At 40.4% G+C, this 144,179-nt stretch overlaps 1 pseudogene; it reads left to right on the top strand.

Moving 5' to 3' along the window:
- The first annotated feature begins 129,066 nt into the window (after positions 1-129,066).
- LOC149149609 (pentatricopeptide repeat-containing protein CRR2, chloroplastic pseudogene) lies at positions 129,067-130,497 on the top strand (annotated as a pseudogene).
- The last annotated feature ends 13,682 nt before the right edge of the window (positions 130,498-144,179 follow it).

The raw sequence follows: 144,179 nt of genomic DNA on the forward strand, positions 1-144,179 counted from the left end.
ATCTTGTCATGAGACAATCACATTGAGGGGAATGCTTTGTTTATTTGTTTCGACAATCTATGTTTTCATGTTCTCAAAGTATACTAAGTGTGTGCTCGCATAGTCAAGTTCATCATGAATCCAGTTCCCTTCCCACACTTATCCATTTTTGGAAAATATTCCCTACCGAGAAACTTAGCTTCACCAGGCCCTGACTGAGTTGTGCACTATCTAGTCTCAACCCTCATTAATGTGACCTTGCTTCCTGGAACTGCGCAATGCACAGTCACTATCCTTCGGGGCTATGGTTTTGCACAATTCTAGATTCCAACAGCGTCCATTGACCTCCAGAATTGCACAATCGTGCCTACTAGTCTTCCTTGAACTACACACTTCATTCCTTTAACCCTCAAGCTTTTCCTTTGACTATTGGAACTGTGCAATGAAAAAATATGCCAACCACTTTTGGCATAAAAAACTGGGCAAATTCTTCCTCTAGTGATCTTCCCCTAGCCGAAGCTCACTACCCCTAGAAAATGCACAAATTTTCCCTTTAGGCCTCTCTGATGCTCAGTCCCCCTTGCCTCTTAAAATTGTGCATCATGTCCTCCTAAGGCCTCATCCCACAACAACCACTTCCTGATTGAACTACACAATTTTGACCCTCAGTGGGCACTGCACAATTTTTCTCATTAATAAGGATTATGCAGAAAATTTTCTCAGTCAAGCTTGAGTTGCGCTTTGCGCAGTGTCAGTGACTAAGCTCTCTCCTTGCCAGCTGTAACTGGGTAATATGCAGTCATTGAGCTCTTCCTCCCAGTATGTGACTTTTCTTAGGCTCAGTTCATGGATAATAATATATCATCTTAGACTAGGGAGTTTTCAAATTGATGTTGCCCTGTCATGAGTGAATTGCAGGAATAGGTACACTATCAAGTCATGGAGATGAGATGTGGAGAAGAGAAGGGTAAGCATGCCTAAGCATTCACTTGTATCTGAACTTACGAGTGGACCTATCAAGAGAAAGCAAAGGGACACAAGTTTGCAACCACCTTCCAAGACCGAAGATAATTGAAAATCCTGCATCATCAAGCTATGCGAAGGAGAAGAGAAAGCATATCAAATAACACATCTAGCACTCAGCAGCAATAGTAACTTGACATTGCCACATCATCAAGCTAGTCCATGTCAAAAATTTCAATGTCAAGTCGTGTCATGACTTTTCAGATGTCACATCACTATTATGGACCATGTTATTGTAGTCAAATATATTGTAAAGTGGAAGTACAAAGGACACACGAATAAGAAGAGTCATGTAAGTTGAATAGTCATGAGGGTATTCAATGAGTGACAAGGGGAAATCATCACCCCTTTGGTTATATATACCCCCTCATTGTATGAGCAATGAACTTTTCAACTTGGCTCCTCTTGCAAGGCATTAGAGAGATCAGCTAGTTCTTTGAGGAGCAAGGAGTGGCTCCAGTGTCCCACTACTAGGGCTAGTGATGTATAATGTAAATATGCGTCTTGGAAAATTTTCTTAATAACAGAAGCCTTTTAAGGCCAGCATGTTCTTCATGCATGAACTATGAATGTTTGTAATAATATTCTGTGGACATTTGTATTTCATGTTTTCTTTCACATGTACTAAGATAGTTGAACTATTTTGGTTATTTTAGTGCTTATCTTGTTGAGAATGTCTTGTAATGGTTGTTATCGATATCCCATCCTTGTGGACTATTCCACACTATACTAGACAAAACTTTCCTTGTTTATTTGTTATAACGACTGTCGCATCTATTATGGACTATTCCGCTGGATGTTAGATGAACCTTCCCTTGTTTATTGGTTGCAACGATTGTTGCTTTTGCTATGGACTATTCTGCTGGATGTCGGACAGGTCCTTCCTGGGTGGTACTATTACTTGTCACTTAGAGGCTCACTTTTCTCTCCCCCTTTGTAGTAGAAGAACCTTGACATATTTGCATTGCATACTCACTAGGCACACTCCCCTTGCTTTTCAAAGATACCATTACATCATTCTCTTGTGCTGATAGTTAAAGCCAAGGCAAATATCTAAGGATTTGGCAACCTAGCCTTTATACCAGATGAGACTCCTACATCAAACGGTGTAAGGTCTAATTGGGACATCATATTGGGGACATCCATTGAATCTTGGCAGGTTTAGCACCATCAACATTTCTGGTGCTAGAAGGAGAGTTGCTAGTATTTTATGGCTGATAGACCGACCGACCCACTACTCCATCTTCTGGTCAAGGCAACAAGATTCACTCCATATCGCCTACTCGTACTTCTGGAGTTGGTGACTCTTCCTAGCCCAGGCCTGAATGTGAAATCCCGTATGATCAACTACGGGTCATTCACCCCATCCCTCATCAATTTGAAAAAGTTGTTGGATTGGTTTCAGGAGTAATCAGTCTTCCATATTCTTAAAAGAAGAAGAATACCACTCCCACAAGAATAGTAGACTTGTCTGTTGAAGAAGTGGTCCTTGACACTCTTGAAGAATTAGTAAACATTGTGGAAAGGGAAGAAGAGCCTCCAATATTTCATGGAGGTAACAGAGGAAACCCCTTACTCTTAGGTACAAATTTTGGTGGAATAGGAGGAGAAGAAGAAGAAGAGGAAGAGGAATCATTAGATTCAAAAAGGAAGAGGAGGAAAACGAAGAGGAAGACATGGTAGAGAAAAATATGGATTGGATGACTTCGGGCCCACTGGTACTTCCGAGTGCCTTGCACAAGATGCCGAGGCATTCGAGGAAGCTCTTGATGAAATACGACCTTAGAAAGATAATGAAGGTTAAGGATCACTTGGAAAACTTTTACCTACATCTCCAAACACTTGAGGTACGTTACGATGATGTTTCATGAAAACGTTTTCCATATAACGTGGATGGTAGAGTAGTTGTATGGTATCATAGGCTTCCTCCAAACTCCATCTAGAATTGGAGGGGATACAAAAAAATCTTTCTTGAAAAATTTGATGAAGACAAGACCCCGGTCATGTTAATAAAGGAGTCGGTTAATCTAAAGATGGAGATAAAAGAAAAGGTTAAATATTTCAATCAAAGGTTCAATCACATCTTGAAAAAAAAACCTGACAACGCAAAACCTCATGACTCCATCACCATAAACTACTACACTTTTGCCATGTCAACAAATATTGTGTAGTTTGTAAAGAGAACTACGAGACAGAGATTGACAGAAAAGTACGATGAGGAAATCATCATTGAGAAGGACATGTGTGTTATCGGGGTCATCATAGATGATGAATCAATAAAAGACTCCAAGGACACATGTAAGAGGTTTTAGGCCTCTGTGAACAAGGCTAAGGAGAAAGAACATAATGATTTTGAAAGCTTGAGTCATGTCATGAAGTCCTTGATGACTGAAATGGTTGAACTCAAACAAAGGAAAAGTGAGACTACTATGAGAAGAAAGCCCCCCACATTTCTATTAAGAATGAATTCAACATCCGGCAGCAACAACAATCACCTAAGAAAGTCTACACGGAGTTCAAATGTTGTCTTGAATATTGAAAAAATGGCACAGATTCATATTGCACATTTCATAATGAGCATCATTCAGAGAAGATGTGCCCACAATGGAACCAACTCATGATTAGAATGGTTGCACAGTTTGTTGACTTAGTCATGGTTGAGGAGCACACTAAGCCGGATGAAGAGAAGGAAGAAGTCGTTGCAGCTGATGAAGCTCGAAGAATTAGGCATGCAGTGAACATGTATCATTGTGTTCTCACAACCCAAAAGAGTATTGTCGATAAGCATCCCCCGAGTGATGGTTCGGCCTAGAAGAAAATAAATCAATACAAATTAAGAAGCTGAGGGCTAGCCACTATGATTGAGGTTCTAAAACAAAACTTCAAAGAAAATTTGTTAAGGAAAATCAATCCTCCAGCTAACTCAATGAAGAAAACTCAGAGAAAGTCTGGGAAAGTTGTCTCAATGAAAAGTTTCCTAAAACCACAAAACAAGTTCCATCCCCAGACACCTTGGTCAGTCTACTCCCCATGGATTATAACATTGTGGACGATAGGAAGAAGGTCTGTGAAAACATCTCTATGTTCGAACTTACAAATATCACTGAGCTAGTGGTACATCCTTCTATAGGCACTTGGGAAAACCTCTTCGGGTAATTCTACCTCTTTGGACAAGGGATCTATTAAGTCTCCTTATGCTCTCACATATGTACTTAATGCACTCACAATGGATGCAAACACACTCTGCCCACTGTTCTTGTTAACATTTGAAATCTTCAATTTCAATGTACAAAATTTCTTGGTTGATTCAGGTGCATCGGTGAATGTCATGCCACTATTTGTTGCCAAGAAGATCAATGCTAAATGGGAAAAGATAGATGCACAAATTATTTAGTGTGACAGAAATCATTTCCAGGAAATTGGTGAACTCAGGGATGTCATCATCTGTTTACCATCTGAAGAACGAGTTCACCAATGTATCAACATAGTGATTGTGGAAATTCTGGAAGCATACATAGTGTTACTGAGAAGAGACTGGTCAAGCAAGCTTCAAGGTTACTTTGCCATAGACTGGTCACACCTATGGCTTCCGTACAGGGGCAAGAAAAATCAAATCTAGGTAGATCTAGAGAGATACATGAATCACATGGTGACTCCCTTGAATGGACATAACAAGCCAATGGTTTTCACAGAACTATTATCTGGCTATTATTTTCTAGAGACACAGTTGGGGTGCTATCTTGCAGAGCCATCCCTAGTTCCACCACACACACAGTTGGATCTCCTTCCATGTCCATGTTAATGAACTCTGTACAATTAGTATTAGCAGTAGTAGTAGTGTAGTTAGAAACCCTTGTACATATGATATGTGGACTATGTACTTTGTTGGATCCAAGACAAAAGAAGGCTCTGGAGCTGGTTGTGTTTTAATATACCCACTACAAAGAACTTTTGATCTCTAGCCACTTGGAATTCGAGTGTGCGAATAACACGACAAAGTATGTAGCACTCATCTTGGGCTTACAGAGGGCCATCGATCTCAAATTTTCCAATATAAAAGTGGTAGGTGACTCTAAAATCATGGTGCTTCAAGTACATAACACTATACATTGTGTGTCACATCATCTTAAAAGTTATCAACAAGAGGTATGGAGACTCATCTGTCACTTCCAATAGTTTAATATTATTTTAGTTCCAAGAATGCGTGATGCAAATGTGGATGCCTTGGAAAATGTTTTTTCTAGGATGTCACCTTTAAGGGACAAATTTTCTATTGAAATTTTGTATAAACCTTTTATCCCAGATAATATCACTAACTTACACATTTTTTATGACGACCAACAGATACTGTATTTCATGGTGAACACTGAAGCATTCAAAGATGTAGTGATCGACGAGGATGAGCATGAAAAGACACTGCAAGATACAACCAATACAAGTAAAGGCAACCCAATCCCCATGGGTGCAGTATCATTAGAGAAGTTGTATGATCTGCAGAACCACTTTTGGGGGCCCATTAATGACAATACCCATAGCTCCATGTTGTCGCGTGAGAAAATAAACTTGGGAACTGAGAAATATCTTAAATATGTCAATCTCGGTACTTGTTGCACACCACAAGAGTGGAAAGCCTTCATCCACTTATTTAAGTAGTATCGTGATGTCTTCGCGTGGACATACGATGAACTCAAGACATATGACACATGAATCATCCAACATGTAATACCAATCAAGGAAGGGGCCAAGCCATTTCAACAGAAACTGAGGAAAGTTCATCCAACACTTGAGCCCCTCATACAAAAGGATTTGAGAAAATTGTTGGATGCTCGGATCATCTACAAGTTTTGGCATTCAATGTGGGTATCAAGCTTGGTTCCTGTGAGAAATAATTCTAGGGAGATATGCCTGTGTGTATATTTCTAGAATCTCAACCACGCCTCAGATAAGGATAACTACCTCGTGTCGTCCATGGATAAAATACTCCAAACAATATTAGGGGCCATAATGTTTTCTTTTTTTGATGGATTTTTAGGATACAACCAATTTCTTGTGGAAGAGCTTGACATATTAAAAACTACTTTTAGGATGAAGTGGGTCACATTCGTATTTCGAAAAATGTCGTTTGGGCTAGTCAATGCTGGTGCAACATTCCAACGTGCAATTGACATCGTCTTTCATGGGTTATTGGACACATCGTAGTGGTCTATCTTGATGATGTGACAATATTCTCCAAACAGAGGTCAAACCACCTGTGTCGTCTGAAGAAATTTTTTGAGCGATGCCGTAAATACAGGATATCCTTGAATCTCAAGAAGAGTATCTTTGTAGTGTTTGAAGGTAGCCTTATGGGACAAATCATTGCTAAAAGCTAGATCAAGGTAGACCCAGACAAGCTCAAAACTATTACATAGATTCCCCACCCAGTGAACAATAAATCCATGCAGTCCTTCTTGTTTAAGGGAAAACTAGTGTCAATTTGAGCTGCTAGTCCCACTAAGATGGGTAGCTATCTTAGAGACAAACAATGAAATCCTTTCAAGAGTTCCTTTAAGTGTGATAGATTAGAGGGAAGAAAAGAGGACCAACCTGGATCTTTGATCCTAGCTTGATTTCCCTTTCCCTTGATAGAATTTTCCAATCCTCTCCTACTTGTCCTGCTTCAAAGAGTACCTGTAGAGTCAAAGTAACAGAAAACCATCAAAGCATCTCCATCTACAACATCATAAACAATGTGGAATCAGAAACACATTGACCATACAATTGCATTCATAAACAATAAGATTCATAAACACACAATTATATGGAGGAAAACTCACAAAACTTTATTAATAGTGAAAGAGAGGATTACAACCCAGTTGTCTGATCCAATATCATCCTCCCAGTGTAGAAGCCCTCTTTACCTCATGAATAAGAAAATCACCCAACAATGCAATGTCTCTTCTCACCAAAAAACCAACAACAGTTCCTTACAAATTACAAAATTCCATCCTCCAGATCTATTAGATGAGGGATCCATTTATAGATGTCTTGCAAGGGTGTGAGTCAGCTCTGGGTTTTTTATTAGTGTCATTCCACTGATAGTTCTTGGTTCCACTTGGGGATTTCTTTGATATCTTACTCATCACTGGGCGAATTCAGAGAGGCAAGTGTCACAGGAGATGTTTCTGGAAGATTCCATGATCATCCACTTAGAAAACTTTCTCTGCCATTTGTCTATTCTCGCTCATCGCACCCCAAAGAAGGCCCTTTCAGTATGCATCGCAACTGGCTAGTTTGGCAGCCAGTATGCATCTCACCTTGACCATGGAGCAGTCAATATGGTCCAGTTCTGAGTAGTTTTTCAGGTGGAACTTCTGGGAAATGATGTAATCTGTTGACCATGATCCTTTAGGGTATGAAACAACACTTTTAGGGACCAAAGAGCCCTTAGTCTATGGACATATGAGTGTGGGGTTGCAGTGCCCAAATATGTCTATAATAGTTGCCCCCTAAAGCATGAGGTCGTAAATCTTCTGATGTCAAGTGAAATTCTTTATCATGAGGATCCGAGGTATTCGAACTGGAAGGTGACCTGTATAAGATACAATACAATACATCATCATCATGTTATTTTCATGATCTAGTTGAGGCGAGCATTCCCATGCTTAGCTTTATAAATTCATTTTCATGTACATAGGACAGACAATCGTTTGCTATTGCAGACTGGTGATTCTTGGCATGAAGAGTCATCTTATTTTGCTTAGATGACTGTCTGTGTAGATTCTGTGCACATTTGATGTCTTTATGTTCCTAAATATATTGCAGACTGGATGGATGAAACTAGATCCGAGGTCTTCAAACTCGTTCAATCTTTGTCCGATTGTACAAGTCGATCCATGTGAAAAAGATGTTCTGAAGTCAAACATGGAAAGACATTGCTTGATTACCAACCAATAATGTAAGTTGTTAACAGATGCGAGAGGAGTCACCGATAATGATGATGACCCTCAAGGTACTACAGTACAATTCATGTGGTGCGAATATATGAGCTGATGTCGAACACCACGCAAAATCTTTTGGTCGAAGGTCATTGATGTAAACCTATTGCCGGAAGTGAGAAACTTGCAATTGAGGCATGCAAGCTTCAAAGTATTGAAAGGGTTGTTTCTAAGTCAACTTCTTGGATAATGAGCTGATGTCGACAAGAAGTGACCTGTCGTAGGAGGACCTTGATGTATCCCACATCTACGACGTGAAACAGAGCAAATGATTTTTGTGGAAGTGAAAATGATCTGATGATATAAGGTTCAGGAATGGCGGCCATGAAAAATGAAGGGTGGAGGTATTGCAGTGGATGAGATGTTTGCTGGATGGTGAATTCTCTAAATGACTTCTCTTGAACATATTGGTGACACTGATATGGACTGGTAGCATTAAGCCCATGGATGGTACGGAGGACCAATGGTGATGGTGAGCGGAAAAAACCCAACCCAACTCAATCATGGTGATGGAGTGAAAGTGTCATGTTCAAGAGCGACTCGCTACCAATAAAATTCTTCAAGTTTTCTTCCCTTTTTCGCTAGTCAATGTTGACTAGTACCTCTTTATTTTTGTCAAGCTTGAGGAGGATAACATATCCTTGGTCTATAATTTGCCCTTTGGGCAAACCTATCGCTATGTTTTAGCGAGCCTAGCGACAGTGAAACTCGTTCTTGTTTGGATGGAAAAGTTTGTCGCTATTGTTTTAATGAGTTTAACGACAAAGATAACTCGGTCCTTTTCTTATTTATAGATTTTGAAAAGGGACGAAAAGGAAACTCCAATAGTCCTTTTTCGTGGCATAATCCCTTAATTACGAAAAATTATAGAATAATATGAAAGGGATCACTTTTTGATCGCTTTAACAAGCCGACAAAGACAAGCGCTCGATCTTTTTGTTTAATATTCCCTCAGGTCCAAAAAGATTAAAATATATAGGAGGGATGGTTCTCCCCTTACTTTAACGAGCTGGAAAGGCCAATGGCTCGACAATATTTTTATATTTAACGAGTCTAAAAAGAGTTTAAAAGAGACTCGTTTTTTAGGAACAAGTGGTATTTTCGGGTAGCAACCGGTTCCAAGTAAGTTTGGAACTTCTCAAAACATGGCAGTGTGAAGAGGGTGGCAATTAGAATCACTCGTCGCAACTATTCCTCAAAAGGGTAAACAATCAAGTGGAAGTGTATGGTTAGCCAAATGAATGGAGGTGACAATAGGAACACAACCAAGGTTCAAAAAGTGCTGATAGCAAAGCAATCACAAAGGTTATTTACCAAAGGTGCTTTCATTTTTTAATGATCTTGAACCAGGAGAAAACTATGCTTAGCTGCAGATTTATTTTTTAACGAGCTTGAACCTTACAGGAACATTGCTCTTGATATTGGTCAAAGATATTCAATTTACCATTTAACACGTTAGATTATTTTCTCGGTCAGGTGCTAAATTGCTCCATCAAATTGATTAGAAATACACATATACATGCCTGAAAGATTAATTAAAAACTAACATTTTACTTGAAGTACGTGAATAGTAATATAAAAAGTAGTTTTACCTCTCATTTTTACCATTTCATTTCAAATTTGGTATTTTGGAGCTCTGGAGTGGTTTTCCCCCTCTAATTTCATCAGCTGATTTTAGGAGATCTGGTGGACTATTCTCCGTGCCGTCGGGACTAGGTAGGAGCTAACCCTGAGCTCTTCACTTTCATTCCATCTTTTTCTGATTTTGAGTAAGTTTTTCCTTGGTTCTGGGCCCCTAGGGTTTGAATAACTCGTTCTCTATCCATCGCACCTGGTTTGCATCGAAAGGTGTGATGCATACTAGGCTGGACACTGGCCAATCAGTATGCATCTCACCTTGCTAACTGGCCGGGTGGGATGGGCGTAGAAAGGAAACTTAGTATAGTGATTTCTCATGAAATTTTTGCCTGTTTTTGCTCAAATTTGGATCCTAATTCATCTTTTGTCTATGACTCAGATATTTATTGGATCAATATGGTTGTTACATGGCGTGAATGTGAACATGAAGAAGAAGACATGATTGCCTTACACGATCAGGGTATTGTTACCGCATTGCAAAACTGTGGTTTGCTCAAATTCTTCCATATATCTAGCATGAGGCAAAAAATAAGTTTGTTGCAGTATTTTCTCGATGCTTAGGATTCGATCAACCAGGTATTCTAGATTAGAGGTAAATCTATTGCACTGACAGTTGAGGATATCTACTTTTTGTTGGGGTTATCGAGGCGTGGTGCCCCTCTTTCACTGTCGGGATCCACCCGTGGAGGTGAATCAGTGAGAGATTATATCCGTCAGTTTTGTAGAGATGGATCTCAGCCTAGTAGAGATGGCAAGATCAATATCCGTGACGTCACTGATCAGTCTCTGAGGACCATTTTATTCACCTTTGCTAGATTGGCTAGTAGCGCGGCTCTTCATTTGGCAAACAAATCTTATGTGCAGTATTCTCTGGAATTCCTGGAACCAAAGGTATTCAACTGTTGTGAGGTAGTACTTCCGGTGATAAAAGAACAGCTCTCTAAGGTAAAGAATGGAAGATCCAAGAACTTTGGTTACGGTTCCATTTTGACTGCTTTTGCCTTGGAGAGGATCCCAATGATGCAGCCTCAGCATATTTCACTAGGATTTCCAGCACCAAGGGAACCCAAGATGCAGAGCTGGGTTGATCTCATGGCCAGACATGCTGGTCAGCCATAGATTACTTTATCTAATGCCTTCTTTGAGTGGTTTGACCATTAGGAGATGGTATTCTCAAAGTATCCATATGTTGGGATGGATTTCCGAGGTGACCCGGATTTGGCGTTACCGGCTGGCGAGCAGTGGGGTGTGATAGGTAAAGATGATTTGACCATATCGTTGTTTATCAGTTTTATAATATTTTTGTGATATATTAAGACTAATTGAACCCATGTACTTGTGCAGATGTTGGGCCAGTGTGACCAGTGGCACGCCCAAGGGTCGCAGCTGACGTTCCAGCAGGAGAGGCTGTAGGGAGGGTTGTCCTTCATGATCTGGACATAGTAGAGACCCTGGCAGTATTGTAGGATCAGATTGAGGGTCTTACCCTTGGTATTCAGGATGTGAGGACCAACGAGTTATCTCTGAGGCTACAACAGCATACTACTGGTGTGCCAAGTCAATGGACTAGGCTCTTGCATATGATCGCACAGGCAATGACATGCTATCACCAGCATCATTAGTATAGGATGCTTTTCTGCATTTAATTTTGAGTTTCTTGGTCACATGACCGATTTTGCCTTGTACACAAAACATTATGTGAAACTATAAACAGTTATATATTTTTGATTTTCGGAGTTTATTTTGGTTAAGTTATGTGATCCAGTTGCAAATGTTGATATGAAATGTTTTTCTTTACAAGTGTTGCAACTGTCTGTCTAACACATAATTCGCTAATGAATTAGTTAAAGTGTTTAAGTTTCTAGAAATGTGTTGATATTGAATGGAATCAAACTGCCTTTCCAAAATCCTGACCCTTAGGAACATACGATAGATAGTTGGGTTCCGAACTGAATAGATGCCAGTAAGCTATAGAATGATGAGTTGCGAATCTAGCCTGACAACAAGTCGGCATATGCCATGTGAAATGGCATCAAAGAGAAGCTCCATCAACGCATTGTACTCAGTGATGTTTTTCGTTGATTTACCAATACATATCCCTCTGAAACTCGCTAACTCGCTGCTTGGATCAAAGATGGCCCAGGCTGTAGAAGATAGGTTTCACGTTCTACGAATAGCTCCGTTGGCGTACCCAATGAATGTTTCCAAAAATTCCAACATCTGCAACAAATGCAAAGTGGATTACCTAACCAAAATGACAACTCTTGACGAAAACAAAAATGAAACAAAAGCATATCTATAAAGAGTTTACTACACTTGATCAAGCATACTATCACTTAAGATACAACCCGTTTCGGGGTTACGACAGTGGAATTCCATCATAATCTACTAGCTCGTATGCTCCTTTTGCTAATACTCGTTTAACAATATAGGGGCCCATCCATAATGATTGGAACATACCTGCTCCTAATTTATCAGAGTCCTGATCGTAGAGTAAGACCAGGTCACCTTCTGAGAAGACACAAGGCTTGATATTTTTGTCAAATTGCGCTTTGACACATTTCTTATGTGCTTCGTTAGCTAGTGTGGCGTCACAATAGGTTTCATCCAAGTGGATTAGTTCCAAGAAATGAGCCTCTTCCTCTGAAGTTTCGGGAAGTAGATTGATTGCGAGCTTTAAAGATGAAATTTCACACTGAATTGGTAAGACAGCTTCTAGGCCATACACCAACTGAAAAGGCGTAAATTCAGTCGTATTTCTCACCAAGGTCCTCTATGCCCATAGGGCTAAGTACAAGATTAAATGCCAATCTCGTTTTTGGACTTCAATCATTCTTTGTAGCATGTGCTTTAGGAATTTGTTGATCGCTTCAACCTGTCCATTAGCCTGTGGATAATATGGAGTAGAACTGTCGTGGGATAGTCCTAATTTGGCAGTAAATTCAACCATCATGTGATTGCAAAAATGCGATCCATGATCTATGACTATAGCCTATGGAACACCAAACCTAGAGACTACATGATTGAAAAATAAAAGAGCAGTCATTTCGCCGTTGTTGTTTAATGTAGGCATCACCTCGACCCATTTTGTAAAATAGTCGACAGTGACCATGATATACCCATACCCCCCGGCCGAGGTGGGGTTACATGTCACGAAATCTATTCCCCATTTGGAAAATGGCCCAACAACAACTACTGATGCAACGGTGTGGGTGGTAATCTGGTTTTGCGATCAAAAATTTGACAAGCATGGCAACGTCTGACTGTTGTTATGCAATCTTTGAAGATAGTAGGCCAGAAGTAACCAGCTCGTAAGATTTTCTGTGTAGTGGTGTAACCAGATAGGTGCCCCCCACATCCACTTGAATGACAGTCATTCAGGACTTTTTAGGCCTCCTCATGCGTGAGTCACCTTCGCAGAACTGTATCGATACCATGACGGTAAAGTGTATCACCGACGATCATGTAGTCTTTTGCTTGGTATCGAGTACGTCGTTGTTCCGAGTGAAAGGTGTTAGGCTTAAAGGTTTGGGTTTAGAGATAGATTAGTATATCTTTGTACCACGGGTCACTTGATGATATCATAAACAAATTTTCATCCACGATTGATGCTTTAGATGTTAAATCGTTGGACGACGATGGGAGGTCACAAAGTAACTCCACGAAGACTAGAGATTTCTTTGATTTGGATTTGGTGAATTCCAGATCAAACTCTTGCAAAATGGCTATCCATTTTGAATACTTACCCCCTAGCAATTGACGCAACAGGATGTAGGTCATAGGGTTTTAATATGACAAAATGGTAGTTTTGCGAAAGAGTATATAGTGTTGAAATCTCTGTACTACTTGAACAGTTGCCAAAGCCAGCTTTTCAACATAGGAGTACTTGCTTTTCGTATCATTTAAGTTTTGGCTTAAATAATACACAGGATATTCTATTCCATTGTCTTCTTGTACTAAAACCATCGCGATGGTTGTATCTATAGTATCTAGATATATGTTAAATTCTTTTTGATAGTCAGGAGCATACGTTAATGATGCTTTTACTAGGGAACTTTTCAAAGCATCAAAGTAAGCTTACGCAACCTGATCCCATTTGAAGGGTACTTCTTTTTTCAAAAGACGCGTATAAACTTTAGCAAGTTTGGCGTAATTTGGAATGGACCTCCTTAGAAAGTTTTCTTTCCCTTGGACTTTTGGAATCTGAAGAAAATTTGAAGGTGGAGGCATGTCGATGATTGCCTGAACCTTACATGGGTCAAGTCGAATTCCATCCTTAGAAACTACGAAACCAAGTAACCAACTAGAACCAACACAAAACACACACTTGTGTGGATTGAGTCATATCTTGTAGTGTCGGCAACGTAGAAATATAGATCTCAAATGCTGCAGATGATCAGTCGGCTTTCTCCAATGAGCTAGTAAATCGTCGAGATATGGTTGAACGATGTGTTTGATGTCGTGGAAAGCATAGTTCATTGCCCTCTGAAATGTTGCCCCTTTCTTCCAACCGAAAGGTAGTTTTGGGTACGCGAATGTGCCCCATGGACATATAAATGTAGTCTTCGACTGGTCCTGTGGGCAGATATTGGTTTGATTGTATCCAGAAAATCCATCCATAAATGAAAAGACTTCGCATCCGGCACATTCATCAATTATTTGGTCAATGAAGGGTGTAGGGTAGTTGTCCTTTGGACAAGCTTGATTTACATCCCTGTAATCGACGCACACTCTCATCGTTCCTTGCTTTTTCATCACAGGAACAATATTGATACCCAATCAGTGAGAGGAACAGGGTAAATGAAACCAGCATGTAAAAGGTTTTCAACTTCTACTTTAATGGCAGTGGCTTTCTTCGGGTGAACCGGTCGAAGCCATTGTCGTAATGGTTTTACATTTGGATACATCTTGATTTCATGTTCAACGATGCTTGAGTCGATGCCTAGCATTTCTTCATATGACCAAGCAAAGACATATCTGAATTCATGAAAGAGAGCATAGTATATTTCCAGTTCTGAAGGAGAACAAGATTTGCCAACATGTATATTCTCTACATCATTAGGTTTGGTCAAGATATTAATGGCAATAGTTTCTTCAATATTGGATTGATTTCGCTCTGAATCCACCGTATTTATAGTGTTCGATAGAAAATCAAAAAATGAAGGATGAATAAGGTCACTAGAATAATCCTCACTATTATCTTGAGGCCAGGAACGATGGTGGTGATCTTCCCATGGTGCCTCTCCTATCATCATTGACTGAATGATTCCTTCGTCTGTAGAATGTACATGATACCAAGGATCGGAAGAGGTGCCATACTCTAGAGACCTATCTATCCAAATTCTTGCTGAGCGTTGATTTGGGTTTGTCGCCCATGCCCAGAATATTGATTGCTACAACAATTCTATAGGGCTTGGGGGCAACACCTGGTGATGATCCATGCTAATAAAATGTTCATAATTCTTCTTAATCTTCGATGATGTAGAAGATATCATATGACAGGTTTCCACTGTGGCCACTTCCACCAGATTACTCAGAGGCGGAAGGGCAAAAGTACCCATTAAGGAAGGGTCTTTTAGGAGACCTACTCTGATATTTTGAAGCGATTGAGAGCTTCCATGGATCAATGGAATGCTTTCGGTAACTTGCGAACTGTTGGGGAGGAAGGTTAGTTGGTCAATGATTGTAGTTCCGCCTTGGAAGGGGAATGCAATCTTTCTAAAATATGTTGACACAATAGCAGCCATAGCATAAATCCAGGGCCTGCCCAGTAGGATGTTGTAGTCAAGGTTTCCATCAATGACCTCGACTTCAATTTCTACTGTCTTGCCCCCAGTTCGATTTGCAAGCTACTTAATATCCCATATGGTATGTATGTTCTTCCATCGAACGCTTTTAATTTCGTTGATGACCATGACAAGGGTGGAGATCCTAAAGTTTTCTAGCAACTCATCGACATGATACAAGTAGATGCCCCCTCATCAATGTTTGTTCGATGAACAGTTTTGTTGAGGGATTTAACCTGTACGAAGAAAGAGAGTTGTGCTGGTAACTGAGGTTCATATCCTTTATGATTAAAGGCCACTAGATTGGAATACAATGGATCAATCCCACCTATCGCTGATAACAAAGCTTGTTTTTGGGAGAGGCAATTCTGCAGTACTTCAAGTGTTGACATAGTGGATGGTGATTGGGCCAAATCTTCCACTATATTATTGGATCAATATGGTTGTTACATGGCGTGAATGTGAACATGAAGAAGAAGACATGATTGCCTTACACGATCAGGGTATTGTTACCGCATTGCGAAACTGTGGTTTACTCAAATTCTTCTGTATATCTAGCATGAGGAAAAAAATCAGTTTGTTGCAATATTTTCTCGATGCTTAGGATCCGATCAACCAGGTATTACAGATTAGAGGTAAATCTATTCCACTGACAGTCGAGGATATCTACTTTTTGACAGGGTTATCGAGGCGTGGTGCCCCTCTTTCACTGTCGGGATCCGCCCATGGGGGTGAATCGGTGAGAGATTATATCCGTTAGCTTTGTAGAGATGGATATCAGCCTAGTAGAGATGGCAAGATCAATATCTGTGACGTCATTGATTGGTCTCTGAGGACCATTTTATTCACCTTTGCTAGATTGGATGGTAGCGCAGCTCTTCATTTGGCAAACAAATCTTATGTGCAGTATGCTCTAGAATTCCTGGAACCAAAGGTATTCAACTGGTGTGAGGCAGTACTTCCGGTGATAAAAGAATAGCTCTCTAAGGTAAAGAATGGAAGATCCAAGAACTTTGGTTATGGTTCAATTTTGACTGCTTTTGCCTTGAAGAGGATCCCAATGATGCAGCCTCAGCATATTTCACTAGGATTTCCAGCACCAAGGGAACCCAGGATGCAGAGATGGGTTGATCTCATGGCCAGACAAGCTGGTCAGCCATAGATTACTTTATCTAATGCCTTCTTTGAGTGGTTCGACCATCAGGAGATGGTCTTCTCAAAGTATCCATATGTTGGGATGGATTTCCGAGGTGACCCGGATTTGGCGTTACCGGCTGGCGAGCAGTGGGGTGTGATAGGTAAAGATGATTTGACCATATCGTTGTTTATCAATTTTATAATATTTTTGTGATATATTAAGACTAATTGAACCCATGTACTTGTGCAGATGTTGGGCCAGTGCGACCAGCGGCACGCCCAAGGGCGGCAGCTGATGTTCCAGCAGGAGAGGCTGTAGGGAGGGTTGTCCTTCATGATCTGGACATAGTAGAGACCCTGGTAGTATTGCAGGATCAGATCGAGGGTCTTACCCTTGGTATTCAGGATGTGAGGACCAACGAGTTACCTCTGAGGCTACAGCACCATACTACTGGTGTGCCGAGTTGATGGACTAGGCTCTTGCATATGATCGCACAGGCAGTGACATGTTATCACCAGCATCATTAGTATAGGATGCTTTTCTGCATTTACTTTTGAGTTTCTTGGTCGCATGACCGATTTTTCCTTGTACACAAAACATTATGTGAAACTATAAACAGTTATATATTTTTGATTTTCGAAGTTTATTTTGGTTAAGTTATGTGATCCAGTTCCAAATGTTGATATGAAATGTTTTTCTTTACAAGTGTTGCAAATGTCTGTCTAACACATAATTCGCTAATGAATTAGTTAAAGTGTTTATGTTTCTGGAAATGTGTTGATATTGAATGGAATCAAACTGCCTTTCTAAAATCCTGACCCTTAGGAACATACGATAGATAGTTGGGTTCCGAACTGAATAGATGCCAGTAAGCTGTAGAATGATGAGTTGCGAATCTAGCCTGACAACAAGTCGGCATATGCCATGTGAAATGGCATCAAAGAGAAGCTCCATCAACGCGTTGTACTCAGCGATGTTGTTTGTTGATTGACCAATACATATCCCTCTGAAACTCACTAACTCGCTGCTTGGATCAAAGATGGCCCAGGTTGTAGAAGATAGGTTTCGCGTTCTACGACTAGCTCTGTTGGCGTACCCAACAAATGTTTCCAAAAATTCCAACATCTGCAACAAATGCAAAGTGGATTACCTAACCAAAATGACAACTCTTGACGAAAACAAAAATGAAACAAAAGCATATCTATAAAGAGATTACTACACTTGATCAAGCATAGTATCACTTAAGATACAACCCGTTTCGGGGTTACGACAGTGGAATTCCATCATAATCTACTAGCTTGTAGGCTCCTTTTGCTAATACTCGTTTAACAATGTAGGGGCCCATCCATAATGATTGGAACATACCTGCTCCTAATTTATCAGAGTCCAAATCGTAGAGTAAGACCAGGTCACCTTTTGAGAAGACATGAGGCTTGATATTTTTGTCAAATTTCCCTTTGACACATTTCTTATGTGCTTCGTTAGCTAGCGTGGCGTCACGACAGGTTTCATCCAAGTGGATTAGTTCCAAGAAATGAGCCTCTTCCTCTGAAGTTTCGGGAAGTAGATTGATTGCGAGCTTTAAAGATGAAATTTCACACTGAATTGGTAAGACAGCTTCCAGGCCATACACCAACTGAAAAGGCGTAAATACGGTCGCATTTCTCACCGAGGTCCTCTATGCCCACAGGGCTAAGTACAGGATTAAATTTCAATCCCGTTTGTGGACTCCAATCATTCTCTGCAGCATGTGCTTGAGGACTTTGTTGATCGCTTCAACCTGTCCGTTAGCCTGTGGATAATATGGAGTGAACTATCGTGGGACAGTCCTAATTTGCAGTCAATTCAACCATCATGTTATTGCAAAAATGTGATCCATGATCTATGACTATAGCCTATGGAACACCAAACCTAGAGACTACATGATTGAAAAAGAAAAGAGCAGTCGTTTCGCCGCTATTGTTTAATGTAGGCATCGCCTTGACCCATTTTGTAAAATAGTCGACAGTGACTATGATATACCCATGCCCCCAGCCGAGGTGGGGTTACATGTCATGAAATCTATTCCCCATTTGGCGAATGGCCCAACAACAACTACTGGATGCAACGGTGTGGGTGGTAATCTGTTTTTGTGATCAAAAATTTGACAAGCATGGCAACTTATGACTGTTGTTATGCAATCTTTGAAGATAGTAGGCCAGAAGTAACCAGCTTGTAAGATTTTCTGTGTAGCAGCATAACCAGATAGGTGCCCCCCACATCCACCTGAATGACAGTCATTCAGGACTTTTTAGGCCTCCTCATGCGTGAGTCACCTTCGCAAAACTGTATCGATACCACGACGGTGAATTGTATCACCGACGATCATGTAGTCTTTTGCTTGGTATCAAGTATGTCGTTGTTCCGAGCAAGAGGTGTTAGGCTTAAAGGTTTGGGTTTGGAGATAGATTAGTATATCTCCGTACCACGGGTCGCTTGATGATATCAGAAACAAATTTTCATCCATGATTGATGCTTTAGATGTTAAATCGTTGGACGACGATGGGAGGTCACAAAGTAACTCCACAAAGACTAGAGATTTCTTTGATTTGGATTTGGTGAATTCCAGATCAAACTCTTGCAAAATGGCTATCCATTTTGAATACTTACCCCCTAGCAATTGATGCAACAGGATGTAGGTCATAGGGTTGTAATATGACAAAATGGTAGTTTTGCGAAAGAGTATATAGTGTCGAAATCTCTGTACTACTTGAACAGCTGCCAAAGCCAACTTTTCAACATAGGAGTACCTTCTTTTCGTATAATTTAGGTTGCGGCTTAAATAATACACGAGATATTCTATTCTGTTGTCTTCTTGTACTAAAACCATCGTGATGGTTATATCTGTAGCAGCTAGTTATAGGTTAAAGACTTTTTGATAGTCAGGAGCATACGTTAATGATGCTTTTACTAGGGAACTTTTCAAAGCATCAAAGGAAGCTTGTGCAACCTGATCCCAGTTGAAGGGTACTTATTTTTTCAAAAGACGCGTATAACCTTTAGCAAGTTTGGCATAATTTGGAATGAACCTCCTTAGAAAGTTTGCTTTCCCTTGGAGTTTTTGAATCTGAAGCAAATTTGAAGGTGGAGGCATGTCGATGATTGCCTGAACCTTACATGGGTCGAGTCGAATTCCATCCTTAGAAACTACGAAACCAAGTAACCGACCAGAACCAACACAAAACACACACTTGTGTGGATTGAGTCGTATCTTGTAGTGTCGGCAACGTAGAAATATAGCTCTCAAATGCTGCGGATGATCAGTCTGCTTTCGTGAATGAGCCAGTAAATCGTCGAGATACGGTTGAACGATGTGTTTGATGTTGTGGAAAGCATAGTTCATTGCCCTCTGAAATGTTGCCCCTTTCTTCCAACCGAAAGGTAGTTTTGAGTACGCGAATGTGCCCCATGGACATATAAATGTAGTCTTCGACTGGTCCTGTGGGCAGATATTGGTTTGATTGTATCCAGAAAATCCATCCATAAATGGAAAGACTTCGCATTCGCCACATTCATCAATTATCTGGTCGATGAAGGGTGTAGGGTAGTTGTCCTTTGGACAAGCTTGATTTACATCCCTGTAATCGACGCACACTCTCATCGTTCCTTACTTTTTCATCACAGGAACAATATTGATACCCAATTAGTGAGAGGAACAAGGTAAATGAAACCAACATGTAAAAGTTTTTCAACTTCTGCTTTAATGGCAGTGGCTTTCTTCGGGTGAACCAGTCGAAGCCATTTTCGTAATGGTTTGACATCTGGATACATCTTGATTTCATGTTCAACGATGCTTGAGTCGATGCCTAGCATTTCTTCATATGACCAAGCAAAGACATCTCTGAATTCATGAAAGAGAGCGTAGTATATTTCCAGTTCTGAAGGAGAACAAGATTTGCCAACATGTATATTCTCTACATCATTAGGTTTGGTTGAGATATTAATGGCAATAGTTTCTTCAATATTGGATAGATTTCACTCTGAATCCACCGTATTTATAGTATTCGATAGAAAATCAAAAACTGAAGGATGAATAATGTAACTAGAATAATCCTCAGTGTTATCTTGAGGCCAGGAACGATGGTGGTGATCTTCCCATGGTGCCTCTCCTATCATCATTGACTGAATGATTCCTTCGTTTGTAGAATGTACATGAGACCAAGGATCGGAAGAGGTGCCATACTCTAGAGACCTATCTATCCAAATGCTTGCTGAGCATTGATTTGGGTTTATCGCCCATGCCCAGAATATTGATTGCTACAACAATATATAGGGCTTGGGGGCAACACCTGGTGATGATCCATGCTAATAAAATGTTCATAATTCTTCTTAATCTTTGATGATGTAGAAGATATCATCTGACAGGTTTCCACTGTGGCCACTTCCGCCAGATTACTCAGAGGCGGAAGGAAAAAAGTACCCATTAAGGAAGGGTCTTTTAGGAGACCTACTCCGATATTTTGAAGCAATTGAGAGCTTCCATGGATCAATGGAATGCTTTCGATAACTTGCGAACTGTTGGGGAGGAAGGTTAGTTGGTCAATGATTGTAGTTCCGCCTTGGAAGGGGAATGCAATCTTTCTGAAATATGTTGACACAACAATGGCCATAGCATAAATCCAGGACCTGCCCAGTAGGATGTTGTATTCAAGGTTTCCATCAATGACCTCGACTTCAATTTCTACTGTCTTGCCCCCCAGTTTGATTTTCAAGTTACTTAATATCCCATATGGCATGTATGTTCTTCCATCAAACACTTTTAATGTCGTTGATGATCGTGACAAGGGTGGAGATCCTAAAGTTTTCTAGCAACTCATCGACATGATACAGGTAGATGCCCCCTCATCAATGACTGTTCGATGAACAGTTTTGTTGAGGGCTTTAACTTGTACGAGGAAAGCGAGTTGTGCTGGTAACTGAGTTTCATATCCTTGATGATTAAAGGCCACTAGATTGGAATCCGCTGGATCAATCCCTCCTATCATTGATAAGAAAGCTTGTTTTTGGGAGGGGAAATTTTGTAGTACTTCAAGTGTTGACATAGCAGATGGTGATTGGGCCAGATATTCCACTATATTATAATTCTGTGCTACTCGAGCACGAGGATTAAACATCGATTTATGTACTACTCCCTTAGGCGGTTTTATTGTTAATTCAGGAATGATTGGTGGAACAACTTCTGGCGAAGTTGTTGTCGAACTGCTGGGTTGATCTATAACCTTGCCATTCGATGACTATGGATTGCCATAATCTTTATTCCTTGTTGATATCAAAGCATCATTTTGCTGTTTTGAAATGGATAGCATAAGCACTTAGGATGGAGAAGCATGATCACTAGCAACCAGATTAGTTTATGGGTTTGGAAACGGATTAGTCAATACCGTTGAGGTATTTGAAGTCTTTTTAAAAAACTTTGTGACCTCAGCTTGATTTGGACAATCTCTCATGTAATGGTCCTCAGCACATATGAAACATGGCTGATTAGGTTTCTTCTTTCCAGCAGGGTTTCCAGAAGGTTTCTCAGGAGTCGAATCTTCCTGTTTCTTCTTTTTGTTTGTCCCTTTCTTCTTGCCCCCTGGTTACTTAGGATTTTTGCCCTTATTTGTTGACATGGCATTAATCTCCAAGACAGAAGGTTCTTCATTTGCTTTTTGACTAGAAACCATACGGGCTTTTTTAGGTGTAGCCTTTGCAGTTTTCATGCTTGTTGTTCTGATCACGCCATCTCTGGCATGAGAGTCCTTGTTTGATTTAGGAGGGGCAGGAATGGAAAATTCTGGTCTAGGAGCATTAGTAATTTTGTCATAGAGCGTGTCAGACTGAGTATAGATCAAGTCTAAGTATTGTGCATGAGAAATGACTTGCTCTTCAGTGACAACTCCTCCCTTAGCCACATCCTTTGTAATAGAGGGTAATAATGACTTTATGAACCATTCAACTAAAAGATGATCAGGAACATATGTCTTTACCATTCTTCGATGACGTCGCCACTCATGAATATGATCATATATGTGAGTGGTTGTCGTCTGTTTAAAGTTGGTAAGGAGTTCTATCCCTATTTTGTACCTTATGGGTAACTGAAAATGAGTTAAAAAGGTAGTGGCAAGGGTGTTGAAGTTGTCAAATGAAGCTCTAGGTAATTCAATATACCATTTTTTTGCCGGACCAGTTAACGTTCGCTGAAAAAGGCAAAGCCTAATCGAATCATCATTCAAGGTGTTGGATGAGCACCATAAATGGAATGCCATTACATGATTCGATGGATCTTCACCTGGATTTCCATTGAATTTAGGAATATCAGAGGGAATTTTATGAGGAATCGCTGGCCACCAAGGGGCATAAGCAATTGGATCATTCGTCAAACGATTTAGATCTGGTAATTCTAGAGTTGCAACAAAAGGCAACTGTTGATTCAGGTTAGGTGAAGCATACCCAAGATAAGATGGAATCGCCTGAGCAGTAGGTCTTTGCATACCAGCATAATGTATCTGATGCTGGTAACTTTGATAAGGTTGATGGGCATAACCATTATAGTATGGTTGTTGATAACCGTTTTGGAAATGCGGTTGCCCGTTACTTACAAAGCCTTGTTGCTCAGGTCCTTGGTATGATTGTTGGAATTGCGGTTGTTGATATTGCACCAGCCATGGTTGTTGGACCATTTGCTGTTGTCCAATATTGGATGATTGACCAAGATGTGGAGTGATAGTACCTGTTTGAGCCTGAGTCGTTCCGGGTAAGGAAGCACTAACCTGAGGTTGTGATTGAATCACGGAGACGAGAGGCTGTTGTATTGCAACCTGAGAGACTTGAGGTTGACATACAACATGTAGTGCTTGTACTTGCGATACAATCACAATAGCAGGTGTAGTGGGAATATTTGACATAGGTTGGAGTGGTTGCATTGAATATACAACCCTTGGTTGTTGAGGCAGTATTGGTACCCAACCGCTGGATGTAATTCCAGTTTGACTTGAATTTTGTTGTAAACTCCCATATGGTTGTTCTCTAGGAGGGAACAATGAAAAGGCATATTTCCCCCCATATGGTGGTAATCCAGTGCTTAAAGGGTAGATCGGCCTTTGAAGAGATATTAGATCAACTTGTTGAGTTTCAACATAAGAAATACCATATGAGATTCTGGATGAAGAAATAGGAACAGACCATGTCATCGAAACAGTCCTTGAATGGACTCTAGCTTGTTGTTGATAACTAGTCGGGACAGATGGTATACCAGCAAACATTGTAGGAACGGTAGCAGGAAGCTCCACCGTAGCTGTGTTAGTTGACACAGTCCTAGATGTTGATGGTTGTTCAGACATATTTAGTCTATCCAAAATATTTCCTAGCGATTCGACAGGAACTTGCGATGAAGGATGATTAAAAGAACTACCTAGCGATTCAATAAGAACTTGCAATGAAGGATGATTAAAAGAACTAACTTCTGTAGTAGAAGGATATAAGTGGATCCCAGTTCCAAAATGCATTGGAGTACTGGGTGGAAGATCCTCTACTATCTCTTCTATGGCAATCAATCCAGGTGGAGGAGGTAGACCGTTAGGTCCATAAAATATTTCTAGAGTGGAAGAAAGTGTAGTTTCTGCAGTAACAGATACTAGAGGGGTGACACCTTCTGAATTCTGGAACTCAACTTCCAAATGTTCAGGCAAGTGAACTTCAATTTCTGGATCAGTCCTAGCTAGAGCTATTTCAGGAATAGAGGTGTCTACCATTACACTAGGATTAGTTCTAATGTCCTCTTGTAACTGCAGAACTTTTTCTATAAAGGCAGGTGTACCAGAGATAATCGGAGTAACTGTAGTCTCTGACGATGTTGAAACACAAGTTTCAAATAAATCAGGTGAATTAGACTTAGCTAAATGAGACCATTTTTCCTGGGATGGTTTCGTTTCCGAGGTCAAAGACGGTTGACTCGCTATTCTCCATGAAGGACAGGGTTTTGATTGACTTTCTTCCACGATTACGGATTACTTGATCAACTCAAAATTAAAGGGGAAAAATTTATTCCGATTTAAATAAATTTTAAAGACAGTTTGACGCAACTTGCTTTTTCAATTTTTAAGAGTCGAGAAAAAACTAAACGTGACTCTAGTCGCCTTCGATTTTTAATGAGCCTGAAGTGACAAGTGTTCAGATGGACCTTTTCTTTTAAGGAGCCGAAAAGGAACGAAAGTGACTACTCTAGAAATCTAGACAGAGGGATTACCAAACCGATCGCAAAACTGCAAAATACACCTTGGTGTTAAATGATAGAGAAATTACCAAGGACTTATGTATGGCAGTCAATCTTCCCGAATGCTGTGTTCAGTGCATTGCGATTGATAGGGAGACAGACACGGCTTCCTAAGGATAAAGGATATTAGCCTATTGTGGTCTCCCAATATATACTCGATGGTACGGGGAGCACAAGCCCATACTGGCACTTGTTGTATCAAAGAGGAGGAATCACCCAACGTTCGATGAAAACGATAGTTACCAGGTTTTACGACGCCGGAACACGTCTCTAGCCTAGACTTCTAGATGTGTTGTGTTAGGTTCCAAAGCATTTTTATGTTCATTGAGATTTAGTTTATGGTTGATCTTGCTTAGAAGTTTGTCTGTCAAGGTTCACCACATGATGTAGATGTAAAATTCCTAAATATGCAATCTAAAATGATAAGCAGTCATTTATGTTCTTTTAGCAATGAAAATCCTAGCTACAAAGGAAAGAAGATTATGATTTTTTTTCCTTTCAGCAAAGAGCATAGAGTACACACTAAATGTACTTTCTTAAATCAAATTTCACATGCAGTCAAAATGCAAATGCACATGCATGTATTTTCTTTCCACTTCCTTAATGTGTGAATGCCAAAAAGGAAAGCTAAGTACAGATCTAAACTATTTTCTTTCAAAGTGACATTTCTAACAATTTCTTTCAAAACAAAAGGAAGACTAAGATGACACTTTTCGATTTCGAATTGAAAACTATTTTCGACACTTAAAATACTATTAACTCTGATCCGGATTTAAACAGGAACGCAACAAATTACAAAGATAACCATATACACAAAGATGCAGCGGAAATAATACTTCATTTCATTAATGGAAAATACTGAAATATGCTTACAGACAGAAATGGAAATAAACTAGCTAGGGCGATGGTAGCTTATCTCTGAGAAGAGATGTGATGGCTACATGCCTCTGAACTGTGTTACAATGAGGCTCGAAGGCCTATTTATTGTTGAGAAACAATGGAAAAACCCTTAACATTCCAAAACCTAACCCTAGGAGATGAAACGCCAAACTGTGGGCCCCGTTTGGGGGTAAGTTGGTACATCAACTTCCCGGGGTCGTAACTTTGGCATATGATCTCCGTTTGACGCGTACAATAGCTCATTAGAAAGATCTATCCGAGCACTATCATTGTTGGACCAGTCCATTCCATGGACTCGTGTTGCCCCCAGATTCCCCAAAAAACGTCGTTTAGGGCCTCAAAACGGCTCCGGAAGTTCAGGACCCGAAAAACTGCTAAAAATAGTAAGTTGTGCTACAATTAAGGAAACTAAAAATGCTGAGAAAGACAATGGTGGGGGTCCAGGTGGACTTGGCAGGTGGCCACCAATATCCACCTGGATCATTCCTCCCCCCTTAGGAAGCAATGGTCCCCATTGCGTTGAGCTCCTCCATGAGATGAGGAAACTTCTGTTGAACTTGTTCCCTGGTGAGCCACTTGCCCTGCTGAAGGAGTTGGCCTGCTTTGACAACTCGATACAGTTGGATATCCTGTTGGCGAGTGTTCTTGATCTGTGTGTCCATGATCCGATCAGTTGCAGCTTGTTCCATGCAATCTGGATTTAATTCTGTGGGTTTGAGCTGTTCCTGATCCTGATCTTGGGAGGAGCCCCCCAAGATCTAAAAGATTGAAATGGATCTTGGGGGGCTCCTCCCAAGATCCGGATCAAACTCAAATCAAGTACAATGGAAAAAGTACAACCAACTATCTAGAAGAGGAAGACTTTATGACACTCTTGTTTTTATTCAAAATGACAATTACGACACTTGTATCAAAAACGACAGTTCGATTAAGCTACTTTCGACAAAGGAAGACTATAAATGATTCACAAATACACAAAAACATTTAAAATTCCTAACTGATGGAGGCTGAAATATGTGAAGGAATAAGGTTCCAGCAAGAAGATACTGATCATGAACAGTAAAACTATTGAATAGAGCTGAAAACAAGGAGAAAAAAAACCAACTTTCAAAGAGAGAAAGCAGTATTACTCAATCATCGCACCTGCAACATAGGGAAATAGGGATGCATCTCACCTGCAACACATGGGAGGTGCAATGCATCCAGGTTACACTGTTACAGACAGTGCGATGGACCAGGGAGTGAAACTGAGCTTGGTTTTTGCTCAAAATTTGTAGCTAAGTTCAGTGATTTAGGCTGAATAATGATGGATAGTAAAAACAAATCATAGGGGTAAGATCTTATGAGCTTCTGAGCTACCGCAAGGGCACTTAGAATGCTTTGCAAGTCAAATGTTCAGTTCATAATCCGACCCGGAGATTGACTGAAGCAGCATTCATCTACTTCGCAATTGCATAGCAAAGGTGTTTCGAAGGCTAGCTGGCTAACTTCAGGCTCTGTCTATAGTTTATAAAGCAAACAATAAACAAAAAAAACAAACTATTCGATCCCCAGCGGAGTCGCCATTTTTTTTAGGGAAAACTAGTGTTGATTCGAAATGCTAGTCCCACTACGATGGGTATCTATCTTAGAAACAAACAATGAAAGCCTTTCGAGAGTTCCTTTAAGTGTGATAGATTAGAGGGAAGAAAAGAGGACCAACATGGATCACTCGCTTTGATCCTAGCTTGATTTCCCTTTCCCTTGATAGAATTTGCCACTCCTCTCCTACTTGTTCCACTTCAAAGAGTACCTGTAGAGTCAAAGTGACAAAAAACCATCAAAGCATCTCCATCTAAAACATCATAAACAATGCGGAATCATAAACACATTGACCATACAATTGCATTCATAAACAATAAGATTCATAAACACACGATTATATGGAGGAAAACTCAAAGAACTTTATTATTAGTGAAAGAGAGGATTACAACCCAGCTGTCTGATCCAGTATCATCCTCCCAGTGTAGAATCCCTCTTCACCTCATGAATAATCAAATCACCCAACAATGCAATGTCTCTTCTCACCAACAAACCAATAGCACTTCCTTACGAATTACAAAATTCTAGCCTCCAAATCTCTCAAATGAGGGATCCATTTATAGATGTCTTGCAAGGGTGTGAGTCAGCTCTAGGTTTTCGATTAGTGTCATTCCACTAATAGTTCTTGGTTCCACTTGGAGATTTCTTTGATCTCTTACTCATCACTGGGTGAATTCAGAGAGGCAAGTGTCACAGGAGAAGTTTCTAGAAGATTCCATGATCATCCACTTAGCAAACTGTCTATGCCATTTGTCTATTCTCCCTCATCGCACCCCATAGAAGGCCCTTTCAGTTTGCATCACACCTGGCTAGTTTGGGAGCCAGTATGCATCGCACCTTGACCATGGAGTAGTCAATATGGTCTAGTTTTGCCAGTTCTGAGTAGTTTTTCAGGTGGAACTTCTGGGAAATGATGTAATCAGTTGACCATGATCCTTTAGGGTATGAAACAACACTTTTAGGGACCAAAGAGCCCTTACTTTATGGACATATGAGTTTGGGGTTGCAGTGCCCAAATATGTCTATAACACTTCTTGGGGAAGATCAACTTCCTCCATAAGTTCATCTTTGACTATGCCCAAATTGTCAAGCCACTACAAGAGATGGTGAAGAAGGACCCAATTTATAAATGGATAAAAGGGAAAAGGACGAGTTTTCTCGTATTAAACAAGATATAGTAGAAGCAATCGCGTTGTACAACACCGAATTCATTAAATACTTCTTTCTCTACACTTTTGCTTCCGACATTTCTCTTGTTGTTGTTCTCACTCAGAAGGATGAGTTGAAAAATGAATGGCCTATCTCCTTCATGACTTCAAGTCTCCAAGGACCACAATTCAATTACCCCACCGTGGAAAAACAAGCTTATGTAGTGTACAAGGCGGTAAAGCACTTCAAACCCTATCTATTAAAGAACCATTGTTCTATCTCTGTTCCACACCCAACATTCAGATCATTTCTCGTTCATCAAGAGTTGGGTGAAAGGAGGGTGAACTGGATTATCGGGCTACAATAATATGATCTAGACATCAAGCTAGTTCACACAATCAATGGTCATGGTCTTTTCCAATTAGCAGCAGAGGCAGTGAACACAAAAGATGAAGAAGAATAGATCACAAGATGAGAGAAACATATTGAAATGTACAACGTTGAGTGAGCCACCCCCACTATGGACATAGACTCTTGGTACACGGATGTGTGCCAATACCTTGAGCATGGCACAGTTCCCTCTCACTTCTCCACACGACAAAAGGGGGCACTCTAAATTAAAGCGTTATCATATCAACTGGTGCATGGAGTGTTTTTCAGGGAGCACCGCAATGGAGTACTACTCAGGTGTTTGGAGACACACAATTCAGAAAAGGTATTATGTGATATATATGATGGACCAGTTGGGGGACAATTTGCAGGAAACACTACAACACATAAGGTTATGTGGGCCAACTTTTACTAGCCTACATTATTCCAAGATGCTCATGCCTATGCCCACAAATGTCTGGTCTGTGAAAGGTGTTCCGACATAAATCAAAAGTCAATCGACCATTGCAGTGGAAGAACCTTTTCAAAAACGGGGCTTGGATATCATTGGGGAAATTTTCTTGCACTCATCGAAACAACACCACTATATCCTAACTGCTACAAACTATTTCACACAGTGGACAGAGGCAGTTCCGCTAAAATAGGTGAACAATTAGGAAGTCACTAGCTTTCTGCACCAGAACATCATCTCCAGGTTTGGAGTTCTTATGTCACTTGTTTTTGACAATGCAACATATTTTTCATCATTAAGACTTTATGATTTTGCATTGGAAAATGGTATTATATTGAAACATTCAGCTAATTATTATCCGCAGGGGAATGGTCTTGCTAAATCCATGAACAAGAACCTCATATGTATCATCAAAAAGACCATATTCTCTGAACAATGAAACTGGCACTCTGCTTTGGTGAATGCCTTATGGGCTGACTGAGTCACGCTTGAACCTTCTCTGAACACCTATCGTTACTTCCTGGTGTATAGAAAAGAATCCATCCTCCTGCCAAACATCTACTTGCTCACTCTCCAACAGCCCCAAGAGTCCCAAGGCATGCCATGTCTTTTATTTCAATGTAGGATGGACACTTTGCACAAGCTATATGAAGAAACGATGAAATCTAAAGAAACATTCTTAATTCACTAGAGTCATATCAAGAGGTGGTTTGATAGAAATTTTGCAAGGAAAAATAACTTTAGTGTGGGTGACTTAGTCGTAGAGTGGGATAAATCCCACGAGGACAAAGGCAAATACACTAAGTTTCATCCCCATGTGGATTGGACCATACACAGTACATGAGAAGCTTGGACAACACATGTATTGTTTTCAATCACTTGATGGGAAGATTTACTCTCTATGTACATAGCCCCACACTATGTACATAGCCTTTTTCTTGTTTGTCTTTTGTTTCTTTGCTTGAATTTTTTGTTGTTTTTTCCATATAAATAAGTGTTGTTCCTGACTGTGTTGCAGCTTCTAAGTGTATCTGTGGCTAAAGTCTAAAGATTCTTGTTACACTACAACATTTCGTTAGCCTTCTATCCATATTCCTTGTGTTAGTTACATCTTTTGGTTGATGAAGTTCCGATGGAAAATACGATACATCCGTAAGGAGAGTTTTGGTCCAACCATGAACCCATAGCTAGTCTGGAAACCTCATGCCTATACTTAGTTTTTTCTTCTAGTGTTCTCTAGCTTATCCAATTAGTAGAAAGGGAGAAGGGGAAAATCTAAATGAGAAAACCTAAATCAAATCTCTTTATATGCTTCCTTGAAGGAACAACCTCTTATGCTCTCATTAAGTCAGGATCCCTCTTCCGCCCCAAAATATATAAGTGTTGATGCACAATTCTCTTTAAAGAAATAAATAAAGGTGAAATAAGAGAAAGGCTTTGTGCATAGATAGGTGAAGCAAGAAACTCCACAGGGGTAATTTCTAGGCTCACTGGAAGCGGGGAAATGTTTGTGTTCTTGTGTGGCTCCATCACGTACTGTCCAAACCTACTCGCAGCTGAGAAGCAACATAGACGAAAAACTATACTCTGAAAATACTAAGCTCACGATCTAAACTACCCTTCCCAACTCAAAACATTGTGATTACGTTGAATCTTATGTTGTGTTCAACTGAGAAGGTATAGAGGGAACCATGTTTGCCCATGGGGTAAGTGGGAAGTCCAAAATGATCTACACAGTGAATCAATACTCCCTGAGGAACCAAGGCCTTGCACAAAAGAAATTAACCATGGCAGAGAAGCTAGAATTCAACTAGTGTGTCACTAAGTGTTGTAGCTGATGTAACACCCTCCAAAATTTTGGCTTGAACTAAAATTTCAGAGCCTTCCTTGTTGTTTTCCTAGATTTTTGCAAACACTCAAGCTCATCCCATAAGCTTTCTTGAAGCTATTTGGACCCTTTTTCTTATTGGATTACTTTTCATCTTTTGGCATGTTTGACTGTTATGTAATGTTTGTGAGCCTTTTCTAGTTGTTTGGAAGGTCGTTTTTGTGTAAATGAGTTGTTATAACCATGTAAACATTTGTCACCCTCATACACAAAGTCTTGAATTTTGTCACACAAGTGTCGTCATAGTTGTCCCAAAGACTATCTTAAGTGTCACACTTGTCACATATTGTCATGAGAGAGTCACACAGATGGGAATGATTTGTTTGTTTGTTCTGATGATCTATGTTGTCATGTTTTCAAAGTATGCTAAGTGTGTGCTCACAAAGTAAAATTCATCATGAATTCAACTCCCTCCCCAAACTTAGCCATTTTTGGAAAATATTCCTGACCTCGCAACTTAGCTTCACCAGGCCCTGACTGAGCTGCACACTAAGCAGTCTTAGCCCTCATTGATGTGACCTTTTGTTGGGATGGGCTCCCCTAGGTCATTTTTGGGGTTAAGATAACCCAAGTTTTGATACATTTTTGTAACTAATGTAAAGTCCCTACGATTTGTGTATGTGGAACGCGTAGATGATTAGGAGTCCAAGGGGTTTAGCCCCTTGTTTTAGTTTTGAGATCCATTCATGGTCCACGGACCATGGCATTGTATGCAAAAGGCTATAAATAGGTGTGTCTTAGAGAGTCTAAGATATTTTTTTGGATGATAAGGAATGGAGTCTTAGAAGTGATAGTGAAGAGAAGTGGGTCAAATAGGAGAAGAAAGGATCTATAGCTAAGTGCACAGAGGCCTAGGTAGAGTCCACAGTTGAGTGCGTAGGGTAGTTTTGGGTCTCTAATCCTAAATTGAAGATCAATAAAGACAGTTTCCAAAGAATTACTGCATATTTTTGTTTACTTATGTTTCTGATATATGTTGTCAATGAATGATGTGTTTTATGGACTATTGATTGAATGTTGTGCGATTATGTTGAATAACTATTATTGATGTACACAAAGCATGTTTATGTATTTTCATGAAGACTCTGATGAATTCCCTGATGTTCACTAATAATTTAAGTAAATCTGCTCGAACCCTAATTTAGGACAACTTTCTGATGCGCATAAGTAGATAAATTGACTGTTAAAGGTCCGTAAAGATAAATCATAGACCTTCGCGAAGGTCTGAAGGCCATCTTGACAGAGTTGTAGCAGTGTGCCTGAAGAGGGTATCGATCTATGCGAAGGCAAATCTAAGGTGCTAAAAGACATTACACTAGTCTCTGGATGCAGAAACTTGGTTCTTTCATTCCCCCCATACTGCTTTGGGTGAGACTGCAGCCTGGGCTATGTGGGTTGTTACTGAAAGGGCCAGTAGTGTAGGGATTTGTTGGTTGGAACAACTAACTCTGAACCTGGGTCAGGACCCACTAAGCCAACAAATGGTTCCATTGTCGGGACCGGGATCTGATTGAAAGATATGTGTGATGTCACATCATTGGAATCTGACCAAAAAGGAAATTGAAAAGTGGTTGGATCAGAAGATTCACGAGTTCGCAACACAAGAAAACAGGAATCTGTGCCTCTCAAAAGAAGAGTGGTTGAACATGTATCTGTATACAGAGATACACGAGATCTTCTTCTACACCTTCCCCATTGAACTGTATGAATGGTCGGCTAAATTGACAGATAGCCAAGGAAGGTGGAAGCACGATAGCCCTATAGTATGGACTCCAGAACTAGTGCGATAGCTAGAAACCTCTGAAAACAAGATCATGCTGGATGTTGATCATTGGCTCAATCAGATTCTGGGAGGATTTGTTACAGAATTTGCAATTGCTACCTCAATCAGCTAGAACAAAGCGCAGTGACAATTTTTCAAGGGATCGCAAGGTAAGTATTTAAGATCATTGAGTACCTAGATTAAAATGTTCTTGTGTGAAAAAAGGGTGATTCCATTGCCTTGATGTTTGGAGCTACGCCAAGTGGATGATTCTTTAGAAATCGTGAAGGATATGACCAGAGTATAGTCCATTGATTGAACCTTCTTTAAGTGGAAACGAAGAGATGGAATAGAATCTATCGTGAAGTGATGTTCAACTAATCACTCAGGGGATTACTAGAGTAAATCATCCATCCACTCCACCTCCACCTCCAAATCCACCCATATGCCTTCACCCACACCTCCACCTTCACAATCACCATTCAACATGGAAACACGATGAATTTGCCAATTTTAAAAGGCATAGGGAGTGAAGATAAAGAGTAGTTTCGGTTTGTTGCGAAAGTTGTATGGACATCACAACAAATTACTGATGACAATATAAAGAAGGCATAGTTGGTTACCGCTCTGCAGGATCCCGTGCTAACTTTGTATATTAAGTATTGTTCTGATAATCCTTTTGTGTCGCTAGCAGATACTAAGGCAACTTTAAACAAGGAGTTTAGTAAACCTAAGTCTCACTCACAGTCAGTAATTTCATTTAAGGAGATCATGATGAGGGTTGATGAGACACTGTGGGAATTAGATCAAAGGTTGAAGTGTCAAATTCGACAAGCTAACATGCAACTCTCAGATAGTCAGCATCACGAATGGCTTATATCTTCGCTTCTACCCCACCTACGAATTGCCCTGTCACAACAAGAGATAGGAACACCGACAGAAGCTTTGGAAATTGTGATGAGGTTGCATGGAACGCCTATTTAGGGTGCGACCTTGGGGGTAGTTACAGAGCTTACACTTAGAACTATAGAACTTGAAGAAAGACAAGGAGACTAAACCAGAGGTGCGCATGGAATTCTGGTGTTTGAAGTGCAAGAGCCAGGGGCACGATAAAGGCCATTGTCTAGTATATGTGAATTATATTACACAAGGAGGGTTGATTCCATTGAATCCAGAAGCCCCACCAGGAGCGAGCATAGGGATTGCACTATGGTGTGCTATTTGTCAGGTTGTTGGACAACATGCAACGAATAATTTCCATTTGCTTCAAAATTTTGTCCAGACACCTAAGCAATTATTCTGTAACTTCTACAAATATGTGGGCCACAATGAGCGCCATTGTCAAAGCTATGAGCTGATGATGGAAAGAACACCTACATACCAGATGCAAGTTGAAACTCGGCCTCCAGATCAGGGCGTTGGAGGGTTGCACTGAGGTTATCAAGGAAGAGGATGAGGCCGTGGAGGAGGAGGACCTAGTAGAGGTCATGCTCAACTCATTTGCTACAACTGTGGAATGCCAGGGCACTATGCACAAGATTTCCAGAATTAGACACGCCCATTATGTCAATATTGCAGCTAGTTTGATCATACTATAGAATAATGCCCGGTGCTAATAGCTAAAATGCAAGAGAAGAAAGCACAACCCCTCAAAACATGAATATAGCGCTGAGAAGTGGAATACTAACTAGAAATGATAAAGGTAAACAACGTGAAGAGGAAGGATGGGTCCATAGGGTCCCAGAGAAGGAATTTGGTTTTGATATGGAGTGTGCTAAGGAAACTTTTATGGAAGCCAAGAAAAGTTTCGTTGAGGACTCCACCTCAAGAAGCCAGAACAAGGTGTAAGAAACCAGTGTGCCTATAGAGGTCGATCCCTCTATGCTCACTACGTTTTTGGAGACTTGCATAAAACTGTTGCACGATAGAAAATATGTGGAGGGCCTGTGGGAATTAATAAACAAATGTGCCAGCAAAGAAAAGGTCCCAGATGGACATTGGGTGGTCAGAAAGATTGGAAAACATAAGGCAATAATGGGGCGCGAGATGAGGCTCACCACGTAGATAGGTGATTATGAGATGGACCAGGCCATCTTGGACTTGGGGTCTGATGCAAACGTTTTGCCAAAACAAACATGGGAAGGGATGGGGAGACCCGCGTTGTAGTGATCTCTGATTCAACTCAAAATGGCAAACCAACAGAAGATCATCCCCATGGGATGATAATATGGAGTAACCATTGATATAGAAGGTGCGAGCGCGATGGCCGATTTTGAGGTTATAGAGATCGTCAATGATAGTAACCCATACCCCGTGCTCCTGGGAATTGATTGGACTGTTAATATGAACGGGGTCATCAATCTAAAGAAGAGAACAATGTCATTTGAAATGAAGTCACTTCAGGTTGTAGTGTCGTTGGACCCTGCAGAAGGGGCACACTATACTAAACCAATCCACGATTATGAAGAAAGTGATGATGAATTTGATCAAATCTACAAAATAATAGCACGAGATCAGGACTGTATCAATCCAATAGTAGATGGATAGATTGCATGGGACTGGGAGAGTTCCTACACCTATGATTCAAGTGAAGAGTTGAAGCATTGGCAGAATCATTTGCATGAAGTATCTACACAGCGATGCCATATGATGACAAAGTCACTGTGCTGTTTCTTGTTAAAGGTAAGGAAACTACCCTATTATAATGGTTTAATTGATGTAGATAAGTTTTGGATGAATTTGAGCATGAAGTCACAGAGGATCACCGCTACCATACATTAGACTTGGCCTTGCATGCTATGCCTGCATGATGGTGGGGTATGCGTAAAGATAGTTTTGACGGATGGTGAGATTATAGAAGAATGATGAGACTACGATTTGGGTGTCCTAACACTAGATTGATGGAGAAGTACAACAGAAGGGATGATCCGCGCCATCACCTAGCAAAATGGACTAAATCATGGGGGACAAAACTGCAGCCATAGTGGATACACATATTCTGCCATACTTTCAACACAATTCCCATGAACTAGTATCTAGAAACGAAGCTCTGCCATGGCACCGCAGAGTGGGATATTTTGAGGGAAGGGTTCTTATTGACCTTCAGGTTTGAAGACGGCTTCACAAGCATCGATGAAGCCCTACAAGAGATCAAGGCAGTTATCTTTAGAACGCTGCAAGAACCTATGGAGTGGACCCAACTAGATTGGACCACCTAGCTGCATCACGCAGTGGAATACTATAATGTAACCACTGAAGAGGAGGATGAAGATCTAACAAACATTAACATTCCAGAGGCAGAAGGGAATCACGAAGTCGAGGGCCCAAAAATAGACAACCTGGACATCACTGCGTCACTAAAGACAAAGCAAGTAAATATTGGCATTGAAGCAAAACCAAAGTTTACAAAGATTGGAGATTATTGGCACGACACTACCATGGATAAATTTGTTGAGTTACTCCGCGAATACCAAGATCTCTTTCCTACCATGTTTTCAGATTTGAAGGGCATAATTAGCGATTTGGGCATTATGAAGATTACTCTGAAGCTGGACGTGAATCCTATTAAATAGAGGTCGTATCACCTTAATCCTAAATACAAGGAAAAGGTTCGCCAGGAGTTAGATAAGATGTTGGAGGTAGGCATTATAGAACCAGTTGAAGAATCTGATTGGGTGAGCCCAATGGTGGCTCAGGAGAAGAAATAGAAGGGTGAAATAAGGATTTGCATAGATCTATGGAAGCTTAATGATACATGCATCCATGACCCATTCTCGAATCCATTTACAGATGAAGTGCTAGACAATGTTGGAGGGAAGAAGGGCTACTCTTTCACTGACGGGTTCTTTGGATATCATCAGATCAAGATCACACCTGAGGATAGGAGCAAAACAAACTTCACGATGGAGTGGGGTTGTTTTCAGTATACTATGATGCCGTTTGGACTCAAGAATGCGCCTATGATATTTTCTCGCATAGTCATCACAACATTCAAGGAGTTCATTCATAAGTTCCTGGAAGTGTAATTTGATGACTGGATGGTGTTCGACTTAGTAAAATGCCATGTAGCAAGTCTATGTCTGATGTTGGATACGTGTCGCATATACCAGATTGTGTTGAACCTGAAGAAATGTATATTATGTGTTCCCTTTGGAATCTTGTTGGGTCACGTGGTGTGCAAGCAAGGATTGATGGTGGACCCTGCAAAAATTGTAGTGATTGTGAATTTGGAGGCTCCAAGGAACATCAAGCAGTTGCGCATGAAACTGGGACATATGAGATATTATAGAAAATTTATCAAAGCCTATGCTCAAATTACTGCACCCATGGAGAAACTGTTAAAGAATGATGCAATCTTCTGTTGGGATGAAGAATTTCAGTGCAACTTGGATGTGTTGAAAGAAAAGATGGTCACCATGCCAATATTGGTATTCCCTGATTGGAAAAATGAGTTTCACATACATGTGGATGCATCTTGCATTGCGTTGGGTGTAAAAGGAGCAATGGACCATCCTATAGCCTTCGCGAGTAGGAAATTATCAAAGGCTGAGAAGAATTATTCAACGACTGAGCACAAAGGACTGGCCATGGTGTACACACTCCAGAAATTCAGGAATTATCTGTTATGAGGGCATTTCAAGATGTACGTAGATTATTCTGCCTTGAAATACCTAGTCAATAAGCTTGTGTTGGGGGAGAAGATCTGCATATGGCTGCTACTATTTCAGGAGTATGACTTTGAAGTCGTTGTGAAGCTAGGGAGGTTGAATGCATGACCTAACCATCTATCACGAATCGAAATAGGCGAGGAACCTAATAATCTGGAGGAGTTTCCAGATGCGTAGCTCTTTGTGGTGTACATAGCAGATAATCATTTTGTAGATATTATTCACTTCTTGACTGTGGGGGTGGCACTGGAAGGGTATACAAGTCAGCAAAAGAAGGAATTAGTAGTGCGTGCAGCAAATGTTTTAGTCATTGTGGGACATTTGTATAAGATGGGTGCAGACAAAATATTGCGAAGATATGTGCTAGACTTTGAGAGGGATAACATTCTTGTTGAAGCTCATAGGGGAGCTGCAAGAGGTCATTATGCAGGTAAGGTAACTGCACAGAAAATTTTGTGTGTAGGTATATGGTGGCCAACGCTGCACAAACATTCCAAGGCATATTGTAAGGCATGCGATGCATGTGAAAGAACTAGCAAACCATCGTGAAGGGATAAGTTTCCATTGCATCCTCAAGTATCTTTGCAGCCATTTGAGAAATGGGCGATTGATTTTGTTGGGCCAATTCAGCCCCTAGGAAAGAAAACAGGTGCTATTATATCATCATCATGATAAAATATCTAACCAAATGGGCAAAAGCACAACCGGTTAAGAATTGTATAGTGGCTATGTCATCAAAGTTTTCATTTGAATATGTCTTAACTAGGTTCGGCTACCCAAAAGTGTTGATGAGTGACAGGGGTACGCACTTTTTGAACGAAACGATCAGTGCGTTGACTGAAGAATTCCAGCTCTACCATTAGAATATCACACTGTATCACCCACAATCCAATAGAATTGTTGAAGCCTTCAATAAGATTTTGGAGAATGTGCTGACAAAGATCTGCAACCCGTAGCAAAATGACTGGGATGTGTGCATATCTACAGTACTATGGGCTTATAGGACTAATTGCAATGTCGAGGGAGTATATTGTGCCTAGTTTGCACATAACAACCCTCACAGGTATGATGGATCGTGAGGCCTTGGAGGAATAGCTCGCGCAACTGATGGAGCTCGAAGACAATCGATTTTTGGCAAGATTTCATCAGCAAGTACAGAAGGAACATGAAAAAGCATGGAACAATTGCCACATCAAGCTTCGCACATTCAAGGTAATCGATCTGGTCATGTTGTATGATAGTAAATTCATTAAATTTCCAGGTAAATTTTAGATGCATTTGCTAGGACCATATACTATCAAAGAAATTATAGATGGAGGTGCAGTTCATATCGTGAAGCTGAATGGGGGACCTTTCCCAAGAAGAGTGAATGGGAGTAGGTTGAAATTGTATACAGGGGATCCTGCACAATGACTATATGACAGTAGGATAGTCTTAGTGCTCCAGGAAATTGCAAGGTAGCGCGGGACTATAAACTACACTGGCAAGTTTGGAGGACAACACAGTGAGCAAGCTACGCAGGAAGTGATGAAGTTGCAACCTATGAAGCTGTGCACGGGAAACTTCACCATGGAGGGAGGTGTCGCACAACACAATAGAAAAGTGACCGTTGGACTCATTGTTCATGACTTGATGGCCAGAAGACGGTTAAGAGGTGTGGCATGGTGGCAGTTAAGGAAAAAGCTTTGAACATCTACCACCAAAACGACATTTATTATCAAAAATTCGGGGGAACGGTCGGATTTGAATTCAAAACTCCCTATAAATTACGCGTTTCAGTCCAACAAAGAACACTTTGTGCTCTCATAATTGTTAGTGAAATTTGTTGTTTGTCACCTATGAATCAATCGTATTGGGAAGATTTAGTTGTGAGCCCCTCATTTGCTAAGTTGTCTTAGCTAAATCAGAAGTTTATTCTTGAAAACATTCTTGCACCCTGTACTGCAAAAACTATGAGTACTTATGATGTTGCCTCTGAGGGAGCTGCCCCAGACATTTGAAGTATGGAAGCTCTGACTCTTGTTCCTACAACGCTGAGGTTGCCTAGGCCAAAGTCTACACTTACTAGAGAAACCCAACTAGCCAAAACAAAGAAGGACAAGCAGAAGAAGTCGGTGCCAGTCCGAGCTTCCCCAAGAAAGCATTCTGAAACACAAAAGTTGAAGAAAGATAAGCAGAAGGTAGTGGACCTGGAGGTAGAAGAAGGCCAGGGAACAAAATATATTGATGCTGAAGGAGTAAAACCCATAACTAGGCTACCCTGAGTATTTTCCTCTACAGAAGGGAAAGGTGAAGGTCTCGAAGGACCCGGATTTTGAGAAGTTCACCGTTTCCACACCCTTGATACTAGAGCAGGTCCCTTTTGAAGGTTTGTGGCTTGCAATGATTTTGCTGTTGAAAATGGAGGATTGGGACCTTGCAAATCATGCCATATTTCCAAACTTGATGATGGATAAGTACACGAGGTGCGTCTACTATGTGGAATCAGGTGTTACCGCATTGGAAATGAAGGAATGGGTCCACAATTCTGATAACTCGAGGTTACTCAATCTGTTGTGGGTGCCCCATTATCACCACACCCCCATTAACACAATATGTGTGCCCCAACTTCTCACATTGTTGCACGACGGTTGTCTATGGCTAGGAGGGCCTATACCCATTACAAACATGCTAATTCACAAAATCATGCACTTGTTGTATGAAGGCCTAAACCTGGCTAAGGAGTTTTGCGAAAAGACTGGGGAGAAATACCTTGCAAAAAAGAATGAAGAGAGATTACAGCCTCATGAAGAAGTCACGAGGGTATTCAATCATATATATCACAGATCCAGCAGTTCAATTGGCCACCCAAATCTTAGTAGGGAAGGTAATGAGGAAATGTCACGCGGATGAAGTTCTAGCACCCGTAGTTTCCCTAGCTGCACAGTGCGTGAAGGGTGTACAATTTAATTGGTCAAGATACCTCTGTCAGGAGTTCCTCGTGAACTGTCAAGAGGCCCAAGAAGAAACCAATCCATTTCACTACGCTTGGTTATTACTCTCAATTGTGCTTGTTGCATGGGAATTCCCAGAGGACAACCAATCTCCTCTGCTTGAGGAAGGATTTCTGGAGGTAGTGCAATTCGCTTCCTTATGGGATACTGTTGAGGGCCTGAAGATCGGGTCAACAACAAGGGGGATACCCACCCGGTCCAGAACCTGGTTGGCGCCTCCTTACCCGTTTGGTGCAGTGGGTCCGACTGGGGATAATGGGACCAGCTTCCCAATCTAAAGGTTATGTGTGTGTGTGTAGATTTTGATTATGCTGATTTTGAAAGTATCTTAAAGCTGACTCAAATCTAACTAGTAAACAGATTCTATACTATTGCAATCTAATGAAAACAACACATCTAATCTACGCTAACCGAGACATGTCTCTTATATTATGCGATCTAAAAAGATTTCGAACAATAAGTGGTAATAAATATCATTCAGTTATCATAAGAATATGAACCATTTAAGATAAACCATTCTACATAAGAAGTTAGGCAAAACAGTTGTGAACAGCATATCCAATAATAAATCATTCATATGTCAAGCACAAACAAATGATTCCACCGTACAGAAGTGCCAAATGGTAACCCAAACATCCATACATTAACATATAAACAACTAAAACTGCATATCGCTTTAAGAATATAAGCAGAAATTCGTCAAGAGATAAAAGTACCATTTATGACTGATTTTCACTCACAAACTTCAAGCAATAACGATTTATCTCTACTTACTTCTAACATCTACTAAGAGTACAGAAGTGCAACATCAGTAGCAGACATTAAAATGCAAACATAAGTAAATCTCGATCCTTCCATTCATCAAAACCTCCTCTGAGGGTGCAGAAGTGCATGTTCCGAGGACAAGTTTTTGACAAATTTCTGGACCCTTCTCCAATGCAATGAGAAGGGTTAAAATACTACTTCCTAATTCTAATAATAGTATCATTACAAAATTTTAGGATACGGTTTTCAAATGACCGTCCTTTTTCTAATCTAGTTAAAAGAGAAAAAACAACATTCTAAATGAAATCATTTGTGAACTTGGTCTTTGAAGTTGCAAGTGTCCAGCATAGGCTTGAGAAGAGTCAGCTGGCTGATTTCTGCGCTGAGCTGGGCTGCGAAAACGACATCTATGAGAGCTGGCGCTACCTTCTCGGCTGCGTTCGTAATGCACTTCACTGTCATCCATTGGTTGTGTGGTTTAACCAAGTACGTCCAGTAACCTTCCCAATTCATCCTAGCCAATGCTTGGATTGCTTTCCCTTTTGCCTGCGCTTTCTGCCTCCATTCTGTCTCCAGTTGCAACTTGCTTGGTAGGTACCCTGGGGTAGTCTCTGTAATTAAATTGGCCCTGTGTAAATTTTTATTTACACAGTCGATAAGAATGCTCGCTTGTGTCGCCGCTGTCTTTGCTGCTTGCTCCGCCTGCGTGATTTCTTCGTCCCATTTATTTAAGAGCAGCTCCTTATGATTTTCATTAATCCTGGGTGCTCCTACTCTTTTCCCTTCCTCATCATCTTGCCAATTTAGATATTCTATCACCTTCTTGTCGTTCTGATCATAGTCGCTCCGCAATTCCACTACCTGACTGGTGATTTTATCGCTCAGCTCACAAAAGTGCCTCCACTGTGATATTTTACGTCCCAACTCTTCCTGTTGCTGCAGTAGTTGCTCGTTCAAGCTGATGGACTCTGAAATAAACTCTGCCAGTTTAGGCTCATCTTTATGCATTTCTTGCACCGTCTGCAGTTGTTTTTCTTTTTCTTCAAGACTTTTCTGGTAGCCTATCTGCATCTGTTGAAAGTCTTCCTGTAGCTTTTCTAGCTGTCTGGAAGCTTCAGTGTTCGTGTTGGCTTGTTGCAACTATTGTTGTAGCAGTTGTATATGATTTTCTTGTTCCTTTAAGAGTTGCTGAACTTCAGAGGCCTTGTCAATAGTTGCAGAAGCATATGCTCCTGCAATCTGAGACAGCTTCATGAGATTTTCGGTAGGATTATTATTTGGGTCTTTCCACAAGACGTCCAGATGTTCAACACTTTGAGACAGTGTATTCTCAAGCTTTCTCTTCTTTCTTTGTCTCCTTACGACTGCTTTGTGCTGGGGGCTATAGAATACATCCAGTGGGGGAATTTCTTCTACGTTAAGTAGAAGTTCTGAGGCTGGAGCGATAGGAAGGTGTTCAGCTTCTGTGGCGCTACTGACCATGGTCGAAACGACTTCTTGCACCACCTGTGTATTGCTCACAGGTGTCTTCGGGACTTGCCCTTCAAGATTAATTAATTCATTGAAGGTTTCCCACTCTTTATCTAGCTCTGTTGTGACAAGGGGTGCTTCGATGACAGGAGGGGGGACATCTCTTGGTGGTGAGGCGATAATTTGCTGTTGAGACATTACACTCGACTGAGCTGTGTCTTTGGTCATTTCTTCGTTTTTTCTTTGTTCGTGACCAGACTCTTCAGGATGCTCAGATACTTCTTGTGCGGCGTTGGACTTAGACCTGGAAGTGCTGGTGTTTTCACTCAGGCTGATGCTCAGAGTCGGTTCTCTAGTAGGTATTCGCAGCCTCTCTAGTGGAATACTAGCCAGCCTTCTTTCTCTGTATAACGTGAATTTCTGGAGGTCACCTGAAGACAACCTCGACTGAGCTTCCTGCAAAATTTCTTTGAGCGAGCTCTTACTCTGAAAGAGATCATCAAACAGATCTTTCTTTCCAGAGAACACTCTTATCTTGACGTTCGTTGTGAATTCTTGGGCCACATTATTTGGGTCAAATGGCCTCGCTGGGAACTTAAATAATTGAAGACACGTCACATTCTCCACCTCGCCAAAAGCGTGTCCTACATCGAACAAAGAGAAGGCCCCACAAGTGACAGGAAATTGAGGCCAAATGGCCTTCTTCTTGTCATTTAGGTCCTTGGTTAAACTGCCTTCATAACAGGTTTGATAAGCGATTTCCCAAGCCAAAAGTTTGTCAGGGATATATAGGGGTAGGACATGTGGACGTACAGTGCTTCCAAAAACTCTAATGTAAGTAAACCATTCCTCCCCAAACCATATTGCGACAGGGATGATGTCAATTTGGGCCTCGAGGGAGCACCTTGGGGGGTCCTTATCGTATATCATTCTATATAGGGGCAAAATAACCCCATGGCAAATCTGGTAAAAATGAGGGGCAAATTGGGAATCCCATAAGATCTTGTGATAAACATGGATGGGCAATGGGTCTTGGGTAGTCCATTTCCAACCCATAACAGGAAAATTAGATACAAGACAAACAGAATCCATAATATAGGCAGACAGATAAAAAGGGGGATAGACCCTTTGAGAAAAGGATCTCTTAGAACGATAATTGACAACGGCCGTGTATAGAGTATCAGAAAGGATTTTGGCCCAATCTAGGATTTTGGCGTTAGTGGCAGCATCAATTAATGGCAGCCATTCAGATGAAAACTTGTTGATATCTGGCATCCCAAATAACCTACAGAGCATAGCCGCAACAAAACAATATGGGGAGGTGAAGGAACGAGTGCTGTACATACCGTTTTTATCCTTCTTTAGCGGCTCATCTCTTCTAGACCATTCTTTAGTGGTGTCTAATAGATCTGGATTCTCCACCACGAACTTCCTAACGAATTCTGCATTATAGGTTGCTTGAGGTTCAGGAAGATGATACATAAGTTTCAAATCTTGCGTAGCAAACGATCCTACAAGCCCATGTCCATGAACTTTGAATTGTCTGCCCTTCAATTCTGCATCATCCAATATCCATTTGATCATATCTGTGTATGGTACGATTTTGGGTTTTGCAGCTATTCTGTGGAGGAATGAACATGCTAGGTCCTCCAAGGTCAACTCAGAAGAGCGTGGAGCGCCCGCGACAGCAGTCATCTTCATTATTCTAGGCTTTTCTTCTTCTAGCAGCCGGTACATACCGTCCCATGTTGATATCCCTGCGTCTTTGTTGCAGGTTGTGTCTGTGTACAGGGGTGCCATCTCCTTGGTCTTCTCTCTTGCTTCGGAGCTTTGACCTTTGTTCTTCTTTCCCATTTCGCTTTGTGTTTCTGTCTGAGTCGTCTTCGCGTTTTGTTCCTGCAGGTTACGAGTGAAATGGAAATGACTGATCCAGAAAGGTGATGGGAGAGTTTTAAATGCAAGAGATAAATCAAATATGCCACCTTACGTGAAGCAAATCTCTACCAAGGAACGTGTCTTTAATCCACTTAATAACTGACAACTAATTCATTTACTATCATTAAAAGCGCATGATTTCGGGTCAGATTATAGTAAGTGGCTTTTTCTTTGAATGGCGCGCCCGAAGGATTCGTACTGAAGTGATTTATGATTTGCTGGCGTAACCTCGCATGTCGCGCGATCGCTAATCGCATCATCGCAAATCGCATGGATGTGGCATCGCAGCGATCGCAATATCGCAGATCGCAGGAATTTGGTATTCACAAAATCTTGCCTGGCTCATTTCTGCGATATGCGATCTAGCAATCGACGTTATCGCAGATCGGGGGATCTTTATATTTTCTTTATGAGCGTTACCAATTTGCGACACGATTTTATTATTAACACGAGGATCTTGCACATAAAAAGGGAAATGAAGGTGTTTCATATCTTTTGCAATGCGACCTTAAGGTTTTCTCTTTTATCATAGACTTAGGTTTTAAACTATCTAAGAGGCTTTTTCCAAGCGTATGATTGTGACTTCAAAAAGAAACTCTTGCTTTTCCTAAAAAATTAACTAAGGGTCCCCATTCATCCAGTATCGTGGCTGATACTTAATTGAATAAGGGGGGGTGTTGCTGGCTACAACAATTGGCGATTCACTTGGGAGAACCAGTTATCTCTGCTTTTACATTTATGCTTTCAAACTTCCTGAGAAAAATGTCTTAAAGAAAAACTTGAACTTTATTATAAAAAGATAAAGCAAATAATACTTTAAACTGTCAATGATGTTTCGTTTCAACCTGTTTCTATTTCAATTACTTGCGTCTTCAGCTTGTCTTTGCATTTAAACCAGTCATTACTTGGTCTTGTAAAACATAAAATAAAGTCTTCTCTATGTATCAGCTCATTTTTCTTAAATATGCTCCTTTGTCGCAGGTAGAGCCTCTGCTGCCAGCAGGCATCCATAGCCTCGACAGGGTTACCTATTACCCAACAATGATCCTTTATCCTGCTTAAGGTTATTTACAACTTTTTCAGAGAAAAATCCTTTTTTGACACTTTTTCTTTTTTTATTCTCTAAAGAACAATGTCTTGGTTTGGTGGCCAAATTATGACACAGTCATTCACTTGATTTACACTTTTGCTGAACAAGTTGGCTCGTGATGAGACCCCTTGCCTTTTGATTACAACAATCTTGAGTCAATGCCCTGTTTTGGTAGACAGTTTTGGAAAAGTTAGCAAGTTATAATATATGTGATCATGATAAGCCGGCTCGTGATGAGACCTCTCATTCTTTGAGATATAGCGTCTTTTTAGATTATTCCTCTGAATGTTGTGTTTTCCTTTAGCAGGGAGGAAGTCAAACTTCTTTCCTTAAGAAAGTTCTGGACGACAATGATAGGGTTGTTTTTGGTAATGGCTGCTTTCACAGAGAATTTTTATTTTAATATTGATACCTTTCATTGTGCTGACCTAAAAATAAATTTTCCACTGAGATAACTTTCTTTAAAATTTTTGCAGTTGAAACTATCATCATATCTGGGTTAAAGTTCTATTGATAATAAAGATCAAATTCCTAAAAGATTTGCTATTCGTAGAAGCAGAAGTTTCAAAAATTTTCAATAGAGAAAAAGGTGCCTTTAGTAAATGCCAAATGCCGTTAACCAAAGCAAACATTATTATGAGAGGCGAACATTCCCTAGAGTTATGTAGAGAATATGAATAATTTTTCCTATCGATTTATTAAAAGCAAACCTAATAACCTAGCTAAATTACTCCTACTCCTATTCTAACTATATACAGGAAATAACTATGTGAAATGATATTTCCAATGGAACCATGTATTCATTTTTATTCCTAGCCGTATGAATCTTCCAAGCATGAGTAAAAAGAACCAAACTTTCCTTGGATCATAAATATTGGCCGTGGAATAGAAACATACAACCCCGATTGGAATTCTGTCTGATTTTCCTTTCTCATGAGAGCTTTTTTCCAACTGGATACCTATTGGATCATAAAAATTAGGATGAATTTCTGTTATGAATTGATGATCTCTCAATAGGAGGGATAACAAGTCATATTGCGAAAATGATTTTTTAGTTTTAATGACTTGTAACTTATTTTTTGTTAACGCTGAGTTTTTAGCGATTTCGTTTGAAATGAAAGTTCTCATATATAAATCGCTAAAACAAAATCTATCAAAAGTTTGAAAATTTAAAAAGAAATCCGATTTTGTACAAAATGAGTGCAAGTGAGAAAGAAATGATTGGGTATTTACAGAAATAGTGCTACAGCACCACTGGGATCTACTTGTAACATCTTGTTCCTCACAAGAACTGGCCAGGTTTTGTGAATCAGGAACTAGGTTATGATTGCGAACAGGGATGAAGCTTTCCTCACGATATGAATCATAGATCGGGGTATTGTCTTGGATAGTAAAATTATTCAAATGAGCTTTTACTTCGAGATGAGGATCGGCCGATATGATTTCTGATTTAAGATGTTCCTTATTATCTGACCCTAGTTGAGTTACTTGAGATAACTCAACAACATCATCATTGTCAAAGTAACTATCGCAAAAGACTCTACAGATTTCCCTAGGTTCCTCTTTTTCATTATATGTTTTAAGACAAGGGAGGTCAGGAAGCTTTTGTTTGACATTGATCAGAGGTTGTGCTAAAGCGGTCTCTTTATCTTGAAAACCTAATGATGAGTCATTTGAATAACCCTCTATGTTTTTTGAGATATGCTTAATATTGAGAGGGGAAACATTGTCATCACTAAAAACATCGGGATAAAGAGAAAAATGTGAATCTGGAATAGTGCATTTAAAAACATCATGAAGAAAATTTTGTTCATCAGATTCATCATAAACATCGGGCTTTAGATCATACCTTTGTGCGCTGATACTTTCTGAAAGAGAAACAGTTGGTTGATCTAACCTTGGCATAGGCATTCGTTGATTTGAAATGATATTGTCTGACTTTATGTCAGAGTCATCTTTTGGTTCCAAGGTAGTTTCCCTTTGAGCATTTTCGTCTTTATTTTCTGGTATTAGAGCATGCATGACTCCTAGGCTTTGCATATTTTCTTCATTATGGATGATCTGTGTATTTGACTTGAAATGCTCATCTATATTAGAAGAAAACGAAACAAAGGTCGAGCTAATTTCTGCTTGGTCAGATAAAGGAGGTAGGAAATACTCATCATAATCTGAAGATTCTTCATCTGTGAGCTCATCCTCGAGATCACACTGTAGACATTTGAGATGAAATCACATATTGAAATCCCTTACGGGTTCATCTTGTTTCCGTAGATAATCAATTTCATCATATACCTGGTCATAGTAATAACAATCAAATTCCAAGATGAAAGTCCTAACGAATTGGTCCTAGCTGTGGATCGATGCAACTGGGAGGGTTCTGCACCATTTTCTAGCTTCCGCTGTGAATGTAAGAGTAAAAATCCTGCACAAAACGCCTTCATCAATTCTCTGAATGTCAGAACTCGAAACTTTTTGAATGAACTGAAGGGCATGATTAAATGCAGAAGAATTATTCTTACCGTTGAATTTTACCTGAGACAAGAGCCTTACCACATCTGGTGGAGTGTTGGAAGAGGTAGGAACATGGATGCAACTCCAAATAGGAATTCTATAAGCAGCCATCATGTTTCAAGATTTATAATTTGGAAAACATTCCAACGGACACTATGCTCAGGCCCTCCTTCTAGCGCCAAATATGTTGAGGGCCCGAAGATCGGGTCAACAACAAGGGGGATACCCACCCGGTCCGGAACCTGGTTGGCGGCTCCTTGCCCGTTTGGTGTAGCGGGTCCGACTGGGGATAATGGGACCAACTTCCCAATCTAAAGGTTATGTGTGTGTGTGTAGATTTTGATTATGTTGATTTTGAAATTATCTTAAAGCTGACCCAAATCTAACTAGTAAACAGATTCTATACTATTGCAATCTAATGAAAAAAACACATCTAATCTACGCTAACCCGAGACATGTCTCTTATATTATGCGATCTAAAAAGATTTCGAACAATAACTGGTAATAAAGATCATTCAGTTATCATAAGAATATGAACCATTTAAGATAAACCATTCTGCATAAGAAGTTAGGCAAAACAGTTGTGAACAACATATCGCATAATAAATCATTCATATGTCAAGCACAAACAAATGATTCCACCATACAGAAGTGCCAAATGGTAACCCAAATATCCATACATTAACATAACTAAAACTGCATATCGCTTTAAGAATATAAGCAGAAATTCGTCAAGAGATAAAAGTACCATTTATGACTAATTTTCACTCACAAACTTCAAGCAATAACAATTTATCTCTACTTACTTCTAACATCTACTAAGAGTACAGAAGTGCAACATCAGTATCAGACATTAAAATGCAAACATAAGTAAATCTCGATCCTTCCATTCATCAAAACCTCCTCTGAGGGTGCAGAAGTGCATGTTCCGAGGACAAGTTTTTGACAAATTTCTGGATCCTTCTCCAATGCAATGAGAAGGGTTAAAATACTACTTCCTAATTCTAATAATAGTATCATTACAAAATTTTAGGATACGGTTTTCAAATGACCGTCCTTTTTCTAATCTAGTTAAAACAGAAAAAACAACATTCTAAATGAAATCATTTGTGAACTTGGTCTTTGAAGTTGCAAGTGTCCAGCATAGGCTTGAGAAGAGTCGGCTGGCTGATTTCTGCGCTGAGCTGGGCTGCGAAAATGGCATCTATGAGAGCTGGCGCTACCTTCTCGGCTGCGTTCGTAATGCACTTCACCGTCATCCATTGGCTGTGTGGTTTAACCAAGTACGTCCAGTAACCTTCCCAATTCAGCCTAGCCAATGCTTGGATTGCTTTCCCTTTTGCCTACGCTTTCTGCCTCCATTCTGTCTCCAGTTGCAACTTGCTTGGTAGGTACCCTGGGGTAGTCTCTGTAATTAAATTGGCCCTGTGTAAATTTTCATTTACACAGTCGATAAGAATGCTCGCTTGTGTCGCCGCTGTCTCAGCTACTTGCTCCGCCTGCATGATTTGTTCGTCACATTTATTAAAGAGCAGCTCCTTATGATTTTCATTAATCCTGGGTGCTCCTACTCTTTTCCCTTCCTCATCATCTTGCCAATTTAGATATTCTGTCACCTTCTTGTCGTTCTGATCATAGACGCTCCGCAATTCCACCACCTGACTGGTGATTTTATCGCTCAGCTCACAAAAGTGCCTCCACTGTGATTTTTTACGTCCCAACTCTTCCTGTTGCTGCAGTAGTTGCTCGTTCAAGCTGATGGACTCGGAAATAAACTCTGCCAGTTTAGGCTCATATTTATGCATTTCTTGCACCGTCTGCAGTTGTTTTTCTTTTTCTTCAAGACTTTTTTGGTAGCCTATCTGCATCTATTGAAAGTCTTCCTGTAGCTTTTCTAGCTGTCTGGAAGCTTCAGTGTTCGCGTTGGCTTGTTGCAACTGTTGTTGTAGCAGTTGTATATGATTTTCTTGTTCCTTTAAGAGTTGTTGAACTTCAGAGGCCTTGTCAATAGTTGCAGAAGCATATGCTCCTGCAATCTGAGACAGCTTCGTGAGATTTTCGGTAGGATTATTATTTGGGTCTTTCCACAAGACGTCCAGATGTTCAGCACTTTGAGACAGTGTATTCTCAAGCTTTCTCTTCTTTCTTTGTCTCCTTACGACTGCTTTGTGCTGGGGGCTATAGAATACATCCAGTGGGGGAATTTCTTCTACGTTAAGTAGAAGTTCTGAGGCTGGAGCGATAGGAAGGTGTTCAGCTTCTGTGGCGCTACTGACCATGGTCGAAACGACTTCTTGCACCACTTGTGTATTGCTCACAGGTGTCTTCGGGACTCGCCCTTCAAGATTAATTAATTCATTGAAGGTTTCCCACTCTTTATCTAGCTCTGTTGTGACAAGGGGTGCTTCGATGACAGGAGGGGGGACATCTCTTGGTGGTGAGGCGATAACTTGCTGCTGAGACATTGCATTCGACTGAGTTGTTTCTTTGGTCGTTTCTTCATTTTTTCTTTGTTCGTGACCAGACTCTTGAGGATGCTCAGATACTTCTTGTGCAGCGTTGGACTTAGACCTGGAAGTGCTGGTGTTTTGACTCAGGCTGATGCTCGGAGTCGGTTCTCTAGTAGGTATTCGTAGCCTCTCTAGTGGAATACTAGCCAGCCTTCTTTCTCTGTATAACGTGAATTTCTGGAGGTCACCTGAAGACAACCTCGACTGAGCTTCCTGCAAAATTTCTTTGAGTGAGCTCTTACTCTGAAAGAGATCATCAAACAGATCTTTCTTTCCAGAGAACACTCTTATCTTGACGTTCGTTGTGAATTCTTGGGCCACATTATTTGGGTCAAATGGCCTCGCTGGGAACTTAAAAAATTGAAGACACGTCACATTCTCCACCTCGCCAAAAGCGTGTCCTACATCGAACAAAGAGAAGGCCCCACAAGTGACAGGAAATTGAGGCCAAATGGCCTTCTTCTTGTCCTTTAGGTCCTTGCTTAAACCGCCTTCAGAACAGGTTTGATAAGTGATTTCCCGGGCCAAAAGTTTATCAGGGATATATAGCGGTAGGACATGTGGAGGTACAGTGCTTCCAAAAACTCTAATGTAAGTAAACCATTCCTCCCCAAACCATCTTTCGACGGGGATGATGTCAATTTGGGCCTCGGGGGAGCACCTTGGGGGGTCCTTATCGTATATCATTCTATATAGGGCCAAAATAACCCCATGGCAAATCTGGTAAAAATGAGGGGCAAACTGGGAATCCCATAAGATCTTGTGATAAACATGGATGGGAAATGGGTCTCGTGTAGTCCATTTCCAACCCATAACAGGAAAATTAGATACAAGACAAACAGAATCCATAATATAGGCAGACAGATAAAAAGGAGGATAGACCCTTTGAGAAAAGGATCTCTTAGACCGATAATTGACAACGGCCGTGTATAGAGTATCAGAAAGGATTTTGGCCCAATCTAGGATTTCGGCGTTAGTGGCAGCATCAATTAATGGCAGCCATTCAGATGAAAACTTGTTGATATCTGGCATCCCAAATAACCTACAGAGCATAGCCGCAGCAAAACAATATGGGGAGGTGAGGGAACCAGTGCTGTACATACCGTTTTTATCCTTCTTTAGCGGCTCATCTCTTCTAGACCATTCTTTAGTGGTGTCTGATAGATCTGGATTCTCCGCCGCGAACTTCCTAACGAATTCTGCATTATAGGTTGCTTGAGGTTCAGGAAGATGATACATAAGTTTCAAATCTTGCGCAGCAAACGATCCTACAAGCCCATGTCCATGAACTTTGAATTGTCTGCCCTTCAATTCTGCATCATCCAATATCCCTTTGATCATATCTGTGTATGGTACAATTTTGGGTCTTGCAGCTATTCTGTGGAGGAATGAACATGCTAGGTCCTCCAAGGTCAACTCAGAAGAGCGTGGAGCGCCCGCGACAGCAGTCACCTTCATCATTCTAGGCTTTTCTTCTTCTAGCAGCCTGTACATACCGTCCCATGTTGATATCCCTGCGTCTTTGTTGCAGGCTGTGTCTGTGTACAGGGGTGCCATCTCCTTGGTCTTCTCTCTTGCTTCGGAGCTTTGACCTTTGTTCTTCTTTCCCATTTTGCTTTTTGTTTCTGTCTGAGTCGTCTTCGCGTTTTGTTCCTGCAGGTTACGAGTGAAATGGAAATGACTGATCCAGAAAGGTGATGGGAGAGTTTTAAATGCAAGAGATAAATCAAATATGCCACCTTACGTGAAGCAAATCTCTACCAAGGCACGCGTCTTTAATCCACTTAATAACTGACAACTAATTCATTTACTATCATTAAAAGCGCATGATTTCGGGTCAGATTATAGTAAGTGGCTTTTTCTTTGAATGGCGCGCCCGAAGGATTCGTACTGAAGTGATTTATGATTTGCTGGCGTAATCTCGCATGTCGCACGATCGCTAATCACATCATCGTAAATCGCATGGATGTGGCATCGCAGCGATCGCAATATCGCAGATCGCAGGAATTTGGTATTCACAAAATCTTGCCTGGCTCATTTCTGCGATATGCGATCTAGCGATCGGCGTTATCGCAGATCGGGGGATCTTTAAATTTTCTTTATGAGCGTTACCAATTTGCGACGCGATGTCATTATTAACACGAGGATCTTGCGCATAAAAAGGGAAATGAAGGTGTTTCATATCTTTTGCAATGCGACCTTAAGGTTTTCTCTTTTATCATAGACTTAGGTTTTAAACTATCTAAGAGGCTTTTTCCAAGCGTATGATTGTGACTTCAAAAAGAAACTCTTGCTTTTCCTAAAAAATTAACTAAGGGTCCCCATTCATCCAGTATCGTGGTTGATACTTAATTGAATAAGGGGGGGTGTTGCTGGCTACAACAGATACAAAGGACCCCGCGCAGATTATAGAGATGAAGATATTTTGTGTTCTTATCGAAATGCCTCTCTACATGGCCATCAATCAGTGTCTAAGGTTGTCCTCAGCCTTGCACACAAAGTTGTCAGCCTATGCGCATTCAAGGCTGACTTCCACAGGGTATATATCTAGGCACGAAAGGATCCATAGCAGAAATGGCATGACTTTCCATATTTGGTGATGGAAACATATGTGTAGGAGGTGGTAGCGATATGGCCGACAGAGTGCCATGCCCCGTCAGGTTTAGATGCTGGAACAAGCACGAGCACGGGAAGTTCTGCTATGCAGAAAAGAAAGGAGGCAACTAAGAAAGTTGCACATACACTCTAGAGCAGAAAAAGAAGGAAGCCGCATAAAAGGCTTGGGTGGAACAAGTACGTGATGCCAAGGAGCAGGCGGAATAGGAACAATGCGAGTCACGGAAATGTGACAAGTCACCTTCGCCGGAGACAGAGGAGGAAGAACTTTCAGGACAAGGTGGTGGAGGGGATGAGGGGAAAAGCACCTCATTTATTTTGAAGAGACGCAACAAGGAGGAGGAGGTGGTACAAGGAAGAAGTAGAAATTGGATAAGTCATAGGGTGATCCCATGTTGTTAACAGAGGGCAAACTCAATGAGATCGGGGATAAAATTCAGGACACCATGATAGAAGTGTTGCAGCAATTCGAGCAACAATATATGCAGATGATGGGGAGCATCCAAAAGGATCTGTACAAGCTGCATATCCATGCAAGTAGAATACAGGTGGGCACCAGACAAGCGAGTGCAGAGCAAGCGATCCTGGCCGCTGGAACAATCCAAGTAGCAGAGTTAGTAAGGACTTTAGACCTCCAAACTATAAGATTACCAGATGGGCCCCTTCACGTAGAAACTACCAACGATCGTATCATACTTAGTACAATCAAGAAAAATTGAATGATTATAGCGTCACTCTCTAATGAGACCCTCCACGTGCTGCATGCAGGGGTGGCAGATGAGTTAAGAACCAAGGAGAAGTGCGCCTTCAACCTTATCAGTGAGTACAAAGTGAACAATGAGTAGATGTTCGCTGAGAAGACGCAGGCTATAAAGGAAAAGGAGGCACTTCATACACGTATTTCCAGTCTGGAGTCTGCAGTAGATGAGGCATGTAAGGTAGTTCCTAAGCTTCACATCTCGGAGGATGCACAATTAGAAGAAAAGATCAAAAAACTAGGCACTAGTGTGCGTGAAGCTAAAGTAGAGGTTGGACAGGTAACCTTTGAGCTCAATATGAAGATTATAGAACTGCAGTTAAAGTTGCAACACATGACTCTGCCTGAGGTTCGGGAGAAGCACGGAGCCGGGATCAAGGAAGGAATGGATACCCTGGATGCCATAGTCACTAACTGTACGACATTGTTCGAGCAGGCCATGGAGGTTGTGACTAATCTACAAGAGGATCCAAACCTATAGATGCTAAACACAGAGGTTAGGGAGCTTCAATGGAAATATGATGAAGTTAGAGAAACTTCGTGCTCCATAGCACCAGCGTAGTGCCTTCAAAATTATAGGAGGGAAAGCAACTCCTAGCACAGGTGGAGGAAGCACAGAAGAAGGAGGCGTTGCTAAAGGCTAGGTTGCAGCCATGGTTGGAGGAAGCTTATCAAGTCATGATTACCATTCAGGATAAGCTTAAAGGCTTGAAGCAAACATAAAAAATGATGAGGTTTTTCGTTGAAGGACCAACCATAGAAAGATTAGTTTAGGAAGTCAAGAAGGCAACAACTCTGAGCACTGTTGAAGTCACAATGATCCAAGTGGAGCTAGGGGGTCTTCTCAACAAGATCGTAGCACTAGCCGAGTGATTCGAGGGTGATTCACGTTCTTTGTGTTAGGGGCCTATTGGGATGGGGTCCCCTGGGTCAGTTTTGGGGTTAAGATAGCCCAAGTTTTGATAATTTTTGTAACTAATGTAAAGTCTCCACGATTTGTGGATGTGGATCACGTAGATGATTAGGAGTCAAAGGGGTTTAGCCCCTTGTTTTATGTAAAGTTTGAGTCGGGTTTGAGATCCACCCATGGTCTACAGACCATGGCATTGTATGCAAAAGGCTATAAATAGGTGTGTCTTAGAGAGTCTAAGATATGTTTTTGGATGATAAGGAATGGAGTCTTAGAAGTGATAATGAAGAGAAGTGGGTCAGATAGGAGAAGAAAGGTTCTCGAGATGAGTGCGTAGAGGCCTAGGTAGAGTCCATAGCTGAGTGCACATAGTAGTTTTTGGTCTATAATCCTGAATTGAAGATCAATAAAGATAGTTTCCAAAAAAAATCTTGTGTATTTTTGTTTACTTCTGTTTATGATATATGTTGTCAATGGATGATGTGTTTTATGGAATACTGATTGAATGTTTTGCGATTCTATTGAATAACTATTAATGATGTACACAAAGCATGTTTATGTATTTTCACAAAGACTCTAATGAATTCCCTGATGTTTACTAATAACTTAAGTAAATCTATGTGAACCCTAATTTAGGACTGCTTTCTGATGTGCGTAAGTAGATAAATTGACTGTTAAAGGTCCACAAATACTGATCGTAGACCTTCATGAAGGTCTAAAGGCCATTTTGACAGAGTTGCAACAGTGTGCCCTAAGAGGGTATCGATATGCGTGAAGGCAGATCTAAGGTGCTAAAAGACATCACACTAGTCTCTCGATGCAGAAACTTGGTTCTCGCATCCCCCCATACTACTTCAGGTGAGACTGCAGCTTGCGCTACGTGGGTTTTTCTGAAAGGGCTAGTAGTTTAGGGATTTGTTGGTTGGAACAACTAACTCTGAACCTGGGTCAGGATGCTCTAAGTCAACACCTTGCTGCCTAGAACTACACAATGTGCAGTCATTGTCCTCCACGGTTGTGGTTTTGTGTAATTCTAGCGTCTAGCATCCTCCATTGACCTCTAGAGTTTCACAGTCATGCCTCCCAATCTTCCTTAAACTGCACACTTCACACTTTCAACCCTTAATATTTTCCCTTTCCTATTGGAACTGTGGAATGCGCAGAGATCTCAACCTCCCTTGGCCACCAAAATTGCGTAGATTCTTCCTCCAGTGCTCTTCCCTCAGCCGAAGCTCAGAGTCTCCAGAAAGTGCGCAGATTTTCCCTTCAAGCCTCTCTACTGCCCAATCCCCCTTTCCTCTTAAAACTGCACAATCTTTCTTCCTAGGGCCTCATCCCACAATAGCCATTGCCTGGTTGAACTACGCAATTTTGACCCTTAGTGGGCACTATGCAATTTTTCTACTTAGTGAGGACTGTGCAGAAAAGTTCCTCAGTCAAGCCTAAGTTGTGCTCTGCATAGTCTCAGTGATCAAGCTCTCTCCCTATCAGCTGGAACTTCACAATGCACAATCACTGAGCCCTTCCTCCCAATCTGTGACTTGTTCTGGGCTCAATTCATGGATGATAATGCATCATCTTAGACTAGGGATTTTTTGGCTCCCAATCTGTGACTTGTCCCGGGCTCAACTCATGGATAATAACGCATCATCTTAGACTAGGGATTTTTCGGATATATTTCGCCCTCTCATGAGTGAATTGCAGGAATAGGTACACTATCAATTCATGGTGATATGATGAATGAGAAGAAGGAGGGAAGCATTCCTAAGGAATCACTTATATTAGATATCATTTTGGGATTCAACTGCGTTAAGTAAGTCATTCACGTATGACCATTTCCATGAGAGGTAGTCGTAACTGACTAATTTCTCGTGATTTTTGAATAGTTCACTTAACACTCATTGCATTAGGTGATGCTCACGGGGGTGAAGAAGTGGGATTGAAACTAGTGAAATGAATCACATAGTGTCAATCATCACTTCCGGGGCTTGCACCCGGTAACTAGGACTTCCTGGGAGGTTACCCGTCCCAGATCACCTCTAGCTCAAGCACACTTAACTGTGGAGTTTTCCCCACAATCAAGCCCACTTAACTTGCTACCCCATTTGCAAAACCTTAGCAAGTATTGTGCCTCATGAACCATTCAAGTAGATACTTCACTCTTTTTGAATTTAAGTATTAGGGGGTTTATGTAATGCATTGTATTAGATATCATTTTTGGATTCAAATGCGTTAAGTAAGTCATTGACGTATGACCATTTCCATGAGGGGTGGTCATAACAAACTAATTTCTCATGATTTTTGACCAGTTCACTTAGCACTCATTGCATCGGGTGATGCTCATAGGGGTGAAGAAGTGGGATTGAAACTAGTGAAATGAATCACATAGCGTCAATCATCACTTCCGGGGCTTGCACCCGGTAACCAGGACTTCCTGGGAGGTCACCCATCCCAGATCACCTCTGGCTCAAGTGCACTTAACTATGGAATTTTCCCCACAAAATGATATCTAATATAATGCACTGCGTAAACCCCCTAATACTTAGAATCACTTATAGCTGAACTTACTAGTGGACCTATCAAGAGCAAGCAAAGGGACACAAGTTTACAACCACCTTCCAAGACTGAAGAGCATTGAAGACCCCACATCATCAACCTATGAGGAGGAGAAGAGAAAGCATATCCAAGAACACATCTAGCACTCAACAATAATAATGACTTGACATTGCCACTTCATCAAGCTAGTCCATGTCAGCAACGTCATGTCAATTCGTGTCATGATTTTCCATATCCCACATCACTATTGTGGACCATGTTATTGTAATCAAATGTATTGTAAAGTGGAAGTCCATCGAACACAAGTGAATATCAAGAGCCATGTAAGTTGAAAATTCATAGGAAGTTGAACAATCATGAGGGTAGTCAAAGATTCACAAGGGGAAAGAATCATCCCTTTGGTTATATATACCCCCTCATTGTATGAGCAATAGAATTTTCACCTTGGCTCCTCCCGCAAGGCATTAGAGAGATCAGCTAGTTCTTTCAGGAGCAAGGAGCGGCTCCAATGTCCCTCTACTGGGGTTAGTGATGTACAATGTAAATGTGTCATGGAACTTTTTCTTAATATCATAAGCCTTTTAAGGCCAACACATTCTTCATGCATGAACGATGGGTGTTTGTAAGACTATTATGTGGACGTTTGTTTTTCATGTTTTCTTTCACATGTACTAAGATAGTTGAACTATTTCGGTTATTTTAATTCTTATCTTGTTGAAAATTTGTTGTAATGGTTGTTATCGATGTCCCATCCTTGTGGACTATTATGGAGGATACTAAATATATCTTTCCTTGTTTATTGGTTATAACGACCGTCGAATCCATTGTGGACTATTTTGCAGGATGTTAGATGAACCTTCCCTTGTTTTTTGGTTGTAACAACTATCGCATCCGTTGTGGACTATTCTGCTAGATGTTGGACAAGTCCTTCTGGTTCATGTTTGTGTCTTCCTAGGTGGTACTATTACCTCTCACTTAGAGGCTCACTTGTCTCTCCCCCTCTGCAGTAGAAGAACCTCGACACAGTTGCACTACACACTCACCAGGCACACTGCCCTTGCTTTTCGAAGATACCATTTCATCACTCCCTTGTGCTGATAGTTAGAGCCAAGGAAAATATTTAAGGATTTGGTAACCAGGCCTTTATACCAAATGGGACTCATACACCAAACAGTGTGGGGTTTGATTGGGACTTCATATTGGGGAGATCCCGTGAATGTTGGCGGATCTAGCACCATCAACATTTCTAGTGCTAGAAGTGGGTCGCCTGTATTTTATGGATGATAGACCCACAGACCCCACTAATCCATCTTCTGGTCAAGGCAACAATGTTCACTCCATCTCCCCTACTCGTACTTTTGGATTTGGTGACTCTTCCCAATCCAGGCCTGAATTTGAAATCCCGTATGATTAGCTTCGAGTCATTCGCCCCATCACCTATCAATTTGAAAATGTTGTTGGATTGGTTCTGGGGTTAACCAGTCTTCCATATTATCAAAATAAGAACAAGACCACCCCCATAGGAATAATCATCTCATCCATTGAAGAAGTGGTCCTTGCCACTCTTGAAGAATTAACAGACATTGTGGAAAGGGAAAAAGAGCCTCCACTCTTTCACGGACGTAATGGAGGCAACCCCTTAATCTTGGGTTCAAATTTTGGCAGAACAGGTGGAGAAGAAGAGGAATAGGAACCAACATATTCAGAGAGGGAAGAGGAGGAAAATGAAGAGGAATACATGGCAGAGAAAAATATGGATTGGATGACTCAGGGTCCATTGGTACTTCCGGGTGTCCTGCACAAGATACTGAGGCATGCAGAGAAGCTCTTGACAAAATATGACCCTGAGAAGACGATGAAGGATGAATATCACTTGGACAAGTTTTACCTACATATGCAAACACTTGAGGTACATTGCAATGATGTTGCATGCAAAATTTTCCATGTACCTTGGATGGTAGAGCAGCTGTATGGTATCACAACCTTCCTCCAAACTCCATCCAAAATTAGAGGGTATTCAAAAAAATATTTCTTGAAAAAATTGTTGGAGACAAGACCCCTGACATGTTATTAAAGGAGTTGGGTAAGAAAAATGAAAAGGTTAAAGATTTCAATCAAAGGTTCAATCACATCTTGAACAAATTTTCCAACAACACAACCTCATGACTCCATCACCATATACTACTACACTTCTACCTTGCGAACAAATATTGTGCAGTTTGTAAAGCGAATTGCAAGAAAAACATTGATAGAAAACTACAAAGAGTCTATCATCGTTGATAAGGAATTTCATGCTATTAGAGTCATCATAGATGATGAATCAACAAAATACTGCAAGGACACGAGTAAGAGGTTGTAGGCCTCCGTGAACAAGGATAAGGAGAAATAACTGAAAGATCTTGAAAGGCTGACTCGTCTCATGAAGTCATACCCTGACCACTAAAATGGATGAACTCAAACAAAGGACAAGTGAGACTATCCTGAGAAACAAGCCCCCCAAGTTCCTATTTAGAAGGAATTCATCTTCTAGTAGCAACAAAAATTAGGTGACAAAGTCTTCACAAAGTTCCAAGGTTGTCCTGAATATTGAAAAAATTGCCATGGATTCATATTTCACATTTCATAATGAGCATTATTCATAGAAGACGAGCCCACAATGGAACCAACTCATGAGCAGAGTTGTGCAGTTTGTTGACTCAGTCGTGGTTGAGGAGGAGGCTAATCCTGATGAAGAGAAGGAAGAAGTTGTTGCAGAGAATGAAGCTCCAAGCATTGGGCATGCAATGAACATGTATTAAGGCGTTCTCACAGCCCAAAAGTGTACTTCTCATAAGCAACCACCGAGCGATGGTCCGGCCCAGAAGAAGAGAAACCAACACAACTTAAGAAGCCATGGGCCGACCACTATGATTGAGGTTTCGAAACAAAAATTCAAAGAAAATATGTTAAGGAAACTCAATCCTCCGGCTAACTCAGCGCAGAACACTCAGAGCAAGTCCAAGAAAGCAATCTCAATGAAAATTGTTTTCAAAAATAGTAAGGACAGAACCATCCCTCCAGAAACCACAAACCAAGTTCCATCCCTGGACACCTCGGTCAGTCTACCCGTTGTGTATTATAACATTTTAGACGATATGAAGAAGGTTTGTGCAAACATATCTATGTTCGAACTTACAAAGATCACAAGCCCACATGACATCCTTCTACAGGCACTTGGGTAAACCTCTTCAAGTAATGCCACCTCTTTGGACAATGAATCTAGTAAATCTCCTGACGCTCTCACATTTGTACTTAATGCACTCATGATGAATGAAAACATACTATACCCATCGTTATTGTTAACATTCGAAATCTTCAATTTCAATGTTTTAATGTACGCAATTGCTTGGTTGATTCGGGTGCATCAGTTAATGTCATGCCACTATCTGTTGCCAAGAATATCAATTCTAAATGGGAAAATATAGATGCACAGATTATTTAGCTGGACATAACTCATTTCTAGGCAATTGGTGAACTCAGGGATGTCATCATTTGTTTATCATCTAACGGTCGAGTTCACCAATGTATCAACATAGTGATTGTGGAGATTTTGGAAGCATACAGAGTGTTACTGAGTAGAGACTGGTCAAGAAAACTTCAAGGATACTTTTCCATAGACTGATCACACCTATGGCTTCCGTACAATGGAAGGAACAATCAGATCCGGGCAGAGTCAGAGAGATACGTTAACCACATAGTGACTCCCTTGAATGGACATAACTAGCCAATGGCTTTCGCAGAACTATTATTTAGCAATTATTTTTTGGAGACATAGTTGGGGTGCTACCTTGCAAAACCATCCCCTGTTCCACCAGACACACAGTTAGATCTCCTTTCATTTCCAAGTAGAGATAATGAACTATGTACAAATAGTAGTAATAGTAGTAGTACTACTACAGTTGTCAGTCCCTATACATATGATATGTGGATTATGTACTTCGATGGATCCAAGACATAGAAAGACTCTGGAGCTGGCTGCATTTTAATAGACCCGCTGCAGACAAAACATTTTATCTCTAGTCACTTGGCATTTGAGTGCACGAATAACACTGCAAAGTATGAAGCTCTCTTCTTGGGCTTACAGAAGGCCATCGACCTCAAAATTTCCAATATAAAAGTGGTAGGTGACTCTAAAATCATGGTGTGTCAAGTATGTAACACTATACATTGTGTGTAACCTCATCTTAAAAGTTATCAACAAGAGGTATGGAAACTCATCCTCACTTCCAAACTTTTAATATTATTTAAGTTCCAAGAATGCGTAATGCAGCTGCAGATGCCTTGGAAAATGTTGGTGCCCGAATGTCACCTTTAAGGGACGACTTTTCTATTGAAATTTTGTATAAACCTTCTATCGCAGATAATATCACTAACTTACACATTTTTTATGATGACCAACAGATATTGTATTTCATGGCGAATGCTGACGTGTCCAAAGACGCAACGATCGACGACGATGGTCATGAAAAGAAACTACAAGATACAACCAATGCAAGTAAAGTGAAGCTCATCCCCAATGTTGTGGTATCATTAGAGAAGTTGTATGATCTACATAACTACTTCCAAGGTCCCGCTAATGCCAAGTCCCACAATTCCACGTTGTCTCATGAGAAAATCAACTTGGAAACTGAGAAAGATCTGAAATATGTCAATCTCAGTACTTGTTGCACACCACAAGAGCGGAAATCCTTCATCCTCTTATTCAAGAAGTAACGTAATGTCTTCACGTGGATGTATGATGAACTTAGCCATTTTCAGAAAATATTCCCTACCAAGAACCTTAACTTCATCAAGCCCTGACTGAGCTACACACTGCATAGTCTTAGGCCTCATTGATGTGACTTTATTGCCTGTAACTGCGCGGTGCACAGTCATTGTCCTCAAGGGTTGTGGTTGCACAATTCTAGAGTCCAGTAGCCTCCCTTGACCTCCAGAATTGCGCAGTCTTGCCTCACAGTCTTCCTTGAACTACGCACCTTCAACCCTCATTATTTTCCCTTGCCTATTGGAACTGTGCAATGCACAGAGAGCCCAACCTCCCTTGGCCTCCAAAACTACACAAATTCTTCCTCCAATGGTCTCCCCTCAGCCAAAGCTCACCACCCCTAGAAACTTCGCATACTTTACCTTAAGGCCTCTCTGCTACCTAGTCCCCCTTACCTCTTAAAAATACACAGTATTTCCTTCCAGTGCCTCATCCTCTAGCAACCACTGCTTGATTGAACTGTGCAATTCTGACCCTCAGTGGGAACTGCATAATTTTTCTCCTCAGTAAGGACTGTGTAGAAAAGTTCCTCACTCAAGCCTGAGCTGAGCTCTATGCATTCTGAGTGATCAAGCTCTCTCCCTGTCACTAGAACTACACAATGTGTAGTCACTAAGCCCTTCCTCCCAGTCTATAACTTGTCCCAGTATCAGTTCATGGATAATAACACATCATCTTAGACTAGGGAGTTTTCATATTGATGTCGCCCTGTCATGAGTGAATTATAGGAACATGTACACTATCAAGTCATGGCTAGATGATGAATAAGGAGAAGAAGGAGGGAATCATTCCTAACCACTCACTTATAGTTGAACTTACTGTTGGCTAATAAAATTACCTATTTTTACCCATTTTTACCTGTTCCTTTTTATCCATTTTATAGCTCTTATGAGGTCAATTTATATCCCAATCAATGAAAAGGTATATCATATTGGTATGTCTTCTTGAATTGTTAATTAATGAAGTGTAGTCTTAGGGGAATGATGCTTAAATGATTTTCTAACAAAATTTCCTTGCAGATTCATATTGGACATTGTGCAATGGAACAGAATTTTATTGATGTTGTTGACTATGGGTTGGGAACGCTATTTAAGGGCTGGACCATTAAACTTCTCAACTGTTGAACAACTGACAAGACCAACTCTGATTGCTATCTTTTTATTCTGTTTCTATTTGAGACATTATTGTATATTTTTGGACATACATGATCACCACAATTTCTGAGTTTGTTAAATGCTATTCATGTAATGATGAATGTATAAGGAAGGCTGAGCAGAATAGAACGACAAGCTTTTCCCTTTAGGCATGTAACAACAGAAATCTGTTTTATAACTCCTTTTATGATTAATTCGAATTTTATCTTGCTGCAATCTCGTGTGATCTCTAATTCTTAGCCACAACCCTGATCGGAGAGTTCGGCCCGCTCTCTCGATCAAGTGTTGTTGGATTCAATCGTGTGGATAGGGATTATTCCTAGTTTTATTGTCAATGTTTTATAATTGTTGTTTCTTTCTTTACTTCTTTGTAATCTTGTTGTGATTCCTAACTGTTGTTACTTCATATTGTTGTTAGTGTTATTTACTTTGTTGTTACTCGATTCATATCATTCATTGGGCCTTGTACTTTGTAATTGCTCAATACTGGGTAGGGAACCTGTGGCCTGCATAGACTTTGCACGATAACTTTGAAATAACTAATGAACCCCAGATTGACAAATAAATGTGAAAGGGATTGAATCTATAAACCCATATTAAAACCCCAAGATTTTGTTGTCATTTCCAAGGAGGTTATCAAAGGTGAAAAAGTACAACCAATATTGAACATAGGAACACTCTCTCATCCTGGTCAGGCGAGGATTGCACCAAACCTCATCCAGGACCCGAGCACTAGATTATTTTGATTGCTTTAATTTTCTGTTTTTTTTAATTGATCTTAGGAACCACTCTCTCGTCCTGGTTAAGCAAGCTTTGTACCAACCCTTTTCCAGGACCCGAGCACTAGATTGTTTGATCGTTTTGAATTTCTTGCTTTCTTATTGATTATAGGAACCACTCTCTCGTCCTGGTTAGGCGAGGTTTATACCAAACCTCTTCCAGGACCCGAGCATTATATTGCATTGTTTTTTTTAATTCTCTACTTTTTTTACTCTAAAATCCCACTCTCTCGTCCTATTCAGGCAAGGTTGGTACCAACACTTTTCCAAGATCCAAGCTCTAGATTTGTTTTGGTCGTTTTAAACTAATTCTTTTCTTCTTAGATTACATGAACAGGGAAACAAACAAAATGGGTAGAGGAAGACCCAAAAAAAGAGGTCAAGGAAGGAAATATCTAGGCAGAATCTATATCCAGGAAATCATCACAAGAGCTGAATCAGGAAACTCATCAAGGAGTGTTGTCAGGGTAAGATCTCAGACAGGATCCAGGCCTCAGACAGTTTCATAACTAGAACCCTCCTCAACAAGAGATACTAAGTCTAAAGAAGAGGAAGAAAGGAGCAGGGGGATCTGATGAATTAAGTGTTGAAGGTTCCGAAGAAGAAGAGGTATGGGAAGTAAACCCTTTGCCTGATCGAGGAAGCATTGTTAAACAAACTTAACCATGTATTGTGGAACAACCAGAACCTGCTGAAATTCCAAGCAAATATTGGAGGATATTCATGGCCAACAACACAACTTCTAAAATTGAATTTCCAATTGGATAAATTATGGGCGATGCACCCATGAAACCTATTCCTCTAACAATATGACCTAATTTCCATGGTCTCTCTTCCGAGGATCTGGATACATTCCTCTTCGAGTTCGATGTTATCTTCTAAGGATATGATTATGTTTCAGATGCTAAAAAAACTGAATATATTCCCTTCTACTTTGAAATGGATAACATTGCGTTGGTTTATGGGTCTAGGAGGAAAATCTATCACGACATTGGACAATATGAAGAAAATTTTCCTCGAAAAATATCAGGATTGTTGCAGGTCTCGAGACATTAAAGAAGAAATCTTCATGATTATATAGAAGGACGATGAGAATATGGAGGATTGTGTGGAACACTTTAAATATAGCCTGTAAAGATCAAACTATAGTGATTTGGATAAAGATATTTTAAAGATAATATTACTCTGAGCATTAAGACAAGAATCTTTGGAACTTCTGAATGTGGTAGGAAATGGGGATATCTCTAAGGAAGAGTTCGATACTATTTGTGAACTCTGTGTCAAATGTTCACGAGGGGTTGCAAGGCATAAGAAAGGGACACGAGCTCTCAAATCATCTAGTAGTGGGGTCACAAAATCAGAAATTGGGAACTTATTGGAAAATTTGAGGACTGACATCCTAAGCACATTGTCCTCACAACTAGATGTTCTGCAAGAAAAACATAAATAGATGGAAGCCGAGAAAGCAATGGCCATCTTCTTCCCACAATGTAGGAAGAAGCACTTACTAAAGGAGTGTCCACTTAATACCATTGAAACCTATGCAATATGTGAGAAAAACCACTCCACCAGCATGTGTCCATCACTTCCTAGGCTGAAGGTATTTTTTCAGGGAGAAAATGATGAAACAAACCAACTCTATTTTATGGGACCAAAGAATTCACAACAAACATGACCATAGAATATGAATCAAGGTATGACTCAAGACCCTTCTCAATACTTTAATAATTGGAATTTTGTGTCTCATCCTGCACCATTTCCACCTTCATGGTCGCAGTATTATCAGTATCCTATGCCCTGGTAGTCATGGTCACCTCAACCTGGTTTAGTCCCTTCTTGGTCTCAGAACTGGCATGGACCCCCTCTTCCTACAAATCAACTTCCCCAACCTATGACACAACAACAATTATAGCTCCAACCCAATGCCTCCACCAGTACTCCTCCTCTTCATCCTCAACTTCCTATTCAACCCAACCCGAACCCAAATAATAGGGGAGCCCAACAAGTTGAGACACTCTACCTTCCTATATATGGTATCGCCACTTCAGAATGCAATGAATTGAATCTTTGATCCAGACGAGTGGTGAATACAAATACTTCACCAATAATTGTTGAACAAACTGATGATGAAGTCTCAGAACCATAACTTAAACACCCCTTTGGGGAAGTTGAGGGTAATCCAACACAAATTGTTGTCACACATGCCCACCTTATCTTGAGAGGTTGTCCCTAAGAAAACAGATCCCTCAACCTGAATTTGATATTTTGGGGGAATTACGTAATCTATTTGTTAAGGTCGCATTTCTATGGGCCATGAAGGATGTGTCAATCTATGCTAAAAAAAATAGGGAATCGTGCTCCAAGAAGCTGGGAAGGAAGTCGAAAGACCCACCTACTATTCATGTCATGGGGAATTTGTCGGACATAATGTTGGGAAAAACTATACCTGTCAAATATGGTGACCTAGGAAACCCGATCCTCATAGTCCAAATCAATGGGGTTGATATTTCAAATGTTCTGGTAGATCTTGGGGCTGCAATTAACGTTATAACATCAACAAATGTACTTACTCTGGGATTATTTAATCTTAAACCAACCCCAATGATTCTAGAACTTGCAGATCGATCTACTATGAGACCTGTAGGGAAATTGGAAGATGTAATCATTTCCATGGATTCTTGGGAATATCCTGTCGATCTATTAGTACTGCAAACTCAATCTCCAGTAGGGGGGCACACCCTGATCTTAGGAATGTCATGGTTCACTACGATCGATGCCTACATTGGGTGTTGATCGAGAAATATGGTAATATCAAATAGAGAGATTACGAAGAACCTTGTTCTTTATCCTCCTGCAGAACCAAGCTCGTTGGTCAAACCAGGGTTTACCCTAGCACAAAATCCTTCCCTTGGGGATGAGTGTGAACTTGAAAACAAAAATGTTACACCAATTCTCACTATTGGGGAAGCTCTTTGTTTCAAAGGAGACATGGAAGACAACGTTATTAGTATGTTTATTAGTGATCCTAATTCTGTTTCTTGCCCGACTCAATGACTATTAGAGTCTATTATGATTTGTACTACTGTTATAGCTCCAAATCTCACTCTTGAGGTTTGTGATGCTGCACTCATGGCCCAGGGCAACCCCTCCTTCCAGACCTGGTCCAAAATTTAAAATACACTGTTTTATTCCCTATATGCGACATTTCCTTGAGCTAAACGCGTGTGTATGTGGGTCTGTATATACCCAACCCGCGTATATGTCTTAAAACACTTAAAAAAATTAAATCTCCTTAATTTTGAGCGGATATCGCGGGTTTTACCTATTGATTACCTATTAGTGCCCGTGGCCCAACTGTTCCCAACGAATTCCCAACCAAAAAACTACTTTGGGAGAAGTATAAAAAGGCTTCAATGGGAAGGCCTAAGGGAGGAGAGAAGAGAGAGAAAGGTTACTATGCTGAGATTTCCCTAACCAGGTCTAAAGATCCTAGTGCCTCCTGCACTTCCCCCATTTAGAGGAAACCCGTGTTTCCTTGTGTGATGATGTCTATCTACTACTTGAGATATCATGGAGTAAGTCATGGAAGGAGTTTGTTAAAGGCTTGAGACTAGACGAATCCAGAGGACGGTTCTGCTTGGAGCCTGCGAAAGGATGAATCAGGTGAAATTATTCCTTTCTGCACTTTATTTGTCTATAATAAAAGAAGCACTTGTATTTGTTCTTGATATAAATCTTCTTCATGTTTATGATATCCATGTTATGATTCATATATGAATGGTTTTTTAATTGCATAACTAACTACCTTTCAATATACTATGAAGATGATTTCTTTATGATTTTTAGTCCATATACTGTTGTACTTTCTTGAATTGATTGTTTTGAACGATTGAAGGAGCAAAAGGAACTCCAAGAGGGTTTGGACCCTGGTAGGATCTTCTCAAACGAAGGACCCCCAGGTACGCCCCTTATCGTATAGTTTGCTTATATTAGCATTATGGTTGTATGGAATGTGTGTTTCTCTGTATAGACAACCTCTGATCTGCTAGGGTATCAACCCAAGACCCTAGGGGAATTTATCCCTTAACAGAATTGGCGACTCCACTGGGGACAATAGTATTGTTGTTCCTAGTTTGGGTTGGTTCAAGCCAATCAGGGTTCAGGTGTCTATTTGCTTGTCATTACTGTGTAGTCTGTTCCTATAGGAATTTGAATTGTAAGTTTGATCAATTTCTTCAAACTGTTTTTTTGTTTTTTCTTGAAATCTTTTATATATGTTGTTTTTCTTATTTACAGAAGTGTATATACGCATGTTTCCTTAAGTTAACCCACGTATATGCAGGTTTCCTTAGGCTCAGTCGCGTATACATGCAGTTGTACATCAATACAGTCGCGTATTTCTTGTAATTTTCCAGATTTTTCAAATCTTTTTGTTTCTAAAGGTCTGTCTGTTGGGCTAGTTTAGTCCTGAACTATTACTTTTCTGTTTCAGTTTTTAGTTTTACAGCAAGTATCTGATTTCAAATTCTCTCTAATTTTGGAAAGTGTTGGTCTTATTGGTTTTATTGCAAGCGTCATCGTTTTTGTTAAGCACACAAGATTTCTTGTTAGGAGTCTTGGCTGCTCTGTTTTGTCAGGGCAGAAAGGTTGATCTCAGTCTTTGTGTCAAATCTTGTTTTGGTGAATTTTTTGGTTTGCATGTCAAAACTATGTCTTTATGACCATCTGCTTTTCTTTCCTTCCGAAAGTTGTTGGTTTACACTTTCTTGAAAGTTGTCTTTTCAATCTTTTGGTCCTTATTGCCAAGCTCTTGTTGCTGCTTTTTGATTGTTAAGAGCATTTTGAAACACATTTTTGTTGAGTTCTCACTTGTTTTGTGTTGCAAACTCGCAAAGTGTTTCATTGCCTATTCTCCTATCATAAAGTTTCAGTCTTGTTGGGAGCACTTTTGAAAAGACATTTTTGTTGTTGCTTTTGAAGAAAACTTCTTGAAAAAACTTGGTTTTGCTTTCTTGAACTTTGTTTTGATTTAGTTTCTTTTAGTGAATGAAAGTGCATTTTTGTTTGTCTTGAAACTTGTTTTTAGTGTTTAGACGAAATGAATGATAACAACTCATATTCTATCTAAACATTTTAAGTGGAAAATTGAAAATTGATAAACAAGTAACTTTCATTTCTTGATTTAAGAGTAGTTTTGAGGTTTGCATCAGCATGTACTTGTTGCATCAGGATAAATTTGCACATCTTTTTAGGAATCCATAGTTTTTTAAACTTTTGTGAGTGTGGAGCGTGAGTAAAAGAAAAGAAAAGAAAAATTTGTTGCTTTCTTTGAAGTTCCTCTAAACCTAGTAGAAATATTTTTCATCGAAAAACGAAAACAAGTGTATTTGCATGTAGTTTGGTTTTTATTAATTTATTTTGCATCAAAACACCACTAGTTTCACTTCCGCTTATCCCTTGACTTAAAGAACAGGCCATTTAAAAACAAGCGCTAATTAAAATATACTATAACTTTTTATAATTGTCAAGTTAGACACACCAACAAGTTTTAGGATATTTTAGGGCCTTGGATTAGGCGAGTGGAGAGATAACTCTCCAAGGCCATTTAAACTGTCAAAAATAGGAGTTTGAATAGTGAGCAAAAATCCAATAGTGTTAGGGAGACCAGGAAAGCTTCGGATCTGGGAGTTAAGCACGAGGGTTTTTGAAGATAGGGAAGAGAGATACCCCTCTCCTACTTGTCGGATCTAACCTCAAGACTGTTCCGCTTGGCTTTTGATATGAGTTTGTAACCTTAGTTGCTACTCCTAGGGATCTACACAGGTGGCTGCGGAGGGGAATCCCATGGCACCTGAGGTCGACGTTGTATAACTCTCAGCGGTACTACTGGAGGGCACCCTCGCGAAGCTTGGGGGCTTGCACCGGCACAGGCTGTTGTTAGGAGGTCAGTGTAACTTCCTCTGTTAGCTTCGCTGATAGGACTAGACCGTCATTATCCCAGACTATCTTCGGAATGCCCCTTACTTCACTTTCTGGTATTTTGGTTTCCGGTCCTCATCACCCAGAGCGGAAATACTTAAAAGTTGTTTGACTAGCTGATATATTTTAGGGACTTTTTAGTGTGTGCTCTGTGCTCCTAGTTGGCCTAGCTTTCAATTTTTTGAGTCTTTAGCTAGATCTTAATAAAAAATTCAAAGTGGTTGACCGATCACCTAGACGGTCTCGAAGACTTCGTGGTCTTTCACCACCAAGTTTAGAGCCTTCTCCTAGAAGGCGCAGAGGTAATACTGTCGATGGGTTCCATCCCATGGCAGCTGATGCATCGGGGATTGATCCTCCTCTCAGGGGAATTAGTGTTCATAATAGGCCTGGTACTTCCACAGAACAAGAGAGGAACACTCCAATTCTTTCTTGAGTTCTCTTTCAGATGGAAGATAACATAGAGGTAGAAGAATTCCCAGAGTCGTTAGTGGCTCCAAATTCTCCCCTACCTTCTAGTTATCCAGAAGTATTATGATACATTGGGACTCTGACACATAGACCGTCAAGTCCAGGTCACATTACGCACTTACCATCGATGACCACTACTGGAAGCATGGCTTCTACTACAAGTGCTACAACTATGTAGACTCCAACATCAGTACAAGGGGGAGGAACTATTTCCATCCCCTCTACATCTTTATTTGGGTCTTTTGCTAGCACATCTTTTGTTGGATCTACCTCCATTCCTTCTACGAGTGGAAATTCCCAAGCCAATGCTTTTAGTACTGGATTCTTCCCATTTGGCACCCATTCACAGGGTATTCCGTTAGTTCCGTTTAGTGCCTCCACATCCATGATGGGTGGATCGGCTTCATTTCAGGGTTTTGCTTTCGGAAGTGGTCATATACCACATTCCAACCTGACACTAGGACCTATGCCTTTTTCTTCTATAGGAAAAAGCAGCAATCCTTTCCAAGATTGGACTAACCCTACGGTTAGTGGCATGGGAACTGGGAATCCGTTTTTCGGCCAACAAGGGAATGGGCCGTACTCCACAGTTAGTTCGTTTCGAAGTATTCCTCCCTTATCTTCTGCTTGGAATCCTTATCAGGGGTTATCAAATCCTTATAATCCTTTAGGAGGAAGCTTCGCCAGTTATGGAGGTTTTGTGGCTGGAGTTGGTCAAACTCTGAGTTTCGCTAGATCACAAGGCTTGCCTTTTGGTTCAGCTGGTTCTGCTTGATACTTCGGGCAAACTGGTGCCTTTCAAAATCCAAGCCAATCTTTTCAAAACTTTGGGAGCTCCGCCCAGTCAGGGTGGAACCCCCAAGGTCCTCCTAGGCTTCCTTTTCTTGCAACTTTGAATTTGCCAGATCTCACGAAATTAACAAACGATCCAATCAAATACAACCCGGCCTGGCCACCGGTCCCAACCAAACTCCCTTCGGACATTCCAAAATTCGAAGGGAAGGGCAGTGAAGACCCATGCGACCATGTAACCACATTCCATTTGTGGTGCTCATCAAACTCCCTTATTGATGACTCGATTAGGTTGAGACTTTTTCAACGCACCTTGACTGGTAATGCAGCCAAGTGGTATATAGAGTTGCCAGGGGGCATCTTTACATCTTTCGCTGACTTAGCTAATATTGTCTTAAATAATTTCCAGTTGCCTGTCCGTTATGATGCCAGAACTAAACTTCTGGCCACTTTTCGTCAGGACACGGCAACTCAAATTTCTGACCATATTTAGGAATGGAGGTGGAGAAAGAGGCTCATCAAAGCCGAAAACCCTCTGGAATACGGTCTCGAATGGTTTTTGAAATCTTTACAACCTAAAATCTCTAAGGATGTCTCAATGTCCGGAGTCTATTTTGAGGAGCAAGCTATTTTTAGGGCCCAACAATTAGAATTGATTTACTCTCAGTATGGGATCCTACAAAAAATCTTGCCAGATGCTCCTGGATCTAAGGTTGATATAGCCAAGTCGAAGCCAGGTACCCATGTAGATGGTATCGTTGGATCGGTAGACACAAGTGCGGTGAACTTGTTGAGCCAATTGCAGCAGTTGTCTTTGCAAACTGCTCCTAATAACCAAGTCACATCGTCTAACCCTTCATCTTCCCAACCCTCTTCGATTAACGCCATCCAATCTGATAGCCCAAAAGGAAATCAAAATTCCAATGGGAAAAAGAAATGACAAGGTAAGAAAAAGAGTCAGGATGGGAAGGCTAACGCAAATAAATCCAACAATAATGCTGGTGGTGGTAGAAATGAGTCTAAAAAGAAAGTTAAGTTTCCATGCAAGTTATGCAATGGAGACCATTTAACTCATCTTTGCCCCAAGATTCAAGATGCTCAGCGCTTGTTAGGGCAGCAAGGGACTTCTATCTCTCAAGCTGTGTTAACCAACCCTTTCCCCAAGGGTAGTAACTTCTTGCTGGCGCGAGTTCTAACCCTGGTACCTCTGCAGGGGGCAGCCAGGAAGGGGAAAAATCATCAAATGTTTTCATGATGGGTTCTCACACTAATGTGGCCACACGGTCACATGATTATGGTGAAGGTGAAACTTCCAAGGATAAAACAGTTCTCGAAACTAACAACCCACTCCATATTGAGCGACCCTCTATCGAGACTATACCATGGGTACCGAAAGGTTCCGCTAAATGCGCGACTATCAACCCTAATATTAGGGTAGCCCAAAATTACTCCATTGTTGAGGATTTGGTGTAGAGTCCATGTGCTATGTCTGCTTTAGAGGTGCTCCAGTCATGTCCCTCTCAAAGAAGTGCCTTGCTATCGGCAATGGGGGCAGTGGATCCAAATAATTCTTTAGCTCTCACTTTTGATATGCTTAATGTCAAAAAGTGACTTCCTCATGATATGGCTTTCCAGATAAAGTCTACCTACCAGAAAACTAATATTTCTCAGACAGTTATAGATGAGGGAGCTTCCATGTGTGTCATGTCTATGTCATGTTGGAAGGCCATTGGATTGCCTTCGGTTGTTCCTTCACCTACCCTCTTGACAGCGTTTGATGGTCATTCTCATAGGCCATACGGGATTATCCCGGCCTTTCATATATGTGTTGGGGGAAAGGTCGTTAATATTGAGGTAGAAGTCATCGATGCTAACCTAGACTACAATCTCCTCTTAGGAAGGAACTGGGTATACGAAATGGATGCCGTTGTTTCAACCCTGTTTCGTGTCATTTTCTTTCCTCATGAGGGGAAAATTGTTAAGGTTGATCAATTGGACTATTCTCCAGTTGATCCTCGGGAAACTTCGGACTCTACTGTTCTCTTAGTGGATAACCCCCATCCACCTACTGAGAATTTAGGAGTCGGGATGTACTCTTCATTGATGGGTACGTTTGATCTTCCCCCTCCTACGGCTAGAATAGATACAATTTCATCCTCCAGAGAGCCTTTATGGAAAGAGTTTGTTCAAGCTCGTTATTTTTCGAATCCTGGAGCCTTATCTTCATCTGTGAAATAGAAACTTCTACGTCTGCAGCAGAACCTAGATGTGAATCTATCATCAACTCTATAGACAACCATTCTACTCCTTCCTCTGAGAAAGAGATAGATGGTAATGTAGCTTATCCTCAGACCCTTGATTCCACTTCTGTGTTGGATTGCTCAGATATTGTTTTTCCATTTGACAAAGCGATATTTGAAGCAATGACGGCTGTAGATCGACCTTTGGAAGATTTACATCATCGTTCACATTTTCGTCCTCCCTTGCATGAAGTCGAATCTAGGTCCTCCAGTTTGACTAGCGATGTTTGTACGGTTCCTTTGGCTCCAACACAGTTATTCGCCGAAGGAAATATATTGATTGGTTCAATAATTGTACCGATAAACATCCCTAGGAGCAAGTGGGTGGAGCCCCCTGATGGGCTCTACCTTAAGAAGTACTTTGCTTAGCAGCTAGGCAATGGCTTCTTTGTACATTGTGTATATTTGTACATATCTCATCGAGAGTTTTTGATATCAACACTTTTTGGTCTGCTATGGCAGGTGTTGATGGATGACTTGGTCTATTTTGGATTCGCCGATGGTGCTAGTCAGCACACTCGGAACCTCGCTTCCGCAGCTTGGGTACTCTACTATCCAACTGGTCAGTTGATGGTATCAAGGGGAGTATGCATTGGTCCCGCTTCAAATAATATGGCTGAGTATACTGCCGTCATTAATTTACTATCCGAGGCAATTTCTCACGAAATTGACTCGTTGGTAGTTTATCTTGATTCACAATTGATAGTGTCACAATTGAATAACATTTATCGGGTAAGGGATCCATGTTTATATCGCTAGTATTTAAGGGTGAGGTTGTTGCAAAGATCATTTACTTATATTAATTATTTGCACATTCCAAGATCTCATAATTGGTTAGCTGATTCTATCGCTAATCAAGCATTAGACTGGCACATCAATCATTCATCACAATAAAATCAAGCATCAAAAAGTCGAACTGTATATATATATCATAAAACATCTCGAGTGTACATAAGTCTGTCCAAAAATAATATAAAAAATTGGGACTCAAATGCCCATAATCATGTCTAGTACATCTAACGCCCTGGCTCAGGATGAGTGGCTAAGTAGGTAACTATCGCATTGGCCACACGCCTAAGAGTGTGAACCCAGTCATGTGGCATGCCAACCACATGACGCTGCATATCCTCAAGAAGATCCTCTACCGCTGCCATCGGTACTTCATGAGTGAGTCTCACCAAGTGCCGCTGGACTATGTGAAGTAGTCGCTCTGTGTCTGTCGCTTCCTCTTCAGCACCTCAGCCGTGATGTCTGTGCCGTGGGAACTCATCTGGTCGTACTGGCCCAATATCTGGAACATGATCATCATATTAGTCATTTGAATCCTATCAAAAACATTTTTCAAAATTCATTATTATATTTGAAAAATCCAAAAAAATTCATAAAATCAAAAAATACTTACCAATGTCACCCCATGCTGCGGTCGGTGGTAATACTAGATCGGGATCTCCTCGGAAGTCCAACCCAGCATAAGGGTAGTCATCTATGGCAATGATCTGTTGATCCCACCAGGAAAAGAAGTCATCGTCAAATGCAGTCCGTGGGACGTCCCCACCTCCTGGATGTTTCATCAGGTCAGCCCACCTGCCCATGCGTGGATCTTATGGGGTGTTGATTGAAACCGGTACTCTAGGACGAAGTGCAGGGACCCTCTCAAAAAATAAAGAACACAAAATAGTCCCATATCCGAAGTTTTTGGTCTGCCCTCTCTTGATGGAAGTGAGCTGGCTTTTCAGGCTGGCTAGAAGGGGAGTACACCAGTCAAATACAGTGGTCAAACAGTCTGCCGCCAAGCTCATGGCTGTCCATGATGCCTGGTGTAGAGAAGCTGATCTGATTACTCTAGCTATAGTAAACAGGATTATCCTCAGCGATAAACTCGCCACATGTTTGATTGGAATCTGACTTCCAACCTTCTTTGGATGTCCCGGGCAATATATATGTACGTAGTCCTCGATCGAGAGACTGCCTCGTGTCCTGCCCCTGGAATGTACTACCTCTCCCCTTCGGGAAAGGCCTGTGATGAAATAAATGTCATCCACTTCTATCCTGAGTGGCATCTGGTCAATCATAAACGAATCATCATCGATACTCCAGTAATCAATGAGAATCTCAAGCAGACGTGTGTTTGATTTCATATTTGGTAATTTGAAGAATTTTAGCAAACCACATCCTCGTAAGGCATCCAAAGCATTGGGATTGTGCATGACCTCATCATCCACTGTCGTATGCTCTCTTTCTCGTCAAGTGACTAGCATCCTGAAGAAAAAATGATTTTAGACCATTAGTTTTTTTGTTTGAAATGTTCGCGGCGTATACGCGGGTCCATTTACACACAGTCGTGTGTAGGGCCCGCGTGTACGCGGGTTTCATATTTCCAACCCGCGTATACGCCGCGGTGAAATTTTTGACAAAAAATTCAACGGTAAAACATAAATTAAAAATTCTAAAACTAGTCACAATTGATTGCAAGACAAGTATAAGAGTTACCTGGGGATTTTGGAAGAATCTGAACGGTTGAATTTGGCGTATGGAAAAGTTTGCTCCTTTTGCTCCACCTCTCTGCTCTCAAACTCAAATGGTGAAAATGGTGAGTCCAAAAACTCTTTTATAGACTTTGAAAATGCAAAATTTTTTCAAAACTTAATTTTTTTTGGTCTCATGTAACTTTTAACTTGGGAGCTTGGAATGTCAAGAATGGTTTGACTTTCAGGACATTTTGGACGTTTTTTTGATGGTTTCGAGACGGTTCCATGACTGCTGACCCGTCATGGCAGGTATCGTTTTCTCACTGGCATATAGGTTAGGGAAGCCATTTTTCTGTTGCATTATGCATACTAGCCTCCATTTGTCGATACATTTGCCATAGGGTCGATCCCATCGTGTTATTATTCGTAAACCATCTTCACTCGTCGATTATTTAAAGCATGACACAATGGTAGAAGCCATCCTTTACATGGGCATCGTAGTTAGCACCTCACTGAAATTTGTTGCCCATGCTACTCCGATTCGAGTAGGCTCGAGAGTCCTCTGTAGTCCCACCATGACTTATGCGATGAAGACTCATTCCTCTTTGCTTCTTCGCTTTCGTTCTGGCCTTATACCGTAGAGGCTCCTTTGTGTTGAGTTGTATCACTGCATTGCATTTTGACCATTTGCACCTTTTGGCCTTTAGCTAGCTTCACTTGGACTCATGTTTAAGCCAACTTTGACCATGATGACTGCAAAATCAAACTTGCACACCTTTAACTTCTGCAACTTGACACACCTTGACCCATGGAAGGAACACACCTTTGAGTGTCATTGACTAGTTTTCACCTCCCTGCATTAGGCATAGGAGTGTTCCCATCCCAAGAACTAAATCATCTGTTTCACCGACACTCGTTCTTTCCACTATACTATAGCATTATTTTATTCTTTTTCCAGCTTAAAATAAAAGGACAAAAAAAATATATATTCCAAAAAAAGAGCGGGAACGGGACAATATTTTCATTCATTATTGGTAGCTAGAGTCAGTCGTGTCGCCCTTGAACAAAGCACTCAAAAACAAAGTCTCCTCCATTTGGGCGGGATTTAGTTTGACTTAGGTACGCCTTAACCTTGTTATTGAGTCAGTTCTCCCCCGATTTGTTATCTCTTCCAATCATATGGAGGGTTCCCCTCCTGCATGAAAAACTTATACAGAGTCATTATATGCAGCCACATAGTCACATTGAGTCGTGCTTTTGTTCAAGGGAAGTTAGCCTAAGTCAGCCTCTCTGTGGTGTCTCTTGACTCATTTTTTAGTCGGCCTCTCTGCGGTGTCTCTTGACTCATTTTTTAGTCGGCCATCCCTGGTTGTCAGTATCATGTCTATCATCACATCAGCTATATTGGTCCTTTACTCGTGCTAGTTTGAGAAGGTCTCCATTGACTTCTTACTGGTGGGTCTTGTCCTTATCGACGACGACATCTTGCTCTGAGGATAGGCCTAGAGCTGCACCTTGGCCCTATTTTCATTATTGATAGGACACCTTGTGCTCAGCATCGATCAGTATCATGGGTCTTTGACTGAGTGGTTTCCCTTGTGTTCGACATCAGCTTACATTATCACACATTGGGATTTGTGCAGTACCTTGGTTTCCATTTGACCCTATTGGTGGATACCTCGCCTCTGTGTTAGCTTTCATTATTGATTGGTTCAGAGGGTTTTTTTCGTGCGCTAGCCACATCTTGTGTATGCCGGAAACGTACTTTGGTCGGGTTACTACATCTTTTTTGTCTGATTCCTTCCACATTATTGGCCTACATGTTACACTCGCGCTGGATTGATGAAGGATGCCTTAATTCCTTCCTTCTAGCAGATCTTTCCCTATCGACTTCGACTCGTTGCTCTGGGGAAAAGATCTAGAGTCCATTTGGCAGTACCTTGGGGTTTGCAGTCATTAGTGGCAAATCCTTCGCTATCGACAGTGGGAAACCATCATTGTCTCTTGATTGATAGATTCTTACAGGTGTTCGACTCCAGCTCATCTATTCACACTTGTTAGATTGTACTGGGTACCTTGACACTCATTATCATTATTGGTGAGTAGTCTCGCGTTTGTTAATGGTATACATCAATGACCGGTAATCAAACGATTTCTCACATGGTCGACTTCAGATCATTTATTCCCATGGTGTAGAAATGTACCATAGCGGTCGGTGAAGACCTCAGGTTGTATCAACATTCATTGGTTCACTTGACAGTTGCTCCTGTTGCTACTAGTTGATACCATTCCACCTTATATGTTGCAGTCAGTCATGGCAACATTCTATATGCTGGCACCTGAGTTTGCAGTGTAGTACCATCCTCTCCATCATGTTCAGTTGGTACCTTTTGTGATTAGTCTTTGATATCAGTGATCCAGTTCATTCTTCAGCATCATAGACATTCTTATATGTGATATTCAAACATGTACTTGTTCGATCGTGATCAGATGATCCATTATGTATTTTCCAGTTCTGTATACTTAGTGGATCCGCTTGTACTTGATATGCAGACATGCTTTACTTTCTCTGAGCATGGGTATGCCCGCCTCAGACAGTGTTTCTTTCTGATCTCCTTTTGTGGCTTGGCAGGCTGAACTCTAGTGAAGTCCTTCTCAGTTTTTGGTAGATTTCCTTGCCATGTACTTGCTTAATATATTTCGGCCATCATGTACCCCTTCTGACCTCATATATTAGGGGGAATCTTTATAGCTCCAAATCTCACTCTTGAGGTTTGTGATGCTACACTCATGGCCCAGGGCAACCCCTCCTTCCAGACCTAGTCCAAAGTTTAAAAAACAGTGTTTTATTCCCTATACGCGACATTTCCCTGAGCTAAACGCATGTGTACGCGGGTCTGTATATACCCAACCCGCGTATATGTCTTAAAACACTTAAAAAAAATAAATCTCCTTAATTTCGGGCGGAGATCACGAGTTTTACCTGCTGATTACCTATTAGTGCCCGTGGCCCAACTGTTCCCAACGAATTCCAAACTAAAAAACTACTTTGGGAGAAGTATAAAAAGGCTTCAATGGGAAGGCCTAAGGGAGGAGAGAAGAGAGAGAAAGGTTACTATGCTAAGATTTCCCTGACCAGGTATGAAGATCCTAGTGCCTCCTGCACTTCCCCCATTTACAGGAAACCCTTGTTTCCTTGTGTGATGATGTCTATCTACTACTTGAGATATCATGGAGTCAGTCATGGAAGGAGTTTGTTAAAGGCTTGAGACTGGACGAATTCGAAGGACACTTCCACTTGGAGCCTGCGAAAGGACGAATCAGGTGAAATTATTCCTTTCTATACTTTATTTGTCTATAATAAAAGAAGCACTTGTCTTTATTCCTGATATAAATATTCTTCATGTTTATGATATCCATGTTATGATTCATATATGAATGGTTGTTTAATTGCATAACTAACTACCTTTCAATATACTATGAAGATGATTTCTTTATGATGTTTAGTCCATATACTGTTGTACTTTCTTGAATTGATTGTTTTGCAGGTTGAAGGAGCAAAAGGAACTCCAAGAGGGTTTGGACCCTGGTAGGATCTTCTCAAACGAAGAACCCCCAGGTATGCCCCTTATCGTATAATTTTCTTATATTAGCATTATGGTTGTATGGAATGTGTGTTTCTCTGTATAGACAACCTCTGATCTGCTAGGGTATCAACCCAAGACCCTAGGGGAATTTATCCCTTAACAACTACTAAGGAATTTATTCAACCAGAAATTGAAACTGAAAAGTATCCTATCACAATAGCCCATAACAGTATTCCAATAGAGATTGATCCAGGGAAAACATTGAACATCAATCCTAATCTATCACCCTCCCAAACTTGATAATTGTAAAAATTATTCGGAATGAGAAAGAGGCCTTTGCTTGGGAATACACGGATATGAAAGGGATTCATCCCGATTTGTGTACCTATCACATATATATAAGAGAGGAATGTCATCATATTCGCCAACCACAAAGAATAATGAACCCTACTTTGAAAAACATTGTTAAGGAAGAACTGCATAAGCTATTGGATGTTGGGTTTATTTATCTGATTTGTGACAGTCAATGGGTATCCCCATTAGTAATTGTCCCAAATAAAAATGGCAAGTGCAGGATCTATGTCGATTATAGGGAGCTAAATAAAGTGACCCAAAAATATCACTTTCCCTTACCTTTCATCGACCAAGTTATCGACACATTAGCCAGAAAGAAGTTATTTTCCTTTCTGAACAGGTTCAGTGGATATAACTAGATCTAGATAGCTCTCGAAGATCAAGGCAAAACCACTTTTACTTGCCCTTGGGAACTTTTGCATACTCGGTCCTCCAATTTGGACTCTGTAATGCACCTACTACTTTCTAACGAGTGATATTGGGAATCATTTCTAATTTGATTAATGACAGTGTTCAAATTTATATGGATGTTCCTACCCCATATGGTGATTCTTTTGAAGATGGTTTGGAAAATTAGAAAAAGTAAAACAATGTAAACAAACTCATGTTTCTCTTAGCACAGTAAAATATCATATGACGATGGAAGAAGGGATTTTCGTAGGGCATTTACTTTCAGTTGCAAGAATACGGGTTAAACCCGCTAAGGTTGAGGTAATCTTAAAATTTTCCACTCCAAAGACACAGACAACGATACAAAGCTTTATTGATTATGCTGGGTATTATTGACTCTTCATAGAAATGTTTTCAAAAATAACATTTCCACTTTTCCAACTACTATCTAAAGATGCAGAATTTATGTGGACTGATGCTTGTGAATCAACTTTTTCAAGGATCAAGAAACTAGTCTATGAGGCTCCAATATTGTGTGGTCCTGATTGGAAACTTCCATTCCATATCTCTACGAATGCTTCCCATACAATAGTTGGAGCAGTTTTTGGACAACAAGAAGATAATAAGCCGCATGCAATCTACTACGTCAGCAAGAATTTAACTCTTGCTGAACCTAATTATATAGTATCTGAGAAGGAATTTTTGGCTGTCATTTATGCTATTAACAAATTTCGGCATTAAATTACAGGGTACCCCACCTTTGTGCATACATATTATTCATCCATCAAGTATCTGATGAACAAACCTATAACTCCTGGGTGAATCACAACATAGTTATTATTGTTACAAGAATTTGATATCACTATTGTAGACAAACTAGGAAAGTATAATGTGGTAGAAGATTTCTTGTCTAAGTTGAATATTAATAATGAAGATATACTTGTAGAAGATAGTTTTCCAGATGAACATCATTTTGCAATTTCTACTAACACCCCTTAGTATGCAGATGTTTCTAACTATCTTGTTGCAGATAAGGTACCACATCATTTTCCATACAGGGAACAATGGAGAATTATCCAATAGAGTGCCCATTATACATGGATGAAAGGGTACCTCTTCTACACTGTACCAGATCAGCAAATTCCACGTTGTGTAAGAAAAGACGAGATATATGATGTTATGAAAGCTGCCCACGATGAACCTTGTAGCGGACACTTTGTTTATAAACAAACCGGTCACAAGGTTCTGTAGATGGGATACTATTGACCCTCTATATTTCAGGATGCTAGAAAATATGTTCAGGGGTGTGACAAATGTCAACAAATGGGCCAACCTATTCGATCAAATGAAATGCCATTGAAGACTCAACTAGTACTTGATCCCTTTGAGAAATGAGCTATTGATTTTTTTCAGCCATTTAATCCTCCTTCTCATCAGAAAGTCCATATCCTTGGTTGTACAGACTTGACGAAATGGGTGGACGCTAAAACCGTTTAAAAAGCCACTAAACAAACTGTCTCATAATTCGTATTTAAAGAAATATTTTCTTGATATGGGGCTACCATGGAAATAGTTTTAGATGGATGGGCAGGGTTTACATTGTATTCAATAGTCGCGCTTATGGAGAAATATGGAATCAAACACTAGGTGACATATTGATCACGTGCTCAAAAATAGGCTCAAAAGTAGGCTCAAAAATCAAAGTGTTAGAATCTTGATAAACTTAGCTTCAGATCGAAGAGCTTGTCATTCTAATTCCAATGGTGTGAACGACACTCAAATCCGAGCTCGTATGCAGAAGTTATAGCAAGTCAAAGTTCAGGTTTGACTTGCTCACATGGCAGGATTGGATGACGTGGCAGGCTCCATCAGCGAATCGGGAGGCGCCAAGTGGCAGGCTGCCATTGGCTCTTGCATTTCACAAAATCTCATATCAATGAAGGGAGGTGTTACAGAATCAGCCCCCGGCAAGATCAAGGTTGCGATGCGATAAATCACATATCGCACATCGCAACAGGGAAGCGAGTCGACGTTACAGAATCAACCTCCGCAGGTTTGGGTCGTGATGTGATATCACAATCGCAAACCGCAACACGATGGATAGATCCCGCATATGTATAAGACCTTTGGGTTTTTCTGCCGATTACGATATCCCAGATGCGATAGGGTTATAGGCTGCGATTTAATGTCTCGTCGGGCCCGCCAATATCGCAATCGCACATCGCCTACCTTGTTCATAGACCGTAAGTCCGCAGGACTCCGCCGATTGTGATTGGCGATGGACAGTTGATTCCAACGGATTATGGCCCACCACACAGAAAAGATATTGCTCGGTTAGTAGATTTTTGAAGCGAAATTGTGGGTTCCTATCGATGTGGAGCAATTTGTGGAGCAAATGGTGGGAAAACAAGGGAAAGTGATAACTTCTTTAGTTTTTCACCAAATTGGATGCAAAAAGAGGCTAGATAGCCAATTTTGAGTATTATGGACTCATTGGAGTAGGTTTCAAAAGCATAATACAGAGGCCCAAGCCATTGGAAGCTGGACCAAGGAGACGTAGCCCATGCGGGGTGAAATCCTTTATCATGTTCTTATTGTAATGTGCTTTTGATGATGTTCTGTACCTGTTTATGTTGCTATTAAGTTTCCAATTTATGTTAAATTTACCATAAAATTAACATAAAAATTCTTCCTTTCACTTGCAAAATTTCATGAATCCTTAAGCACAATGAAAGCATTTTGTTTATAATCTGAGGAAGATCTTAGCATTGCAAACTAATATTCTAAATCAGATTGAATTTGGTATCAGAGCACTGGGTTTTCTTTGTGAAAGAAGGATTTAATTTTTTGCAAGTTTATGTCATGCTTACAAGGTTAAAACTCAAAAGAGGTGAAGGAAAGCTAGTTGGAAGCCCTGAAGTTGGGTCAAGGGGAAGGAGAGCAAGGTTGCCACAATCTCCAAACTGGTTCAGCCTCAAGTTGTAGTTGAGATTCCAGAGATCATGTCTCATGAACAAGAACCTACAAACATGACAGGAGATGAGAAGACCTTCAAAAAGGCTTTCTTTGATATGACAAAGATGGTGAAGGTCCTCTATGAAGAGAGGAATAGCAGGTTGCAAGGAGAAAGTTCCAAACCTCTCAACGAAGAAGGCTCTTCAGGAGGAGGTAATGGGAATGGAGACAAACCTCCACCCTCTCCACCATATTATTCTTCACAAGCATCTTCACACTCTTCACTAATACAACCCTTACTCATATTCATCATCATTCTTCAAAAGGAACTGGTAAATCACCTTTTTTAAAACTTGATGTTAAATTCGAATTGCCCATGTATAATGGTGAAGTGAATGCAGAGAATCTTGATAATTGGATTCTTCAGTTGGAGGTCTATTGCAAGATCCTAAACCATCAAGAGGATGAAATAAATATTTAGTTAGATTCCTTGAGAATGGAGGGTGCATCACTAGTATGGTGGGAATCAAAGACCCAAGAGGAGACTAAAAAACACGATAAGATCTCAATTTCTTGGAATGATTTCATTGCTGCAATCAAAATAGAATTCTACCCTCTAGATTATATGCAAAAATCCATCATGAATTGGCAGGACTTTAGACAGCTAAAAGGTCAAAATGTGCAAGATTACACCCAAAAATTCAAAAAAATGTCTTTGATGTTAGGTCTATATTTGCAATCACATGACACATTGTTGAAGTACATAGGGGGTTTACACAGTTACCTTAGGAATACTATCTTAATTTTTAATCCCAGTAATCTAGATGATGTGTGTGTGAAAGCCACTCATATTGAGGCAAGAGGGAAAAACATCTCAAAAGAAGTGTAGAAATTTCACCGTAGATCACCTGATAATGCAATATAGTAAAGCAAAATACTTGGTCTACTTCTACTATCAAACTTTGCAGAAGCTTAATCAATTTGAGCAAGATCAATTGGAACACATATAATGGAGAAGAATGTTGAGAATGCAACAAGATGATGGAGCTTAGTCGAAAGGAGTGGCCTTCACTAAGTGGGCCCGCAGGCAAATTATGGCGCAAAGTCTATTTTTAGACTATGTCTATTTTTAGACATATGGATCATGGTCTATGAGTTGCAGGATGCTGTTTATGGATGATTGGTCATGTTGGGAAAAATAGATGGACTTCTATTTCTGGTTCACAGCGGTGTGATCAAAGTCTATTTTTACACTGCCAGGCTAAAAATAGAAAAGTCAAATATTATTGTCTCATAATAATATTTGGACTATAAACTTTATCTTATCCTCATGGAGCACTTCAGTTTGAGCTACATATGTGGCACATGCAGCTGTCAAAAATAAATATGCTTTTCTTGCGAGTCAGTTGAGCTATTGCATGTAGGACATCAGTTAGAACTCATGCATGTGAGTTTTGTGGAGTTGGATGTGGAGTTGGAGTTGTGTTCAGTTTGACTTTGTTAAACTAGTTGTAATTAGTCTAATTGCAAATAGACTAGTGATGAGTGATGTGAATTAATTGATTAAATTAATTCACTAATTATTAATTCATAATGCAACTAAAGAATACATCAGTTAACTCAGTGCATGTACAGTTCAGTGGAGATAGGTGTTAGAGGTTGAGATCGCTATCAGTTGTGACTATAGTTGTGCATGAGATCTTTCACAATCAATAGATTGAGTATGCCCATGAGAATTGCTCAGTATATGCCTAGTGAAATAGCATGTGCTCACGTGATTTCCAGTGTGAGTGATTTTCACAGGTATTGTGCAATAGAGGCAGGCAAAGCAGCGAAGGAGATTTGAACCTGTGACTTGTTCGGATCTGAGCTAGTTTTGTGTGTAACAGGTGGAGATAGTGTTGGATACTTGTGAGGAGTGTTGTACTATGTATTGTTACATGTTCTCAATCATTAATATACAGATAGTGTGGGGTTTTCAGCTGTAAGCTTTCCCCGGGTTACATATTGTGTTAATGTGTGCATGAGATTGATGTTTCATTGTTTTTGGTGCTGCTAAATTGATGATCAACATAGAGGAGGTTATGTATTATGCATGTATTCCGAAATAGTGTATAATCAGGATAATCTCTATTGAATATGTGTTTATTATTCAAAATTTCTACATGGTATCGAAGTTGTTGATCATCAGATCTACTATTCAGAAAGTGTTTACATCTTATTTCTTCAGGCAGAGTCTGTAATCAGGCCAGGTAGCCTCTGGATTAATCCTTCCTTTGGAAGGTGAGATATCTAGTAAAATCCCATGCAATCAATCTCTGTACGAGAAATACTTTGTTCTCACGAATTCTAGATCAGAGGCGGTTGAGTTTGGAGCTGGTGGAATTCGAATTTGCAGCAGTGTTTTCTTGGTATCAACGTGGCAATGTCTTTCAACGAATTGTGATTGGAGTATGCTCTTGAGGGCAGCTCGAACCATATTGCATGGAAGGACAGGATGGAGGCAGTTTTGGATGATAATGCGCTGAAGGATTTCATAGAGGCTAATGTCCCAAAGCCTACTGATGCTACGCAGGTTGATGCTTGGCAAAAGAAGACAGCAAAGTGTCGAAGGATTCTGTTGGAGGGCGTGAAGGATCACATTGTGTCCAGCCTGCATGGAAAGGCTTCTCCATACTTGATGTGGAAAGCGTTAACAGATCTATTCCAAAGCAAGAGCGATCAGAGGAAGCTAGCGCTCAAGGATAAACTTAGAAACATCAAATGTGAGAAGGGAGACAGTATGCCCAAGTATCTCACGAAATTCACTCAGTGTCGAGATGAGCTGGGAAGTGTGGGGGTAACTGTCGATGATGAGGACTTGGTGAGCTTGGCTCTCCTTGGTCTTTCGAAGAGTTGGCATTCCTATCAGGACTCTGTCAATGGTCAGGAGAAATTGCCAGGATGGGAAAGACTTTGGTCAGATCTTGTGCAGGAGGAGATCAGGCGGAATACCAGGGACAAATCTTCATCAAAGGGACCTGATGAAGAAAATTGCGCTTTGGCTGCCAAAGCAAAGAAGGGGAAGAGCAAGAAAGCTTCTCAGTCTGGTGCGAAAGGCAAGAAGCAAGACATGTCCAAGGTGAAGTGCTTTCACTGTCACCAGCACGGACACTATGCCACTAATTGTCCGCAGAAGAAGAAGAACAAGCAAGTTGCTGGATCTACAGCAGGAGAGGCTCTAATCTCGCAGTTTGAGCTTGATTTTCATTGATCACATGCTTGGTTTCAAGTGTGATGGGATCGGTGTGGTTCTTGGACAGTGGTGCGTCTTTTCACATGACAGGAGATCGAGATTTGTTTTCTGATCTGGAGGACAAAGATCTTGGAGTGCACATCGAGATGGGCGATGATGGTAGATACAGTGCGACCAGTATCGGTACCATTTCCTTTGAGAGGGAGTCTGGTAAACCCTTCGTATTGAAGGAAGTGATGCATGTTCTAGGATTGAAGAAGAATCTTATCTTTGTGGCGATGTTAGAAGACAAGGGATATGATGTTGTTTTCAGTGAGGGAAAGGCTTTCCTGCGCAGCAAGACAACTGGAGAAACCCGGAAGATAGGGGTTCGAGTGAGGAACCTTTATCAGTTGCATGTAGATGGATGTGCAGCAATGGCATGCAAGGCAGAAGGATTGGTGAGCCGGGATGATGGCAAGCTGTGGCACAGGAAATTGGGTCACCTTCACCATGGAGCCTTGAAGATACTGCAGCAGATCACTACAGGGTTTCCTAAAGGCACTCTTGCGCAGTCAGATCAGTGCAAGGGGTGTACTTTGGGAAAGTTTGTGAAAGCCACCTTTCACGAGAAGGATAGTCATGCCACGACGATCCTTGAGAGAATTCACACAGATGTGTGTGGACCTTTCTCAGTAGCTTCGACAGCAAAACATAGGTATTATGTGATTTTTGTTGATGATTTCTCTCGTAAGTGCTGGATCTTCTTCATGTAGAAGAAGAGCGAGACATACTCAAAGTTCTGTGAGTTCAAAGCACTGGTCGAGAAGGAGTCGGGGAAGAAGGTGAAGGCTCTTAGGAGCGATAATGGTGGTGAATACATCTTTGGCGAGTTCAAGGATTTCTGCAAAGCAGAAGGGATTCGAAGAGAGCTCATAGCTCCACATAACCCACAGCAGAACGGGGTTGCTGAGCGGAAGAACAGAATGATCGTGGGTGTTGCACGGGCGATGTTGCATGATCAGGGCCTACCCCTTCACTTGTAGGCGGAAGCATGCAATACAACAGTTTATGTGCAGAACCGTTGTCCTCACAGGATACTTGGCATGAGTACACCCGAGGAGGCTTATTCTGGTAAGAAGCCTGATTTTTCTCATTTGAGGATTTTTGGTATTAACGTTTACATGCATGTGACGAAGGATGCCAAGAAGAAGTTGGAGCCAACCGCAGAGGTTGGGATATTTTGGGGCTATCGTGTGTATTTGCCAGACAGTGGTAAGACTGTTGTGTGACGGGATATAAAATTTCAGGAGGAGAAAGCCATGAAGTGTTTGCTTGAGAGGGAGCCACACTTGCATGCAGATGAGGAGCTATTAGTTCCTAAAGATGAGCTTCAGGATGTGGATCAGCCACAGGACGAGGTTCATGGAGTGGAAGAGACCACTCATGCAGTGCCAACCATCAGAGGGCGAAAGCGCTTGACAGAAGCTGAGTGACTGACTCAAGATGCAGAGAAAGTTGTAGGACCACCTACAACCCAACACAGGCAGAGACAGTCACCCGATCGGTTTGGATACATGGCTGTTATGAGCAAATGTGTTGTGACTGAGCCATCCTCTTTCGAGGAAGCTGTGGAGGATCCCACATGGGCAGATGCCATGGTGGAAGAGTATGATTCGATTCTCAGAAACAGTGCATGGGAGATTGTTCCTAGACCAGAAGGGAAATCAGTGGTGGGTTGAGATGGATATAAAAAGTTAAGCAGGTAGCTGATGGGAGTGTGGAGAAGTACAAGGCAAGATTTGTTGCCCGAGGCTTTTCACAGATAGAGGGGATCGATTATGAGGAGACCTTTGCACCTGTCACAAGGTATTCTTCCATACAGACGATTCTTGCTCTCTCAGCGTAGATGGGATGGCACATTCATCAGATGGATGTGAAGACTGTGTTCCTCAACGGAGTCATTGAGGAGGAGGTGTACACTAAGCAGCCCGAAGGTTTTGAGATCTTCAGCATCGAGTCACATGTGTGTAGGCTCAAGAGAGAGCTGTATGGGTTGAAACAAGCACCACATGATTGGTACACACGGATAGATAGTTTATTTCACCGATCTTGGATTCTCCAAGAGTGAGGCGGATCCAAACCTATACCAGATTGTGGTGGAGGGTAAGTTGCTTATCATTGTACTTTATGTAGATGATTTGATTCTAACAGGTGATGATTTGTTGATACTTTCATGCAAGGATGATCTTGCTAAGGAGTTTGAAATGAAGGACTTGGGCCTCCTTCATTATTTCCTAGGATTGGAAATTTGGCAAAGCAGTGATGGACTATTTGTTTCTCAGGGTAAGTATGCTCGGGAGATACTGAAGAAGTTCAACATGCATGGCTGCAAGCCTATTGGTACTCCTCTTCCTGGAGTTTGGAGGAAGGAGGATGCCACTTGAGCAGAAGAAGTGGATGCCACTGTTTATCGACAGTTGGTGGGGTCGCTTATGTATCTAGTCAATACACGACCCGATATATGATATGCTGTTAACCAGCTTTCACAAGCTATGGTTAAGCCAACCAAGCTCTTCTGGAAGGCAAGCAAGCATGTATTGCGTTATTTGAGAGGCACATCGGGATATGGATTGTGGTACAGATAGGAGGATGAGGTGAAGCTATGTGGCTTCACGGATGCAGATTGGGCAAGGAGCCCAACAGACAGAAAGAGCACATCAGGAGGGGTCTTCAGTATCGGGTCGACAACAGTTTCTTGGTACAGCAGAAGCAAAGATTCGTGGCACTCAGTTCAGCAGAGGCCGAGTATATGGCAACAAGTTTGGCTGCATGCGAGGCTATATGGATGAGGAAGATTCTGGTTGGTTTGTTCGGTTCTTACTTGGAGCCTACTATGATTTACTGCGATAACCAGAGTTGCATTAAACTCTTGGCTAATCTTGTATTTCATGATAGATCTAAGCACATTGACATCAGGTACCATCATATCAAATATTGTGTGCAGCGGAGAATCATGTTACTTTCATACATTCCAACGGAGGATCAGGATGCTGATATCTTGACGAAGGCACTCACCAGGAGCAAATTCGAATACCACCGAGGCAGGATAGGGGTTGCTGATAATCCATATCTTGTTGAGAGGAGTGTTGAGAATGCAACAAGATGATGGAGCTTAGTGGAAAGGAGTGGCCTTCACTAAGTGGGCCCGCAGGCAAATTATGGCGCAAAGTCTATTTTTAAACATATGGATCATGGTATATGAGTTGCAGGATGTTGTTTATGGATGATTGGTCATGTTGGGAAAAATAGATGGACTTCTATTTCTGGTTCACAGCGGTGTGATCAAAGTCTATTCTTAGACTGCCAGGCTAAAAATAGAAAATTCAAATATTATTGTCTCATAATAATATTTGGACTATAAACTTTATCTTATCCTCTTGGAGCACTTCAGTTTGAGCTACATATGTGGCACATGCAACTGTCAGAAGGAAATACGCTTTTCTTACGAGTCAGTTGAGCTATTGCATGCAGGACATCAGTTAGAACTCATGCATGTGAGTTCTGTGGAGTTAGATGTGGAGTTGATGGAGTTGTGTTCAGTTTGACTTTGTTAAACTAGTTGTAATTAGTCTAACTGCAAATAGACTAGTGATGAGTGATGTGAATTAATTGATTAAATTAATTCACTAATTATTAACTCATAATGCAACTGAAGAATACATCAGTTAACTCAATGCATGTACAATTCAGTGGAGACAGGTGTTAGAGGTTGAGATTGCTATCAGTTATGACTATAGTTGTGCATGAGATCTTGCACAATCAATAGATTGAGTATGCCCATGAGGATTGCTCAGTATATGCCCAGTGAAATAGCCTGTGCTCACGTGATTTCCAGTGTGAGTGATTTTCACAGGTATTGTGCAATAGAGGCGAGAAAAGCAGCGGAGGAGATTTGAACTTGTGACTTGTTCGGATCTGAGCTAGTTTTTTGTGTAACAGGTGGAGATAGTGCTGGATACTTGTGAGGAGTATTGTACTATGTATTTTATATGTTATCAATCAGTAATATACAGATAGTGTGGGGTTTTGAGCTGTAAGCTTTCCCCGGGTTACATACTATGTTAATGTGTGCATGCGATTGATGTTTCATTGTTTTTTATGCTGCTAAATTGATTATCAACGTAGAGGAGGTTATGTATTATGCATGTATTCCACAATAGTGTATAATTGGGATAATCTATGTTGAATATGTGTTTATTATTCAAAATTTCTACAAAGAAAAAATCATACACATATGAAACACAAAAGAATTCTCTACGGAAAGCCTCAGCTAAAAACCCCGATCTTCGTATTATCATACAAGTGGAAATATCTCTGGATTACACAAATATTTATCTCACAAGCTATCCAGCTCTCAGTACAATCTCTCAATGCTGCTCATAGATAGTCAAAGGCTTCTCACAAACCTTCTCCTCTACCATCCAAGCCTCCTATTTCCTTGCGTAGTTTCTCCTGGGTCCTCCAGCTGCAACCTGTGTGATTCTCACCTCACACACAACACTGACCTCTGAAATAACTGCACAATCCTAAAGGATATAATTCCTTCTACATGGATGAGTTTCCTATATAGGAAAAATCCATCCAACTGATAGTACATTGTCCCCCCTCTGATCTCAACTGGGTCTCTGTCTGAACTGACATGCATGAGTTATTCATGAGAGAATATTCAGTTATCTGAAGAACAACAGTTACATGCATGCAAGCATTAACTGAACTCACATTAATTTAAACAAACTATTTAAATCAATCTAACTAGACTTGACTCAATTCACTGAGCCAACTAATTAAAACTCATCCTTATCTCTTTAACTGATGGATAAATTCCTCAATCAATGGAGGAATTGTTGCATGTCTTCACAAAGACTTCATGTTTGAATTTCTCCAACTAATTAACTCAAGATGAATTAATTAATTATTTTTCAAACAGCTAGTGAGACTAAATTCGAATTTTAATTCTCAATTTTAATTCAGGGACTAATTAAAATTGGAATCTATCCCGAAATTCGATTTATAGAAATGCTATTTTTAGCATTTCTATTTTATCATTCATTGTTGCTATTTCCAACACTGGTACCTAAGATGCTATTTATAGCATTTTTTTTTTATCATTTCTTGTTGCTATTTTCAACACTCACTTCTCAACAAGAAAGGCATTCAACTCGAACCAGATCCTGAACCTTAGAATGTTCTACATGCAACACTTCTCCCTAGTGTTGTTGCTCCAACAACTCTAGAAACAAAAAATATCCAACCTGAATTAGAATGATGCCTCTGTCATCAAAGTATCTGACTGTTATTGCCTCTGTCGACTGAAAACTCTGCACCTCTGTGCTCTTCAGTATCTAACTTCTCTAGCCTTTGTCACTTTGATCTTTGACTGCATCAATCACACTGATTCCTCCTACTACATCAGTGTTGCTACTAGTCCTATATCCCAGCATGCATACACACTACACCTCCTCTCATCATGTTGCATCGTGCTGCCCACTACTACACTGCAATTCAGTTACTGAGAAGTAAGTAGCTAATCTCCTAACTGACCTCCCTGTTGAGCTAGAAACACACTCTGATGTTGAAGCTTCCTCTGCCGCTCCATCTGCGTCTATCTCTACCCACTCATCTAGTCCTGCTACTCTTCGTCGGGGTTTTTGTAGCAAGGTTTAATCAAAGAGGCTGGGTACCTCAAGGATCCTACCCCTATTTCAACCTTCTTGGAACTATCACTTCACATTGCCCCACCTCACACCTAGAGGTATGGTTGCATGTGGTCCCTCTGGCCACTTGGCTCGAAATTTCCCCCTATTAGAGGTATCTGCATGAGTGGATGCCTCCACTCGGTCTCCTCTCAGCATCTCCAATTGTGGCTCCTCCACAATTGTCTAAGACTTCTTCTCGGATTGCATGTTGAGAGGTAATTTACTCTCCCTCTCAACCACCAAGTCTCTAACCTTTGTCTTGCTCCTCAAGGCTTTGCATGCATCTTGAACCTCAAGAGCATACAGGTTCTTGGCTAGCACACAAATCTATTTCATCTTTCCCACTGTCACGAAATTTTCTGGAAAAAGAGTTGATTTTAAATCAGCAATATCTCCCTCATCCGAACCTCGATTTAGCGGATTTTTTTTGTTTTGAATTTGGGTCTTTTTCCACAAGGAATCTAGATCTTTTATTTGTTTCTAAAAAATATGCACAAAAATTTTCAGATCTTCTCTGAAAACTCGCAGCCCAATTTTATTTTATTTTTTACTTCAAATTTTCTTCTTCGTATATTGTTCACTGCTTCGATGACCTTTGCTCCGATACCATGTAGAAATTTCACCGTAGATTACCTGATAATGCAACATAGTAAAGCAAAATACTTGATCTACTTCTACTATCAAACTTTGGAGAAGCTTAATCAATTTGAGCAAGATCAATCGAAACACATATAACAAAGAAGAAGAAATCATACACATATGAAACATAGAAGAATACTCTTGGGAAAGCCTTAGCTAAAAACCCCGATCTCTGTATTATCATAAAAGTTGAAATATCTCCAGATTACACAAAGCTTTAGCTCACAAGCTATCCAGCTCTCAGTACAATCCCTCAATGCTACTCATAAATAGTCAAAGGCTTCTCACAAACCTTCTCCTCTGCCCTCCAAGCCTCCTATTTCCTTGCGCAGTTTCTCCTGGGTCCTCCAGCTACAACCTGTATGATTCTCACCTCACACACAACACTGACCTCTGAAATAACTGCGCAGTCCTAAAGGAGATAATTCCTTCTGCATGGATGAGTTTCCTATATAGGAAAAATCCATCCAACTGATAGTACATTGTCCCTCCTCTGATCTCAACTGGGTCTCTGTCTAAACTGACATGCATGAGTTATTCATGAGTGAATATTCAGTTATCTGAAGAACAACAATTACGTGCATGCAAGCATTAACTGAACACACATTAATTTAAACAAATTATTTAAATCAATCTAACTAGACTTGACTCAGTTAACTAAGCTAACTAATTACAACTCAATATTACAACTCATCCTTATCTCTTCAACTGATGGATAAATTCCTCAATCAATGGAGAAATTATTGCATGTCTTCACAAAGACTTCATGTTTGAATTTCTCCAACTAATTAACTCAAGATGAATTAATTAATTATTTTTCAAATAGCTAGTGAGACTAAATTCGAATTTTAATTTCGGGGCTAATTAAAATTGTAATCTATCCCGAAATGCTACTTATAGCAATGTTATTTTTTAACCTTTCTATTTATCATTCCTTGTTGCTATTTCCAACACTAGTACCTGAGGTGCTATTTATAGCATTTCCTGTTGCTAATTTCAACAAGAAGGTAGTAAAAATTCATTTAAGGGTAAAGAGAAAGAAAAGGGTTTCAAGGGAAAGAAAAATGCATCCATTAAAAAGGAAGGAGAGAAAACGATCTGTAAACATTGTTCCAGAGAGGGTCACGATGAAGCTCATTGTTGGAAGCTTTATCCCAAAATGAAACCAATGAAATTCAACAATAAAGGAAAAAAAAAGGTAGTTGTTGTCATTCAAGAGGATTTGGGATCCGAATCGGGTGATGAAACAAAAATCACAGCCATGGGGTTTCAAGAAAAGGAATCCATTGCCAGCACTAGTTCTTCAAACTCACATAATGAAACTCCAAATGAAAAGAAGAGAATCGAATTGTTTCACATAAGGGTGATATCAAAAAATAACAAGATAGATATGTTGTTTGATAGCGGCTCTCAAGCCAATCTTAAGTCAGAAAACATTGTCAAGAGTTTAAATCTGGAAACTGTTCCACATCATAAACCGTATCCACTTGGATGGGTATGTGACAATGGGCAATTGAAGGTTACATGAAAGTGTAAACTGAAATTCACAATCACTGCAAAATTTGTAGATGAAGTGGAGCTTGACGTTGGGTCATTAGATATCTGTGGCATCATTTTGGGCAGTCCATACCTTTATGACAGAAAAATTATTTTCCATCGACATGAAAAAAAATATCACAAATTCAAAAATGGAGTAGAATATATTATGAGAGGCCACAGCAAAAAAACAAATCTTTCACTTGTTAATGCAGGGCAGATGAAAAGACTAGTGAATTTGAGCAAGAATTTTGTGCTTCTCATGATAAAACTCGAGAATTATATTGATTATGAAGTGTTTGATGGTTGTAATTCAAATTTGAAATCTGATCGGTTGACGTAGTTAACCAATATGATGAAATGTTTCAGGAACCAAAGGGATTGCCTCCCAAGAGAGGAATCCAACATGAGATACAATTGCAACAGGATTGTCCTCTTCCTAACATTGGCATGTACAAGATGTCAGTGATGTCGGTGATAAATTAAGGCGAAAATCTAGGGATTGTTGAATAAAAGGATCATTCGGCCTACTCCTTTACCATGTGGTGCACCTCATGTTTTGGCGCCCGAGAAGAATGGTAAGCATTTCCTTGAATGGGATTCAATAATTGATTTTCATCAAAGTAAAGTTGTTGAAGGAGATATATGGAAGACGACATTCAAAACCCAACAAGGTTTGTTTGAATGGCTTGTTATGCTTTTCGGTATTTTCCATGCTACTACTACTTTTAAGTATATGAAGAAAGATGTGCTGAAGTCATTTCTATACATGATAGTCTACTTCGATGACATTTTCATTTTCGAAAAATTTCATTATGAACATGTCATGTATGAGAAAAAAATACTTGGTGTCGTATGCCAAGAACATTTGTTTATGAAGATGTCAAAGTATATGTTGGATAAAACTTCTTTGATGTACTTGAGCCGTGAAATTGGTTCTTCCAAGCGCGTTCAGGTTCCCAAGGGCTTTTGGCAGTCTTTGTGGGATGTGGAGAAGGTGAGATGAAGCTAGAACTCTCCAAGATTGAAGTCGTAATAGTTTGTGGTGGTATTAACTTCATTCCTACAGGCATGGATGAAGGAATTGTACATCCCCGTGAAGAAACAAATGCCTTTGCTCTGCTCGCAATTTACGCAGGCGGGCTTAAGATGGTCATTTGGATAAAGGTTTTTTGGGAGAAGCCCAATGTTGGAGGAGAAATTTTGTTAATTTTTCTTCTATTGTAGTTCATTTGTATTCATTGGAAGTTGTGCAAAAGGTCTTCTAGTGGGGAGGAAAACAACAAGAGGCAATTGATGCTTTAAAGCAAAAGATCAATTCAACCTTTATAGTTTCTTTTCTAAACTTGAAAAAGACATTTAAGTTTCAGGCTGTTGTATGAGACTATGCCATGGGCACAATGTTTATGCAATGTGGTAAGCCCATTTATTTTCATTCAAAAATTTTCAATGGTAAAGTGTTTAAGTTGCAGTGACAAAGGCACTTCCATTGGATGGGTTTTCTTCTACTATTCCACTCGATCAAAAGGTATAAGAAAGGTGTAAGTGATAAGTTTTTTGATGTACTTTTTAGTCCTATAGTTTGTATAACTACTTTCCTCAAGCATCATTTTGTTTTACATGAAAGTTATGTTCAGAAAAATACATACTTTCAGGATGTACATTCAAGCTTGAGTAAAAGGAATCAAGTGGAGGAATTTATTTACCATTTGCATCATAATGTTTTGTATCATCTTGGTAAGAAGCATGTTACTATTGATAGTAACATGGAAAAAGCCAAAGAGTTCATTGAACAACTCCAAATGGTACATCAAACAGTGCAAGAACAACTTGAAAAGGTTAAAGGCAAGTACACAGAAAGGCACAACAAGAATCGTGGAGATCACAAGTTCCAATTCAGTGATCAATGGATTGAGATTAGAAAGGTGAGGGAATTGTAACCTCACCTGCTGAACAATTGAAAGTGATCCTTTTGGGGTCCAAAAGGCTTCCAGTAGGGAGGAGTGATCAGGTGCTCACAATTAGGCTAAAAAATCAAAGTGTTAGAATCTTGATAAACTTAACTTCAGATGAAAGAGCTCGTCATTCTGATTCCAACGGTTTGAATGACACTCAAATCCAATTGCATATGAAGAAGTTATAGCAAGTCAAAGTTCAAGTTTGACTTGCTCACATAGTAGGATTGGATGACCTGGTAGGCTCCATTAGGGAATCGAGAGGCGCCAAGTGGCAGGATGCCATCGGTTCCCAAATTTCACAAAATATCATATCGGTGAAGGGAGGTGTTACATAATCAGCCCCCAGAAAGATCAGGGTTGTGATGCGATAAATCGCATATCACACATTGCAACATGGAAGAAAGTCGACGTTACAAAATCGGCTCTGGCAGGTTTAGGTTACGATGTGGTATCGCAATCGAAAATCACAACATGGTGGATAGGTCCCGCATATGTATAAGACCGTCGGGTTTTTCCGCCAATTGCGATATCACGGATGTGAGAGGGTTATAAGCTGCAGTTTAATGTCCCATTGGGTCCGTCGATCACAATCGCACATCACCTGCCTTATTCACAGATCGTAATCCCGTAGGACTCTGCTGATTGTGATTTATGATGGACAGTCAGTGCTGATGGATTATGCCCACTGCACGACAAAATTCTCGCTCCGTTGGCAGATTTTTGGAGTGAAATTGTGGGTTCCTGTCAGATGTGGAGCAATTTATGGAGTGAATAATGGGAAAACAAGGGGAAGCTATAACTTCTTCATTTTTTCACCAAATTTGATGCAAAAAGAGACTAGATAGCCATTTTTTAGTATTTTGGACTCATTGGAGTAGGTTTCAGAAGCATTTAAGCATTGTAAACACCGATTTTTACACTTTTGAGCATAATAGAGAGGCCCAAGCCATTGGAAGCTAGACCAAGGAGACATAGCCCAGGAGGGGTGAACTCCTTTATCAGGTGCTTGTTGTAATGTGTTTTTTATGATGTTATGTACATGTTTATGATGTTGTTCAATTTCTGATTTATGTTAAATTTCTCATAAAATTAACATAAAAATTCTTCATTTCACTTGCAAAAAATCATGAATCCTTAAGCACAATGAAAAAATTTTGCTTATAATCTAAGGAATATCTTAGCACTGAAAACTAATATTCTAAATCAGATCACATATCCATATCACCCTCAGGGGAATGGTCAAGTCGAGAACACAAATAAAGTATTGGAAAATATTATTACAAAGAATGTGGCTAACCATCACCAGAATTGGGCTGAAAATCTCCCTAAAGCACTTTGATCATATAGAATTACATGGCGGTATACAACAGGGTTTTCACCACATGAACTTGTGTATGGGAAATCCCCTATATTTCTGGTGGAATTCGAGGTCAAAATGCTCGGGACAACTTTGGAAGTAGGTCTTGATCTTACTGTAGCCCAAAAACATCAACTGGATCAACTCAAAGAGTGCTTGTCCTGAAGATGAACCATATTTGCTGGTTTGAAATGTGTCGACAAATGAATTTTGATGTGATTATTGTTGAAAACACATCTCAAAAAAATTAGATGAAATTCGTTTGGTAGTTGTAGAGAACACTGCCACAATCCAGCAGCAACGAACTAAGTGACATGATAAATTTATTAAGAAAAAGGTGTTTCAAAAAGGTGATTGGGCATTACTCTATGATTCCCAGTTCAAGGATTTTAAAGGAAAACTTTTCTCAAGATGGATGGGTCCATATGAGGTCGACACCGTGTTTGACAATGGAATAGTTAAACTCATAACAATAGATGATACACATACTCCTTTACTTGCAAATGAACATCGCCTCAAGTTGTATCACCATTTGACCTCTAGGGACTCCTTTGTTAGACAATTTTATGATCATTTTGATTTTGAAGTCATTTGTGCAGAAAATTCTTCCTCTACACCTCATATTGAATAAAAATAAATAATAAATAAACACATAATAATAATAATAATAAAGTAGAGTTTTTTTTCTACTCCACTCGCAGCTCTCTTTTTCCCTTTCCCCTACTGCTACTCTAGTTGTAGCTCTCTTTTCCCTAATGCAGCTCTCTTTTTCCCTTTCCCCTGCTACTACTCTAGTTGCAACTCTCTTTTCCCTATTGCAACACTCTTTTCCCTTTCCCTTTTTAATACTCTAGTTGCAGTGTTTTCTTGTTGCTATTCCTATTGCAACATCTCAGTTTTCTCCATTTCAGCATCTGTCGATGCTAATACTCCACCGATGCTAATACTCCACTGGTGCTGATACTCCAGGTGTTGATACGACGCTGATGTTCATACTACACTAAGGTAAGTCGTCAGGTACGTCCCTAAATGACTCTGTGAATTTAATTGACATTTCATTAATGACTTGGGGGGTGATCTGAAAATGGGGCACTTAGGCTTCTTATCTAACTTATAAGAACCTCTCCCACTTCCAAATCTTAAATATGCCCAAGTCTTTATGATTAATCAATGCGGAATTAAATATGTGCTTGACAATATAGGTGTATGCTTATGTCTGTTTTAGAACTGTTTATGTGCCTTTAAAATTCTATTATTTATGTTTATACAACATATATCTATAATAGTAAACAATGCAGCAATAGAACGACATAAGACAACAATTTAATTAGGAGTTCACCCAAAACTCTTGGGCTATGTCTCCATGAGCTCTAGTCAACTCAACTAAGCATTCTGGGATTATGGCAAGTTCCTTTTTACAAGCTCTTGGCTCAACTCCACTGTTTTACACAGAAACAATGGGTTTAGACACCATTTTATCCCTGGCTCTTGAAGCTCTCGACTTTCTGGCTCTCGGCTCTCGCTCTGGCTCTCGACTCTGGCTCTAGCTCTTGGCTCTTGGCTCTAGTTCTAGCTCTACGGCTCTAGCTTTGGCTTTGGCTCTTCGGCTCTGGCTTCTTTGGCTCTCTACAACCTTAAGTTCTCTGGCTTTTCACTTGACCTCCAAGTGACCCCAAAGACTCCCTTAGCTACTCTGCATAGTAGCTTTTCGCTCCCTCTGCTTCTACCTATGCCCTTTTTTTTCTCTCAATCGAGCTTTCTACCTCCTTTGAGGTACTTTTCCAGCTTTTTGGCTTCCCTGACCATTTCTCTGTGATTCATTACCCTTTTGCGGCTCTGCAGCTTCTCTGCTCCCTGTCAATTAGACTGGCCATCTGGCTTTGCGTCTCTGTGGCTGCAAAATGCATCATTTCCTGTAAAAACACCTGCTTCAGCATGGCATGATGATCAGGAGTGGTTATAGAAGGAATCAGGGCCGTTTCACAGGCAAAAACCCGAAAAATGAGAAAATTACATTACATAGAGATTTATGGAAAATACACTGTCGGACGTGAAATTCCCTTCAATCACCCCTAAATCCCTATCGGGTCTACCATTAGGTGTTATATCGCATCGCAGAAGTGTTTTGGGTAAAATCCCAAATACACGGGAAATCATTGAAAACCCATCAAAATCCTTTTTATTAGACTTCAAATATTATCGCATCCACCCTAATATCACATCGGGTCCCCCTTTGGTTGCTATTGCGCTCTCCACCATCGATCTATGGGACCTTTGATCCCAGGGTCATCATGCGATTTCGGGGGGCTTAAGGATACGAAGGTTACCCGTCTGAAAAGGCAATTTTCCTCTCTCCTCCGCTAGCCATGTGTCGTTCATTGTATGGGATCGAGCAGAGTCGGCCCAAAACCCTTTACCACTCAACGCCTACCTGAAATCTCGCTTACGGAACTCAAATTTCATTAATCGTGCCTTTATTCCCCTTCGGGTCCAGCTGTATCGCTTTGGGGGCTTTTTCCTTTGTATTTCGATTTTTACCCTGAAACGCGTTATTACACAGGAAAGTTTGTTTTTTCGGAACTCAAAACTTATCAACCCATGCCTATAATTCTGTCGGGTCCGGCGTTATCACCCCTTTATACCGCTGCGATGCGATGATGCGATGCGATATATCGCAATCGCATCTCGCATAGCCCCGGGGGTCCTTCCCTTGCCTCATGGCATCACCAATGTTGATCCACCGGTATCGGCAATCGCAATATCGCTCGGCCCGGGGTCCTGCCTTAGGTTATATACACAAGCCTCCTCCGACCCGATATGTCAGGATCGACAATTGGGGGTCTCTCCCCTTTTCGCTTAAGTCCAGCCTTTTGCCTTTTTCCGATGTGATTTCCCTTTATAAGGGTTTTTTGCCATTTTTAGGGGGTTTTGCCTCTTTTCTTAAAGAACAAAGGGAATCTTCTTTATGCAATAACTTATGCATCCTAAGTCCATTTTTTCCCATTCAAGTTGTAGTAGATTCAGAATGAAAAGGTATCTGCAATGGGGCTATGTCGAGGAACTTCCTTGGACTTTCATTTTCCTTTGTGAGGAACACTTAGACTTAGGAGTCTATCCAAAATCCATTTTAGATCATGCCTTCCCACTAAAAGAACTTTTGGTCTCCAAAAGACTGATATACTAATCTGAACAGTACCTGAGAGTAAGAGCACTCTCTTCTTTCAACCTCCATACACTTGCCTTACATAGTGCCTCTGGACCAAAGTCTCTGACCACTTTCTGTTCTGGATGGGCTGGTCTTCCTGAGAAGAACTATCTTCCTCCTTACCTTCCTATAGAACTCCTGCTGAAATGGTCATAAAAGGTAGTTTTAACTTCTCTGCCTTGATCATTGATCCAAGGTGGCTCAAATAAATGTGAAGTACACCTGCTCCACAAAACTTTCATTTGTACCTGTTTGAAAAGCTGTCAACAACAATTGTTAACAACAACAGAAATACAGACAACAACTGGATGGCATAAACTCCTGCTTCAACAAAAGAAATAGATTTTCACATCTTGTGAACACCTCCATGTCTTACATCTGCATACAAATGATGGACTAGATAACAAGCCTACAAAACATGCCTTTAAAACAAATGACCCTTCAAGTCAAGCATGTAGAAAAATACCATTAGGACTCTTTTTCCAAAGATGAAACACTCCATCATTATCTCCAACTTGGAGACCAAGTTAACTTTCCCCAAGTCAACATTACATACATGCCAAAGCAACCAACCCTTTAGTTAATTACACATACATGTTCAAATACCAGGAAATCATCAACATCCCTGTGTTCATGCATCTCAAGCTTATGCATGCATCTCATTCTCCAACTTTCACTTAAGCACACTGTACTTTTGAAGTTGAAATGAAATATAATGTTACAGCAACAAAGTGAGTCTCTTGCTCAACTTCTTCATTCACCTACTTGGTAAAATCCTGCAACTTGCATTCCATTAACAAAGATATGCAAATAGATGCATCAATAGACATGCAATATTAATTGTATAAGAACTCTAACCATTCCTTACCAATCCCTTTCAAAGGTACTAACTTTGTCTACATATCAGCATCAACATGTGAATCATCCCGAAACACATCAATCATGGAATATTCCTTTCCATTCCTGACATCTTCTTTTTCCACTTTCTTCAACTTTTGTGGAAGCATTGTTGGATTCAAAGTCCAACATTTTGCAGCAAAATGTCCTTGCTTATGGCAGTAAGTGCACTTCATGTGCATCCTCTTGACAACATGATTTTCCTTGTCCAATGGACCTTTGGCTTCTTGCTTCCTTTCCTTCATAAGTTTCCTGTATGTGGCCATTCTATTCCAACATCTAGAAACATTATGGTTATACAAACCATAAAAGAAACAAGCAATTCTTTTCCCATATCTATGTGGAAATTTATCATGCTTTGAAAAATCAAAAGGAAGATGATTCGAACCAGATTTATACCTTTCTCTTTCACCTTTATTGCCTTCATGAGGAGGTGAAGCAAATGAAGAAGTGGCTCCCTTTGGAACACCATCAATCTCTTCAAGGTTGTTAGAGTCTCCCCAACTCTTTGGTTCAAGTGTGTGCTTATGAACACCTGCATCCTGCACATGATGTTTCAAGCTATTACATTCCTCGTAAATACAATCTTCGCACTCTGCAATGCAACTCTTTCTTGGAGTTGTTTTAATGGCCTTCATGGTAGCTTTGGAACTTTCTCCATAAGCTTGTCCATATCCAAGACTCAAATACCTAGGCCTTTCCTCAATCATTATTGGCTCAACAATACCTTGTGCATGTCTACCCAAGCCTTTTACTTCATAGCCCATATTTGACATTAGCTTGGAACCTATGCCTTTGGTATGCTTTTCAAAAGTACCAATATAAGCATTCTTAGAAGAATTTGAAGACAAGCTGGAATGGTTTACCTCTTCTTCAAGTTGATACTTGGGAAACAAAGAGTTGTGCCTCCAACTCATGCATCCTTTTCAGGTTCATATTTGCAATATGAAGTTGCCTCTCCATTTCCTTCAATTTGTCAGAAAGCAACTGCTTCTCTTCCTTCATGGAATTCAACTGCTCCCTAAGTATGCTGCTCTTCCTTCCATCCTCATACATTTCTCTCACCATATCCATCATGGTGGCTAGGTCTTACTTCATGTCTTCATCAAAGAGTCTTGTGATGCAAGATGAGTTTGAGGACTCACTTGTAGAAGTTGTCATCATACCAATGAACAAAAGAACTTCTAACAAGATTAACAAAGAGCTTATTCAACAACCTTTTGCAACAAACCTCTTGTGCTTCAAGGATTTCCTTGAGGTCCTTTGGGATAGGAGAATGCCTTCAACCCTTCTCCCTTCTTGTCCTTCCTGGATTGAGCTATAAATAGCTTTCCCTTCACCTCTGCAAACTCAAACAATAATCAGTCTGCAAACAAGCATACAATCAATCAGACAATCAATCCTTGACTGCCCAAACACCTTTCAGACAAGCAATCTTTCCTCTGTCAATCAAGCATTTTGATATAACCTTCTTTGAAGGTGTGGTTAATCAATCTTATGCTTTGATACCACCTGATTTGAAAATGGGGCACTTAGGCTTCTTGTCTAACTTACAAGAACCTATCCCACTTCCAAAGATTAAATATGCCCAAGTATTTATGATTAACCAATGCGGAATTAAATATGTGCTTGAAAATATTGGTGTATGCTTATGTCTGTTTTAGAACTATTTCTGTGCCTTTAAAATTCTGTTATTTATGTTGATACAACATATATCTATAACAGTAAGCAATGCAGCAATAGAACCACATAAGACAACAATTTAATTAGGAGTTCACCCAAAACTCTTCGGCTACGTCTCTGTGAGCTCTAGTCATCTCAACTAGGCTCTCTGGGATTATGGCAAGGTCCTTTTTACAAGCTCTTGGCTGAACTCCACTGTTTTACATAGAAATAATCAGTTTAGACACCATTTGATCCCTAGCTCTTGAAGCTCTCAGCTTTCTGGCTCTCAGCTCTCGCTTTCGCTCTTGGCTATGGCTCTGGCTCTGGCTCTGGCTCTGGCTCTTCTGCTTTGGCTTTGGCTCAGGCTCTTCGACTCTGGCTTCTTTGGCTCTCTACAACCTTCAGTTCTCTAGCTTTTCACTTGACCTCCAAGTGACCCCAAAGACTCCCTTAGCTGCTTTGCGCAGTAGATTTTTGCTCCCTCTGCTTCTGCCTCTGCCTTTTTTTTTCTCTTAGTCGAGATCTCTACCTCCTTTGAGGTACTTTTCCAGCTTTTTGGCTTCCCTGGCGTTTCTCTACAATTCATTACCCCTCTGCGGCTCTGCAACCTATCTACTCCTTGTTGGTTAGACTGGCCATCTGGCTCTATGCCTCCGTGGCTACAAAATAATCATATCCTGTAAAAACTCTTGTTTCAGCGTGGCATGATGATTAGGAGTGGTTACAAAAGGAATCAGGGTCGTTTCATAGGCAAAAACCCGAAAAATGAGAAAATTGCATTACATAGAGATTTCTGGAAAATACACTGTCGGACGTGAGATCCGAATGTGAAATTCCCTTCAATCACCCCTAAATCCCTATCAAGTCCACCATTAGGCGTTATATCGCATCACAAAAGTGTTTTGGGTAAAATCCCAAATACACGGGAAATCATTGAAAACCCATCAAAATCCTTTTTATCGGACTTCAAATATTATCGCATCCACCCTAATATCGCATCGGGTCCCCCTTTGGCCGCTATCGCTCTCTCCACCGTCGATCTACAGGACCTCCGATCCCATGGTCATCATGTGATTTCGGGTAGCTTAAGGATACAGAGGTTACCCGCTAGAAAAGGCAGTTTTCCTCTCTCCTCCGCCAGCCAAGCATCGTTCATTGTATGGGATCGGGTAAAGTCGGCCCAAAACCATTTACCACTCGAGACCCGCCCAAAATCCCTCTTACGGAACTCAAATTTCATTAATTGCGCCGTTATTCCCCTTTGGATCCGGCTGTATCCCTTTGGGGGCTATTTCCTTTGTATTTCGGTTTTTACCCCAAAACGCGTTATTACACAGGAAATTCTATTTTTTCGAAACTTAAAACTTATCAACCTATGCCTATAATTCTGTTGGGTCCAGTGTTATCGCCCCTTTATACCTCTGCGATGCAACGATGCGATGCGATATATCACAATCGCATCTCGCATAGCCCCAGGGATCCTTCCCTTGCCTCATGGCATCGTCGATGTCGATCCGCCGATATTGGCAATCACAATATCGCTCGGCCCGGGGTCCCGCCTTCGGTTATATACACAACCCTCCTCCAACCTGATATGTCGGGGATCGGAAATCAGGGATCTCTCCCCTTTCCACTTAAGTCTGGCCTTTTGCCTTTTTCCAATGCGATTTCCCTTTATAAGGGGTTTTTGCCATTTTTAGGGGATTTTGCCTCTTTTCTTAAAGAACAAAGGGAATCTTCTTTATGCGATAACTTCTACATCCTAAGTCCATTTTTTTCCATTCAAGCTGCAATAGATTCAGAATGAAAAGATCTCTGCAATGGGGCTATGTCCAAGAACTTCCTTGGATTTTCATTTCCCTCTGTGAGTAACACTTAGACTTAGGAGTCTATCCAAAATCCATTTTGGATCAGGGGGGGAGATTATCGTATTGAATAATAATGATACAATTTCTCATTATTATTTTACCTCATTAAGAAAATATTTAAATAATCCAAGCATACCATTAATATGGAAACATTACGCACTTGTATCATATCCCCATCTGTATCCTTCACATATACCAATACTCATTGGAAATTTCACTATGTATGAATATGTATGTCAGCGTTAAACTGCGGTCATTTTCAATGTATCGAAATAATTACCATAGTTATTACCATGATTACCATTGGCTTTACCATAAACCTCACCCAGACTCATTCCCTTATCGCCACTCTTGTTACCATGTATTTTATCAACTAATTGTTCCCTTAACGGCTTGCTTCTACTCCGAGTGCTACTAAAGAGTAATTGACAGGTATAATGGTTGGACAAGCTATTAGACATGAACCAGAGAGCATAGAGTAGGTTCGGTGTCGACCAAAAGTATGGCAGATTTTCCAAAATGCAGGTTGACATAATTACTTTGAGCAGCTACAGGGGTTTGATGAAGGAGTGATAGTTGAATTTGCGCTAAATCTGGAAGTAAATCACTCCAGGGTCCACGAACTAGAAGTTCAAGTAACTGAGGAAGTTATTACAGTTGTCACTAGGTTTCCACATGATGAACATGAGTGGTTTATCATAAGAGAGTCATTGACAAAGTTTCTAGAGCTATTATCACAAGCGGGGGAGAACGTGGTGCATAAAGGAAAGGGTTATGATAAAAAATCGCTACCACAACCTTGGGAAGATGTTGCATATTTCTCAATGCAATATATCACTTGTGAAGGTCAGTTTTCTATCATCTTTAAATATCATTTTAAGCTCCTAGTCTGTCTCTGATTTTGTCAGATGCATTCCATAAATATCTCGTTCTTTCTTTTGAATAATCTACAATTGATGGCCCGATCTATGTGCCTCTTGCGCCAAGTGTTGGTTGTCCTTACGAATCATGGGCTCATTAGATTACTGGTAATTTACACCTTGTTACAGACTCCTGTAACTTCGCTACAACTGGTTGAGATATTGGAGGAAGAAGTTGCAACCATGATGCTTGTAAGGCTAGAAGAGGAATTGCTTGAAGAAAAAGTGATGGAAAAAATACCAGAGAAGATAGAGGAAAAAGGGGACGAAGAAATGAAAGACCAACAAGAATATTTGGGAGATGGGGGAGGAATTCAGCACAATGAAATAGAGGACATTAGCAGATTGGAAACTGAAGCTACTACCTCTCGTTCTCCACTTATGGCCTCCTTTTCAAGAGGATTGAGGAAATTTCGTTCTCCTACCCACGCAGTAATAGAAGAAGTCTTTCCTCCCAAATTGAAGTTTGTAGGAGTAATTGCAGAAGAAGATGTTGTCGATATTGTTCGACAAGAACCAATGTCGGCTTCAGAGCAATTGGAAGAAGAGGTTGTTGTCGATACTACTCCACAAGAACTAGTGTCAGCTTTAGAGCAATTGGAAGAAGATGTTGTTTTCGATATTGCTCCACAAGAACTAGTGTCAGCTTCAGAGAAATTGGAAGAAGAGGTTGCTGTCGATACTCCTCCACAAGAACCAATGTCAACTTCAGAGAAATTGGAAGAAGAGGTTGTTGTCGATACTTCTCCACAAGAACCATTGTCAACGTTAGAGAAACTGGAAGAAGAGGTTATTGTCGATACTGCTCCACAAGAACTAGTGTTGGCTTCAGAGTAATTGGAGGAAGAGGTTGTTGTCGATACTGCTCCACAAGAACTAATGTCAATGTTAGAGCAATTGAAAGAAGAGGTTTTTGCTAATACTACTCCACAAGAACCAGTGTCAGATTGAGAGCAAATGGAAGAAGAGGTTTTTTCCCACACTGCTCCACAAGAACCTGTGTCGGTTTAAGAGAAATTGGAGGAAGAAGATGTTGTCGGTACTTCTCCACAAGAACCGGTACCGACTTCTGAACAAATAGAAGGAAATTTGGTAGTGCCAGAATCTACTGAAGAATGTGCCAATTCCACTCCATGAGTACCAACATCTGAATAGATGGATAAATTCATGATAAAACAAGAACTTATTGACAAGTTTGTTGATACTTCTCCACAAGGACCAGTACCAACCTCAAGATAGATGGAGGAGAATGTGGTAAAACAAGAATTTGTCGAGGAACTTGCAAAAAGGAAAGCCCCCATTCAATGTCGGTGCTGACTACTGTTCAAAGAAAATATTCAGTTAAAGATGGAAATTACAAAACTGAGGAAATAGGTGATATGGTTGCAGAAATAGGAAAAAGGAAAGCAAAAAGTTAATACTAGCCAAGCAACCGTAACCCCTAGAACCGGTGATAGTTTTGGTGCCAATACAAACAAAGGATAAGGAGGTGACCTCAGCATCCACACAGACCGAAACACTCCTCCATATTGAAGAAGCCCGAGAGTTTATTTTGGCGGTAGAAATCCATATATGGAAGGCCACTACTTTTAGTTTCCAGCATGGGGAAATTCCCACAGAGGCTCATTATAAAGAAATAAGAGAGATTTAGGAGAATGTGGTGAAGGTGGTTTCCAATTATATAGCTCAGATTGAAAAGGCTCAACAATAATAACAAAAATTACAGAAGAAGATCAAAGAGTTGTAGGAACAGTTTCTGTCGGCTAGATAAGTCGTTCTTGCGGACAAGACCGACCTCCCTAGTATCTAATGATATCTAGCAACAAGCAAACCAAACAAATTCTATCTTTCTCTAAATATGCAATTTATAAATAAAGGCTAGTAGATGTTTTAGGCCTACCTCGGGTTCAGTGCTAGTTTGTGGAAGCCACGCTCCGTTGATCCAAATGAGCTCCCTTTTAAAGAATCTGCAAACACAAACAAGCACACACATTAAAAAGCACCTGAAAATCCAATATAATAAAGCATGTTTATCATGATGATCAAGGAATTCATGAAATAAATCATAGAAGACGACTTATTGAGAAAAATGAATATGATTGTATTAACTTTAATCAAAGAAGAACTTTACAACGTTGGTGCCTTGATGTTGTACAAGCTCCTCCTAGGGTCCAGCAAGAATCTCCTCTACTTTGACAAGTTTCACTCTCTTCCCAATGAAGCCAAAAGGTATGTAATCTCTCCTCTCAAGCTTAACTAGGAAGTCTCAATTCCAACAACATTTACCCTAAAAAATGTTCAGCTTGTTACCTCTCCAGCAACTAGCCCAATGCCTCAATTTATAGTGCAGAGGAGGGAAGTTACTAGGTCCACCTTCAAAGGGATAAAGCCCTCCTTCAAAGGGATAAGCTCCTCTCATCAAGGGGTTAGCTCCTTTAGTTATGGGATGCATGAACCAGCTAGGAGTGAACCAACCACGTCAAGATTCCTTCTAGAAGCATCCAAAATTAACCCAAAGTGAGTTTTTAAGAATAAACTTGTGCCTTTTTTAATTTTAAAGGGGTCCGCACCCACTCCTTTAGAGACAGAGCTGGCAGGTCCACAGGTAACATGACCAAGGGGTGCGGGACCGCAGGTAATGGTAAGAGAAAGTGCATAACCAGAGTTTTATTGATTTTCAAGAACTTTCTCTCATTTTTAAAGTTTGACATGAAGAGCTGAGGTTTGAGACTTGCAAAGGAGGACAGTATGGGTGGTGATAAACTCACACTGACTGCAGAAAGTCATGGTGACAATATTTTGTGTAACATATTGCCCCCTAAAGTGCGAAGTCTGTAGTAGATGAGGATTTCATTTATCATCTAAGAAGAGTGAAGTACTTTATCATTTCGAGGATCATCTTGTGGAGAGCCCGGTTGGAACCTGTAAAAACATTCAATACAAAATATATATATGAGATCATATCATCGCTGAGGTAGGCATTCCCATACTCAAATCAAAACTGACTAGAAAACTAACTAAACTGCTCTAATATAGGAATGATCTTGCAATACATCACAAGTATAGACACATGTAGACACAGTATGGACGCATCCATCTGTTTATGAATAGTCCACTGTATAATGAATACAAAATTCCTCGCAGCCTGGATGGTGGAAACTAGATCTAGGGTCTTGATTTCTACTTCCCGAAATAGTACGATTCTATCCATGTGAATGAATGTGTCGAAGTCGAACATGGTAGAAACCACTTGATTACCAGTCAATGATGTAAACTATTAACAAGTGTGAGAGAAACCACCAGTAATGTCAATGGCTCTCAAAGTACTCAGTACAATCCATGAAATGTGAATAGATGTGTTGATGTCGAACATGTCACAGAATCCTTTGATCGAATGTCAATGATGCAACCTATCGTCGAAGGCGAGAAGCCTGCCATTGAGGCATTCAGATCCCAAGGTACTGACGATCTCTAGATCATCTTTCTAGATAATGAGCTGAAGTCGATAGAAAGTGATCCGTCGTAGGCAAGCCCACAACACGAAATCATAGATCAAGTTTGAAGAAATATAGTTGCAAGGACTGACTCAGGGATGGTCAAAATAGATGACAGATATTTTGCAGATGAATGGTTTATTTGCACTGACCTCTTGAACACATAACAACACAGCAGATGGTTTGGTGACAATTGACCCAAAGCTAATACCCAAAAACCGGCTGAAGACTTTCAATATGGTTTGATTAACTGTTAGGAAAAGGATTTCCCAACCCAAGTGAAAAAAGTGTCGTGTTCAAGAGTGGTTAAATGTTTTTCTGAGACACAAAGTATGACAGACAGGTTCATTTTTCTCTCTTTTCCCCCACCATTTCTGGCAAGTACCTCTTTATTCTTGACAAGCTTGAGGAGGATAACATTTGCTTGATTATAAGCTCATCCTTCGGATGAGTCCAACTTAGTTTAAATTCGAACCCTAAGAAGGAGTGGTCCGTTCCTGTTTGTAATTGAACAGGTCCTTTACTATTAAGTTTTAACAAGTCCAGTATAGGAGAAACTCGGCATTTTTCAATTTTAGGGAGTCTGAAAAAACTTAAGAAAACTCCATGGATGTCCTTTTTTGTAAATTTGTGTCTCCCAAGCCCGAAAAAGTATAAAATAATACTTGGGAGAACCGCTTGATCATTACGACCAAGGATTACTTTTCATAATTAGTGTCTCTGATCCGAAAAAGTAAAAAAGCGACCAATGACACGTCGTTTTATAACCAATATCGAATTTGAAACGACAAAAATCCGACAAAATTTTCATGTTTTTACGGTCAGAAAAGGGTTGTAAGTGGACCGTCTTTTTAATTCCGTTTTAACAAGCTTAAAAAGAAAAACTCGGCAATCTTTTCATATTTTAGGAGTCAGAAAAGAGCTTAAAGGTGACTCTAATGTTTTTTTTTTTCGTCAAAAATGACCAATTTTGCCTGAAAAATTCATTATCCTGCACAAAAACTCAAACATTATACATACCTGTTTAAAATAAATAAAAATGCTTCAAAAGTTACCTCTTTAAAGTGAAAAATAAACAAATTCAAAATTCATTTATTCAAAAAAGCTTATAAAAAGGGCTTTTGTAAATTCATTTTTACCGTTTGACTTCAGAGTGAGAAAAGAAAGCTTTTGGTAAGAAACTTCCTGTGAAGATTGCGGAAAATCCGTTCGTTTTAATCGAATACTGTCACCTCCAGGTAATCCACATCATCTTACTCTTGCATTTCATCCATTTGAAATTTGTTTTTAGGGTTTTATTTTCATTTTTAGGAAATATTTAGGTCAAAAACCCGCACGCGGGGGTCCGCGGCGCAGTATAGGAAACTTGAGGACCCTGACTTTTTCGTAAAAGGAAAAAAGTCAAGGGCCCGCACTTGCTATTAAGGCAGAGTGTGGACCTACACACTGTCTCTAACATAGAGGGTGCGGTCCCCGCAATAAAGGTTTTCAAACTTAAATTTTTCAAATTCCGCCCAAAAATTTTGATTTATAATATTTTAATCCGCCTTTTTATTGAATGTAGGGTATACATCATGCTTGGCTGGCGGGAATGGGAGCATGAGGATGTGGACCTCGCCGCGATTAATCATCAACCTTCGATTGATGCATTGAAGGCATGCGTTTTATTCAAATTCTAGGCCATACCTCGCATGAGGGCCTAGGTGGACTTTTTGCAGTGGCTGGTAGACAAGTGAAATGTATAGGACCAGTGTTTCTTTATTGGTGGCCACCAGCTCGAAATGGAGCCGGAAGACATTTACTTTTTGACTGGTTTGCCTAAGAGAGGTGAACATTTGACTCTATTCGAGACTAGGCCAGGTGGTCAGTCCGTCGATAGCCTCCGGCTAGAGTTTTGTAACGACCAAAGCAGAGACAAAGGGATTGATATCAAAAACATCTCCCATCTTGAACTCAAAGTGATTGAATTTACTGTTACCAGGCTCTGCAGAAGTGCAGCACTACATGTGGCCATTGGATCCCAAATGCGGGTGGCAGTAGACTGCTTTTGAGGCACCATCTTCAACTAGTGTGAGGCTGTGTTGGCTAATGTAAAAGGCCAACTAACAAGAGCAAAGAACAGAAAATTGAAGAACTTTGGATACGATGCTTTAGTTGTGAGCTTTGCTCTATAGAGCGTCCCAATGCTAGTCCCACAGCATCTTTCCATTGGAGTTGGACTTCCCCGAGAGCCCAAACTGATGCGTTGGGTTACAGTTATGGCCCGTCATCCTGAGGAGGGTTCAGAAGTTGTTCGATTTCCTCCTGAGTATTTTCATTGGTTAGAGAACCAAGTTTTTGCTATTCAGGATTTTCCTTATGCTAGGATGGATTATCGTGGTGACCCAGACATGGCTCTTCCACCAGGAGAGCAATGGGATGACTCAGGTAAAATCATTTTCAACATTTTCTAATTTAATTTTTTTTTTTGTTTTTAAATCGTCCCAAAATTGATAGTAAAAAGTTTCAAATGCAGATGTAGGTCCACGGCGACCAGCCACTCTCCGGCCCTATGAGAGGAAACAACCAATGCAACAGCACCATCCCCATGGGACAAATTTACAGAGACCCTGGCCGAATTGGAAAACCATCTAGAGCGTTTGACAGCAGACATTCCAGAGACCAGCATAGATGACATTCCTCTTAAGCTACAGCGCTATGTGAGTGGGGTCCCAGGACCTTTCAGAAGGTTCCTTTGTAGGGTGGCCCGTACAGTGGTTTCTTATTGTGATCATCATCAGTGATAGGATGATCGCCTGTTGTAGACTCATATGACATTTTTTATTTTTGTACTATCATTTTTGCCGATCATAAGGTGTTTTTCAACCTATGATCGAAGACGATGTATATTTGACACACTTCTATGTTATGCTATATCACTATTATCGATTATCTTGTAAAACATGTTATGGAATGTTTTTAAATTTACTTGTTTGATTAATGCAAATGTCTACTTAACATTCGAGAAGCAATTGCATCTGCTAATGTATTTAAATATCTTGGAATATGTTGATATTCAATATAGTCAAATTCACGTTCCAAGAGACGAACTCCTAAAAATAATCTCAATAACACTGGATTTCTAATGGCATATACTCTATTAAGCTGTAACACAACGAGTTCAGAATCTAACCTCACAATCAAACTCCGAATCCAAAATGAGATGGATTCAGATAATAACTCAATCACTGCACTATACTCTGCAATGTTGTTTGTTGTTTGACCGAGGCTTACCCCATGCATAGATACCAACTCATCCGAGGGCGAATAGATAACCCAAGATGCGGAAGCAATGTTTCGTGTATTACGACAAGCACCATCAGCAAAACCAATGTATGTTTGGAGAGACGTCGACATCTGCAATATCAAGAGTAAAATCAAGATAAGCAGGAATAATGACAAAAACACTCTCTAAACTAAGCACACTTTTTAATCTAAAACACACCAGCTAGAAAGAAAACTAACCTAACTAAAGATTTCCACACCCAGATTTAAGCATAATATCTCTTCAGGTAAAGACTATTTCTGGGCTTACCTAAAGAGACCCCGTCAAAGTCTACCAATTCATAGGCCCCTTTTGCCATATTTCGCTTAACAACATAAGGACCATGCCACATGGGTACGAATTTTCCAGCACCTAATTTATGCTTGATCGTACAAAAAGACTAGGTCTCCTTCCAAAAAGTTACAAGGTGTAACATTTCGATCATACTGAGCTTTAATACATTTGGCATGAGCTTCGATTGCTAGTGCAACATCACGTCGATTCTCATCTAGCTGAGCCAAGTACAACAAGCGTTTTTCCTCTTCGGAAGTGGCTGGAAGTAATTCTATGTCCATTTGCAATGACGGGATTTCGCATTCAATGGGTAACACAGCTTCCAAACCGTAAACTAGTTGGAAAGGAGTGAAACCGGTTGATGTTTTTACTGAGGTTTGATACGCCCAAAGCGTTGAAAATAGCATGTTATGCCAATTCGACCTATGAATCCCAATGATTCATTGGATCATGATGACTAGAACTTTGTTGGTGGCTTCAACCATACCATTAGCCTGTGGATAATATGGACTTGAACTATCGTGACGCAGGCCAAGTTGGTCTGTTAGTTCAGTCATCATAATATTTCGAAAATGACACCCATGATCAGTGATAATCGCTTGTGGAACACCGAACCTAGCAATTATATGATTGAAAATGAAAATCGCAGCAGTTTTGTCGTCTGCCTCAAATGTAGGCATCGCCTCGGCCCACTTGGTAAAATAATCTACCGCAAGGATAATATACGCATGCCCCCCGGCCGAGTGAGGGTTGCATGTAATAAAATCGATACCCCATTTCGCAAAAGGACCGATGGCAATTATAGGGTGGAGAGGAGCAGGTGGAGCACGCATCTTTCGATCAAAAATTTGGCAGTTGTGGCATTTTCGGACTGCGTTAATACAGTCTTTAAACAGAGACGGCCAGAAATAGCCAGCGCGCAGTATCTTTTGGGTTGTGGCAAACCCAGACATATGACCGCCACACGCTCCAGAGTGACAGTCATTTAGAACCCTTTCAACTTCCTCATGAATTAAACAACGTCAGAAAACAGAGTCCGCCCCACGACGATAAAGTGTATCTCCAATAATTTTGTATTGTTGGGATTGGAATCGTATTTTTCGACGTTGAGATCTTGAAATTTCAGGCCGAAAGGATTGGGTTTGGAGATAAACTATGATATCTCCATACCATGGATCAAGGGTGCTGATTAGAAACAAGGATTCATCTGCAATGGGCTCTTCCGCCACAGTTTCAGTGTCAGCACGCGGGAAGTCACACATTAACTCCGCAAAAACTAAAGATTTCTTTGACTTAGATTTTTCAAATTCCAAGTCAAACTCCTGCAAGATCACAATCCATTTGGAGTACTTGCCCCCTAGCAATTGTTTGTTCAAAATATAGATCATAGGGTTGCAATCGAAAATTACTGTAGTTTTGCGTAGTAAAATGTAATGACGAAAACGTTGGACAGCTTGAACAGCTGCCAGGGCCAATTTCTCCACATGTGAATATTTTAGCTCAATTGGATTCAAAGTGCGACTAAGGTAATATATCACATGTTCACTATCGAATTCATCTTCCTGAACTAGCACCATTCTGATGGTGGAATGCGAGGCGACGAGATATAAGAAGTAGTCCTGGTTGTAGTTGGGAGGATGCAATAACGGTGCATGGGTCAACGCGTATTTTAGTGCATCAAAAGATTTGTCAGCTATCTCATCCCAAAAGAATGGAGTATTCTGTTTCAACAACCTGGTAAAACCCTTTGTGATCTCGGCGTAGTTAGGAATGAATCGACGTAAAAAGTTTGCTTTCCCTTGCAAACTTTGGAGTTGGCGAAGACTCGAAGGAGGAGGCAATTTGACAATAGCTTCAACCTTCGAGGGATCGACACGAATGTCGACTTTCGAAACAACAAATCCCAGTAACCGACCCGTTTCTATACAGAAAACACACTTATGTGGATTCAACCTAATTCGATAATGCCTACACCTCATAAAGATTGCTCGTAAATGAATGAGATGATCGGCTTGATGTAATGAATGAGCAGGTAAATCATCGAGATAGGGTTGCACAATGTGCTTGATGTCATGAAACGCATAAGACATGGCCCTTTGAAAAGTTGCACCGACGTTCTTGAGCCCAAAAGGTAATTTGCAATAAGAAAATGTCCCCCATGGACAAATGAAAGCCATTTTTGGTTGATCAGCAGGTAGAATATTTATTTGATTGTATCCGGAAAAACCATCCATGAAGGAGAATATTTCATTGCCGGCACAATCATCAATGATTTGATCGATATAGGGAGTTGGGTAATTGTCTTTTGGATAGGCTCGATTAATATCCCTATAATCGATACATATTCTTATTGTTCCTTGCTTTTTGTTAACAGGAACAATATTCGATACCCAATCCGTTAACGGAATTGGATAAATGAAACCTACTTTAAGTAATTTTTCAACTTCTGCTTTAATAGCAGCAGCTTTTCGCGGGTGGATCTGACGCAAACATTGCTGGATGGGTTTAGCATCCGGGTAAGTTTTGATTTCATGAACAACAATTGTTGGGTCAATTCCTGGAATTTCCTCATATGACCAGGCAAACACATCACGGAATTCTTGAAATAGGGCCTTATATGTTTGAATTTTATCTTATGTACAAGAGGCACCTATATGAATGTTTTCAACAATTCCAGGCTTAACCGAAATGTCAATAGGAATAGTTCGAGAAATATTTCCCAAATTTAACTCAGAATCAGGATTTTTCATTGGATTCTGAGGTTCCTTGACATAATCAATCGTAAAAATAGATCAAAAATCATTTTCAAAGCGATCAATCTCACATAAAAACGAAAATCTATGATGAAGATCTTCCCATGGTAGATCATCAACACAAAGGATTTCATGAATTTGCTCATCAGTGTGAACAAGTTCGGAAAAAGTTGTTGAATCTCAGTTTGATTTTGAAAGTGATTCTTCATGGACCACATTCATTAAGTCAATTTCGGTTGAAGAAGGGTCGGAAAACGACTGTACAACCTGATACGAAATTTCATATGGACTCAACGACATAGCATCACCAAATGAATCTATCTCAGATTCGGAAGGTACGATCCAAGGATCATCATAAACAATAGTGTCTGATGAAATCATATGAATGGTTGCAGTAGAAGGCGATACATTGGGAGGAGGAAAGGAAAATGTTCCTAGTCAACCAGAATCTTTAACTAGTCCTACTCCAACATCCTTATAAGGGATAGTTGTTTTGCCGACATGCTGGATACTTTCAGAAGAGGCTGGGTCAGATGAAAAGTAAGTTAGCTGGTCTATAGTTATGATCTTTCCATTATGAGAAAACTTTATAAGCCGAAAAATCGATGAAACAACAACAGTCATAGTGTAATACCAACTACGACCCAAGAGAAGGTTGTAATCTAGAGGGGCATCAACCACCTAACATCTAGATTAACAATTTTGCCTTCAACCCCTATAGGTAAATCCTATAAAATGCCAAAAGGATGGAACCCACGGCCATCAAAGGCCTTTAGAATCGTCGGGGATTGATTAAGTGTAGGAGAACCAAGCGATCTCCAACACTGGATCGACATAATACACGTTGAGGCTCCCTCATCAATCACAGTCCTATAGCAAGGTCTGTTTTTGACTAACACTGGAATCTGGAAAGCCATTTGATGAGGTAAGCGAAGTGTACTATTTTCTAGATCGAAAATTATAAGGTTCGAGTCCTGAATGTCAACAGCTCCTATAGCCGACAATAGCAATTTACGTTGTGCTGGACATGATTGCAGCACCTCCAAAGCCGACATTGCTGAAGGTGAAATAACCAAATCTTCAACAATGTTATAGTTCTGAGCAGCTCTTGCATGTGGATTGAAAGCTGACTTTCGAAGTATACCCTTGGAGGGCGGTTTGATTACTAATTCTGGGTTAGGTTTTTCGATCTGTAGTGGATTGGAACCAGAGTTGAAGTTGATGGGTTCGAATTAGAAGATTTTTCTTCCTTACCACCAACAGGAATTTTACTTCCATAATCTTGCGATCGTGTCGCAATTCTAACATGGGACATCATCATTATGGGTTCTTCTGAGGCATTTGAGGAAGAACCTATCATCTTACTGTCTTGACTAGGAAAAGGATCCTTCAAAACAGCAGGCATTTGAGAACCTTTGACAATTTTCGCAACCTCAGCACGATGAGGGCAGTCTCTTGTAAAATGCTCTTCGTCGCAAATGAGACAAGGATAACGAGGTTTGCGTTTCTCATCAACAGATTCCATTTTTTCCGGTTTCTTTTTTGAATTTTTATCTATTTTATTTTTCTTCTTCCCTTTCTTTTTACCACCGGATTTTGATTTGGCTGTAGATGACTCTACAACATGAATATCGGCAGAAATTTCCACGTAAGAATCTCCTGTCGGGGACTCTGGTAAAGTTATGATAGGAGAAGAATTCTTGGAAGATTTCTTCTTACTTTTGGTATTAACCGTACCAATCATACCATCAGCAGCATGAGACCCTGAAGGAGCTGCAGTTATTTGATTTTGTTTATGAAGGTCGGGGATTTTCTCGTGTAACGTACTTGACTGCGTATAAACTAGGCCAAGGTACTGAGCTTGAGCAATGACTTGCTCTTCAGTAACGACTATGGCCTTATCTACATCCTCAGTGATTTTCGGTAATAATGATTTGACAAACCATTCTGCTAAGATCTGATCTGGAATAAAAACCTTCACTAAATGCCATCAATGTCTCCATTCATGAATGTTATCTGAAATGTAAGTGGACGTTGACTGTTTTAATGAAGTTAATAATTCCGTGCCATTGTCATATCTGACTGGCAACTGAAAATGAGTTAAAAACGAAGTAGCTAACTGACTAAAATTATAAAAAGTGGCTCACGGTAACTCAATGTACCACTTGGCCGCAAGACCAATTAGAGTGTGTTGAAAAAGCTGTAAACGAATTGAATCATCTGAAATGGAGTTAGATGCACACTAGAGGTGATAAGTCATCATATGGTTTGACGTATCCTCTCCTGATTTACCTTCAAACTTAGGAATATCACTAGGCAACTTATTCGGCATTAGCGGCCAAAACGGAAGATAATTAACCGGATCGTTCGTAAGGCATGACAAATCAGGCAAGTCCAAAGTTGCAATGAACGGTAATTGACGATTAGGGTCTCTGAAACCCTGGGTCATGAGACTAGCCCTAGGAGGAGGATATCGAGGATAACTAGGAATTGAAATTGAATTTGGGATATTATATCCTCTCGGAAAACCAGGATTAATCGGACTGTACTGGGGTTGTTGAGGTTGCTGATAAGTATATCCAGGGTACGGTTGATACTGATAGACTGGGTTCTGCACAGCAGGACCGAATTGGTACTATTCCTGGTACGGTTGATAAGTAAATTGAGGTTGACTTGTGACAACCGTACTTGGACCAGGTTTTCCTATAGGCATTTGAACCGATGTCTGAATTGTGGGTCGAGACTGAGGTAAAGATGCTTGAGGAATTGATGCAGGAACAGTAGAAACCGGAGCTGTTGATACTCCAGAAGTAGGTGGGGTAGATTGAATAGATATTGCAGCAGTTGTTTGAGGCGGAGTTCGAGGTGAACTAGGCCCAGGCTGAGAAACTACAGAAGGTGCAGAAGTTTGAATAGTAAGCTGGACAGGTTGCTGGGTTGAACCAGAAACCAAGGGTTGTCCGGATTGAGATGACAATTGCACGTTCGGTTGCAAGATCTGTTGAGATTGAGATGGATCCCACACTAAGTTCATTTCGGGGTACAGACCCATAGAAGGTTGAGCATATTGAGGACCATAACCGGGTTGAGGGTAGGGTTGATAATTCAAAGGTACATTTCCAGCTCCTTGGACAAATGTTTGACCGGAAGGTGGTTGGAAACCTTGGGTTGGGTACTGACCTTGAGGTTGATAACTATGGTTACCAACGGAAACAAATATACCTAGGAGAACAGTCTGTGATTCGATACACACGCAAGGGCAGAGTAGCAAGCTGAATCCCCTTGAAGGTTCATTGACATAATCCAAGGTTTACCAACAAGTGACCCCAGGCTCCTCGACAATGGTTAATCTGAGGTTTACTATTTTTAATACGTGTATATCTTGTATCGTTCCCAATGAGGAAGGATTGATTACCCCACTGGTTCGGACACGATCTCGTGCTTGACTCCTTTAAGAGGAGCTTCCCAGAGCATAGATGTAACAATTGGAATTTATCTCCTACCGCAAGATACAACTACTTCTTTGTTTTACTATCTTGGAGAATTAATTACTCCCTACTCCAAGATACTAGCCTAAGCTATGTTGGTGATAAAGAGCCCTAGAAAATAAAAAGATTGCTAGATAGATTTTACTTTAAACGTTATTTTTATTGGTTTTTTTTTAAGTCAAAAGGTGCGGAGATGAAACTTTATGGTGTGAAGACTTGACTCCAAAACACTAAAAATGCACTTAAGATGATAAACAATCCTTTTTCTTCAATGAACTTCTAGCTAAAGAAAGAGTTGAGAATGCAAATGCTTTGAAAAAACAAATCTTTCCTTAACAAACAAATAAAAAGAAGAACTTTTTTTGTCTTTTTCAATACACTCAAAAACGATACAACTAATTATGCTCACGAAAAATTTCCCTTTCTTTTCAAACACTCAAATACTACAAAAACAAACTTTTTCAAACGAGATTTTTTTTTTTTAATTTTATAAAACACTCAAAACTATTGAATCTAATCTTGAGATCTATAAATTCTAAAAAGCTAATTGAAGTAAAAGCTTACAAGATTTCTTTTCAAGGATGTTTTACTTAGTTATGAGCAAACTAAGGACTAATTTGTCCAGAATCACAAATTAATCAAAAAACAACCAGCTTTTTGTTTTCTTTTTTAAAAATGAAAATCAAAACTTTCAACACAAGTTCTTTCGAAGCTTCGCAAAGAGAAAAACAAGATGGATTCCTCAACAAAGGCAGATTTTACAAATCGGTCAGACTCATAAGAAGACCAGCAAAAACCAGGGTGATCTGAGGTTTCTAAGGCTTCTAAGCTCTGAGTTACTACAAAGACCAAACGAAAATCAAGCCAGGCACACAAAGCTTCTAGAAATTTCACCTAAAACCTAAATGCCAATGGAATTAACCTAAGAAAAGTTTCTGACAAGACACGTGCAGATCTGGGCAGAGGCTAAAACACATAAACAAATCCTAAGCTGACTGAATGAAAATATTTCAAGTTTTTCAAAATTTTGACAGGGTCCGCAGGCTCCCAGTATACCCAAGTGCGGTACCACTCTATATGTAAAGCAAAAGTGCGAGGATGTCCACACTGTGTTACAAACAGAGGGTGCGGTCCTCTTCCAAAAGCATGAAAAACAAAAAATAATTCAAGATCTACAGAACCTACCCAATCCCACACAGCAAGCAAAAACCAGAAACAGAGAAACAGTTTCTCAAGTCAAAGTAAAAGCAAAGGCAAAAACCAAAAATTCAAGTCCCCAGTGGAGTCGCCATTTTGTCGGCCGGATAAGTCGTTCTTGCGGACAAGACTGACCTCCCTAGTATCTAATGATATCTAGCGACAAGCAAACCAAACAAATTCTATCTTTCTCTAAATATGCAATTTATAAATAAAGGCTAGTAGATGTTTTAGGCCTACCTCGGGTCCAGTGCTAGTTTGTAGAAGCCACGCTCTGTTGATCCAAATGAGCTCCTTTTTAAAGAATCTGTAAACACAAACAAGCACACACATTAAATAACACCTGAAAAGCTAATATAATAAAGCATACTTATCATGATGATAAGGGAATTCATGAAATAAATCATAGAAGACAACTTATTGAGAAAAATAAATCTGATTGTATTAACTTTAATAAAAGAAAAACTTTACAACCTTGGTGCCTTGATGCTGTACAAGCTCCTCCCAGGGTCCAGCAAGAATCTCCTCTACTTTGACAAGTTTCACTCTCTTCCCAATGAAGCCAAAAGGTATGTAATCTCTCCTCTCAAGCTTAACTAGGAAGTCTCAATTCCAACAGCATTTACCCTAAAAAATGTTCAGATTTTTACCTCTTTAACAACCAGCCCAATGCCTTAATTTATAGTGCAGAGGAGGGAAGTTACTAGGTCCACCTTCAAAGGGATAAAGCCCTCCTTCAAAGGGATAAGCTCCTCTCATCAAGGGGTTAGCTCCTTTAGTTATGGGATGCATGAACCAGCTAGGAGGGAACCAACCACGTCAAGATTCCTTCTAGAAGCGTCCATAATTAATCCAAAGTGAGTTTTTAAGAATAAACTTGCGCCTTTTTGACTTTTATAGGGGTCTGCACCCACTCCTTTAGAGACAGAGCGAGTAGGTCCGCAGGTAACATGACCAAGGGGTGCGGGACCGCAGGTAATGGTAAGAGAAAGTGCGGAACCAGAGTTTTATTGATTTTCAAGGACTTTCTCTCATTTTTAAAGTTTGACATGAAGAGGTGAGGTTTGAGACTTGCAAAGGAGGACAGTATGAGTGGTGATCGACTCACACTGACTGCAAAAAGTCATGGTGACAATATTTTGTGTAACAGGTTCAATTGCTAAAGACTAATAAGGACGAGATGTTCACCTTAATGCAAAAAATGATGGCATGCAAACCCCCTGCTAACTATTATTCCCTTTTTCTTAATGAACATTATATGTTTTTATGCTTGGAAAGTACTCACCCGGAGTTAAGTCACAAAATAGAAGATCCCATGTAGTTGTTGAGGATTCCGAGAGCTAACAATCATATTGACCAAAATTTTCTAGGTGAATTATACATGCATGATTATGTCCTAGAAACTGATTAGTCATTTAACCTAGTACAATTTGTAGGAGATATTCAATTGAGAGCTTTTACATCTTTTGAGATTAATCGAGTCAAATGGAAAAAGTCCCTTGATACATTCGAGGAAAACCAGGAAAATCGCCCATTGATGATTAGGATGGAGCATTTCTAATCTTGGGATATTTTTACTAAACATCATTGATTTCTCAAACTAGAAGGATGAAAAGACTGGATGCTTATGACACAATGATGGTGTTTTGACCTGTGCATAAGATAGATCTGCACTTTTCAAGAAGAAGCCAAGGATTCTTGTCAAAAGCATTGGATGCTTTCATCATTAGCAGTACGGGCACAAGAACCCTTTGGGGCACCCAACTTTGCAAGAGAATTGGGTTGAGTTCCATGCTATATTGCTTGCATGAAACACAATGGAGTTGGTTGGCTGGGGTTAAGATTCCGATTTCCTATTATCTGGTTGCCTTTTGATCAGTATGGGTCGACTTATGTTGTGGATGAAGGTCGGTGGAAGGATATCATTCATAAAAATGGGTATCAGCTACTTGGACTAATATGGAAAAACAATTCGATCTTACTCAACTCCATGTTAGTCACAACGGGTCTAACCCTTATCTGCACAGGAAGCGGTTTGTAGGAGGACATGCAACCAAGCTAGTTGGGGGGAGATGTTGGCCAATAAAATTACCTATTTTTACCCACTTTTTCATGTCCCTTTTTTATCCATTTCATAGCTCTTATGAGGTCGATTTATATCCCAATCAATGAAAAGGTATATCATATTGGCATGTCTTCTTGAATTGTTAATTAATGAAGCGTAGTCCTAGGGGAACGATGCATAGGAAATTTCCTGACAAAATTTCCCTGCAGATTCATATCGAACATTGTGTAGCGGAACATAACCCAATGCAATGTTGTTGACAACGGGCTGGCAGTGCTATTTAAGTACTGAATCGTTAAATTGATCAACTCCTAAATAGCTGACAAAACTAACTCTGATTTCTATATTTTCATTCTGTTTCTATTTGAGACATTATTGTATATTTTTGGACAGACACGATCACAATGATTTCTAAGTTTGTTATATTCTATTCATGTAATGATGAATATATAAGTAAGGCTCAATGGAGAAGAATGACAAACTTTTCCCTTTGGGAATGTAACAACAAAAATTTGTTTTGTAATCTCGTGTGATCTCTAATTCTCATCCACAACCCCGATTCGAGAGTTGGGCCCACTCTCTCGATCAGGTGTTGTTGGATTCAGTCATGTGGATAGGTATGCTTCCTAGTTTTATTGTTAATGTTTTATAATTATTGTTTCTTTCTTTACTACTTTGTAATCTTGTTGTGATTCCTAACTGATGTTACTTCAGATTGTTGTTAGTGTTATTTACTTTTTTGTTACACAATTCGTAGTAGTCGTAGGGCCTTGTACTTTGTAATTGCTCAATATTGGGTAGGGAACCCGTGGCCTACCTAGAACTTGCATGATAACATTGAAATAACTAACAAACCCTGGATTGAAAATTAAATGTGAAAGGGGTTGAATCTATAAACCCACATTAAAACCCCAACACTTACGAGTAGACCTATCAAGAACAAGCAAAGAGACACAAGTTTGCAACCACCTTCCATGACCGAAGATCATTGAAGACCCCGTATCATCAAGCTATATAGAGGATAAGAGAAAGCATATCCAAGAGCACATCTAACACTCAACAACAACAATGACTTGGCATTGCCACATCATCAATCCAATCCAAGTTGGTAGTGTAATGTCAAGTCATGTCATGAGTTGTCATATGCCACATCACTAGTGTGGACCATGTTATTGTAATCAAATGTATTGTAAAGTGGAAGTCCAAAGGACATACATGAATATGAAGAGTCATGTAAGTTGAAAAGTCATAGGAAGTTGAACAGTCATGAGGGTAGTTAAAGAGTCACATGGGGAAAGCATCACCCCTTTGGTTATATATATCCCATCATTGTATGAGCAACGAAATTTTCACCTTGGCTCCTCCCGCAAGGCATTAGAGAGATTAGCTAGTTCTTTGAGGAGAAAGTAGTGGCTCCAATGTCCCACTACTAGGGATAGTGATGTACAATGTAAATATGTGTCTTGGAACTTTTGCTTAATAAAAAAATCCTTTTAAGGCCAACATGTTATTCATGCATGAACTATGAATGTTTGTAAGACTATTCTGTGGACGTTTGTAGTTCATGTTTGTTTTCACATATACTAAGATAGTTGAACTATTTCGGTTATTTTGGTGCTCATATTGTTGAGAATGTGTTGTAATGGTTGTTATCGCTATCCCATCCTTGTGGACTATTCCGCAGGATACTAGACAAATATTTCCTTGTTTATTGGTTATAACGATCGTCACATCCGCTGTGGACTATTCTGCTAGATGTTAGATGGACCTTCCCTTGTTTGCTGGTTGTAATGACTGTTACATCCACTGTGGACTATTCCACTGGATGTTGGACATGTCCTTCTGGTTCATGTGTGTCTCTTCCTGGGTGGTACTATTACCTCTCACTTAGAGGCTCACTTTTCTCTCCTCCTCTGCAGTAGAAGAACCTCGATACAGTTGCACCGCACACTCACCGGACACACTCCCCTTGCTTTTAGAAGATACCATTGCATCACTCTCTTGTTTTGATAGTTAGAGCCAAAGAAAATCTTTATGGATTTGGCAATCGAGCCTTTATACCGGATGGGACTCCTACACCAAATGATGCGAGGTTTGATTTGGACTTCATATCGGGGAGATCCCCTGAATGTTGGCGGGTCCAACACCATCAACATGACCCAACGTTCAATACGACCCTCTCCACTTGATTCAATGAGCGAGAGTTGGTGGCATTTGGCCCCTTATGATCTATCTTTCTTGGTTGCTGTGGCCACAACCTTCAACCCACACCCCACACTCCACCTTAGACAGTTAGCTGGAGTGGGTAAGCCTTACCTCCAAATCCATGTTCCTGTGTGATCAAATTTGCATTGGATTGATGGCCTATGACCAACATGTCTGGCACCACAACCTTGGAACTCTTGTCCAACGTATTAGATCTAAATATCAACCAATGCGTAATTGGCTAATGTGATAACCACACACGCAGTCGCTTTATAGTGACAACGAATACACCAAACTCACCTGCAATCAACCTTGCCACCTTTTGATCCTCGGCCCTAGAAACTCTGATCGATTGGTCTCATGCCTCACTTAGGCCATTGCCCATGGGAGCTGACACTATGACCCTCACGATCTATTTTTTCTCGGCCAATGCACCCATGGTCCACGACACACTCTTATGCCGTGAAAAAATTATCGTCATCTCACGACCCTTGCGATCAATGCTGGTATGTTCTCGACCCAAGGTTGGCACCACGACCCTGTGCTCAAGGTTTCATGGTTGATGGCTTAGTCTATGACCCCTGCGACCAAATAGTGGGTCCCCTCGCACCCTCAGATTAGTGGGTTTGGTCCACTGTTAGGGTTGTTGCAGTATGTCAACACCCATTTCAAGACTACGATCCCCTCTCAATTGGCACATCTACACTCTTGGCACATTGAGGAGTCGACTTCCATGGGACAAATATGGGGGTCATTCGTTCCTTCTCTCAAGCAATGATTCTCAGTTCTTATAACAAGGATAATTTAAAAAAAATTGATAAATGACCCCAACACTATGGCCTCTCAACCGACACGACAATCGGTATTGACAATGCCCTTGCCTCCCCGCACAACTCTTCAACGTGGCACTCAAATTATTATTGGTATTCTCCCTTCAGTGTTGCAACAAACCGTCAAGACAATTGCTCTCCACGAGCTTTCAACCTTCCTTCAAATTATGTGCATTTTAGTGTATAAGTCCCTTAGCCCACGTGATTATAATAGTTCTACTTCAGATAAAAAATTGTGAAACTTGCAAGAAACTCCAAGACCAATACTCTCAAACAGAAACAATAATAGATGTGTGAAACCCCTGGCATATATAGATCTGATTTGCCAACTGAAAAATAAGAGACCAACTAGGGTGATATCAAATACCACTGAAGATGGAAATGCCGATTAGGGTGAGAAGAAATCCCATCGAAGTTCCCTGAATAAAACCCTCAGGATGGCAGGATGCACAACTCTGATGCCACTGTAAGATCCCAAACAACTAATTAATCAATAGATTTGGAACATTTCTATGTTTTAATTGAAATGCTAAGAGGCGAAACACAAAACACAAGGGATACAACAAAAAAAATGCAACCCTTATTTATATTATTATTTGAAAGTGATACATGCCAAAATGATCAACCATGAAATCCCCTTGCTAGATGGCATATGCGGCTGCTCAACAAGACTACACTAAAACATTAAAGCACAATCGTGGACCTTGAATAGATCCAACAGACAAAGTCACCGCGGAATTTTCGTCCCAGGATCAAAGTGGAACTGACCATGCTAAGTTCTCAACAAACACAATAAGATAGACTACTTAGGATGATCCCACTGTCAGGCTCCCATCCCATTTTATAGGCTTGATGGACTCTCTAGAAACTGTATTTTATTATTTTCCCTAAAAAACCTAAGGCAAATACCATGGGCTGATACCATGGGAAAATACTATGGTAAATAACATGGGAGATTACGTCCACTTTAACCATATCAAGAAAAGGGAATATTACATTTGCAGTGAAGAGTACTTCATCTTCTCACCTTGTATCCAACAAGGGGGGAATTGATGGAATTGATATGGTCTACTACAGGTTTGAAGATTTGTTAAGCGGGCTTGAGTCAGCTAGAGTTGTACTGCTTCAACCTAGAGTCCGAGTTTAGAAATCAGATTCAGAGTTTTAGACAGATTATTTTGATTTATGCTATATGGGAATGAGCATGATTGCATGTTTTTGGCATGCTAAGTTGGTTTGGGGAACTATTATGACAGTTCGGGAGTTGGTTTGAGGATCTGTTATGATAGTTCCAGAGTTGATGCCCATCCTTAAACCATCATTGATTGAGACTTTGAATTCTCCCATATTTTGGCACTGTTTATGGTTTTCTCTTAAAAACCATCATCCTTGGTTTATGGTCATCCTTTGAAAACCATTTCTAAGAGACATTAAGCTCTTGGCTAACTTTTTAGCTCCCATTCTTGGACTTTGATACATCCCTTTGGATTAAGGTGGGAATGTTAAATACCTAATCCTTGGGTTATGATTTGGGTTAGTGTGTATTATGGTAATTAGTTGTTAGAGTTCAAGAAAACCCGAAAACTGAATCAACGATTTTTTTGTTGTATTTATATGTAAATTATGTACATCATTTATTGACACAATTCTTAATATATAGTTGAGTTTGGTTTCCAGTTTTGTTGTCTTCCAATTTCAAACCAAAGTTCAAAATTTAATAAATCATTTGTGTATTTATAATCATTTTGTTTTTGACTTACTATAAATATGTGAAATTTTTTAGCATAATTATATTATTGAAAGATAAATTTTTTTATCAAACTTTTATTAGTGAAAAATTAATTTATTATAAAAAAATTACTTCAGTCATAAAATTTTAAAACTGAAAATTTTAAACATAACATTTTTTTAAGGAAAAACATAAAAACCCAAAATAACATTAAAAAACAAAAACAAAATCCAAATTCGAACCCTGCTCACGTCTCTCATCAATGCCCTTACGTACCGTAACACCACAGAAATCCCGAGGTTTTGATATTATGAAACTTCAAAACGCATTGTAATGCCACGGGACAGAAATCAAGAGTTTCAAACCCCGACAGAAACTTGCAAAACACGGCGTAATGCAGCGGGATAGAAATCAAGAGTTTCAGACGCCGACAGACAACTTGTAAAACACGGCGTGATGCAGCGAGATAGAAATCAAGAGTTTAGAACCCCGGGCAAGAGGCGTCGACTTCAAAATTTATCTCCAAATTCATGGCTACGTTCAGAAACAAGTACACTCAGAAATAATACCAGAACATGTGATCATAATTGTGCCCTTGGGCAAAGCCTTTCTATTTGCTCTTCTAACTCTGTTAAATTAAACCATCCCATAATTACCAGTAGTCTTCAATGTATTGAACAACTGAATCATCTCCCCAACAGGGAGCAACCTTCGTTTACCTTACAAGACCATGACTATGGACTCCCTTCCTTTTTCTGTCCTGAACATGGTTTTCTCATATTCGGGCATTGAAAAACCACTCAACCTCAACACTCGGCATGTTTTGGATTCGTTCAGGTTTATAGCTGGCCTGAAATTACGCAAAACTCGAAGGCCTTGGCCATCGCCATCCTAATCGCATGTTTTGCAGGCAGTTACGAAATGATATCATTGAAGCAGATACTGCAAGCGTGTACAGATATCAAAACGCTAAAGCAAATCCATGCCCGCATATTCACCACGGGATATAACGATGACTCCTTTTTACTCAACAAAATTGTGAGCATGTACGCCTCGTTTGGCAGTATGGGTAACGCACGCCTTCTTTTTTATAAAATAAACAGACGGAATGTATTTTTATGGAATGTGATGATAAGAGGATGTGGCCTGAACGGATTGTTCGAGGAGGCGCTGGCATTTTATTGCCAAATGCAAAGAACAGGTACGCCACCCAATAATTTCACTTTTCCCTTTGTGTTCAAGGCGTGTGCTGCCATATCAGCTCTGCAAGAGGGAAAACAGATTCATAGTCATGTAATCATAAATGGGTTTGAGTTGGATGTTTTTGTGGCAAATGCCCTTGTGGACATGTATGGCAAATGTGGTAGTTTGGAGGTTGCACGAAAACTGTTTGACAAAATTCCTGAACGAGATTTGGTCTCATGGAATGCAATGATTGGAGCGTATGCTCAGAATGGACAAGCCCACGAAGCCTTGGGACTCTTTAATGAAATGCAATTGACAGAAATGGTGCCAGACGCTATTACAGTGAAAGCCCTGCTCCCCGCATGTGCTCATTTAACAGCTCTGCAACAGGGAAAATCGGTCCATGGATTTGTAATTCGGTGTGGGCTCCTTTCAGAGGTGTCAGTTGGGAATTCTCTCATTGATATGTATGGCAAAAGTGGGAATGTAGAGTTTGCACGCCAATTGTTTGAGGAAATGTCTAAGAGAAATGTGGTCTCATGGAGTGCAATGATTGCTGCATATGGAATGCACGGAGACGGACAGGCTGCTCTCGCTCTCTTTGCACAGATGAAACAGATAGGAATTGCACCTGATGATGTCACGTTTATCTGCATCTTGTCTGCGTGCAGTCATTCAGGTTTGGTAGATGAAGGCCGGCGATGTTTTGATAGCATGGTTCGAGATTTTCGCATCAAACCTCGAGTTGAACACTATGCATGTTTGGTTGACATTCTAGGCCGCGCAGGGCAGCTGGATGAAGCACGGGATTTAATTGAAAACATGCCTTTAAAACCAGATGCGGGTGTATGGGGTGCTCTGCTGAGTGCCTGCATAATTCATGGGGATATCAAACTAGGAGAACATGCAACAAAACACATTTTAAACTTAGACCACAGAAATCCTGGGCGATATGTGCAGCTCTCAAATATCTATGCTGTTGCTGGTAGGTGGGATGATGTTGCAAATGTGAGAGAAATAATGAAGGAGATGGGATTGGAAAAGGCCCCTGGATGCAGTATGATTGAGCAAAATAGCAGAGTGCATGCATTCCTCATGGGTAGCAAATCACATACCAAAACTGAAAAAAATTATGTAACGTTGGAGTCCTTGGCTCCTCGGATATAGGAAGAGAGATATACTACCAACACAAACCTTGTGGTTTATAATGTCTAGTTGGAGGTGAAGGGACATATGCTCTGCAATCAGAGCAAGAGCAAAAGCCTTCCCTTTGCTTTATGGCATGCGAGCGCTATATTCAGGACCATATTGGAGCAACAAAATGCTTGTGTCTGCAGTGGTTGCCACACTGCCGGAGTTTGGAGATTGGTAGGAAGGAAGTCACTGTACGCGATAGAAACCATTTCTACCAATCAAATGATGGTTTGTTTCCTCTTGGGGATTACTGGTGATGCTGACAAAAGTGAACAAACATAAGCTTGCTTTGATAAAAAACAATACATTAAGTTTGATGCTTTTCCCCATTTTATTAAAATTCATTTGGAGATGAGTCAGTTATGCGAGAGGGGATGTATATTATCCTTGATGGTAAACCATTGGATGAAGTCCGTGGGTAAACTAGAATCATAATGCATATGAAGGTCAGGCTGCTGCATGCTCAGATCGATAACTATGATTTATTGACCTCAGCTATAAAAGGAGTGCAAGAGGGACATTTTCCTTCATTCGTTTTCTGTAGAGAAATGCTATACCACTTTGACAACCAGTTTGGGACAGAAAATTTCGAGATAGAAGAATCATGGATATAAGAGGTATAAGCGTCATGGATGCAAGTGAAAGAAGAGGGTTAATCACCAACTATGTATGACCAAATTCCAGCTTGTTCTCCCATCCGTTAGGGGCACTAAGAGATAGGCTGATGACAGCATTACTTCTAGCTCCAAATCAATGCAGACCAGAGGGACCATTCTCCTTCCCCAGAGACCTCAGAGACATCACCAGACTAGATCCCTTATCAGCAGGCAGACCAGATCCCCAGGCACCGACAGCGAGTTATAATGGCCAGACAACACAGGATACGGTCCATACCTTCCGCTAACTCTTCTTCAGGCATCATCCTATCTTGAGTTTTCTTCATTCAGCCTCAGATGTTAGGGAAAGTAGACGTACTGGATCATGGCCCGGTCCCTAGACCATTTCCCTTTGCATATCTCCCTCCCGTTGCAGCACCCGGCACTTGAATCTGAGGGTTTTCTCATGCTTTGACACATGGTTCATGTTTCTACTCTATGTCTTGTTCCAGGACTCTCCTTATTACTCCAGCTTGGTATTGACATCATCATACCACCAGTCCCATTGACCTACCTTTGTGGTCATTTGTTCGACATTAATATAATTATCTCATTTTATATTATCTAGAAGTAATTTTTATAAATATCTAACCTTGGTTAGAATATTCTATTATGGTATGCTTTCCAAACTAATTTTCGTTTTATTAAAGTTGACTAAGTCATACTTACCAGAATTGAGTCTTTCAGTTGCACTGTAAATTGCATTTGAATTGTGGACTCCAGAATTTGGATTCAAAAACTTGCAGATTTGAAGAAGTTTAAGTTCAGATACTGCAGTTGATTTTTATGTTTTGATTATGCATTTTGAGTGAGTACTACTGAATAGTTGGTTTTCACAGTATTTTACTTATTGTTCCGAAGGGGAAAATTAAAAGGAAATGCAAAATTGGGAGATTATTTGGTTGAGAAGTAAAGTTTAGATTTCAAATTTTTTCCCCTTTTGATGTGAGAAAAGGATTACTTCTATTTTTATTTGTTATTTTGCACTTCAAATTTCCAGCGCTCATTTTTCTGCCTAAAAGACTAAAAGAGAACATGTTCGATCTGACGTGTGGACTAATACATGGTTGGCTAGAAGCAGCTCAGTGCCAAATCTAAACAATCAAGCAGTTGTAGGTGATTTAGTTAGGATAGTCGTTAAGTGTGCCAAGTCAGTTATGTTGTTGATTACATTTGTATGATGTATCTGGAAATTGTTGTTGGAAGACTGAAAACACAAGGGCATGACAACGATGAACAAATTCCTAGATTTGGTTTATGGTTTTATGTACAACTGAATAGGATAAATTGAAAGAAAAAGAATATAAATGATTTTGAATTCTATTCAAACTGGAATTCAAATTTCAGATAGACTGAAAACACAAGGGCATGACAACGATGAACAAATTCCTAGATTTGGTTTATGGTTTTATGTAGAACTGAATAGGATAAATTGAAAGAAAAAGAATATAAATGATTTTGAATTCTATTCAAACTGGAATTCAAATTTCAGATATAGATCCACATTCTGAGAAGACTTCTACCTCTAGCCTTTCTTTTTTCCAGAGAAGTTTTCTATAAAGTATCTTTAATGATAGTCTTTAGGATTCTCAATCTTTCCCTTACTGCTTTTTAAGTTTTATATCCTCCCATTTTTCCTTTCTTTTAATATTCGAGATTACATGCGCCATGAGTGCCTATTGGAATTTGCAGAAGGCTCAGCTCCAGCAGGGCAGCTGTCCAGAATTCAGGAATATGGGGTGTCACAACTTTTTATATAACTATATTTTTATGTTAAAAAATGCAGAAAAATCTTAGGAAAATAAATTAGAAAATTTAGAATAATAGATTCTAGAAATTAACATGGCAATTTTATTTTTCAATAGACATTATTCTGTATGGGATTGTATGATTTAAAAAAAAAAGAATTTCAAAACTGTCAATTCATAGATTTACTTTAAGAAAATTAGAATTTTTTTATGTGGTAAACATAATTCAATTTTTTTTACAAAATGCTGAAGTCAGACTATTAATAAAAAAGCCATGATGAATATGAATAAGAAAGTACATCATAAGTTTGCAAAGCAGATTCATCATTCTATATGTCATATATAATTTTTAATATATTGAAATCTTAAATGGAAAAATTATAAAAAGGCTATCTTATCTTGAGAGTTCTAAGAGATCGAGATCAGAGAAATGAAAGTCGAGTAGAGTATCATCCCACTGCTCTTAGTCACCACCCTCCATTGTATTGGGGCTTCAATGATCATAAGGAGCACCATTGTCACGCCTCCAGGGCGGCGGTAGTTTTTCAACCGCTCTTGGCGAGGTGCAGCACCACCGAACACTTTCTTTTCACCAATACTTATGTTTTTGGACTACGCCTAACCACTTATCCTACTTAGTTTGTGTTTCGCAACCAAGTAATTATTATGTTTCCTTTATACCAATGAACACCCATACACATTCATTATCAACAACAATTATACAAGAGAACACAATTGCACGGTATAAAGAGAGGGGCAACTCCCTGAACAATGAGTCTGCCCAAATAATATATTATACAGTCTTTCAATATTACAAAGTTTTACAAGTATACTTGGAAACACCAAGTTTCATACTTAGCCAATTTTACAACTTCATCACACCTCCGTGTGATAACCAAGATCCTTTGCCCAAGTCGGGCAGGCGCGCCCTCACAGGAGCTGCGTTCTGCACTTCACAACCGAACCTTGTTCTTCTTTCACGACGGGCGAGTGACCTCACCCGAGTCACCCGTGCACGCCTTCGCACAACCGTCGGGCGACCTCACCCAAGAACGCCTTTGAACGATGGGCGGGCACACCCTCACACGAGTCGCCACCCGCGCACAACAACCGGCGCCTTCACCCGAGTTATACCGCACTGTTTACTCCTGCATGAAGGATGGACGCCTTCACCTGCGCCCTCACCCAAGACTAAGACAATGCGTTACCTCCATGCGGCCTTGCCCAAGAGCGGGCGCATTACCTCGCTACGCCTTCCCTTATTGCTGTGGCTACACCTTAAATCTGCGCACTTCTCCTTGAGTTGATGACCGAAAGTTCGATGCCAAATGAACTTTTCCTTCGTTGTTTTTATATAAGTGGAAGGACGAGTTGGCTGCCCAAGCCGACTCGTCCATTGTGTAATGAAATGCCCCTACGCGTCGCAAATCCTTCCTTGATGTCCGTCGGCCTTTGCTAAGTTCGTAGGTCGGCCCGTGGGTTGAGCCCATGCTCCCCACGCTATAAAACATGTCGCTCACCTCCTTCTCATGCGTATTATAACGTGCTATCCACGCACTTTAAGTCATAGCTCACATTTCTTCGTGCAACTGCTCGTTCACCAAGTCGAGCTGTCGCACTTCATGCCGGTGGGCGTGCCAAGGACCGTAGGTCCTTACATCCTCCTCCACCTGAAGTCGTTGTGGTCCTCAACAACATACCATCCTAGTATCCATCCACCATGATCAACATCAACAACTGTCTCATCCTTGGTCCATGAGATCAACTCCTCCACATACTGCAAACATCCTTGCAACATATGTAGAATTCTCATCTCCATCATGTGTCGTCCCATCCTGTGAACTGTCCTCCTTTCTTACCTGATGCCAACATCTCTCCGTGCACTTCTGGACCCCATGTTTGAACTAGTTGGGTAGCTAATCCAACTGTCACGCTCAAACCATGAGAGTGAACATCCTTATGCCTTTACCAGTCTATTTCGGATTTTGCCACATCCTGGACTCACCAAGAATCTCTCCCATGCTCAGGTCCATGGAAACTCCATCCTATTTGCAACATGTCATGATGCTTGATGCCAAGCCATCCATGCACCATCTGTCGTACCTGCTCAACCTGTTATAAGGACTCACTGCCATGAGCAGCTAACAATGAGCCCCATCTTCTATGTCCTCTAAGAAGACGTGGAGGGAGTAGACTCTGAAGGCTCACCCTCACTAATAATCTCAATCCATCTGTTAGGATTCCCTATCTCCATCCTCTGTAGATAAGTGACCTGATCCTCCTCTCGGACATTCGGCCTCACATATGCCTCATCATCATCATCATCATCCTCAACCACTTCTAGCCTTCTTGACAAATCCAAGATACTATCAGAAAGTGTCTTGATGACCAATGACTGCTCGGTAAGCTTTGTCTCAACCATAGACAACCGCTTACTCATATCTTCCATTCGCTTCTCATCCTCCATTTGCATCACTGCCAACTTACAATCAGGTTTTGTCACTCCAATGGTTGGTACACCAATGGGTACATCTTCCCTTCCATCATAAATGTACAACCTCTTCAAATGTGGAACAATCATAGCATCGAATTGTTTCAAGAATTCCATTCCCAGCATAGCTTCATAGTCATCTATCCGCACTATAGTGAAGTCAACTTTCCCTGTCCACTCACCTAGTGTTGTGTCCACCTTTTCAGCTACACCAAGAACACAATCAGGAGGAGAATTCACTGTCTTCATTTGTGCCTTCACTGGTACAAACTTCAGCCCAATCCTTCTCGCAGTATCTTCACCCATGAAGTTGTGAGTAGCCCCACTATCCACCATAGTGAGTATATCAGCACCTCCAACCTTCATCCGAACATACTCCGACTTGTTCCTCTCAGGATCCTTCCGAGAGATCACCTCTGTAGCAACAACAGCTCCAAGTATCTGCATCATCCCCACAGAAGCTTCTTCATTCTTCGCATTAGATTGTGCAATCGCAGCCACTTTCGGTCTTGAAGGACAATTCTTCACCGTATGTGGTTCAGCACATATCCAACACTTCAAGGCTTTCTTCGTCTTCGACTTGTCATCCGATTTCAAAGCATCATCCTTCTTCTTCTCTTTTGGCTTATCAAAGTTCTTCTTCATATCATCAGAAGTCTCATCATAATGCTCCACCAACCTATCCACAGCAACAAAAGCTTCCTCAAGTGTTTTAATCTTCTGCCTCTTCACTTCATTGCGAGCCCAAGGTTTCAATCCAATAATGAAGTTGAACACCTTGTCCCTCTCCGCCATGTCAGGAAGTTCCAGAACCGCACTTGCAAACTCCCGCTAATATGTCTGTAGGCTCCCTGTCTGCTTTATGAACTTAATCTTCATCCTTGCTTCCCACGTTTCATCTTGAAGATTGAAATGGGTCTGCAAAGCCTTCTTCATCTCATCCCACGAAGTAATGTCACCAGCACTGCCATTGGCAATCTGATCCATCCTCCTTCGCCACCACATCTTAGCATCCTTTGTCAAGAACTGAGCAGCTACCTTCACCTTCGTCTCATCATCGGATAGACCCAAGCGCTCCAAGTATTGCTCCATGTCCCATAGAAAGTTGCCAAAAGTCTTCGCACTCCTTGTACCATCATAAGATTCTGGTTCTTTGACTTTCACATGAGGCACTCCTCCACCTGAGTTATGCCTCATGACCTTCTTCAACACCGCGATCTCATCTCTGGCTTCATCAAGAGATTTCTGCAAGTTCACGATCTCTGCCAAGCCTCGATCTCTTGCCTCTTCAATCTCCTTGACCTTCGCTTTAAGTTGTGTACACATAAGATCAGTGTACTCGTGTTGAGTCTGGAGTTCATCAAGCTCTTCCTTCATCTTCGAATTGGCCTCTTGATCCTTCTCGACCAAGTCCATCTTCTTAGTCCAGTAAGCCTCTAAGTCCTCCATCCTTTCCAACACCTTTTCAATGAATGCCATAGTAGCATCCTTCGCACCGTGACTAGATCCAACCTGAGATTCGCCTGCCATCGCTGATAGTTTCCTTCTTCTTTGCGATCTAGTTTCAACCATCCAACAGCTTCACCAAGTTGCTTGCAACCATGAACCAGCGCTTGTTCCACTTGTATGTGAAATAACTTCCTTCACCTGCAAGTACCTGTTTCACTGTCACCAACTGTCAAGCTTCTTCAACCCTGAATCAGCTTCAATATCTGCACTTCGTCACAAGGGGTAACTCCCTGAACAATGAGTCTGCTCGAATAATATATTATACAGTCTTTCAATATTACAAAGTTTTACAAGTATACTTGGAAACACCAAGTTTCATACTTAGCCAATTTTACAACTTCATCACACCTCCATGTGATAACCAAGATCCTTTGCCCAAGTCGGGATGGCGCGCCCTCACACGATCTGCCTTCCGCACTTCACAACCGAACCTTGTTCTTCTTTCACGACGAGCGAGTGACCTCACCCGAGTCACCCGTGCACGCCTTCGCACAAACGACGGGCGACCTCACCCAAGAACGCCTTTGAACGATGGGCGGGCACGCCCTCACATGAGTCGCCACCCGCGCCCAACAACCGGTGCCTTCACCCGAGTTCTACCGCACCGTTTACTCCTGCACGAAGGATGGACGCCTTCACTCGCGCCCTCACCCAAGACTAAGACAATGTGTTACCTCCATGCGGCCTTGCCCAAGAGCGGGTGCATTACCTCACTGCGCCTTCCCTTATTGCTGCGGTTACACCTTAAATCTGTGCACTTCTCCTTGAGTTGATGACCGAAAGTTTGATGCCAAATGAACTTTGCCTTCGTTGTTTTTATATGAGTGGAAGGACAAGTTGGCTGCCCAAGCCGACTCGTCCATTGTGTAATGAAATGCCCCTAAGCATCGCAAATCGTTCCTTGATGTCCGTCGGCCTTTGCTAAGTTCGTAGGTCGGCCCGTGGGTTGAGCCCACGCTCTCCACGCTATAAAACATGTCGCTCACCTCCTTCTCATGCGTATTATAACATGCTGTCCACGCACTTTAAGTCAGAGCTCGCATTTCTTCGTGCAACCGCTCATTCACCAAGTCGAGCTGTCGCACTTCACGCCGGTGGGTGTGCCAAGGACCGCAGGTCCTTACAACCATGGTCAAAAGAAATAGTGGTATCTTTTCATTCGTTGACAACAGAAGCAAAATAACTTCTCATGACTTACCCTACCCATGCACGCATGTCTCATGAAAGGGATCATTGGAAGAGGCCAAAGTGATTCAAAATGGATCCTAAACCTCAAAAGTCTTCAAATATCAGAAACAAAGTATCGAAGCAAAAACGCTAAAGAATGGCGGAAAATAGAGATTGCAAGGAAAAACAGTGAAGAATGGTGGAAACCCAAGAATAATGTATCGCTGTATCAGAGCCGTTGGATCTGCCAGATCAACGGTCAGGATTGAATCGGCGAGATCGCATCGGAGGAAGCCAGCGGATCGCATTGGGAAAGGCCAGCGGAGTGTATCGGAGGTAGCCTTATGGGAATTACGATCAGCGATCCAGCAATTAAACGTGAGCCGTCGGATCGGGCACACAGATCCAACGGTGGATATCGCATCGCAATAATCCAAGAGGAGGACTTAACCACAGGCCCAAAGACCATGCGATATGTAATTTCCGCTTTATCACATCGCAATGATCCAAAGAAGAAGGACTAAGACCCGAAGCATTTTGAAAGGCCGATGCGCGATTGTGATATTGATCGCATCGCAAAGGGGAAGGACCATTGATCAACCACAATACTGCCGATGCGCCGATCGCTGATGAGGCTGATCGGAGCGATCGGAGATCGGGCAAACAATACAAAGGAGCATTAACCATTGTGATAGCATGGACCCGAAAGGATAATAGGGCAGGCTTTATGAAATTTGAGTTCCGGCTCAAAGCTTCGTGGTTGGATTTTTCAGTGTTTCCAATGTATTTCCGGGTGTTGTTATGTTTGAACTAAAAGAGCTATTTCAGGATTTTTGTTACGAAGAAAGGCCGGACGGTCGGGTTCACCGCACCCACAAGTATTTTCGATCAAATTGTTTCTATTATAAACAATTGTGCCACGCTATAAGCGGTAATCATGTAACCAAAACGTGCTATAAAAACACGAATAAATCATAACAACAGGGAGAGTTCAACAGTACACAAGGGAACAGAGGTTGACAGAGCCCGAGAGCCAGAGAGCCAGAGGGAGTTGACAGTATAGAGGTGGAGAAAGCAGAGAAAAGTAGAGCCAGGGAGGTTGTGAAGCCATCCAGGGGGTCTGGTGATCTTATAACTTTGTGTAATTGCCATTGACTGTTGTGTTGAGACTCAGTGTTTGAGCTCACAATTGTAATCTCTATTTTGAAGACATAATATAAAGGTCGCACTGAAAGCTTGGACCAAGAGACGTAGCCAGGAAGTCTGGTGAACTCTTTTATCATTTGGCTGTGTTGATATGTTTTTTATTGTGTCTTTTAGCTATTGATCGTTTATATTATTCACAATCTTATCGATCCATTGCACTAAGTAATATAGGCATTTCTTGCATATGTCTATAATACCTTAGTCTTTATTTAAGATCGCATGTCACATCAAGTGGTATTAGAGCTTAAGGTTTTTGTTAAGGTTAGACAAGCTTGTGTGGGAATTTGAATGCTAACTAGATTAAAGCTCAGAAGAGGAGAAGGAGTACTTGTTGAGGCTAATCCAGAGATTGGAAGAGTCTTTTCTCATAGGAGAATGGCAGATGAAATTCCATTGGGATCAGAATCTCAGTTTCTAGACAGTGTTATGACCATAAGAGTTATGGTGGAAGAGATGTATCTGGAGTTCGAAAAGGGTCGAGGTGAAGGCACTTCAACACCAACACTAGACAAAGGAGTAGAGGAACCTTTTCTATTTGCACCTCTAGAAGACAAAGGAAAAGGAGGAATGCCTCCTCCACCATCTCCTCCATCATCATCATCGTCCTCAGAGTCATCCTCTTTGCATAAAACTAGCTTTTCTATGAAGAAGAAGAAGAAAACTTCTCTAATCAAATTAGATGTAAAGTTTGATTTGCCAATTTATGATGGAGAACTTAATGCAGAGAAGCTAGATAATTGGATAAGGTTGTTGGCATTATGATACAGGTGTTGTCCTTGATGGCAACTCACTCAGATGACAGATCATAGTGCAACAGGTCAATAGCAAAGATTTAATGATCAGAAAGAGGTATACGCAGGTTCACCTTGACAAAGGAGCGTATACACGCGGGTTAACAGACCAAAAGAAGCGTATAACGTACACACACACTTTCACAGAAGGAAAGGCGCGTATATCTTGGGAAACTAAGTTTTGATCCGTGGTATTTGGTCCATGGTATTTTGATCCATGGTATTGGTCCAAGGTATCTAGTCCGAAGTATTGACCCCAGGTATTTGGTCCTAAGTGGTTTTGGACCATGGTATTGAGAAAGGCCTAACACTATAAAAGGAGGAGAAGATCATTAGGCCATGTGTGCAAGTATTGAATATCTGATGAAGTTGTGAGATCCAGTATGCAGGTTATGGGTTTGTGATGCTTTACTTGATCTGAACCAAGGATGCACCTATGTGGATGATGATGGATGATGGATCGGGATCTTAAGGCTTGGAATGTATTATCATTATGTGGTTTGATCATGGATAGACTAGATCTGAATACTGACACATGTTTTATTCTATAAATGTTATGATCTAGGTATGATTGATGTCTGGAATAGCTGCAAAGTTATGAGTTAGTATTTGCAGATCTATACGCGGGTTCGCTTTGGTAAAAGCACGTATACACACTGGTTTGGTTCATCAGAGTAGCGTATACATTATGAAATATGATATCTGAATGTGCAGATGGTTCTAGTGGTTGTTGCAGAGTTCTGGGTTTTGCTCTGTGTTCTGGTGACAGGTCTTCAGTGATTCAGTGTTGGGTGATTCAGAATTTAATGATTGGTTGATGCAATGGTTGTGTTGCAGTGGTGATTGATTTTGAGCTTCATTGTTGTTGATGGGTCAAGTATGAATATTGGATGAAACGTGGCCTTCATATTATGGTGTTGTGTTCCAGGAGTATCTAGTCTGAAAATTTATGAAACATGGTCCCTGGAGGAAGAGTGAAGGTTGGAGCCTTTAGTAGGTCGGCGCTTACGTATTGGTAAACATATCGGCCACTACAAGAGCCAGGGGGTTGGAGCTTCCTTTCAGTAGTAGCTGGAAAACGAGAGAGAGAGTTGTAGTCTTTTGTAGGCTAGCACCTACATAGTAGTAAATATATCGGCTAGTACAAGAGCTAGGGGGTTGTAGCTCCCTTCCAGTAGAAGATGGAGAACGAGAAAAGGTTGTAGCTTTCTGCAAGTGGGTGCCTGCGTACTGGTAGGAATTTGTGCCATTACAAGATTGTAAACAGGTTTTTCTTATATTAAAGGGAGACGGCAGCAGGTGGTTTTTGTTATGCATTGGGTTTCCACCTTATATCATGGTGTTCATGTGTGTTTCTTATGTGTGATGATCTGTTCTATTTTACTGTACCTGTTTTACTGTTTATATGGTTAATGAAGTTCTGAGGCACTGATTAAAGATCAACATATGATAAATTAACTGAATCATATGTTTACTGGATATACGCTATTTGCATTAAACATAGTTGCTTGTACACGCGAGTTCCCTTAACTAAAGTAGCGTATATGAATCTGATTATGGAAATAAAAAATTATTGATTTTCTAATATTGATTCCCCCCCTCAGTATTATTTCCAACAATTGGTATCAGAGCAGGTCCTTTGGTAGAAGCTTGATCGCTTGAAGGAGATCCGTAGAACAATGGGAAAGAAAGCGCATTAGAAGAAGAAGACAGCTCAAAGGAACAACGATAGCTTGCCGTTAGGTGGAAGAAAGTATTCAGTTTCTAAATCACCTCAGATTGAAGATGAACAAGCAAATGAAGCATTAGATAAAATCATAGATCAACAAGATCTATTTAACAAAAGGGAGTGTGCCCTCCAAGAAGAAGTTGCTAGATTAAAAGCTCAGCTAGAGTGTGCCTTCAAAGTATGTCAAATGTTGCAGGATCAAGTGATATCATTAAAAAATAAGTAGAATGAAGAACTACCTCAAGCAGATAAAGAACAAGAAAATGAGATTCTCAAATTAAGGCAACAAGCGGAAGAAGGAAGAAAAGCTGCAGAAATCTTGAAGAACAACATCTAGAAAAGGAAGAGCAACATCAGGTTAAGGTAAATATCTTAAAAGGTAAATTAGAAGAAAATGATAAACTGTTACGATTTCAAGATAGTACTAAGATTTTGGATGATATTTTTAGTAGTCAAAGGTCCCCTGCTATCAAAACTGGTCTTGGCTTTTATGAATCTGTTGAAGGTGAATCTAGCTCACAGGGTGAGGCAAGGAATTCTAATGCAAAACCTGAAATTCTCAACAAGGAGATAAGAGGTCAACCACATCAACAACCAAGGAAAGAAATCCGTCAAAGAAAATATTTTACTCCAAACTATGGAAGTGATAGTCGGTTATTTTCTCATATGAATAGTGTTGAGTGTTATATACGTCATAATCTTGGACATGTTGCAGCGAGATGCAGAAGTAGAATGGTACAAGACTGTCACACAGAAAGATCATCACATTCCAGGTACTTCAAGGGATATTGTTTTTATTGCAATAGGTTTGGTCACAAAGCCATTGACTGCTACAGAAGGAATATGAAGCATGTAAGATGCTATTCATGTAACAAGTTTGGACATTTAGCAAAGGAATGTAGGAACAAAGTACGGGCACCATACCAAAAGGAGAAAACATCATCACAGTCGAAAATATGGAAGAAGAAGGAAGTACAGTTAGAAATATGTGGCATAGCAGAGTATATAGACATGACAGACTCAGAGGGAACTTAAAGAATGAAACTTCAATGTCCTAAATCTCATACACAAGTTTCATGAAGACAAGTCGCGTATATACGTGAGTTCGAAGCTACACAGTCGCGTATATGTTGGTTTGAGGAAAAGCAGAGGGACAGACTCAAGAAAAAGGGTCTGATATGGTTCAGTCAATTATTTGCTCTGTTTGATGATGATTACAATCTGCTGATGATGTGTGGAAATGTGTTGGTACACATAAAATGTTATTTAAAAGTGCTTTTGATCCTCACAAGTTAACTTGATGTATATTTGATTGAGGATGATGCCTTGATACTTCTCACTGATATATTCATGATCAGATCTGACATTGAATAGATGGAACAAGTTTAGGGGGAGCATATGCTTCGAATAATGCATTATTGGCGTTATGGTTAGAAGTCTTTGGTGATGATGCTTATGTGGATAAATGATATATCTTGTTATCTCAGATGATACTTGGGGTCACATTGTTGGTATTCAGATTAGATTCATGAATGATCACTTAAGTGGCATATTATTGTTGGTTGGCCAAGAGAATGGTATTGCAGGTTACAGGTTGCTGACGCTGTTGACAGATGCTTATGGTGCAGATCATATATGGTGAATGATAGTTGCTGATGACTTTCATGGTCTTGTTTAGATTGTTGGTCCTTGTTATAAATGTCATATGATGTAATTTGTACTCCCACTATTCATGGGAAGGATGATGTAACAATTTCTATTTGAGTCATGTATAAACCTTTGGTATATCCCCATTTGGTTGGGAGATTGATGTATGTATGAGTCATTGGTGATAGGAAGGTCATATTCACTTAGTTGAGTTGTAGAGTCATGTTATTCTTTTGAAAAATATTTTTGCAGACTCAGCATGTGCTTAGTGGGAGCAAGGATGATTGGTACATCTTAGCATGTACACAGGGGGAGCTCAATCAGAGATTTCAACATGTACTCAGGGGGAGTATGGACAACATAATGTATATCAAGGGAGAGAATATCTTGGTCTGCCCTTTGTCCTTGTTGTCAAAGGGGGAGAGTGACTTGGTGTTGTTGTTGCCATGAAGTCCAAAGGGGGAGATTGTTGGCATTATGATACATGTGTTGTCCTTGATGGAAACTCACTCAAATGACAGATCATAGTGCAGCATGTCAATAGCAAAGATTTAATGATCAAAAAGAGGTATATGCAGGTCCACCTTGACAAAGGAGCGTATACACACGGGTTAACAGACCAAAAGAAGCGTATAACGTACACATGCACTTTCACAGAAGGAAAGATGCGTATACCTTGAGAAACTAAGTTTTGGTCTGTGGTATTTGGTA

Source organism: Pinus tabuliformis, chromosome 9 (genome assembly GCF_031772625.1).
Source record: "Pinus tabuliformis cultivar Carrire ecotype Pingquan chromosome 9, CPIR1, whole genome shotgun sequence".
Classification (NCBI taxonomy): Eukaryota; Viridiplantae; Streptophyta; class Pinopsida; order Pinales; family Pinaceae; genus Pinus; species Pinus tabuliformis.